Genomic DNA, 112,701 nt, shown 5'->3' on the forward strand with positions numbered 1-112,701 from the left:
GCTGCCACACGGAGACTACAACCCCCAGCATCCCACCAGCGATCCGGCTCCGGGTATCCCCTGCACAGCACAGGCCCAGGGGGCGCGTCAGAAACATAAGATAAAACCTCAAGAATGGGCCAAGAAATATCTTAAGACTGATTTTTCAAAGGTTTTATGGACTGATGAAATGAGAGTGACTCTTGATGGGCCAGAGACTGGATCAGTAAAGGGCAGAGAGCTCCACTCCGACTCAGACACCAGCAAGGTGGAGGTGGGGTACTGGTATGGGCCGGTATCATCAAAGATGAACTTGTGGGACCTTTTCGGGTTGAGGATGGAGTGAAGCTCAACTCCCAGACCTACTGCCAGTTTCTGGAAGACAACTTCTTCAAGCAGTGGTACAGGAAGAAGTCAGTATCGTTCAAGAAAAACATGATTTTCATGCAGGACAATGCTTCATCACATGCATCCAACTACTCCACAGCGTGGCTGTCCAGTAAAGGTCTAAAAGAAGAAAAAATAATGACATGGCCCCCTTGTTCACCTGATCGGAACCCCATAGAGAACCTGTGGTCCATCATAAAATGTGAGATCTACAGGGAGGGAAAACAGTACACCTCTAGGAGCAGTGTCTGGGAGGCTGTGGTGAGATCTACAGGGAGGGAAAACAGTACACCTCTGGGAGCAGTGTCTGGGAGGCTGTGGTGGCTGCTGCACGCAATGTTGATCGAAAACAGATCAAGAAACTGACAGAATCTATGGATGGAGGCTGTTGAGGGTCATCATAAAGAAAGGTGGCTATATTCATCACTAATTGTTTTGTTTTTGCATGTCAGAAATGTTTATTTCTATATTTTGTGCACTGATATTGGTTTACGTGGTGAAAATAAACAAGTGAGATGGGATTATATTTGGTTTTTATTAAGTTGCCTAATAATTCTGCACAGTAATAGTTACCTGCACAAACAGATATCCTCCTAAGATAGCCAAATCAAAAAAATCACACTCCAACTTCCAAAAATATTAAGCTTGGATATTTATGAGTCTTTTGGGTTGATTGAGAACATAGATGTTGATCAATAATAAAAATAATCCTCTAAAATACAACTTGCCTAATAATTCTGCACACAGTGTAAGTTTTTGGGTTAATCACCGTCCTTAACCAGCAGCGTCTCTTTTCTTTAAACCTGGTACACACAAAACAAACAAAAACTTTTCACACAAGGATTATACCAGTTCCATTCCTGGTAACTATATACAGTTTTCTGATCATAAGTTCAGTTCAGTAGTGGTGCTCCCTCCGGGGAAGCATTTGTTCACCACTGTATGGCCCTGCCGGGTCATCAGCCTCCGATGGCGGGGATGCGTTCTTCTCCTGTTCCACACTACGCACATGTAGAGCGTACCACCCCTGTTCTCCATGGTGACGGGTGTAGGTGACCGTCTCCAGGTTATAGATCCCGTCCCGGGTGTCCCTGCTGTAGGTGGGACTCCAAATCGCGGTGGTTTAAGAAGAGGTCCATGGCTACTTGAGGCTCTCAAATGAAGCCCCAACCTCCTTCGAGATCAAACTTGACCACGGTTCCCTCGGCGCGGGGACTGGATTTGGTGGGATTGGCTTTGCAGGCCGGGTTCTTAGCCTTCATGTTGCGGGCCTCCATCGCCTCCCAACGCACTCGACGTTCCCGCCGCTCCTCCTCCAGGTTTAGGACTTCTCGCCGACAATACTGGTGGTTGGGTCCCGGGTAGTACTCCCTCCTTACCTGAGAGTGGGGTACCACACCTCTGGGTGAGATGTAACACCTCTGTGGCAACTGGACCCGCCGGGGCGCCACACCCCTGCGCCCCTCCTGCTGCTTCTGTGCCCCCCACCTGCTGCAACTGCACCCCCCCTGCTGCCCCTGCAATCTCTCCTGCTGCCCCCACGTCCCCTCTTGCTGCTCCCTCTTGCTGCACCTGCGCCCACTCCTGCTGCTTCTGTGCCCCCTCCTGCTGCCCTCGCGCCCCCTCCTGCTGACCCTATGCCCACTCCCACTGCCCCCGCGCCCCCTCCTGCTGCTCCTGCACTTCCTCCTGCCCCACCTGCTCCCCCTCCTGCTGCCCTGCGCCCACTCCTGCTGTCCCAGCGCCCCCTCCTGCTGCCCCCGCACCCCCTCCTGCTGCCCCCTCTTGCCTCCCTTGCGCCCCCTCCTGCTGCCCCCGCTCCCCCTCCTGCCCCGCCTACGCTTACTACTGCTGCTTTTGCACCCCCTCCCGCTGCCCCCGCGCCCCCTCCTGCTGCCTCCGTGCCCCCTCTTGCCGCCCCCGCGCCCCCTCCTGCCTCGCCTGCTACCCCCTGCGCTTCCTACTGCTGCTTCTGTGCCCCCTCCTGCTGCCCCCACGCCTCCTCCTGCCCCCATGCCCCTCCTGCTGCCCCTGCTCCCCCTCTTGTTGCCCCTGCGCCCCCTCCCACTGCCCCCGCGCCCCCTCCTGCCGCCGCTGTGCCCCCTCCTGCTGCTACTGCCGCCCCTGTGCCCCCTCCTGCGCCCCCTCTTGCTGCCCCCGCCCGCGCCCACACGTAACACAATGCAGCACATTAGAGTAATTGTCTGGGCCTCGGGTGACACAGGGATTTCATATCATATCCTGCCCGGGGCGCAGACACCTGATCCCGCCGGCCACACTGCAGCCGCACCGCCTTTCACCAGCACAATGACACCAGCACAGCGGCCCCCAGAGCGTCCCCAGGGCCGGCACCTCATTATCCCGGCGGGGTCAGGTTCCCCGGGAAGCTCGTTATACACCGAGAATCCGCCGCTGACCTCGGCGACATATGGCGGCCGGGGAAACCGAGAGCTTTCATTAAGTATTGCAGTCTTCATATTGGCCACTAGATGTCAGCACCAGAGACCTGCAGGTGGCAGGCGCTGTCCAGTCCTGAGCCCTCCAGTGCTGCCCTGATTGGACGGGGCAGGACACACCCCTGAGTGGTAACGCCCACTTGTCAATGTATTCATACATTTCCAGGAGGAATAACAGAGGGACCAGGCAGAGTGAAGAATATTTACTTAAGTGGTCATAAGGGATGACGCCCCCATAAAGCAGCAGGAGGACCTGGGGATGAGGGGGCGCAGTCAGTCCGGCCCCACTCTTTGCACCATTGTATCTTGTGTTCTATACTCCAATCACATCCAAAGCTGCATCTAAACTTCTCTTAGCTGCCATTAGCTCACAGATAATCCCTTGTGAAATCCCAAGTGTTGTGAAAATCCATTTTCTCTGCACCTTTCAGTAAACTTATGTCTGATCCTCCACTCACATCCAAAGCTGCATCCACAATTGTCTTGGCTGCCGTCAAGGTTGAGAAAAAACATTAATATGAGAATCCTGCGCGATGTGACCGTTCACCTTCCCCTACACCCGACAGATCTTACCCTCTAGTTACATCCAAAGCTGCATACACAGGAGAGAATAAAAAGCCTGGATGCAGCTTTAGATGTGATTAGAGCATAAAATATGGTATTGCTCAAGATTACTGTGAGACAAGTAAAGCCTGGATGCAGCTTTGGTTGTGATTGGAGTAAGAGATGAAATATCTCAAGATCATTGTCAGATAGGTAAAGAATAGATGCAGCTTTAGATCTGATTGGAGTAAGAGACATAACTGGATGGATGCAGCTTTGGATGCGATTGGAGTAGGAGATACGATATAGTTCAGGATCAGTGTGCATCTTTGGACGTGGTTGGAGTAGAAGCTATACTATTGCTCAAGAGTATTGTGTGATAGGTAAAGCCTGGATGCAGCTTTGGGTGTGATTAGAGTAAGAGATGAAATATCTCAAGATCAATGTCAGATAGGTAAAGACTAGATGCAGCTTTGCATGTGATTGGTGTAGGAGGTATGATATAGTTCAAGATCAATGTGCCGCAAGCATGCATACAGCTTTGGGTGTGATTGGAGTGTAAGAGGTGAAATAATTTAAGATCAGTATTAGTTAACTATGGATGCAGCTTTGGGTGCGATTGGAGTGTGACATTTGCTTTGAGCATCAGCGGGGTCTTCTCTGTGCCCCCTGGATCGGCTGTGATCGACACTGGTCTGACTTTCCGCAGGGGCAGACGCCGTGTGTGACCTGCGCCCCCTGGTGGTGATTCCTTCCATTGCAGCCTGCCCCCTGGTGGTGAGTCCTTCCATTGCAGCCTGCCCCCTGGTGGTGAGTCCTTCCATTGCAGCTTGCCCCCTGGTGGTGAGTCCTTCCATTGCAGCCTGTCCCCTGGTGGTGAGTCCTTCCATTGCAGCCTGCCCCCTGGTGGTGAGTCCTTCCATTGCAGCTTGCCCCCTGGTGGTGAGTCCTTCCATTGCAGCTTGCCCCCTGGTGGTGAGTCCTTCCATTGCAGCCTGCCCCCTGGTGGTGAGTCCTTCCATTGCAGCCTGCCCCCTGGTGGTGAGTCCTTCCATTGCAGCCTGCCCCCTGGTGGTGAGTCCTTCCATTGCAGCCTGCCCCCTGGTTCTTCCATTACTGTCACCTCACCCGATCCCCGGGTTTAGATGCCGCAGTAGATTGTGCCTCTGCAGTCGGATGCTCTGCTGGACCCCGCCAGGAGCAATGCTCTGCAGACGACCCGCCAGCAGATGGTGAATTTCAGTGAGATGTTGGGGGTTATTGTCCTGCAGCCTGCTGTCACTCTCTGGCATCGCTGGCATTTGTGGTTCTCCAGCACCCAGGAGCCTAATCCGGAGACAATGGAGGCGCAGGTGATGCTCTGCAGGATGTCACCGCCAGCGGTGCGGGGAGGACGGGAGGGACGGCGACAGAGAGAGGAGCCGGGGCAGAGGAGCCGGGGCAGAGGAGCCGGGGAGAGAGGAGCCGGGGAGAGCCGGGGCAGAGGAGCCGGGGAGAGAGGAGCCGGGGCAGAGGAGCCGGGGAGAGAGGAGCCGGGGCAGAGGAGCCGGGGAGAGAGGAGCCGGGGCAGAGGAGCCGGGGAGAGCCGGGGCAGAGGAGCCGGGGAGAGAGGAGCCGGGGAGAGCCGGGGCAGAGGAGCCGGGGAGAGAGGAGCCGGGGCAGAGGAGCCGGGGCAGAGGAGCCGGGGAGAGCCGGGGCAGAGGAGCCGGGGCAGAGGAGCCGGGGCAGAGGAGCCGGGGAGAGAGGAGCCGGGGAGAGCCGGGGCAGAGGAGCCGGGGAGAGAGGAGCCGGGGCAGAGGAGCCGGGGAGAGAGGAGCCGGGGCAGAGGAGCCGGGGAGAGAGGAGCCGGGGCAGAGGAGCCGGGGAGAGCCGGGGCAGAGGAGCCGGGGAGAGAGGAGCCGGGGAGAGCCGGGGCAGAGGAGCCGGGGAGAGAGGAGCCGGGGCAGAGGAGCCGGGGCAGAGGAGCCGGGGAGAGCCGGGGCAGAGGAGCCGGGGAGAGAGGAGCCGGGGCAGAGGAGCCGGGGAGAGAGGAGCCGGGGACAGAGGAGCCGGGGAGAGAGGAGCCGGGGAGAGAGGAGCCGGGGCAGAGGAGCCGGGGAGAGCCGGGGAGAGAGGAGCCGGGGCAGAGGAGCCGGGGAGAGCCGGGGAGAGAGGAGCCGGGGAGAGAGGAGCCGGGGCAGAGGAGCCGGGGAGAGCCGGGGAGAGAGGAGCCGGGGCAGAGGAGCCGGGGAGAGAGGAGCCGGGGATAGCCGGGGCAGAGGACAGAGGAGCCGGGGAGAGAGGAGCCGGGGCAGAGGAGCCGGGGAGAGCCGGGGCAGAGGACAGAGGAGCCGGGGCAGAGGAGCCGGGGAGAGAGGAGCCGGGGCAGAGGAGCCGGGGAGAGCCGGGGCAGAGGAGCCGGGGCAGAGGAGCCGGGGAGAGAGGAGCCGGGGCAGAGGAGCCGGGGAGAGCCGGGGCAGAGGAGCCGGGGCAGAGGAGCCGGGGAGAGAGGAGCCGGGGAGAGAGGAGCCGGGGATAGCCGGGGCAGAGGAGCCGGGGCAGAGGAGCCGGGGAGAGCCGGGGAGAGAGGAGCCGGGGAGAGAGGAGCCGGGGATAGCCGGGGCAGAGGACAGAGGAGCCGGGGAGAGAGGAGCCGGGGAGAGCCGGGGCAGAGGAGCCGGGGAGAGCCGGGGCAGAGGAGCCGGGGAGAGCCGGGGAGAGAGGAGCCGGGGATAGCCGGGGCAGAGGACAGAGGAGCCGGGGAGAGCCGGGGCAGAGGAGCCGGGGAGAGAGGAGCTGGGGAGAGCTGGGGAGAGAGGAGTCGGGGAGAGAGGAGCCGGGGAGAGAGGAGCTGGGGATAGCTGGGGCAGAGGACAGAGGAGCCGGGGAGAGAGGAGCCGGGGAGAGCCAGGGCAGAGGAGCCGGGGAGAGAGGAGCCGGGGCAGAGGAGCCGGGGAGAGCCGGGGCAGAGGAGCCAGGGCAGAGGAGCCGGGGAGAGAGGAGCCGGGGCAGAGGAGCCGGGGCAGAGGAGCCGGGGAGAGCCGGGGCAGAGGAGCCGGGGCAGAGGAGCCGGGGAGAGAGGAGCCGGGGCAGAGGAGCCGGGGAGAGAGGACAGAGGAGCCGGGGCAGAGGACAGAGGAGCCGGGGAGAGCCGGGGCAGAGGAGCCGGGGCAGAGGAGCCGGGGAGAGCCGGGGCAGAGGAGCCGGGGAGAGCCGGGACAGAGGAGCCGGGGAGAGCCGGGGAGAGAGGAGCCGGGGCAGAGGACAGAGGAGCCGGGGCAGAGGACAGAGGAGCCGGGGCAGAGGAGCCGGGGCAGAGGAGCCGGGGCAGAGGACAGAGGAGCCGGGGCAGAGGACAGAGGAGCCGGGGAGAGCCGGGGCAGAGGACAGAGGAGCCGGGGCAGAGGACAGAGGAGCCGGAGACAGAGGAGCCGGGGACAGAGGAGCCGGGACAGAGGAGCCGGAGACAGAGGATAGAGGAGCCGGGGAGAGAGGAGCCGGGGCAGAGGAGCCGGGGAGAGAGGAGCCGGGGAGAGAGGAGCCGGAGACAGAGGAGCCGGAGACAAAGGACAGAGGAGCCAGAGACAGAGGAGCCGGAGACAGAGGACAGAGGAGCCGGAGACAGAGGACAGAGGAGCCGGGGACAGAGGAGCCGGGGACAGAGGAGCCAGGACAGAGGAGCCGGGGATAGAGGAGCCGGGGAGAGAGGAGCCGGGGAGAGAGGAGCCGGGGAGAGAGGAGCCGGGACAGAGGAGCCGGGGATAGAGGAGCCGGGGAGAGAGGAGCCGGGACAGAGGAGCCGGGGAGAGAGGAGCCGGGACAGAGGAGCCAGGACAGAGGAGCCGGGGATAGAGGAGCCGGGACAGAGGAGCCGGGGAGAGAGGAGCCGGGAAGAGAGGAGCCGGGAAGAGAGGAGCCGGGGAGAGAGGAGCCGGGAAGAGAGGAGCCGGGACGGTGGAGCCGGGGACGGAGGAGCCGGGGGCAGAGGACAGAGGAGCCAGGACGGTGGAGCCGGGGAGAGAGGAGCCGGGGAGAGAGGAGCCGGGGACAGAGGAGCCGGGGACAGAGGAGCCGGGGGCAGAGGAGCCGGGGGCAGAGGACAGAGGAGCCAGGACGGTGGAGCCGGGGACGGAGGAGCCGGGGGCAGAGGACAGAGGAGCCGGGGAGAGAGGAGCCGGGGACAGAGGAGCCGGGGAGAGAGGAGCCGGGGACAGAGGAGCCGGGGACAGAGGAGCCGGGGGCAGAGGACAGAGGAGCCAGGACGGTGGAGCCGGGGAGAGAGGAGCCGGGGAGAGAGGAGCCGGGGAGAGAGGAGCCGGGGACAGAGGAGCCGGGGACAGAGGAGCCGGGGAGAGAGGAGCCGGGGGCAGAGGACAGAGGAGCCAGGAAGGTGGAGCCGGGGACGGAGGAGCCGGGGGCAGAGGACAGAGGAGCCGGGGAGAGAGGAGCCGGGGACAGAGGAGCCGGGGACAGAGGAGCCGGGGACAGAGGAGCCAGGACAGAGGAGCCAGGGAGAGAGGAGCCAGGACGGTGGAGCCGGGGACGGAGGAGCCGGGGGCAGAGGACAGAGGAGCCAGGACGGTGGAGCCGGGGACGGAGGAGCCGGGGAGAGAGGAGCCGGGGAGAGAGGAGCCGGGGAGAGAGGAGCCGGGGACGGAGGAGCCGGGGTCAGAGGACAGAGGAGCCAGGACGGTGGAGCCGGGGAGAGAGGAGCCGGGGAGAGAGGAGCCGGGGACAGAGGAGCCGGGGAGAGAGGAGTCGGGGAGAGAGGAGCCGGGGAGAGAGGAGCCGGGGAGAGAGGAGCCGGGGAGAGAGGAGCCGGGGAGAGAGGAGCCGGGGACAGAGGAGCCGGGGAGAGAGGAGCCGAGGAGAGAGGAGCCGGGGACAGAGGACAGAGGAGCCGGGGACAGAGGAGCCGGGGACAGAGGACAGAGGAGTCTCACAGGTGGCAGCACAGCGGCTGGCATGGCAGCAGGAGGCAGGTAATGGGATGCTCTGCAGAGCCCGGGGCAGCTGGGGGCACAGGGTATAGCAGGGGAGTCTGAAGCAGAAAGGTGTAATATATAGTGCAATGTTCTGCAGAGATCTGGGGCATGTCAGTGAGGGGCACAGGGTATAGGAAGGGGGTCTGCAGCAGAAAGGTGTAATATTTGGTGCAATGCTCTGCAGAGCTCTGAGGCATCTGGTTGTGGTGGGCACAGGTTATAGGAGGGGGGTCTGCAGCAGAAACGTAATATATGGTGCGATGTTCTGCAGAGCTCTGGGCAATCTGTCTGTGGGGGGCACAGTTTATAGGAGGTGGGTCTGCAGCAGGAAGTGCATGTAATATATGGTGCAATGGTCTGCAGAAGTGGGGGGCTTCTAATCATTTTCTGGGGGGGTCAAAATAGGGGTAATAAGTAGGGGGCATCAGACCGCAAAGAGTTAAGTGCAGGTAATGTTTGGTGCAATGCTCTGCAGAGCCTTGGGGCATCTGTGTGTGGGGAAGGGGGCACAGACATGGGCAGGTTATAGGGTGGTCTGCAGGAGAATTGTGCTTGTAATATATGGTGCAATGGTCTGCAGAAGTGGGGGGCTTCTAACCATTTTCTAGGGTAGTAAAGAAAAGGGCCAGTAAGTAGAGGGGGGGGGGGGGGCATCAGACCACAGAGGGGCTAAGTGCAAGTAATGTCAGGTGCAATGTTCTGCAGATTCTTGGTGCACTCATTACAGACTTGGGGGGGGGGGCTTCTAACCATTTTTTGGGATAGTCAAAAATAGTTGTTATAAGTGAGGGGGGGGGGGGGGGTGCCAGACCACAAGTGCAGGTTGTGTCTGGTGCAATGCTCTGCAGAGCCCTTGCACACAGTATATACTGCACTGCGATTTGAGTGCAATGCTCTGCAGATTGGTTTACATTCATAGGTCTCCCATTTCCTCCGATCAATTGCATTAAAATACAGGTGTGATGCTCTGCAGGTGAAGTGTATAACACGGCCTGCTTGCTGTCAGTGAATGGAATCGCTCTTGTTTCTGCCGATCCTTCTCACAGCTGCAGGTTTGTTACAATGTGTCAGCGGATTTGTGTTCACTGACAGCAATCGGAGGTGGGAAGAAGTCAAGGAAAAAGTAACATAAAAAGTTTCTGGGAAAGTTTTTTTTTTTTTTTTTCTGCTCTGCTTCCTCCGCAGCTGTGAGTGACGGCGGTGACTCTGCGGTGACTCTGCGGTGACTCTGCGGTGATCCGTCTGCGCAGGACACTGATAAGAGGGATCAGGTCCCTCAGGAGCTGCAATCTAACACCGGCTCTGAGGATGTGAAATATTGATCAGCCGCAGTCTGCGACATGTCGCGCAGCCCGGGGGAGAGCAGGGGGCTCCCCCTCTACAACCGCTACACGGCGCCCCCGACCCCGGATCCCCTGCATTACTCATCTGTGGCCCTCAGCGTGGACCCCCCCTTAAACAATGGCTCCGGGACCCCCTGCTCTGCGCAGCAAGACCCCACGCTGCAGGTGAGCAGCCCGAGTGGGGGCGCCAAGGACACCCACGCGGAATATTCCCCCAAGTGCTTCTACCGCCACTACCTGACCCGCACCAGCATGCAGGGCGACATCTACAACTTCCTGGAGAGACCCAGCGGATGGCGCTGCTTCATCTACCACTTCAGCGTGTGAGTACCGGCCGGCGGGGGCAGTGGGGGGTCTGCAGGTGGGCCCCCCACCACTAGCTAGCCAACATCCATTATTTATACACAGGTGCATCAGAGAGGACTTTATCAGGTGCAGATTTTATCACCTTTGGCAGAGCTAAGTTTTCCACATGTCTTTTTTTTACATGCGGCAGAGCTGACTTTTTTTTTACATGTAGTAGAGCTGATTTTATCAGAAGTAGCAGAACTGAATTTGTCAACTGTAACAGTGCAGCTTTTTTGTACCTTACAGTTGAGCTGAATTTGTCACATGTAGTAGTATTTATTTTTTTACATGTAGTGATGAGTTTGTAGTGATGTAGCAGAGCTGTTTTTTTTGGTACCTTGTAGCAGAGCTGAGTTTTTTAACATGTAGTAGAGCAGAGTCTACTACAAAGACTAATTTTATCTGATATAGCAGAGCTGATTTTTTTTTACATGTAGTAGAGCCGATTTTATAAGAGGTAGCAGAGCTGAATTTGTCAGCAGCTTTTTTTTTGTACCTCGTAGTTGAGCTGAATTCGTCACATGTAGCAATGCTTATTTTTATTACACATAGTGCTGAGTTTCTCAGAAGTAGCAGAGCTCAGTTTTTACATGTAGTAGAGCTGATTTTATCCGAGGTAGCAGAGCTAAATTTGCCACATAAAGTGATACTAAATTTGTCAATGTAGCAAAGCTGATTTTTTTTTTTTGTACCTTGTAGCAGAGCTGAGTTTGTCACGTCATAAGACTAATTTTATCTGATGTAGCAGAGCTGATTTCTTTACATAGACAGCTGAGTTTGTCAGATGTAGTAGAGCTGAGCTTTTACATGTAGTAGAGTTGATTTTTATCAGAAGTAGCAGAGCTGAATTTGTCACATCATAAGACTAAACTTGTCTGATGTAGCAGAGCTGATTCTTTTTGTATCTTGTAGCAGACTGAGTTTGTCAGATGTAGCAGAGCTGAGTTTTTACGTGTAGTAGAGCTGCATCAGAGAGGACTTTATCAGGTGAAGATTTTATCACATGTAGCAAAGCTAAGTTTGCCCCATGTCTTATGTTTTACATGCAGCAGAGCTGACTTTTTTACATGTAGTAGAGATGATTTTATCATAGGTAGCAGAGCTGAATTTGTCACATAAAGTGATATTAAATTTGTCAGATGCAGCAGAGCTGAGTTTTTTTTTACCTTGTTTGAGCTGAGTTTGTCAGATGTAGCAGAGCTGAGTTTTTTTTACCTTGTTTGAGCTGAGTTTGTCAGATGTAGCAGAGCTGATGTTTTTTTAACCTTGTTTGAGCTGAGTTTGTCAGATATAGCAGAGCTGAGTTTTTTACCTTGTTTGAGCTGAGTTTGTCAGATATAGCAGAGCTGAGTTTTTTACCTTGTTTGAGCTGAGTTTGTCAGATGTAGCAGAGCTGAGTTTTTCACCTTGTTTGAGCTGAGTTTTTTTGTATCTTGTTAGAGCTGAGTTTGTCAGATGCAGCAGAGCTGAGTTTTTTGTACCTTGTTTGAGCTGAGTTTGTCAGATGTAGCAGAGCTGAGTTTTTTGTACCTTGTTTGAGCTGAGTTTGTCAGATGTAGCAGAGCTGAGTTTTTTGTACCTTGTCTGAGCTGAGTTTGTCAGATGCAGCAGAGCTGATTTTTTTGTACCTTGTTTGAGCTGAGTTTGTCAGATGTAGCAGAGCTGAGTTTTTTGTACCTTGTTTGAGCTGAGTTTGTCAGATGTAGCAGAGCTGAGTTTTTTGTACCTTGTCTGAGCTGAGTTTGTCAGATGTAGCAGAGCTGAGTTTTTTGTACCTTGTCTGAGCTGAGTTTGTCAGATGTAGCAGAGCTGAGTTTTTTTGTACCTTGTTTGAGCTGAGTTTGTCAGATGTAGCAGAGCTGAGTTTTTTGTACCTTGTCTGAGCTGAGTTTGTCAGATATAGCAGAGCTGAGTTTTTTGTACCTTGTTTGAGCTGAGTTTGTCAGATGCAGCAGAGCTGAGTTTTTTTTTACCTTGTTTGAGCTGAGTTTGTCAGATGTAGCAGAGCTGAGTTTTTTTGTACCTTGTCTGAGCTGAGTTTGTCAGATGTAGCAGAGCTGAGTTTTTTGTACCTTGTCTGAGCTGAGTTTGTCAGATATAGCAGAGCTGAGTTTTTTGTACCTTGTCTGAGCTGAGTTTGTCAGATGTAGCAGAGCTGAGTTTTTTGTACCTTGTTTGAGCTGAGTTTGTCAGATGTAGCAGAGCTGAGTTTTTTTGTACCTTGTCTGAGCTGAGTTTGTCAGATGTAGCAGAGCTGAGTTTATCTACTCGTTGCTGCTTCCCATCTCCGTTAGACACTAACCCCATGGCGGTAAGTGACCGCCTCGATGCTGACGGCAGCGCGCCACCTTGCTGACACTTCCCTACGTTTGTCCATTTCTTAGTATCTTGTCCGCTTCACTTTTTTCTCTATTTCCAAACTCAAAGTTTTCTTTTCTGTGCTAAAGGATGAACTCTATTGTTTTCTGTTATCAGCCATTACAGTCAGTCGCTGTTGTGCTGATCAATGGGATGAATGACAAGAAATTCCAAAATATTAGCTGCTTGTATAATGACGCTGCCGTACCTTTAAATCACCTGAGATGGGTCAGAAGACTTTATCACTGGGGGGGGGGATCCGTGAGCCGAGACCCCAGAATATCGCCTGACAGTAATGTCTCTTCAGCTTAAAAGTATATAAATAATGATGTTGATGGGGGGTCGAAGGGGGACAGAGCACGCTGGAAATCTGCGGCCCCTTTATCTAATAATAGCGGGGTCTCATCTCATGGATGCTCCCCCCCCCCCCCCCCATCTATGACATTTTGTAACCCATTTCAATCATTTGTTCTTTTTTTTTTAAAGCTGTACATATCCAATAATTCACTCCATCCTCTCTTTAAATACACATACACAGAGTAACAGTCTCATATACACGTGGATGCAGCCTGCAGTGTAAAGCATGGAGGGTTGTCCTACAAGATGCTGTAGTTTTGCTTACGATCACTTTAATGTTCAAAAAGGTCTGGGAAAAAAAATGCTGCAAAGTAAAAAGCTTCCAGATATAAAAGGGTTAATGATTAATTTCTATATGAATTGATAAAGAATGAACTATTAACACTATAATTTCTGGAAGCTCCTTGCCCTGCCCCCCACCCCCTATAGCTCCATCAGCAGTCGACCTCCGTCCAGGATTTTGTGATGGTTACTTGCCAAGTTTTGGGATCGGCCTCTCTTTCGAGGACAGGGGCTCGGTAATCCCTGCGTGTGGATAAGCCGTGTCAGCGCTGCAGATGTTGCGGTGAGTGGCCGAGATAATCTGCGGCTTTATCCTCGCGATGTGCGGCTGAGGATAATATCAGCTCCCCCGAGGGCTCCACATGGCATCTGACAACAGCGCCCCCCGCTGATCTCTACCTCTTAGGTGAGGACATCAGCAGACCCTCTTGTTTTTCACTCAGCTTTCCAAATTTACAACTCCCAGCGTTCCTGGGAGGAGCTCCCTATATACAGAGATACATGATAAGATTCTGTCTGCAGTCACCACTAGGGGGAGCTCCCTGTATACAGAGATACATGATAAGATCCTGTCTGCAGCCACCACTAGGGGAGCTCCCTGTATACAGAGATACATGATAAGATTCTGTCTGCAGTCACCACTAGGGGGAGCTCCCTGTATACAGAGATACGCGATAAGATCCTGTCTGCAGCCACCACTAGGGGGAGCTCCCTGTATACAGAGATACGCGATAAGATCCTGTCTGCAGCCACCACTAGGGGGAGCTTCCTGTATACAGAGATACATGATAAGATCCTGTCTGCAGTCACCACTAGGGGGAGCTCCCTGTATACAGAGATACATGATAAGATTCTGTCTGCAGCCACCACTAGGGGGAGCTCCCTGTATACAGAGATACATAAGGTTCTGTCTGCAGCCACCACTAGGGGGAGCTCCCTGTATACAGAGATACATGATAAGATCCTGTCTGCAGTCACCACTAGGGGGAGCTCCCTGTACACAGAGATACACGATAAGATCCTGTCTGCAGCCACCACTAGGGGGAGCTCCCTGTACACAGAGATACATGATAAGATTCTGTCTGCAGCCACCACTAGGGGGAGCTCCCTGTATACAGAGATACATGATAAGATCCTTTCTGCAGCCACCACTAGGGGGAGCTCCCTGTACACAGAGATACATAATAAGGTTCTGTCTGCAGCCACCACTAGGGGGAGCTCCCTGTATACAGAGATACATGATAAGATCCTGTCTGCAGTCACCACTAGGGGGAGCTCCCTGTATACAGAGATACATGATAAGATCCTGTCTGCAGTCACCACTAGGGGAGCTCCCTGTATACAGAGATACATGATAAGGTTCTGTCTGCAGCCACCACTAGGGTGAGCTCCCTGTATACAGAGATACATGATAAGATCCTGTCTACAGCCACCACTAGGGGGAGCTCCCTGTATACAGAGATACATGATAAGATCCTGTCTACAGCCACCACTAGGGGAGCTCCCTGTATACAGAGATACATGATAAGATTCTGTCTGTAGCCACCACTAGGGGGAGCTCCCTGTATACAGAGATACATGATAAGATGCTGTCTGCTGCCACCACTAGGGGGAGCTCCCTGTATACAGAGATACATGATAAGATTCTGTCTGCAGCCACCACTAGGGGGAGCTCCCTGTATACAGGGATACATGATAAGATCCTGTCTACAGCCACCACTAGGGGGAGCTCCCTGTATACAGAGATACATGATAAGATCCTTTCTGCAGCCACCACTAGGGGGAGCTCCCTGTACACAGAGATACATGATAAGGTTCTGTCTGCAGCCACCACTAGGGGGAGCTCCCTGTATACAGAGATACATGATAAGATCCTGTCTGCAGATACCACTAGGGGGAGCTCCCTATATACAGAGAAACATAAGATCCTGTCTGCAGTCACCACTAGGGGGAGCTCCCTGTATACAGAGATACATGATAAGATCCTGTCTACAGCCACCACTAGGGGGAGCTCCCTGTATACAGAGATACATGATAAGATCCTGTTTGCAGCCACCACTAGGAGGAGCTCTCTGCATGAATATACAGCTGTTATTGGATTCATTGTATAAATCTCTTTGCAGTGAGCTCCTCCTAGTGGCAGCAGCAGGCACTGCTATGAACATCAGGACAGGCAGAGGATGTGGTTGTGTACCGGGTCCTTTCCGCCATTGGCCTCTATGGTACAGACACTATTGGGCTAGTAGTTTGCACCGTGTGGCTGTCAGGAAATACTAGGAGTTGTAGTGTTAGGGATGATGAATACCTTCTGTGGCGCCACTGGATCCGTGATACCTTATAATTACCGCCCAGGATACTTTGCAAAAATGGAAACATATTAAGATTTAATGTTGTGCGAGTTCACGGCTCAGACAGGGCCGAGCGCCAAGGGGCAGCCGCGGTAATGGCGCGTCACAGCAGGAGACGATGGGAGTATCAGTACCCAGTGATCTGCTGTGATCCAGGCGGGAAACTCTGCAGCGCCTCCGGAGGGGAAACAGAGGATTACCTCGAGATCCTGCTATAGCCGCTAACTACAAATGCCTCGACTGCTGCTCCCTCATGCTTTACACTGCAGCTTGCCTGATTGGTTTCTGTGCCCCCTGACGCCCCTCTGTCATCCTAGGGGGCCTTCTGCTTGTTTGAGGCTTATTTTTCCTTCATAGTCACATGACCACCTATAAGTCCCGGTGCCCCCATGGCAGACGGGCGCAGACTGGAGCTGGCATCGGGCACTTGGATTATAGCGGAGGATGGTGCAGTGATTAAGAGCTCAGAGTGTTGGAGCCATCGCTTCATTGTCATTTATTTTGCTATATTTAAAGGGCCAGAATCCGAAATATCATTACATGGGGGAGATTTCTGCAAATTTCTACCACATTGGGGGTTGTAGTGTACGGTCGTGTCCAGTGGTCGGATTATATTGGGGGTTGTAGTGTACGGTCGTGTCCAGTGGTCGGATTATATTGGGGGTTGTAGTGTACGGTCGTGTCCAGTGGTCGGATTATATTGGGGGTTGTAGTGTACGGTCGTGTCCAGTGGTCGGATTATATTGGGGGTTGTAGTGTACGGTCGTGTCCAGTGGTCGGATTATATTGGGGGTTGTAGTGTACGGTCGTGTCCAGTGGTCGGATTATATTGGGGGTTGTAGTGTACGGTCGTGTCCAGTGGTCGGATTATATTGGGGGTTGTAGTGTACGGTCGTGTCCAGTGGTCGGATTATATTGGGGGTTGTAGTGTACGGTCGTGTCCAGTGGTCGGATTATATTGGGGGTTGTAGTGTACGGTCGTGTCCAGTGGTCGGATTATATTGGGGGTTGTAGTGTACGGTCGTGTCCAGTGGTCGGATTATATTGGGGGTTGTAGTTCCCGTGTTATTGCACATGTCCCAGCGGCGTTCTACGTGTCTGTCAGGGCTGTGTGTTGTGTCCGTCTGTCAGGGCTGCGTGTTGTGTCCGTCTGTCAGGGCTGCGTGTTGTGTCCGTCTGTCAGGGCTGCGTGTTGTGTCCGTCTGTCAGGGCTGCGTGTTGTGTCCGTCTGTCAGGGCTGCGTGTTGTGTCCGTCTGTCAGGGCTGCGTGTTGTGTCCGTCTGTCAGGGCTGCGTGTTGTGTCCGTCTGTCAGGGCTGCGTGTTGTGTCCGTCTGTCAGGGCTGCGTGTTGTGTCCGTCTGTCAGGGCTGCGTGTTGTGTCCGTCTGTCAGGGCTGCGTGTTGTGTCCGTCTGTCAGGGCTGCGTGTTGTGTCCGTCTGTCAGGGCTGCGTGTTGTGTCTGTCTGTCAGGGCTGCGTGTTGTGTCTGTCTGTCAGGGCTGCGTGTTGTGTCTGTCTGTCAGGGCTGCGTGTTGTGTCTGTCTGTCAGGGCTGCGTGTTGTGTCTGTCTGTCAGGGCTGCGTGTTGTGTCTGTCTGTCAGGGCTGCGTGTTGTGTCTGTCTGTCAGGGCTGCGTGTTGTGTCTGTCTGTCAGGGCTGCGTGTTGTGTCTGTCTGTCAGGGCTGCGTGTTGTGTCTGTCTGTCAGGGCTGCGTGTTGTGTCTGTCTGTCAGGGCTGCGTGTTGTGTCTGTCTGTCAGGGCTGCGTGTTGTGTCTGTCTGTCAGGGCTGCGTGTTGTGTCTGTCTGTCAGGGCTGCGTGTTGTGTCTGTCTGTCAGGGCTGCGTGTTGTGTCTGTCTGTCAGGGCTGCGTGTTGTGTCTGTCTGTCAGGGCTGCGTGTTGTGTCTGTCTGTCAGGGCTGCGTGTTGTGTCTGTCTGTCAGGGCTGCGTGTTGTGTCTGTCTGTCAGGGCTGCGTGTTGTGTCTGTCTGTCAGGGCTGCGTGTTGTGTCTGTCTGTCAGGGCTGCGTGTTGTGTCTGTCTGTCAGGGCTGCGTGTTGTGTCTGTCTGTCAGGGCTGCGTGTTGTGTCTGTCTGTCAGGGCTGCGTGTTGTGTCTGTCTGTCAGGGCTGCGTGTTGTGTCTGTCTGTCAGGGCTGCGTGTTGTGTCTGTCTGTCAGGGCTGCGTGTTGTGTCTGTCTGTCAGGGCTGCGTGTTGTGTCTGTCTGTCAGGGCTGCGTGTTGTGTCTGTCTGTCAGGGCTGCGTGTTGTGTCTGTCTGTCAGGGCTGCGTGTTGTGTCTGTCTGTCAGGGCTGCGTGTTGTGTCCGTCTGTCAGGGCTGCGTGTTGTGTCCGTCTGTCAGGGCTGCATGTTGTCCATCCGTCTGTCAGGGCTGCATGTTGTCCATCCGTCTGTCAGGGCTGCGTGTCTCGGCTGCGTGTCACGTCCCTCGCCCTCACACACCGCCGCTCGGATTAGCCGTGTCCTGATCTCTTCATCTTTTATTCAGCGGTTACAGTTGTTCTAATCTAACGTTACACACAGCGAGGGCCGAGTCCTGTACTTAACACAGTGTCGCCATGCAGATCCACACCCGGCCCACCTAACCCGCGTCCTGCCCCAGCGACACCATGTATAACAGCGGCATACTGTGCCCACCGAGCACCAGGACCCAAACCCACAGGATTACAGATGTGTTCCCCTAATGATCCCCCACAACATGGTCTCCATGTCCCCTGATGTACATACTGGTGCCCGGTGTCCTGCACCCACCCTGTGCCCCTGTAATACCTGATATATGACACCCACAAACCCACCTACTGATGCCGCAAACATTTTTCTCCAACCGACACACCCATAACCCCCCCGATACCCTATCTGTGCTCCCCTAATATACCCTGTACCCATATACTCTACCTGTGCTCCTCTAATGTACTCTGTACCTGTCATAGAAAATATTATGAATTTCTCCAGCTGAAGATTGATCTATACTCATGCCGGGAGGTATATACCCTATAAGGAGGGGTCCTGTTCGATAACGCTTTATTGGAGCGGCTCCCCTCCAGCTAAACTGCATAGTCTCTGCGATTTGTCTAGTAAGTTTTTCTTGTTAATCCCTTTTTATTTTGTGTAACTGTATATTCTGTATTGTTTTGTCTCCCTTTTTAAAATCTTTGTATATTTTTCATAAACACTGCCTCCCTTTTGGATTAAATATAAAATTTAATAGTTCTGTTTCTTGTGCCCCTGTAATCGTTCCTCCGCAGAAGCCTTATACGCTACCAGAAAGCAGGCGTCCGATCAGGCCTGTATTATATTTTAAAACTGATCGGTGGTGGCAGCGAATATTCTAATTTGGGCTATTGTACAGGGGCATATACACATATTCCATGCATTGGAATCCGGAGGTGTGTACGCCATACGCTCACTGCTCGCTTGCTGACAGCTACATAGTGAGTAATCGGGATCGTCGTTTGCCGAATCCCCGACAATCCTGACAAAGTGACGGCAGCGGTGGGATATTGTATGGTCCTGCCAGTGTCGTTCCTTGACAATTGGTGGCAAACGGTGGGATATTACAGAACATCGGTGGCTGGATTGAGCAATCATTCCTGTCACTGAGAACTTGCACTGTTCTTGCGAGAATTCTGTGCAAAGTTTTAAGAAATCAGACTCAGTGTTTGAATATTTTTTTATCTGGGACATTACTGTACGTGTAGCAGTTGCATCCCCCCTTCTCTTGTTTTTCTGTCCTATCTTTTATTTGGCAATCATGGCTACGCGTGGAGAGCCCTGGTATCACCAGCAGTCGAAGGCCACTATCACTGCCCTCTGTGAGCTGAGACAGATTGACCCCACGGGCAAAACCAAGGCCCAAATGATTGCTGAACTGTTGCAAGCCCTGATGATAGGGCAGCCAGCCAAGGCCTGGATGCCGCTGCTGCAGGGGTCCCACCTGTGATTGCCAGCTTTACCCGCAGCCAGGGAAGTGTGGACCCCCACCTGAAGATGGTCTTGGAGCCGCTCGTCGCAGATGATCGTGACGGACGACTGCGGCTGATCCTGAAATTCCAGGAGCGAGCAGAGCAACAGGCCTAGGCTGAGAGAGCTGAGCGACAGGCCCAAGCTGACCGAGAGGCTGCTGAGCGACAGGCCCAAGCTGACCGAGAGGAGCGACAGGCCCAAGACGAGCATCTGTACCAGCTGGAGCTAGCCCGGATTCAGAAGGAGCCATTGGACCCACAGATCCGTGAGTCCAACAGTGCCAACAGCTTTAAACCCCGTCTGGAGCAGGAAGGGGACTTGGACATATTTCTGCGACGGTTTGAAAAAGCCTGCAGGCAGTACCAGCTGCCTGAAGACCAGTGGCCCACATATCTAACTCCAGGGCTCAGAGGAAAAGCTCTGGAAGGGTTTGCTTCCCTCAACACCAAGATGTAGACTATGAGGCCATCAAGCAGGCCCTGATAAAAAAAAGTACGAGCTGACTCCAGAGGTTTACTGGAAAAAGTTCAGAGCCCTCCAGCGTGGACCACATGACAGCTACGGTGATGTGGTGGATGGTCTCAGGACCACCATTGAGCAGTGGGTCCAAGGACTGTCAGTCACCACCTTCGAGGACCTGAAGGATCTAATGGTGAAGGACCAGTTTCTTCTTCTTTGCCCTGTGGAAGTGCGACAGTTTGTGCTGGACCGGGAGCCAAAGAAAGCCGCCAAAGCAGCCCAGATCGCCAATGCCTATGAAGCCAACCACACCCCAGAGGTGCGGAAGTCAGCCACTGCCAGCTGGAAAGGGGGTAAGCTGACAACCACCCCCAGTGTTCCAGCCAGCCGTCCTGGCCCATCTTCCAGTACCCGACCTGCATTTGACTTCCGTAGTTGTTATATTTGTGACCAAATGGGTCACATCAGCCTTGTCTGCCCGGAGAGGCAGAAGATGAACACCTCACCTGAGGCCCCAGGGCCTGCTGCAGCCATTCTTTTTGTGGGTGGGGTAATTGGGAGAACTTATAACTGGTTACGGTGGGCAACACGATTACTGTCGGGCTTAAGGACACTGGAGCCAAACGGACCTTCATCCGCCTTGAGTCTTGTAACCAGAAGAACTCATCCATGGGAAGACCCTGAGTGTCACCGGGAATGGGGGTGATGGCCCGAGTTTTCCTGGACTTGGGTGCGGGGAGGGGGTTAAGGGAAGTGGGGGTGTCAGAGAATTTCCCCACTAATGTGCTATTGGGAACTGATCTGGGATGGTTGGTTGCCCGATACATTCCTGAGTACCCTCCCAGATCACTGCCTCCCTTTTCGATTAAATATAAAATTAGTATATGGATAGTGACAATCTTGACAGTACCCATAAACCCTAGCTGTGCCCCTCTAATGTACTCTGTACCCATATACCCTACCTGTGCCCCCCTAATGTATTCTGTACCCAAATACCCTACCTGTGCCCCTCTAATGTACTCTGTAGCCATATACCCTACCTGTGCCCCTCTAATGTACTCTGTACCCATATACCCTACCTGTGCCCCTCTAATGTATTCTGTACCCATATACCCTACCTGTGCCCTCTAATGTACTCTGTACCCATATACCCTACCTGTGCCCCTCTAATGTACTCTGTACCCATATACCCTACCTGTGCCCCCCTAATGTACTCTGTACCCATATACCCTACCTGTGCCCCTCTAATGTACTCTGTACCCATATACCCTACGTGTACCCCTCTAATGTACTCTGTACCCATATACCCTACCTGTGCCCCTCTAATGTACTCTGTACCCATATACCCTACCTGTGCCCCTCTAATGTACTCTGTACCCATATACCCTACCTGTTCTCCTCTAATGTACTTTGTACCCATATACCCTACCTGTGTCCCTCTAATGTACTCTGTACCCATATTCCCTACCTGTGCCCTCTAATGTACTCTGTACCCATATACCCTACCTGCTCTCCTCTATTGTACTCTGTACCCATATACCCTACCTGCGCTCCTCTAATGTATCCTGTACCCATATACCCTACCTGTTCTCCTCTAATGTACTCTGTACCCATATACCCTACCTGTGCTCCTCTAATGTACTCTGTACCCATATACCCTACCTGTGCCCCTCTAATGTACTCTGTACCCGTATACCCTACCTGTGCCCCTCTAATGTACTCTGTACCCGTATACCCTACCTGTACCCCTCTAATGTACTCTGTACCCATATACCCTACCTTTGCCCCTCTAATGTACTCTGTACCCATATACCCTACCTGTGCCCCTCTAATGTACTCTGTACCCATATACCCTACCTGTGCTCCTCTAATGTACTCTGTACCCATATACCCTACCTGTGCCCCTCTAATGTACTCTGTACCCATATACCCTACCTGTGTCCCTCTAATGTACTCTGTACCCATATTCCCTACCTGTGCCCTCTAATGTACTCTGTACCCATATACCCTACCTGTGTCCCTCTAATGTACTCTGTACCCATATACCCTACCTGTTCTCCTCTAATGTACTCTGTACCCATATACCCTACCTGTGCTCCTCTAATGTACTCTGTACCCATATACCCTACCTGTGCCCTCTAATGTATCCTGTACCCATATACCCTACCTGTGCCCCTCTAATGTACTCTGTACCCATATACCCTACCTGTGCCCCTCTAATGTACTCTGTACCCATATACCCTACCTGTGCCCCTCTAATGTACTCTGTACCCATATACCCTACCTGTGTACCACTAATGTACTCTGTACCCATATACCCTACCTGCTCTCCTCTATTGTACTCTGTACCCATATACCCTACCTGCGCTCCTCTAATGTATCCTGTACCCATATACCCTACCTGTTCTCCTCTAATGTACTCTGTACCCATATACCCTACCTGTGCTCCTCTAATGTACTCTGTACCCATATACCCTACCTGTGCCCTCTAATGTATCCTGTACCCATATACCCTACCTGTGCCCCTCTAATGTACTCTGTACCCATATACCCTACCTGTGCCCCTCTAATGTACTCTGTACCCAAATACCCTACCTGTGCCCCTCTAATGTACTCTGTACCCATATACCCTACCTGTGCTCCTCTAATGTACTCAGTACCCATATACCCTACCCGTGCTCCTCTAATGTACTCTGTACCCATATACCCTACCTGTGCCCTCTAATGTATCCTGTACCCATATACCCTACCTGTGCTCCTCTAATGTATCCTGTACCCATATACCCTACCTGTGCCCCTCTAATGTACTCTGTACCCATATACCCTACCTGTACCCCTCTAATGTACTCTGTACCCATATACCCTACCTGTGCCCCTCTAATGTACTCTGTACCCATATACCCTACCTGTGTACCACTAATGTACTCTGTACCCATATACCCTACCTGTGCCCCTCTAATGTACTCTGTACCCATATACCCTACCTGTGCTCCTCTAATGTACTCTGTACCCATATACCCTACCTGTGCCCCTCTATTGTACTCTGTACCCATATACCCTACCTGTTCTCCTCTATTGTACTCTGTACCCATATACCCTACCTGTGCTCCTCTAATGTACTCTGTACCCATATACCCTACCTGTGCCCCTCTAATGTACTCTGTACCCATATACCCTACCTGTGTCCCACTAATGTACTCTGTACCCATATACCCTACCTGTGCCCCTCTAATGTACTCTGTACCCATATACCCTACCTGTGTACCACTAATGTACTCTGTACCCATATACCCTACCTGTGTACCACTAATGTACTCTGTACCCATATACCCTACCTGTGTACCACTAATGTACTCTGTACCCATATACCCTACCTGTGTACCACTAATGTACTCTGTACCCATATACCCTACCTGTGCCCCACTAATGTACTCTGTACCCATATACCCTACCTGTGCCCCTCTAATGTACTCTGTACCCATTTACCCTACCTGTGGCCCCCTACTTGATGCCCTGAGTGTTGCGATGGCCCCCGCGCCCCTTTTCGTCCCTGTGATTGCCACCATGTTATTTCGTGCTCCTGTTTCTAGTATTACCAGTTCTCTCCTCATTAATTGATGGGACGCTCCGGATTCCCGCTCCCTGGTGACAGCTGCTCCGTTCACCAGCCGCACGCAGCGCCCTCGGGGGCTCATTACGCAGCTCAGCGTTGCGGGGGTTAACTACACTAGTCGTTAGTCATCTGCTAATCAATAATTCAGTTTATTTTAATCACTTCTCTTCTGACCAATGGCGACTCCACGATAATGGGAAACGCGAAACGCTGCGGTTGTACACTTCACTACAAGGGGAGTTTCGTACTGTTCACTACATGGGGGGTCTCGCCGGGGAAGACGCCCCCAACTAGAGATGATTTCTCATCAGTGTCTTATAGGGACAACAGTAATGTAAACCAGCCATAGTAGGCCTCACGTGAAGGTGCAACCTTTACCCATAGCAACCAATCCTATTGCAGCTTTCATTTCTCCTCTGCAGGTTTGGAAATAAAAGAAGAGATCTGATTGGCTGTTAGGAGCAACTGCCTCCTTGTGTATTGTGGTTATCATAGACTGTATCACACAGGATAGGTTTAGATACACAGTATCACACAGGAGAGGATTAGATACATGGCTCAGCAGTCAGTATCACACAGGAGAGGATTAGATACACGGCTCAGCAGACAGTATCACACAGGAGAGGATTAGATACACGGCTCAGCAGACAGTATCACACAGGAGAGGATTAGATACACGGCTCAGCAGACAGTATCAGATAGGAGAGGATTAGATACACAGCTCAGCAGACAGTATCACACAGGAGAGGATTAGATACACGGCTCAGCAGACAGTATCAGATAGGAGAGGATTAGATACACGGCTCAGCAGACAGTATCACACAGGAGAGGATTAGATACACGGCTCAGCAGACAGTATCACACAGGATAGGATTAGATACACGGCTCAGCAGACAGTATCACACAGGAGAGGATTAGATACACAGCTCAGCAGACAGTATCACACAGGAGAGGATTAGATACACAGCTCAGCAGACAGTATCACACAGGAGAGGATTAGATACACGGCTGAGCAGACAGTATCACACAGGAGAGGATTAGATACACAGCTCAGCAGACAGTATCACACAGGAGAGGATTAGATACACGGCTCAGCAGACAGTATCACACAGGATAGGATTAGATACATGGCTCAGCAGACAGTATCACACAGGAGAGGATTAGATACACAGCTCAGCAGACAGTATCACACAGGAGAGGATTAGAAACACGGCTCAGCAGACAGTATCACACAGGATAGGATTAGCTACATGGCTCAGCAGACAGTATCACAGAGGAGAGGATTAGATACACAGCTCAGCAGACAGTATCACACAGGAGAGGATTAGATACACAGCTCAGCAGACATTATCACACAGGAGAGGATTAGATACACGGCTCAGCAGACAGTATCACACAGGAGAGGATTAGATACATGGCTCAGCAGAGAGTATCACACAGGAGAGGATTAGATACACGGCTCAGCTAACAGTATCACAGAGGAGAGGATTAGATACACAGCTCAGCAGACAGCATCACACAGGAGAGGATTAGATACACAGCTCAGCAGACAGTATCACACAGGAGAGGATTAGATACACGGCTCAGCAGACAGTATCACACAGGAGAGGATTAGATACACAGCTCAGCAGACAGTATCACACAGGAGAGGATTAGATACACGGCTCAGCAGACGGTATCACACAGGAGAGGATTAGATACACGGCTCAGCAGACGGTATCACACAGGAGAGGATTAGATGCTCAGCAGACAGTATCACACAGGAGAGGATTAGATACACGGCTGAGCAGACAGTATCACACAGAGGATTAGATACACAGCTCAGCAGACATTATCACACAGGAGAGGATTAGATACACGGCTCAGCAGACAGTATCACACAGGAGAGGATTAGATACACGGCTCAGCAAACATTATCACACAGGATAGGATTAGATACACGGCTCAGCAGACAGTATCACACAGGATAGGATTAGATACACGGCTCAGCAGACAGTATCACACAGGAGAGGATTAGATACACGGCTCGCAGCCGCTCTCCCCCATGCTGTTCGATGCCACTGATCTTCATTAGAGATGGTTGACATGCAGCGTGGTGTGTATGATGGGAGTAGTAGTACCCTGCAGATCACGTTATAACCATTGTCCGTCTTGTATTGTGCAGGTTCCTCCTCGTCCTCATCTGTCTGATCTTCAGCGTCTTGTCCACCATTGAACATTACTCCGAATTTGCCACTGGGACTTTATTCTGGATGGTGAGTAGCTGGGAGCACTACAAATCCCAGGCCGCCCATCAATTCCTGTTTATATGGGGAATGACCTCATTTTTATTTTTTTTGCTATGTAGCATTTATGATACGTGATAAATTATTTTATATTTCGATTGCAGGAGATCGTCCTGGTGGTCTTCTTCGGTGCCGAGTACCTGGTGCGGCTGTGGTCGGCCGGCTGTCGCAGTAAATACGTCGGCTTCAAGGGGCGGATACGTTTTGCTCGGAAGCCGATCTCTATAATTGGTGAGCGGCCATATTGGATGTACAATCTGATTATAGGGTCACCCGGTCACAAGAGTCGCCCGTCAGGCAGATGATGGATCCGCTGACAGCGGCCGCTGTGTACCTTGGGTTTGGTGACAAACACGCTGAGGTCTGAGTTCTCCAGCAGATAAGCCCCTCAGCCACGTAAGACCCCGCTATTATATGTGCCCCACGTGGTATAAAGTGCAGGCAAGGAGCCATCACTCACACCTCACCTATCTCCTCCTCCCTCCAGATCTCATCGTTGTCATCGCTTCCATCATTGTCCTCAGCGTGGGCTCCAATGGCCAAGTCTTCGCCACCTCTGCCATTAGGTTGGTGAGTTTTTTGGGCTCCAGGATTCACCAACTGCAGAATAGTGAGTGCAGCTCTGGAGTATAATACAGGATGTAACTCAGGATCAGTAATGTAATGTATGTGCACAGTGACTGCACCAGCAGAATAGTGACTGCAGCTCTGGAGTATAATACAGGATGTAACTCAGGATCAGTAATGTAATGTATGTACACAGTGACTGCACCAGCAGAATAGTGAGTGCAGCTCTGGAGTATAATACAGGATGTAACTCAGGATCAGTAATGTAATGTATGTACACAGTGACTGCACCAGTAGAATAGTGAGTGCAGCTCTGGAGTATAATACAGGATGTAACTCAGGATCAGTAATGTAATGTATGTACACAGTGACTGCACCAGCAGAATAGTGAGTGCAGCTCTGGAGTATAATACAGGATGTAACTCAGGATCAGTAATGTAATGTATGTACACAGTGACTGCACCAGCAGAATAGTGAGTGCAGCTCTGGAGTATAATACAGGAGGTAACTCAGGATCAGTAATGTAATGTATGTACACAGTGACTGCACCAGCAGAATAGTGAGTGCAGCTCTGGAGTATAATACAGGATGTAACTCAGGATCAGTAATGTAATGTACGTACACAGTGACTGCACCAGCAGAATAGTGAGTGCAGCTCTGGAGTATAATACAGGATGTAACTCAGGATCAGTAATGTAATGTATGTACACAGTGACTGCACCAGCAGAATAGTGAGTGCAGCTCTGGAGTATAATACAGGATGTAACTCAGGATCAGTAATGTAATGTATGTGCACAGTGACTGCACCAGCAGAATAGTGACTGCAGCTCTGGAGTATAATACAGGATGTAACTCAGGATCAGTAATGTAATGTATGTACACAGTGACTGCACCAGCAGAATAGTGAGTGCAGCTCTGGAGTATAATACAGGATGTAACTCAGGATCAGTAATGTAATGTATGTACACAGTGACTGCACCAGCAGAATAGTGAGTGCAGCTCTGGGGTATAATACAGGAGGTAACTCAGGATCAGTAATGTAATGTATGTACACAGTGACTGCACCAGCAGAATAGTGAGTGCAGCTCTGGAGTATAATACAGGATGTAACTCAGGATCAGTAATGTAATGTATGTACACAGTGACTGCACCAGCAGAATAGTGAGTGCAGCTCTGGGGTATAATACAGGAGGTAACTCAGGATCAGTAATGTAATGTATGTACACAGTGACTGCACCAGCAGAATAGTGAGTGCAGCTCTGGAGTATAATACAGGATGTAACTCAGGATCAGTAATGTAATGTATGTACACAGTGACTGCACCAGCAGAATAGTGAGTGCAGCTCTGGGGTATAATACAGGAGGTAACTCAGGATCAGTAATGTAATGTATGTACACAGTGACTGCACCAGCAGAATAGTGAGTGCAGCTCTGGGGTATAATACAGGATGTAACTCAGGATCAGTAATGTAATGTATGTACACAGTGACTGCACCAGCAGAATAGTGAGTGCAGCTCTGGGGTATAATACAGGATGTAACTCAGGATCAGTAATGTAATGTATGTACACAGTGACTGCACCAGCAGAATAGTGAGTGCAGCTCTGGAGTATAATACAGGATGTAACTCAGGATCAGTAATGTAATGTATGTACACAGTGACTGCACCAGCAGCATAGTGAGTGCAGCTCTGGAGTATAATACAGGATGTAACTCAGGATCAGTAATGTAATGTATGTACACAGTGACTGCACCAGCAGAATAGTGAGTGCAGCTCTGGAGTATAATACAGGATGTAACTCAGGATCAGTAATGTAATGTATGTACACAGTGACTGCACCAGCAGAATAGTGAGTGCAGCTCTGGGGTATAATACAGGAGGTAACTCAGGATCAGTAATGTAATGTATGTACACAGTGACTGCACCAGCAGAATAGTGAGTGCAGCTCTGGGGTATAATACAGGATGTAACTCAGGATCAGTAATGTAATGTATGTACACAGTGACTGCACCAGCAGAATAGTGAGTGCAGCTCTGGGGTATAATACAGGATGTAACTCAGGATCAGTAATGTAATGTATGTACACAGTGACTGCACCAGCAGAATAGTGAGTGCTGCTCTGGAGTATAATACAGGATGTAACTCAGGATCAGTAATGTAATGTATGTACACAGTGACTGCACCAGCAGAATAGTGAGTACAGCTCTGGAGTATAATACAATTGGTGATTTTGGATCCGGTAATCTTCCTGCCATCTGGTTTCTCATTCTTTCTCCTGTTCTTAGAGGGATCCGGTTCCTGCAGATCCTCCGCATGTTACATGTAGATCGTCAGGGAGGAACATGGAGACTTCTCGGATCTGTCGTGTTCATTCATCGCCAGGTGAGGACTTATCACAGCAGCCGCCGGCCTCCCTTGTCCTCGCCTGCCGGCCTCCCTTGTCCTCGCCTGCCGGCCTCCCTTGTCCTCCCCTGCCGTCCTCGTCTGCCATCCACCGGGCAATGGCCTCCCTGTGATAATGTTAATTTCTCCATCTTCGGATCTCCTTCTGTCCTCACTTCTGGCATCCTTGCCGCGTCCTTCCTCAGGAGCTGATCACCACGCTGTACATCGGGTTCCTTGGGCTGATCTTCTCCTCATACTTTGTCTACCTGGCCGAGAAAGACGCTGTAGACGAGGAAGGGAGGACCGGATTCTCCAGCTACGCCGACGCCCTCTGGTGGGGAGTGGTGAGTATGACCGTGTCTGCTGATATTCGCCAGGTCTTCTCTAGTCACAACCAAAGCTGCACTCTCTGCTGCCGCCTGCAGGTCGTATATAGGGACTGTATCCATACGGTTTCCATATACCGGTTGTCCCGCCCCGTACCCGGCCGTATGACTCGGCTCAGTCTCCTCTTGCACAGGTCACAGTGACAACCATCGGATACGGAGATAAAGTCCCGCAGACCTGGATTGGGAAAACCATCGCCTCCTGCTTCTCCGTCTTTGCCATATCGTTCTTCGCTCTTCCAGCTGTGAGTATCATCCACATGACTTCTCATTTTCTCTGCACCGATACATTGTAACAAACTCTCAGATATGAGAAGTATTAGCGTTCCATATTCCATTCAGTAAGAGCAAGCGGATCTAATCCCTCTCTCATCTCTCAGGGGATTTTGGGCTCCGGTTTTGCTCTGAAGGTTCAGCAGAAGCAAAGGCAGAAACATTTCAATAGACAGATCCCGGCGGCTGCGTCACTGATCCAGGTCCGGTGTCTGTGGTGGCGGATGGGGGGCGAAGGGTCCTGAATATATCAGATCACCTGTCTCACTGTCTCCTGTGCAGACCCTCTGGAGGTGCTACGCCGCTGAGAAGTCCTACAGCTCCACCGCCACATGGAAAATCTACCTGACCCCCCCAGATCAGGGAAGTAAGACGGCGCCGGCGCCACTCAGCCCGGGCACACGGAGGCAGGTCTGGGCACTCCGGCCAACTCTCAATCCTGACTTCATCTATATATATAATCGTCTTATCCCGTCTGTCTGTCTGTCTCTCTGTCTTATCTGTCTGTCTGTCTTTCTGTCTGTCTGTCCAGGAAATCCCGCGTCACTCATTGGTCCGGCAGCGGCCAATCAGCGCCGCGAGATTTCTGAAAAAAGATGGTGGCCGTTAGCGGCTCATCTGCGGGACGGAGCTCAGCGCCGATGCAGCCGGGAGATGAGCACCGTGAGGCGCTCATCTCCCGGCCGGTAGCAGCGGAAGGACCTCGACCGCCGGACCCATCTGCGGGACGGAGATGTAGCCGGGAGATGAGTGGCGCGAGGCGCTCATATCCCGGCCGGTAGCAGCGGAAGGACCGCCGGCGTCGCTGACCTCCATGCGGAAGAGAGGAACGGGGAGCGGCGCTGCGGGTCGGGATACTTCTGCTGCGAGCGCCCGCTCATGTCCTGGGTTCTCGCAGCGGAAGTACCCGCACAGGCAGCGCCGCTCCCCGGTCCTCACCAAGACGATCCGATGATTGGTCGCGGTCTTCGGACCCGACCAATCACTGATCTTAGCTCAAAAGTTAGACACCGCTGTGCTGATTGGTCGCGGACTCTGCCCGCGACCAATCACCAATTTGGGCGCCACATTTAAATATCAGCTGCGACCAATCAGCACAGCGGTGTTTAAATGTGGAGCCAAGATCGGTGATTGGTCGCGGCCGATATTTAAATTTGGCGCCCAAATCGGTGATTGGTCGCGGGCAGCACCAGCGACCAATCAGCGATTTTTAACACAAATGTCCAGACCTTTGTAACACCATGCGGATACTGTCGGGAGATCAGCGGCTAGGGTGTGAAGGGAGGACCGGGGAGCGGCCCTGCGGGTCGGGATACTTCTGCTGCGAGCAGGCGCTCATCTCCCGGCTTCTCGCAGCGGAAGTAGCCGCACAGGCAGCGGCGCTCCCGGTCCTCACTAATACGATTCGCTGATTGGTCGCGTTCTCTGCACGCGACCAATCAGTGATCTTGGCGCTAAAGTTAAACACCGCTGCCCGCGACCAATCACCGATTTGGGCGCCACATTTAAACACTGCTGTGCTAATTGGTCGCGGACGCCAGCCGCGACCAATCAGCGAGCTTGGCGCCAAATTTAAACAACGTTCTGCTGCTTGGTCGCGGTGGCCGGCCGCGACCAATGAATGAAATGGGCGGCAAATTTAAACGCCGCTCTGCTGATTGGTCACGGTGGCCGGCCGCGACCAATCAGCGATATAGGCTGCAAATTTAAGCGCCGCTCTGATGATTGGTCGCGGCCGCCGGCCGACCGCGACCAATCAGCGAGATTGCCGCCAAATTTAAACAACGCTCTGCTGATTGGTCGATTTTATCGCCAAATTTAAACAAGCTCTCCGGTCCTCACTAACACAGTTCGCTGATTGGTCGCGGCCGCCACCCGTGACCAATCACCGATCTTGCCGCCAAATTTAAACACCGTTTTGCTGATTGCGCCCGGTCGGCCGCATACATATTCTAGAATACCCGATGCATTAGAATCAGGCCACCATCTAGTCTATATATATAATCGTCTTATCCCGTCTGTCTGTCTGTCTGTCCTGGAAATCCCGCGTCGCTCATTGGTCCGGCAGCGGCCAATCAGCGCCGCGGGATTTCTGAAAAAAGATGGCGGCCGTTAGCGGCTCATCTGCGGGACGGAGCTCAGCGGCGATGCAGCCGGGAGATGAGCGCCGCGAGGCGCTCATCTCCCGGCCGATAAAAGTAGAAGGACCTCGACCGCCGGACCCATCTGCGGGACGGAGATGCAGCCAGGAGATGACCGGCGCGAGGCACTCATCTCCCGGCCGGTAGCAGCGGAAGGACCGCCGGCGTCGCTGACCTCCATGCGGAAGGGAGGACCGGGGAGCGGCGCTGCGGGTCGGGATACTTCTGCTGCGAGCGCCCGCTCATGTCCCGGGTTCTCGCTGCGGAAGTACCCGCACAGGCAGCGCCGCTCCCCGGTCCTCCCTTCACACCCTAGCCGCTGATGTCCCCACAGTATCCGCATGGTGTTACAAAGGTCCGGACATTTGTGTTAAAAATCGCTGATTGGTCGCTGGCGCTGCCCGCGACCAATCACCAATTTGGGCGCCAAATTTAAATATCGGCCGCGACCAATCACCGATCTTGGCTCCACATTTAAACATCGCTGTGCTGATTGGTCGCCGACGCTGGGCGCGACCAATCACCGATGTTGTCGCCACATTTAAATAGCGTCCGCGACCAATCAGCACAGCGGTGTTTAAATGTGGAGCCAAGATCGGTGATTGGTCGCGGCCGATATTTAAATTTGGCGCCCAAATCGGTGATTGGTCGCGGTCTTGGCCCGCGACCAATCAGCACAGTAGTTTTAAACTTTTGCGGCAAGATCAGTGATTGGTTGCGGGCCAAGACCGCGACCAATCACCGATTTGTGCGGCACATTTAAATAGCGGCCGCGACCAATTGGATGTCAGCGCCGCTCCCCGGTCCTCCCTTCACACCCTAGGCGCATGGATGTCAGCGACGCTGCCTGTGCGGATACTTCCGCTGTGAGAACCCGGGACATGAGCGGGCGCTCGCAGCAGAAGTATCCCGACCTGCAGCGCCGCTCCCCGGTCCTCCCTTGACACCCTAGCCGCTGATGCCCCCACAGTATCCGCATGGTGTTAGAAAGGTCCGGACATTTGTGTTAAAAATTGCTGATTGGTCGCTGGCGCTGCCCGCGACCAATCACCGATTTGGCCGCCACATTTAAATATCGGCTGCGACCAATCAGCGAGCTTGGCGCCAAATTTAAACAACGCTCTGCTGATTGGCAGCGGCCGCCAGCCGACCGCGACCAATCAGCGAGATTGGCGCTTAATTTAAACAGCGCTATGATCTCCCGACGGCAAGTGTGAACGGAGGACCGAGGAGCGGCGCCGCCGGTCGAGATGCTTCTGCTGCGAGCAGCCGCTCTTCTCCCAGCTGCTCGCAGCGGAAGTACCCGCACAGGCATTGCCGCTCCCCGGTCCTCACTAATACGACGCTGATTGGTTGCGGCCGCCGGCCCCGACCAATCATCGATATGGGCGGCAAATTTAAACCCCACTCTGCTGATTGGTCGAGGCCGGCCAGTGCGACCAATCAATGATTTTGGTGGCAAATTGAAACACCGCTCTGCTGATTGGTCGCTACCGCCGGCCGTGACCAATCTGCGATATAGGCGCCAAATTTTAACACCGCTTTGCTGATTGGTCGCGGTTGCCGGCCTCGAGCAATCAGCGATTTTGGCGCCAAATGTAAACGCCGCTCTGCTGCTTGCGCCCGGTCGGCCGCATACATATTCTAGAATACCCGATGCATTAGAATCGGGCCACCATCTAGTTATTTATATCAACCAAATTCAATGGTGATATCCTTTATACTTCCACTAGGGGGAGCGCACAGATCTATTATAGTATGCAAGGGGAAATGTAAAAAGCTGAATGCAGTGAGCTCCCTCTAGTGGTGACTGTATAAATCTGTATGTAGTGAGCTCCCTCTAGTGGTGGCTGTATAAATCTGTATATAGTGAGCTCCCTCTAGTGGTAGCTGTAGAAATCTGTATGTAGTGAGCTCCCTCTAGTGGTGGCTGTATAAATCTGTATGTAGTGAGCTCCCTCTAGTGATGGCTGTATAAATCTGTATGTAGTGAGCTCCCTCTAGTGGTAGCTGTAGAAATCTGTATGTAGTGAGCTCCCTCTAGTGGTGGCTGTATAAATCTGTATGTAGTGAGCTCCTTCTAGTGGTGGCTGTATAAATCTGTGTGTAGTGAGCTCCCTCTAGTGGTAGCTGTATAAATCTGTATGTAGTGAGCTCCCTCTAGTGATGACTGTATAAATCTGTATGTAGTGAGCTCCCTCTAGTGGTGACTGTATAAATCTGTATGTAGTGAGCTCCCTCTAGTGGTTGCTGTATAAATCTGTATGTAGTGAGCTCCCTCTAGTGGTAGCTGTATAAATCTGTATGTAGTGAGCTCCCTCTAGTGGTGACTGTATAAATCTGTATGTAGTGAGCTCCCTCTAGTGGTGACTGTATAAATCTGTATGTAGTGAGCTCCCTCTAGTGGTGACTGTATAAATCTGTATGCAGTGAGCTCCCTCTAGTGGTGACTGTATAAATCTGTATGTAGTGAGCTCCTTCTAGTGGTAGCTGTAGAAATCTGTATGTAGTGAGCTCCTTCTAGTGGTGGCTGTACAAATCTGTATGCAGTGAGCTCCCTCTAGTGGTGACTGTATAAATCTGTATGTAGTGATCTCCTCCTAGTGGTGGCTGTATAAATCTGTATGTAGTGAGCTCCCTCTAGTGGTGGCTGTATAAATCTGTATGCAGTGAGCTCCCTCTAGTGGTGACTGTATGAATCTGTATGCAGTGAGCTCCCTCTAGTGGTGACTGTATGAATCTGTATGCAGTGAGCTCCCTCTAGTGGGGGCTGTACAAATCTGTATGCAGTGAGCTCCCTCTAGTGGGGGCTGTATAAATCTGTATGTAGTGAGCTCCCTCTAGTGGTGACTGTATGAATCTGTATGCAGTGAGCTCCCTCTAGTGGTGACTGTATGAATCTGTATGCAGTGAGATCCCTCTAGTGGTGGCTGTATGAATCTGTATGCAGCGAGCTCCCCCTAGTGGTGACTGTATAAATCTGTATGTAGTGAGCTCCCTCTAGTGGGGGCTGTATAAATCTGTATGTAGTGAGCTCCCTCTAGTGGTGGCTGTATAAATCTGTATGCAGTGAGCTCCCTCTAGTGATGGCTGTATAAATCTGTATGCAGTGAGATCCCTCTAGTGGTGACTGTATAAATCTGTATGTAGTGATCTCCCCCTAGTGGTGACTGTATAAATCTGTATGTAGTGAGCTCCCTCTAGTGGGGGCTGTACAAATCTGTATGTAGTGAACTCTTTCATTATAAAAATACAAAACTTACAATTAATAAGTAGCAAAATCCAAACCCCAGCAAAAGCAAAAAGTCAAAGTCCAGCATTACCCTTCCCCCAGGCAAAGCAAAAGTCCGAGTCCAGCATTACCCCCTCAATCAAAGCAACCCCCCCCCAACCACTAAAACAAACACACAATACAAAAATAATCTCACCGAGGAACTCATGACCTCCTGCCTACAAGACAGGTGCATTAACCCAATAAGCCACAGGATCATCACCTTACAATATAACGTTACATAACTCTATATTACACCACTTACCCAGAGCCAGGATTGGTGCCGGTAAGCCATATATCAGTATTTCACTGCTGCAAAACAAAAATCTGATAGTGAGAAGCCCCCAGCCCGCCACCAGGAGACCGGAGATGACCGACTTCTATCCTAACAATCCTTACTCTACCAGCCGTCCCTACCTGTCTAGACATCTGCCCCTATTTATCTACCTACCTTGCTCTGTCTCTCCCTGCCTGATCCTACTCCCCTACCTAACTCACCGCGTGCCTACCTAACTGTCCCTCGGCTGTCCCTGTCCTGTCCCTACCTATCTACCTGTCCCTACCACTTACCTGCTCATCTAGGCCCTAGGGTACATTAAATGAGAACCCTCTCCAGAGAAGAGAGGCCCTCGCTGCACCCAGCCTGTCATACTCCAGAGAGCGCACCTTCACCAGGCCACCCAGAATGTTCCTAACAACCTCGTCCCGGGGGAGGATTTTCTGCTGAGTTGACACTAAGCACCGTGCGTTCCAAGTGTAAAACCTGATGACTAAACTGACTAGAAATAAAGTGCCCCGATCTCGGCCACCCAGGAATCTGAATGCCCCATACGCCCACTCCGCATAGGAAAGGTGTGCCAGCCGAGGCCAGCCTATGGAAGCACCCACCCAGTTATAGACCCCTGTATTAAAAGGACACTGAAGGAGGAAGTGCTCCATGCTTTCCAGTGGGTTGCAACACTTCTCACGGGGACAACCCCGACTTTCGGTGTTCCTACACTTCAGATTGTCCCTTACATACAGTTTCCCATAGAAGCAGCGCCAAGCCAAGTCCCAAAACTTCAAGGGGACCCGTGTAGAATTCAATAACCTCAGCCCGCCCTCCAGATCCCGACCTGGGCATTCTTGGAGCACCAGAGGCTCCTGGAAATGGGTCAACAAGACCCTCCTGTCAAGGAATTTCCTCGACATGGTCCTGATCTCCCACATTCCAAGACCCCAACGGCGGATTACCTTCCGAACCGGGGTAGCGTAAGCCGGGAGATGTCCATGCGGTGTGCGTAGGTCCTTCACTTGTCCTCCAGTCTCCCATTCCTGGAAGAAGGGCGGAAGCCATCCCCTGCAGGAGAATACCCACGGAGGAGCCCTCTCTGACCAGAGGTTGGCGATGTTAGTCTTGACAAAAGTGTTTACTAGAAACACCACTGGGTTGACCATACCCAACCCTCCTAGTCTCCTTGTGCGATATGTGACCTCTCGATTGACTAGGTTCAGCCTATTTCCCCATAACATCTGGAAAAACAGGCTGTAGACCCGTGTCCAGAGCGGCTCTGGCAACATGCAGACACTGCCCAGGTATATTAACAAGGGTAGCAAAAAACCCTTAATCAGGCTAACCCTTTCCCTCAGGGTCAAAGACCAAACCTTCCATTGGTCCACCTTCTGGGCAGCGATCTGAAGTCTGCCCTCCCAATTTTGCTGGGGGTAGTTCCCCCGGGCCAAATTCGTTGCCTAGAATTTTTGCCGATGCCTGGGGCTCTGGAAGAGTGTCTGGGAGACCAAGGCTAGGGTCTCCCCCTCCGAGCCAGAGACTCTCACACTTTTCCTGATTAATCCTGGACCCAGAAGCCTCCGAGTAGCGACCAACCTCGGACATGACCCACTCCGCCTCTTCACCCGAGGACACGAAAAAGAAGACGTCATCGGCATACACTACCACCCTCAGAGTGGCTTCTGGGGCCGCCTGGTCCATCCTGACTCCTGCCAACGGCCCGCGCTCAATCCTCCTTAAAAGGGGATCTATCGCGAACACGTATAACAGCGGGCTCAACGGACAGCCCTGGCGGACCCCAGACCCAACCTCAAAAGGGCGGCCAGACCAACCATTCATGAGCGTGAAAGTCCCTGCCCCCGCATACAAGATCTTTAGCTAATTTACAAACCCCCCAGGCAGACCGTTCCTCAGAAGGACTGACCAGAGATAATCGTGGTTAACCCAATCAAAAGCCTTCGCCTGGTCTAAAGACAGCGACTACTCCTTCCAGTGGCCTGCCCTACCCTGCTCCACTGCCTCTTAGACACCGAGTACTGCACTAAAAGTGCTGCGGCCTGGAACAGAGCAATGCTGAGCCCCCGAAAGGAGCCGGGGTGCAAACTTCACCAGCCGATTAAACAGCACCTTTGCCAGAATCTTCCGGTCCATATTGTGAAGTGCTATGGGACGCCAATTCTCAGTACGGGACGAGTCCTTACCCTTTGACAGGATAATCAGGGCCGACTGCCTCATTGACCGGGAAAGAGCGCCCGAGGAGAGACACTTGTTAAACACCTCAGTCAAGAGGGGGACCAAGGAGTCCCTAAAGGTCTTATAAAACTCGGATGTTAAGCCATCTGGACCTGGCGATTTCTTAGGCCGAAGCCCATCAATGGCCAGTCGCACTTCCTCTTCCCTGCCTCTGTCAAAACGTGAAGTGAGGGGTCATCCCCTGGCTCAGGGATGTCTTCGGCCAGGAAAGCCGACATCACGTACCGATCCAGATCCTTCTTCTCCAAGAGGTGTGAGTAGAATGATCTGATCACATCCAGGATCCCTGATTTGGATCTGTTCAGGGTCATCTCCAGTCGAGACGAGATGTTTGAGTTTCCTCCTCAGTTCCTGATACAGGCGATACCTGCTTAGGCTCCTGAGGCTCAAGAGTTGGCGGAAGAAACTCGCAAACCATTCCTTGAACATCTCCCACCACTCTGACTTATTGCTACAGAGATCCAAAAGCGTTTCCTGGCTCTGAAGAAAGTCCTCAAAGGATTGTCTTATCTCTGCTTCCTCCAAGAGGGACGAATTCAGCTTCCATAGTCCTGTTCCCATCCGAGGGGTTTCTGCAACATTCAGAGAAAAAGAAATCAGACAGTGATCGGAGAACTCCACCTCAACAACGGACACTGCTGAAGAGATGGCTTCCTCCTTCAAAAAAAACCTGTCTATCCTAGACCTGCAGCTACCTCTATGAAAGGTGAAACCACAGTGACATGGGGTATGCCGGATGTGGACATCCACCAGGCGAGCGTCACTAGCTATGCTTTTAAGAGTATTACTATCATAAGCCAGCCGGTCAATGGAGCCTCCCCTATCACGAAGCCTTGTGACAGTATTAAAGTCAGCTCCAAAGACCACCTGCCGGCTCGTAAAAAGATAGGGCTTAATCTTCAGGAAGAGACCTTTACGGTCCCACTTTGACTTTGGACCATAGATGTTAATGAGTCAAAGCTCCTGTCCCCTCATGAAGACGTCTAAGATCAGGCACCTCCCCATTTCTACCTCGATAACTCTCCAGCATTCAACTGATGCAGTTCTTAAAAGGACTGCCACCTCGCTACATGGCTCGGCCGCAAAAGACCAGTATGAGGGCCCGCACCTCCACTCGCTCTCCACCTTGTTTATGGCCCCCATATCCGTAAGTCTGGTCTCCTGCAAAAACAAAATGTCACACTCAAATCGGGTGAGAAAATCAAAGGCCACAAATCTAGCCGCATCAGACTTTATACTAGCGACATTAATGGACGCCAGAGTCAACGGGGTGGGTGCCGCCATCATGAGTGATCGAGTTAGATGGCCTTTTTCTTCACCCCACCCTTTTTCCTTGCCTGTTCATCTCCGGACGATGAAGCCCCCACTTCTTCTTTTCAGAGAGACAGAGGTATCCATCCCTCCCACCTCTTTCTCATCTCTCAGACCCAGGGATGGCCCCACCTCCCAAGGAAGACACACCCTCTGGAGAAGTGACCCCACCCCCTCCCAAGGACCCTCCCGATGTTACCTCCGGAACCTCACCCCCGACCCCCGTCTCAGCAGGGTCAAGGGCTTGGAATCGGTTGGAGAGGGGGATCAGAGGGGAGTCGGTGGGACCTTCCTTAGGCACTTTGGTCAGGGAGGGAGAAGATTTTCCACCTCCCTTTTCCTTACTTTTGGCATTCTTGGCACCCATTTCTTTCGTCTGTTCCCCCTCCATCCTCATCAAAACTTTCATATTGGGAGGCATCTGAGAGATCAGCCACTTCCTCTTTCTCCATCCGTCTGATCTCCTCATTCACGGCTTCCTCTCCGGGGCCTCAGTGACATGGGCCGCTGTCGCGCCCCGAGGATAATGGGGTACTCGCAGTCCGGGCCGATAGATGCTGGGGGAAAGGGATACGTCACAGTGGTTGGCCCGGTCCGTGGCCCAGGGCGGTCAACTAAAAGGGGGGAAAGTTTATATGGGGTTTATAGTTCGGTCGTGACGCCACCTGTGGTTTCTGGTAATTTGTACCAGCGCTGCTGCAGACCTCTGAGGCAGTTGATAGGGCAGCTAAGATGGAACAGCTCCCCACAGGTGGAGCGGGCCTCAGGGCAGGGTAGAGTTTGATGGTGGGTGGTGATGCTGGGGCTTGTAGTGCAGAGGGAGAGATGGGGCAGCTGAAATAATTGACGGAGGCAGTGCAGTGCAGTCATCCGAGTTTTTACTCACAGTTCTTATGTAAGTTCCACAGGTACACTGTACGGGAGTCAACCTCCCACGTCGCGCTGCGTTCCCCAGACCGGGGGTTCAGCTCTTCCTCAGATGCGTCAGGAGCGCTTGACAGAACCCCGCTTTCCTTATGTTCCTTACTAGACCGACTTCTCACGCTGGGTCTTCTCTCTCCTGCCCTGCGCTTCCCCACTCACAGTCGCGATCGGGTACTCTGAAGTCCCTCTGGGCAACCTGGAGTTCCCGGACCTACTTGACCCTCACGGTGACTACGATGAGGCTGTGGCAACTGCACCATAAAAGTCAGAAGCCTCCATTTTTCCAGCCGAGACCTGGAGTAACACGGCTGGTGCAGGGGCCGATCCCCTTCTTGCGGCCTGATCCCTCTGACACCTGGCAGATTCGGGGCGTACGGATGCCGTCCTGCATACGCCGCACCCCCTGGGATCCCTTCTATAGAACGGAGCCTTCCTCCTCTGCTCCCCTCCTGGGCCTCTATCACTAGGCCCCACTTGTGGAGCAGAGCTCCTGAAGAGACTCTGCTCCCCTCCTTACTGCTCACTCACTTCTTCACTGACTGCTCTGCCACCCTAAGATGGCTTCCCTTTATATATACCTCCTACTATGGTGCTCCCCTACTCTACTTCCTCCACCCACACCCACTACTGGTTCCCCCTACCTTTGGTTCCCCCCACTCCAGCCAGGGACAGGGCTCAGCAGAAAACACAGTGCATCTTGCCCTTCCAGCCGGCCTGGAGTAGTGTAGTGTTGAATGTGGGTGTTGGGGTTCCGGGCAGCACTCCCGCCTTACCTGAGAGAAGGAGACACCACACCTCTGGGTGAGGTGCAGTACCTCTGTGGCGACTGAACCCTCAGGGGCGCCACACCGCCACCTCGGAGGAGGGGGCAGCCATTACCCCAGTTTCCCGAGGCTCCTCCTGACGCCTGCCCTCCTGACGCCTTGCCTGCCTCTGCTGGTAATAGGGTCCCTTAGCCCTGCCATTGCTCACCGGCCCCTCAGCTCCTCCCCCACTGCCACCTCCAACCTCTGTGTGTCACCCTGGGGGATATAGGGGACTCGGTACCCGGGCCTTTTACCTTGCTTAGGATGTCACGGCAGTCTGCTCCCGGGCCCGTACTCTGGGGTCTCTCTTGAAAAAGTTTTTTTTTTAGTGTATAGTTTGTTTCGTGACGCCAACTGTGGTTTCCGGTAATGGTTACCGACGCTGCTGCTAACCTCCGGGTGTGATGAAACGGCAGCTGGGATGTTTCTGCTCCCCACAGGCGGAGCGGACTCCCGGGGCAGAGTTGATGGAAGGGATGCAGGTGAAAGATGGCCAGGTCAAGGGGAATGACGGACACGCACACAGGGGGTTCGCTTCAGTACCTTTACTGGAGTAACGGCAGGTATGGTTCAGGGTACTTGCTAGAAAGGGTGCACTTCAAGACTTCTCCCCAGTGAGCGGGTAATAGGCCTCCTGATCCGTGTCTCCCTCTCTCTAAGGTTCTAGCCAGTCTGAAACTTTGCCTAGCTTCTGTGTTGTGTTGCTCTCTCACCTGACCGCTTGGTAGTAGGACCTTTCTTTGGCAACCACTATCCATGGACGCCGGGGCCTTCGTGGTTCCTAGTCCAGTTATTGCTGGTAGGCTCAGGATGACCAGGGGTCTGGAAGCCTCCTGGTAAGCTGGTAGTCCCTACTGGGTATAGAGGACCATGTAGGTGCGGACCCGGTGTCCCATTTGTGTCTTGGGGTGAGTCTATGATGCTCCTCTGCCCCCTCAACTCCTCTCTCCTCTCCTCCTTGCCTCCGGACACACTCGGGGCCCTCAATCCAGCAGCAGACGTGCTGCGTCTTCACTGCTCTCAGTGGCAGCACACTCTCTGAACTCTGTCTCAGACTGACTGAGACTCAACTGCCTGGCTCCACCCTCCATATATATATCCCTAACGGGCTCCCTCTGGTGGTATGAGGTGGAAGGGTGGAGGTGTTTGTTTGTAACGAGGGCCTCTTGTGGAGAAGTCCATCCATGCACCCTTTTGGGTCCTGTGGTACCTGTGAACAGCAGGGTGCCACATCTGCAGAAGTTGCACCGCGAAAAGCATCATTCCCTGGGTCCGGAGATGAGGAAGACCCCTGTAGAACCCCACCACATAACTAATGGTGCCTGCAGGCGAGGGGGGCGATGGACCAGCCCCAAAATTCCCTGAACCTTCAACCTCAAAGTCAATCATCTCCACCTCGCTTACCTCAGCTTTGCCATTTCCACTAGTAGAAGTCCCCGCGCTGGCACCATTCACACCCCCCATTCCCACAGCAGAAACCGCCCCTCCAACACCTGACCCTACACCATTGTCACAGACACTATTCACACCACTCGCACCATTCACTCCACTTTCGCTCATTTTTCCACTTCCATTCTTATTTAGATTTTCATCTCTATTTTTTACACGGCTTTCTGCTGGGGGGGTTGTTATTTGCAGTGCAGCTGCCCCTTTAAGGGCGATGCTGCAGGGTTTAACTACCACACCCTGCTTTTCAGCAGAGCATGTGCTGGCAGCTGCTGCTGCAGACTGTTGCTCCAGCCTCCCCTGCAGACCATCTCCACGCTCCTGTGTGCACTTCACCACCGGGTCCCCCGCAGATACAGGAGGTGATACACACTCAGGTGACCCCGGTGGCGACCCCCTCCGGGCCGGCATTACCGCAGCCATTACAGCTGCACCCGAGATGATAACCGGTGCCGGGGTCCCTGACTTTGACCCAGCATCGGATCTGCATTCGGGGGACCCCGACACCACAGCACACGCCGCCGATGATGCGGCTCCGGCTGACAGCGCACCGCCAACACTGCGGGGAGCGGCGACCGCCCGCAAGGTGCCCACAGTCTCCACCCCCCGAGGGTCAGCGAGTGCAGCTGGCGCCAGCCCGTCCCCCGTCCCCACTGAGGACCGGGCCTGGACACCTCCACAGATCTTATTACCGCCCGCCACAGGGCCACACTCCAGACCACGCACATTGTCCGGCTCTGCAGCCACATGCCCATTCTCGCCCCCTCTGCTACCGCCAGCAGAGACGGCAACCTATGTCTTGTACTCTCCCCGCTCCCTCGCAACCGACCCACTGTAGGGCCTGGGCCAGGGTGAGTAGCGGGCTTCTCACAGCGGGATCGAGGGGTCCCAGGAAGGGGACAAACACCAACCTCTCCTCCGATGTTTTCTGCCTTTTTTTCCCCATTTCTTTTCCCCCTCCAGGTTGCCTCGTCCCCGCAGACCTCATCCCCAAACTTCAGGTGGGCATAATTTACTGGGGGCTCAAGCTGACAGATCTGCTGCATGACGAGGCAACCCCCACTACTGCTGTTATCCGCATCACCCCCATCATCCTCTGAAATGCTATTGTCTGATGGGAGTGGGACCTGCTCTGGATCTATCCCCCTGTGTGTGGCCTGGAGATCACATACCAAGCCCCCAGGTGGGTACGGTGCCTCCATCTCCACATGGTCAGACACAGAGACCCCTCTGGCTCCTTTGCAGCAGCCATGTTGTGGAACCGGTCCTCATTTTCCAGCTTTTCCCAAAAGGGCCCGCTGTTGTCCAATATGGCCGCTCTCCAGGCTTCCATGCCCTTGATGCATATCCCCAGGCTGGATATCCTGGCTGTTAGGGCAGACTTGTCCATGCGGGAGGCTCAGTCTGCGGCCTGCCTCGCCTCCTTCATCTCCTCCCGGAGCCTCCTCAGGATCTTCCCAGCCTCTTCATACTCAGAGGTACACATGGATGCGGGAGCCATAGCTGGTAACCGACTCCCGTGTGGCCCTAGTGCCCCAATCCTTCTGCACCGCTGCTGCTGCACCTCTGCGAGTACTCCGCTCACCTCCGGGAGGAGACACCGCAGTGGCCCTCGCCTCAGCCTTGGGGGCTTTGCAGCCTTCCTGGGGTCCTCCATGCTCTGGGCCTTGTTGGATCTGGTGACCCTCTGAGCCAATAGCAATGAGCTCCCACCCCTTGCCGGCTTAGACCGAGGTGTGGGAGACGGGGACTCAGCCCCACAGTTCATCCACTAAACCCCGCTCTTTCCTGGGTCAGAGAAGGGGGGGGATTCCTGGGTGCAGAAAAAATCAACTGGTGGCTCCTGTGGAGCAGACGAAATGCCACACTTTCTTTCACAGACTACAGGCTCCTAGCGTTGGCTGTGTAAATCTGTATGTAGTGAGCTCCCCCTAGTGGTGGCTGTATAAATCTGTATGCAGTGAGCTCCCTCTAGTGGTGGCTGTATAAATCTGTATGCAGTGAGCTCCCTCTAGTGATGGCTGTATAAATCTGTATGTAGTGAGCTCCCTCTAGTGGTGGCTGTATGAATCTGTATGTAGTGAGGTCCCTCTAGTGGTGGCTGTATAAATTTGCATGTAGTGAGCTCCCTCTAGTGGTGGCTGTATAAATCTGTATGTAGTGAGGTCCCTCTAGTGATGGCTGTATGAATCTGTATGCAGTGAGCTCCCTCTAGTGATGGCTGTATAAATCTGTATGTAGTGAGCTCCCTCTAGTGGTGGCTGTATGAATCTGTATGTAGTGAGCTCCCTCTAGTGGTGGCTGTATGAATCTGTATGTAGTGAGCTCCCTCTAGTGGTGGCTGTATAAATCTGTATGCAGTGAGCTCCCTCTAGTGATGGCTGTATAAATCTGTATGTAGTGAGCTCCCTCTAGTGGTGGCTGTATAAATCTGTATGTAGTGAGCTCCCTCTACTGGTGGCTGTATAAATCTGTATGTACTGAGCTCCCTCTAGTGGTGGCTGTATAAATGTGTATGTAGTGAGCTCCCTCTAGTGGGGGCTGTATAAATCTGTATGTAGTGAGCTCCCTCTAGTGGTGGCTGTATAAATCTGTATGCAGTGAGCTCCCTCTAGTGATGGCTGTATAAATCTGTATATAGTGAGCTTCCTCTAGTGGTGGTTGTATAAATCTGTATGTAGTGAGCTCCCTCTAGTGGTGGTTGTATAAATCTGTATGTAGTGAGCTTCCTCTAGTGGTGGTTGTATAAATCTGTATGTAGTGAGCTTCCTCTAGTGGTGGCTGTATAAATCTGTATGCAGTGAGCTCCCTCTAGTGGTGGCTGTATAAACCTGTATGTAGTGAGCTCCCTCTAGTGGTGGCTGTATAAACCTGTATGTAGTGAGCTCCCTCTAGTGGTGGCTGTATAAATCTGTATGCAGTGAGCTCCCTCTAGTGATGGCTGTATAAATCTGTATGTAGTGAGCTCTCCCTAGTGGTGGCTGTATAAATCTGTATGTAGTGAGCTCTCCCTAGTGGTGGCTGTATAAATCTGTATGTAGTGAGCTCTCCCTAGTGGTGGCTGTATAAATCTGTATGTAGTGAGCTCCCTCTAGTGGTGGCTGTATAAATCTGTATGCAGTGAGCTCCCTCTAGTGGTGGCTGTATAAACCTGTATGTAATGAGCTCCCTCTAGTGGTGGCTGTATAAACCTGTATGTAGTGAGCTCCCTCTAGTGGTGGCTGTATAAATCTGTATGTAGTGAGCTCCCTCTAGTGGTGACTGTATAAATCTGTATGTAGTGAGCTCCCTCTAGTGGGGGCTGTATAAATCTGTATGTAGTGAGCTCCCTCTAGTGGGGCTGTATAAATCTGTATGTAGTGAGCTCCCTCTAGTGGTGGCTGTATAAATCTGTATGTAGTGAGCTCCCTCTAGTGGTGGCTGTATAAATCTGTATGTAGTGAGCTCCCTCTAGTGCTGGCTGTATAAATCTGTATGTAGTGAGCTCCCTCTAGTGCTGGCTGTATAAATCTGTATGTAGTGAGCTCCCTCTAGTGGTGGCTGTATAAATCTGTATGTAGTGAGCTCCCTCTAGTGGTGGCTGTATAAATCTGTATGTAGTGAGCTCCCTCTAGTGGTGGCTGTATAAATCTGTATGCAGTGAGCTCCCTCTAGTGATGGCTGTATAAATCTGTATATAGTGAGCTTCCTCTAGTGGTGGTTGTATAAATCTGTATGTAGTGAGCTCCCTCTAGTGGTGGCTGTATAAATCTGTATGCAGTGAGCTCCCTCTAGTGGTGGCTGTATAAACCTGTATGTAGTGAGCTCCCTCTAGTGGTGGCTGTATAAATCTGTATGCAGTGAGCTCCCTCTAGTGGTGACTGTATAAATCTGTATGTAGTGAGCTCCCTCTAGTGGGGGCTGTATAAATCTGTATGTAGTGAGCTCCCTCTAGTGGTGGCTGTATAAATCTGTATGTAGTGAGCTCCCTCTAGTGGTGGCTGTATAAATCTGTATGTAGTGAGCTCCCTCTAGTGGTGGCTGTATAAACCTGTATGTAGTGAGCTCCCTCTAGTGGTGGCTGTATAAATCTGTATGCAGTGAGCTCCCTCTAGTGATGGCTGTATAAATCTGTATGTAGTGAACTCCCCCTAGTGGTGGCTGTATAAATCTGTATGTAGTGAGCTCCCTCTAGTGGTGGCTGTATAAATCTGTATGCAGTGAGCTCCCTCTAGTGGTGGCTGTATAAACCTGTATGTAATGAGCTCCCTCTAGTGGTGGCTGTATAAACCTGTATGTAGTGAGCTCCCTCTAGTGGTGGCTGTATAAATCTGTATGCAGTGAGCTCCCTCTAGTGGTGACTGTATAAATCTGTATGTAGTGAGCTCCCTCTAGTGGGGGCTGTATAAATCTGTATGTAGTGAGCTCCCTCTAGTGGGGGCTGTATAAATCTGTATGTAGTGAGCTCCCTCTAGTGGTGGCTGTATAAATCTGTATGTAGTGAGCTCCCTCTAGTGGTGGCTGTATAAATCTGTATGTAGTGAGCTCCCTCTAGTGGTGGCTGTATAAATCTGTATGCAGTGAGCTCCCTCTAGTGGTGGCTGTATAAATCTGTATGCAGTGAGCTCCCTCTAGTGCTGGCTGTATAAATCTGTATGTAGTGAGCTCCCTCTAGTGCTGGCTGTATAAATCTGTATGTAGTGAGCTCCCCCTAGTGGTGACTGTATAAATCTGTATGTAGTGATCTCCCCCTAGTGGTGGCTGTATAAATTTGGTGACTGAAATTCATTTCTCTTCCCCCAGAACAGAAGAAGTAAGAAGAAGACCAAGTCTGTACATGAGGCCCTTGTCACCCCCACAAGTCCAACACTGGCCCCGCTATGCCTTTCCCCTTTAGCACGGGGGCCCCGAGTCGGCTCCCCAGAGAATGCGCTGTCTGTGCCTCACATCACCTATCATCATACAGAGGGCGAGAAGAGAGACATGAGCTTTCAGGGGCCGGCAGGTAGGGGGCAGACATCTGCTGCATGTACAGTTATCAAATAGATGTGTTGTGCTGTCCCTTTAAATTCCCCCTTTAGCTTCCCTCTATCATCTATGATCATGTGGATGGTGACATCTAGTGGCCATTGTTGTTAATGCAGCCTCATTATCATGCACTGCTCCATCCATAGCCCTCTCAGCTGTGGAGGTCTCTGATGTCTCTGCGCTCTCGCCTTCTCTCCGTCTCTTCCTCTTCTCTTCCTCTCTGTGACAGGTCGCTGTAGGTCTTGGTCTACCCTCTCTGTCTGCACGTCTGGTAGCTCCTCGGTACAAGGTATAGTGCATGAAATCCTAAATATTCCAACAGGAAGCAGAAGAATTGTGTTTTGCAGCTTTGGCTGTGATTGGAGCAATCTTTCATTTCTCTACAGGGAGAGGTCGAGCGGATGGATCCCTGCCGGATATTTCCAGGACTAACAGCTACACTGACGACATGGACGCCATGAGCGAGGAGAGTTCCCTGCCGGCGGTGACAGAGATATCCCAGTAAGGCTGGGGCGGAGGGAGGGGGATAATCTGCCGGGGGCACCAAGCAGAAGCCGCATGATACCGGGCACGTCATGCTCCCATCTGTGCTCCGAATCCTCCTCTGACGCTTAAAAACCACCCATCTTGTAAAAAAAAAGGCAGAGGAGGGGGATGCAGCTGCAGCTTCTGTCACTGTTTGCTGCGAGAGGGAGGGAAGAGATGTCATTTATGCCTTGGAAATAAGGGTCAGCTTCTTTTTTTTCTGATGTCCATGTGGCTGCACCAGGTACTGCAGCTGAAGTGATTGCAGCTAAGCTGCAGTTCCACATACAGCCACAAGGACATGAGAGGCGCTGTTCCTGATCACCCGGTGCCTTCTTCTTAGTGCCCCCTGTACACTGCTCCTGAGTACATATGTGTGCCCGTCTGATGCCCGCCCCGTGTAATCGCTGTTTTTTATCCCCCCTGGCAGCTCTATGAGCAGGTGAGGGTGCGCGCAGGAAGACGATGTATAAAAGTGGAACTCCATGTCTTCTCGACGCTTGCTGTCAGTGAATGAGATTTTTTTTTTTTATTTTAACATCCAGAGGCTGAAATCTTATCGTAACCTTGTTCTGCTCACACAGCTGAGGGTTTGTTACAACTACAGACGGGGTTGCTACTAACACATTGCGACGAAGCTTAGCTGTGTGAGCAGGACCAGTTTGTTAGTTTTTTTTCCATTTACTGACAGCTAACTGATATAGTGAAAATGGCGGAGGGGTAAAGCACAGATTATTTTGGGAATTTCAAGGATTTTTAAAATGACTTGGGAACAGATGTGAATAATCCACTTTTATACCCGAGCCCCTGTGGTTTGCAGTGTGAGGGTGCTCCGGGTGCTCTGGGTGTTCCGGGTGCTCCGGCTGTGCATGCAGCCTGTGTGTGGCATTAATTTGCAGTTTCAATCTTCTGGTGTTCCCTTTCCCCCATTACTCTGCTGAACTGAATATAGTGGCCTAAAATCTATTCAGGACTGACACAAGGGGGCGCTCATTCCAATGATTCCAATTAAGTCTTCCCTAGTGGTGTCTATGCTGCACTACTCAGCTGTGTATGCGTCTGTGCTGCTGCACTGCTCAGCTGTGTGTGCGTCTGTGCTGCTGCACTGCTCAGCTGTGTGTGCGTCTGTACTGCTGCACTGCTCAGCTGTGTGTGCGTCTGTGCTGCTGCACTGCTCAGCTGTGTGTGCGTCTGTGCTGCTGCACTGCTCAGCTGTGTGTGCGTCTGTGCTGCTGCACTACTCAGCTGTGTGTGCGTCTGTGCTGCTGCACTACTCAGCTGTGTGTGCGTCTGTGCTGCTGCACTGCTCAGCTGTGTGTGTGTCTGTGCTGCTGCACTGCTCAGCTGTGTGTGTGTCTGTGCTGCTGCACTGCTCAGCTGTGTGTGTGTCTGTGCTGCTGCACTGCTCAGCTGTGTGTGTGTCTGTGCTGCTGCACTGCTCAGCTGTGTGTGTGTCTGTGCTGCTGCACTGCTCAGCTGTGTGCGTGTCTGTGCTGCTGCACTGCTCAGCTGTGTGCGTGTCTGTGCTGCTGCACTGCTCAGCTGTGTGCGTGTCTGTGCTGCTGCACTGCTCAGCTGTGTGTGCGTCTGTGCTGCTGCACTGCTCAGCTGTGTGTGCGTCTGTGCTGCTGCACTGCTCAGCTGTGTGTGCGTCTGTGCTGCTGCACTGCTCAGCTGTGTGTGCGTCTGTGCTGCTGCACTGCTCAGCTGTGTGTGCGTCTGTGCTGCTGCACTGCTCAGCTGTGTGTGCGTCTGTGCTGCTGCACTGCTCAGCTGTGTGTGCGTCTGTGCTGCTGCACTGCTCAGCTGTGTGTGCGTCTGTGCTGCTGCACTGCTCAGCTGTGTGTGCGTCTGTGCTGCTGCACTGCTCAGCTGTGTGTGCGTCTGTGCTGCTGCACTGCTCAGCTGTGTGTGCGTCTGTGCTGCTGCACTGCTCAGCTGTGTGTGCGTCTGTGCTGCTGCACTGCTCAGCTGTGTGTGTGTCTGTGCTGCTGCACTGCTCAGCTGTGTGTGTGTCTGTGCTGCTGCACTGCTCAGCTGTGTGTGTGTCTGTGCTGCTGCACTGCTCGGCTGTGTGTGTGTCTGTGCTGCTGCACTGCTCGGCTGTGTGTGTGTCTGTGCTGCTGTATTCAGCTGTGTGCGTCTGTGCTGCTGCACTGCTCAGCTGTGTGTGCGTCTGTGCTGCTGCACTGCTCAGCTGTGTGTGCGTCTGTGCTGCTGCACTGCTCAGCTGTGTGTGCGTCTGTGCTGCTGCACTGCTCAGCTGTGTGTGCGTCTGTGCTGCTGCACTGCTCAGCTGTGTGTGCGTCTGTGCTGCTGCACTGCTCAGCTGTGTGTGCGTCTGTGCTGCTGCACTGCTCAGCTGTGTGTGCGTCTGTGCTGCTGCACTGCTCAGCTGTGTGTGCGTCTGTGCTGCTGCACTGCTCAGCTGTGTGTGTGTCTGTGCTGCTGCACTGCTCAGCTGTGTGTGTGTCTGTGCTGCTGCACTGCTCAGCTGTGTGTGTGTCTGTGCTGCTGCACTGCTCAGCTGTGTGTGTGTCTGTGCTGCTGCACTGCTCAGCTGTGTGTGTGTCTGTGCTGCTGCACTGCTCAGCTGTGTGTGTGTCTGTGCTGCTGCACTGCTCAGCTGTGTGTGTGTCTGTGCTGCTGCACTGCTCAGCTGTGTGTGTGTCTGTGCTGCTGCACTGCTCAGCTGTGTGTGTGTCTGTGCTGCTGCACTGCTCAGCTGCGTGCGTGTCTGTGCTGCTGCACTGCTCAGCTGCGTGCGTCTGTGCTGCTGCACTGCTCAGCTGCGTGCGTCTGTGCTGCTGCACTGCTCAGCTGCGTGCGTCTGTGCTGCTGCACTGCTCAGCTGCGTGCGTCTGTGCTGCTGCACTGCTCAGCTGCGTGCGTCTGTGCTGCTGCACTGCTCAGCTGCGTGCGTCTGTGCTGCTGCACTGCTCAGCTGCGTGCGTCTGTGCTGCTGCACTGCTCAGCTGCGTGCGTCTGTGCTGCTGCACTGCTCAGCTGCGTGCGTCTGTGCTGCTGCACTGCTCAGCTGCGTGCGTCTGTGCTGCAGCATTCACCAGCGTCTTTTATCCTGTTGCAGACTGACGGACGCTCACCGGACGGCAGTGAAGGTCACCCGCCGCATGCAGTACTTTGTTGCCCGCAGGAAATTCCAGGTACCATACGGAGCTCGGTACAAGTGCTGCACCTCCAGTATTATATACCGCCTGATAGTGCACTACCCGCCATACCCTGACATTTTCCCCTATGGTCCCTTTTCTTCCCCACGATCCCAGCAAGCTCGGAAACCGTACGACGTCCGGGACGTGATTGAGCAGTACTCCCAGGGACATCTGAACATGATGGTGCGGATCAAGGAGCTGCAGAGGAGGTGAAGGCCTTTGTCTGTACGGATATAGGTTGTGGCGGGATGGAGGCTGACCTGCCGTGTCCGGCGGGATGGAGGCTGACCTGCCGTGTCCGGCGGGATGGAGGCTGACCTGCCGTGTCCGGCGGGATGGAGGCTGACCTCCCGTGTCCGGCGGGATGGAGGCTGACCTCCCGTGTCCGGCGGGATGGAGGCTGACCTCCCGTGTCCGGCGGCCTCGTGCGGGGCCACATCGGTCGCACTGATCCCTGATCCTTCTCTTTACAGACTGGACCATTCCCTGGGGAAGCCGGGCCTCTTTCTGCCAGGTACCGTCCTGTGGGTCATGTAGCGGTGGGAGTACTGGTGTCACAGGGGGCACAGCTGGGAGATGACTCGAATGCTACAGGGGCCCCGGGACCCCACTGCTGAGTAATGGAGCAAGTACTACCGTATGATGCACACAGGCCCCATGCAGAATGAAGGATTTGCATCTGGACCAAGAATATCTTACAAAGACAAAAAGAAAAGACTTTGTTGCGAAAGGAAGAGAATACACATAAAGCTGCCATACAGTGTGCCCGTAGTACCGCCATACTGTGTGTATATAATACCGCCATACAGTGTACACATAATACTGCCATACTGTGTATAAAGAGTACCGCCATACCGTGCCCATTGCCGTATAATGCTGTAACAATTCCACCATCTGGACCTGTATGATGCCACATTGTTGTCAGTCTGACGGGCACAGGTTTGCGGTTGCCCGATGGCTGTTGCCCCTCTTACCCCCTGTAATCCGCCCCCTGTGATCTTTTTCTCCGCAGAGAAGGGCCTGGACAAGGGCTTCTACACGGTGGGATCGAGGCTCATGCGTCTAGAGGACAAGGTATGAAATAGGGACCTCCACCTTTATCCCCTGACACGTCTCCTTTAATTAGTGGGCACCCCGCACTGTCTCCATTGTCTTCATAAACCCTGATATAACATGTACTTAAGTCTTTTGTAGCCTGCGGCCCCCTCGAAACCTTCACCCTTCACCGTCCTCGTTCCTCTGGCAAAGGAACATTTTCCCAGGGAAGAATAATACAGCTGAGGATCCAGCCTGGCACACGGAGGGTAGACCTGGGGTCAGCGCCTCGGCCCCCCTCCTGGGAGCACAGAGACCCACTTGGGTGTGTAATTGTGGGGTCTCGCTAGCTGCTGAGCTGGAACGAGGTCTGTTCACTTGGCAGTGCCACGCAGGTCTGGCATTGCCGGGCAGCTGGATGGGCTGAGTGCGAGTATTGTCTGAGTGTCTAGGAATCAGCCAGACGCCCAGCAGAACGGAGTTCCCTGTATACAATGAGCTCAGCAGATTGTTCCCACGTCACCCCACAGCCCTTGTCCCCATATCACCCCCCACGGTAACCACCTGGGTAGCTCAGTGTTAGTGAGCAAACTATGGACTTCATAGCAATCACTTGATCTGAGGGTCCTCTTTCCCCCTTTGCATGCTGGTCTCCCCTTTACTTCTCATGTGTTACGTGGTGACCCTGGCAGTCTCCTTTCTTTGCATTCATTGGTCTTCTGTTGTGTTCCCCTCCACCATCTAGGTTTCGCACATGGACCGGAAGTTGGATGAAATCCTCCGCGTCTTCCGGGCTCAGTTGGTGCCAGAAGAGGACCAGGTGTTGCCTTCAGAGCCCACATCGCCCTCTTCCCACCGGCTGCACCCCTCTCACAGCTCCCCGACTCCCAGCCGCCGGTTCTGAACACCATGGTCTATCTCTTCCAAGGGTCTAGAAACCGAAGCAGCCAACACCACCTGTTACCTCGGCAGCTGTGAAGGTGCTAAGTGTCACCGAGATCCATAGGTGGCTTCCCAGGACTAGCTTAGTGCTCTACATGTCAACCAGAGCTCAAGACGCACCAAGTTGGAGATGCCACACAGCCCCATAAGTGGTGCCACATGTCCACCTGACCAATAGACTTCCATAAGAGATGCCACATGAAAGATGCCAGGACCAGTGGTTGGGAAGGACCAAAGCTATGAACTAGATGTGAACTAGAGCGCTGAGAGCTACTATGAGGGAAGCCTTCATAACTGGTAAGAAAATTTACAAGCTTCAGGGACTCCATTACCAGTGGAAGAACCCCAATCACTAGGAAGAGAACCTTCATCTCTAGGAGAACCTCCATTACCATAGTTAGATCCACCCATCACTAGGAAGAGAATCCACAAGCTACAGGAACCTTCATTACCAGGGGGAGAACCCCCATCACTAAGAAGAAAAACCTTCATCACCAGGAAGACAACCACCATCACACTGAAGAGAATCTACAAGCTTCAGGAACCTCCATTAACAGGGGCAGAGTATCCATCACCAAGAAGAAAACCACCATACCCGGGAGGACCTCCATTCGCTAGGGGGAGAACCTCCATCACCAGAAGGAAAACCTCCATCACCAGGGGGAGAACCCGTATCACCAGAGGGAGAACAACCTCTCTCACCAGGGGGAGAACCCGTATCATCAGAGGGAGAACAACCTCTCTCACCAGGGGGAGAACCCGTATCACCAGAGGGAGAACAACCTCTCTCACCAGGGGGAGAACCCGTATCACCAGAGGGAGAACAACCTCTCACCAGGGGGAGAACCCGTATCACCAGAGGGAGAACAACCTCTCTCACCAGGGGGAGAACCTCTGAATTTCAAAAGCTTCAATAACCAGGAAAGGATCTGCCACAATCTCTAGCAAGAAAAACTCAAAGCTTGAGGAACCTGCATAAACTGGAATAGAACTTCTAGCTGAAAGAAGAGAACCTCAATCATTGGGGAGAGAACCTCTGTTACCAGGGAGACAATCTCCAAGCTTCAGGAACCTCCATAACCAGGAAGAGATTATCCATCATCAAGAGGTGAACCTCTATATTGGTGAGAGAGAACCTCCATCTTCAGGAGGAACATCTCCATCACAAGGAACATCTCCATCACCAAGAACAGAAGCACAATTACCAAGAAAACCATTCCCACCAGGAAACCTCCCTCATCGCCTCCAGCCATGGCCGCCTCCTCCTGGACACTTCTTCTGGGCAGAGTCACCTATTTATTATGTCATGAATGTCTTTCTTGCGCCTGAACCTGCAGAACATTGGACAACCTATGATAAATGGTCTATGGCCTCCCTCTCCAGGTGGACGCAGCCCCTTCCCCACGTTCTGCCTGTGCGCAGATCACAGTGACCTCCGCCCTCATTGAGATTCTGATATTTAATAGACTTTATGTAAATAGAACTCGGGGTGAGACATTGACCCCTCTTCACCCAATTTTTTGGGGGGAAAGAGGTTATGAACCCATTGCCTTATATCGCCCATAGGTGATCCTTTCCCACTGTGTATCTATAGGAGACTCATCATCATCCATGTGAGTGACAAGGCAGGCAAGAATAGTTTCCCAATGTAATGATGAAAATATGCAAATGTATGCAAATGAGCCTGAATGGAAATAATTAAAGACGACATAGAGGACACAGCTATGATTGTCTTATTGTGTGCGGGTAGGGGACAGTCCACGGGGTGGTGCTGGCTGCAGTCCCATGTCACAATGCCTCCTGTCGGTACAGATGACATGTATGGCAGAGCTCCTGAGGACTTCTTGGGTCGTGTATTGGCCTCATAGGGGATGTGGGGTCCTGCATTATAAAGGGTGAGCCCCCGACCGGCTGGTTATTAGCAGCGAGCTGTTCTGTATTACTTGTAGCTGCATGTTGCCCGTGTGGTGCCCTGGGCATTTCCATGGTACAGACTGGAGTTGGCACACTCCGGGTGACCATAAAAGGGCACAGATCGAAAACCTCAGAGTTTATCCCCGGGGGCACAACCTTGGATGTCTAACCTGACAAGCCCTGACATTATCACTATGCCCAGCTCTAATGCCAGTGCACAGGACCGAAGTGGTGTGCAGGGATTTGGGGCTGTAGTTTACCCTTTTTCCAATGCCCCCCAGGGTTTCCCTTTGTTCCCAGTTCTCCCTAGAGTCTTCATTGTTCCCAGTTCCCCCCAGGATTTTCATTGTTCCCAGTTCTCCACAGGGTTTCCACTGTTACCAGTTCCCCCCAGAGTCTCCATTGTTCCCAGCTCCTCCCAGAGTTTCCATTGTCGTTCCCCAGGATTTCCATTATTCCCAGTCCCCCCCCCCCCCCCCCAGGGTTTCTATTGTTCCCAGTTCTCCCCAGAGTCTCCATTATTCCCAGCTCCTCCCAGAGTTTCCATTGTCGTTCCCCAGGATTTCCATTATTCCCAGTCCCCCCCCCCCCCCCAGGGTTTCTATTGTTCCCAGTTCTCCCCAGAGTCTCCATTATTCCCAGTCCCCCCCCCCCCAGGGTTTCTATTGTTTCCAGTTCTCCCCAGAGTCTCCATTGTTCCCAATTCCCCCCCAGGGTTTCAATTGTTCCCAGTTCTCCCCAGAGTCTCCATTGTTCCCAGTTCTCCCCCAGAGTTTCAATTGTTCCCAGTTCTCCCCAGAGTCTCCATTGTTCCCAGTTCTCCCCAGAGTCTCCATTATTCCCAGTCCCCCCCCCCCCCCCAGGATTTCCATTGTTCCCAGTTCTCCCCAGAGTCACCATTGTTCCCAGTTCTCCCCAGAGTCTCCATTATTCCCAGTCCCCCCCAGGGTTTCTATTGTTCCCAGTTCTCCCCCAGGGTTTCCATTGTTCCCAGTTCTCCCCCAAGGTTTCCATTGTTCCCAGTTCTCCCCAGAGTCTCCATTGTTCCCAGTTCTCCCCCAGGGTTTCTATTGTTCCCAGTTCTCCCCAGAGTCTCCATTATTCCCAGTTCTCCCCCAGGGTTTCTATTGTTCCCAGTTCTCCCCCAGGGTTTCCATTGTTCCCAGTTCTCCCCCAGGGTTTCCATTGTTCCCAGTTCTCCCCCAGGGTTTCCATTGTTCCCAGTTCTCCCCAGAGTCTCCATTGTTCCCAGTTCTCCCCCAGGGTTTCTATTGTTCCCAGTTCTCCCCAGAGTCTCCATTATTCCCAGTCCCCCCCCCCCCCAGGGTTTCTATTGTTTCCAGTTCTCCCCAGAGTCTCCATTGTTCCCAATTCCCCCCCAGGGTTTCAATTGTTCCCAGTTCTCCCCAGAGTCTCCATTGTTCCCAGTTCTCCCCCAGGGTTTCAATTGTTCCCAGTTCTCCCCAGAGTCTCCATTGTTCCCAGTCCCCCCCCCCCCCAGGATTTCCATTGTTCCCAGTTCCCCCCCAGGATTTCCATTGTTCCCAATTCCCCCCAGGATTATCCATTGTTCCCAGCCACCCCCAGGATTATCCATTGTTCCCAGTTCCCACCAGGGTTTCCATTGTTCCCAGTTCCCACCAGGGTTATCCATTGTTCCCAGCCACCCCCAGGATTATCCATTGTTCCCAGCCACCCCCAGGATTATCCATTGTTCCCAGTTCCCACCAGAGTTTCCATTGTTCCCAGCCCCACACCCCAGGGTTTCTATTGTTTCCAGTTCTCCCCAGGATTTCCATTGTTCCCAGTTCCCACCAGGGTTTCCATTGTTCCCAGTTCTCTCCAGAGTCTCCATTGTTCCCAGCCACCCCCAGGATTATCCATTGTTCCCAGCCACCCCCAGGATTTCCATTGTTCCCAGTTCCCCCCCAGGATTTCCATTGTTCCCAATTCCCCCCAGGATTATCCATTGTTCCCAGCCACCCCCAGGATTATCCATTGTTCCCAGTTCCCACCAGAGTTTCCATTGTTCCCAGCCCCACACCCCAGGGTTTCTATTGTTTCCAGTTCTCCCCAGGATTTCCATTGTTCCCAGTTCCCACCAGGGTTTCCATTGTTCCCAGTTCTCTCCAGAGTCTCCATTGTTCCCAGCCCCACACCCCAGGGTTTCTATTGTTTCCAGTTCTCCCCAGGGTTTCCATTGTTTCCAGTTCCCACCAGGATTATCCATTGTTCCCAGTTCCCACCAGGATTATCCATTGTTCCCAGTTCCCACCAGGATTATCCATTGTTCCCAGTTCCCACCAGGATTATCCATTGTTCCCAGTTCCCACCAGGATTATCCATTGTTCCCAGTTCCCACCAGGATTATCCATTGTTCCCAGTTCCCACCAGGGTTTCCATTGTTCCCAGTTCTCTCCAGAGTCTCCATTGTTCCCAGCCCCACACCCCAGGGTTTCTATTGTTTCCAGTTCTCCCCAGGGTTTCCATTGTTTCCAGTTCCCACCAGGATTATCCATTGTTCCCAGTTCCCACCAGGATTATCCATTGTTCCCAGTTCCCACCAGGATTATCCATTGTTCCCAGTTCCCACCAGGATTATCCATTGTTCCCAGTTCCCACCAGGATTATCCATTGTTCCCAGTTCCCACCAGGGTTTCCATTGTTCCCAGTTCTCTCCAGAGTCTCCATTGTTCCCAGCCCCACACCCCAGGGTTTCTATTGTTCCCAGTCCCCCAGGGTTTCCATTGTTCCCAGTTCCCCCCCAGGATTATCCATTGTTCCCAGTTCCCCCCCAGGGTTTCCATTGTTCCCAGTTCCCCCCCAGGATTTCCATTGTTCCCAGTTCCCCCCCAGGATTATCCATTGTTCCCAGTTCCCCCCCAGGATTTCCATTGTTCCCAGTTCCCCCCCAGGATTATCCATTGTTCCCAGTTCCCACCAGGGTTTCCATTGTTCCCAGTTCCCCCCCAGGATTATCCATTGTTCCCAGTTCCCCCCCAGGATTATCCATTGTTCCCAGTTCCCACCAGGGTTTCCATTGTTCCCAGTTCCCCCCCAGGATTATCCATTGTTCCCAGTTCCCCCCCAGGATTATCCATTGTTCCCAGTTCACCCCCAGGATTATCCATTGTTCCCAGTTCACCCCCAGGATTATCCATTGTTCCCAGTTCACCCCCAGGATTATCCATTGTTCCCAGTTCCCCCCCAGGATTATCCATTGTTCCCAGTTCTCCCCAGAGTCTCCTTTGCTCCCAGCCCCACACCCCAGGGTTTCTATTGTTCCCAGTCCCCCAGGGTTTCCATTGTTCCCAGTTCCCCCCCAGGATTATCCATTGTTCCCAGTTCCCCCCCAGGGTTTCCATTGTTCCCAGTTCCCCCCCAGGATTTCCATTGTTCCCAGTTCCCCCCCAGGATTATCCATTGTTCCCAGTTCCCCCCCAGGATTTCCATTGTTCCCAGTTCCCCCCCAGGATTATCCATTGTTCCCAGTTCCCACCAGGGTTTCCATTGTTCCCAGTTCCCCCCCAGGATTATCCATTGTTCCCAGTTCCCCCCCAGGATTATCCATTGTTCCCAGTTCCCACCAGGGTTTCCATTGTTCCCAGTTCCCCCCCAGGATTATCCATTGTTCCCAGTTCCCCCCCAGGATTATCCATTGTTCCCAGTTCACCCCCAGGATTATCCATTGTTCCCAGTTCACCCCCAGGATTATCCATTGTTCCCAGTTCACCCCCAGGATTATCCATTGTTCCCAGTTCCCCCCCAGGATTATCCATTGTTCCCAGTTCTCCCCAGAGTCTCCTTTGCTCCCAGCCCCTCTCAGGGTTTCCATTGTCCCCAGAACTTCTTCCATGCCTGGAGCCCTTCAGACCTATAACTTCATGTATTACCCCAGTGATGTGGGCTGGTAAACTACAGCTGCCATCATTTTACTGACAATAGGACCAGCCCCCAATCTCTGGGACCCCCTCTAGTCCTGATAATGAAGTAAATCAGGCCAACAGCAACGCCCTGTACAGAGGGTGCAGGGAACATAGAGGGACGGAGGGCTGAATCTGAGCTGTGGTCCCTTCATGGAAGTGCTTGAGCTCAGGAGGCAGGTGCTACTCTCAGCACCACTCCTCCTGTCCTGTATATATACACTGCACAGTACCACTCCTCCTGTCCTGTATATATACACTGCACAGTACCACTCCTCCTGTCCTGTATATATACACTGCACAGTACCACTCCTCCTGTCCTGTATATATACACTGCACAGTACCACTCCTCCTGTCCTGTATATATACACTGCACAGCACCACTCCTCCTGTCCTGTATATATACACTGCACAGTACCACTCCTCCTGTCCTGTATATATACACTGCACAGTACCACTCCTCCTGTCCTGTATATATATATATATATACGCTGCACAGTACCACTCCTCCTGTCCTGTATATATACACTGCACAGTACCACTCCTCCTGTTTGGACTGAGCTCGGACCCCAGGTCAGTAAATTGGGGCATAAAAATAAACGATACCCCCTTTATACAATACTCCCAGCAGGCACGTATGGGAGCGTGACTACGACAGCCTCTAAATGTAAGTTTGTTACAATGTATCAGTGCAGGTAAAAGTGTATCCGCCTGGAATCCTGACTGCCATATTGTCTAGACTGGATACATTGTAACAAACTCCCAGCAGTGAAAAATGTCCAGTGTGGGCAAGTTTCAAAAGGGGTTTTCCAGCCGCAGAACCCCCCCCCCCCTCCACCGCTGCTCTCGGTGTCTGTTGACGGCGCTGCAGCCAATCGCCAACTTTTAAATTGGCAGACCATGACAGTGACTTTCTTCTAATACCACGTCCCTTTCTTACATGGGCATTCGGTTACATGACTGCTCCGCTGTTGGCTCGTCGCACACGTCTTGGCGCCATTTTCTGAGCCACCGCTCTGTCACATTGTAACGCAAAAATTGCAAACAAGTCAGCGGAAAGTAAAAGAAGTTTGTGCCACAAAAGAGATTTTCCAGCCGCAGCGAAGAACATTCTGTATCAGGACATAAAGGAGATTTAGCCGTGAGGGAGGAAAGGGACGGTTCTTGGCAGCGCGCGGGGGCTGGCACCGGGGCAGAGGGGCAAATACATTGTATCCTCTTTCTGTTTGACTAAAGTCATCTCATGTCTAATGGGGAGGGGGGAAAAACCCAAGAAAACAGCTGCTGAGGGCGCAAGATGGAAATAGATTATGTCTGACACCACAGAACACAGCGGCCTTGTTATAGGGAAGGTAAAGGGAGAGGGGCCAGTATCTGAGAACAGCCAACGGAAGGGTACTGTGCAGTGTATATACAGGACAGGAGGAGTGGTACTGTGCAGTGTATATATACAGGACAGGAGGAGTGGTACTGTGCAGTGTATATATACAGGAGGAGTGGTACTGTGCAGTGTATATATACAGGACAGGAGGAGTGGTACTGTGCAGTGTATATATACAGGACAGGAGGAGTGGTACTGTGCAGTGTATATATACAGGACAGGAGGAGTGGTACTGTGCAGTGTATATATACAGGACAGGAGGAGTGGTACTGTGCAGTGTATATATACAGGACAGGAGGAGTGGTACTGTGCAGTGTATATATACAGGACAGGAGGAGTGGTACTGTGCAATGTATATATACAGGACAGGATGAGTGGCACTGTACAGTGTATATATATACAGGACAGGAGGAGTGGCGCTGTGCAGTGTATATATACAGGACAGGAGGAGTGGTACTGTGCAGTGTATATATACAGGACAGGAGGAGTGGTACTGTGCAGTGTATATATACAGGACAGGAGGAGTGGTACTGTGCAGTGTATATATACAGGACAGGAGGAGTGGTACTGTGCAATGTATATATACAGGACAGGAGGAGTGGTACTGTGCAGTGTATATATACAGGACAGGAGGAGTGGTACTGTGCAGTGTATATATACAGGGGGTGGTACTGTGCAGTGTATATATACAGGACAGGAGGAGTGGTACCGTACCGTGCAGTGTATATATACAGGACAGGAGGAGTGGTACCGTGCAGTGTATATATACAGGACAGGAGGAGTGGTACTGTGCAGTGTATATATACAGGACAGGAGGAGTGGTACTGTGCAGTGTATATATACAGGACAGGAGGAGCGGTACTGTGCAGAGTATATATACAGGACAGGAGGAGCGGCACTGTGCAGTGTATATATACAGGACAGGAGGAGTGGTACTGTGCAGTATATATACACAGGACAGGAGCAGTGGTACTGTGCAGTGTATATATACAGGACAGCAGGAGTGGTACTGTGCAGTGTATATATACAGGACAGGAGGAGTGGTACTGTGCAGTGTATATACAGGACAGGAGGAGTGGTACTGTGCAGTGTATATATACAGGACAGGAGGAGTGGTACTGTGCAGTGTATATACAGGACAGGAGGAGTGGTACTGTGCAGTGTATATATACAGGACAGGAGGAGTGGTACTGTGCAGTATATATACACAGGACAGGAGCAGTGGTACTGTGCAGTGTATATATACAGGACAGGAGGAGTGGTACTGTGCAGTGTATATATACAGGACAGGAGGAGTGGTACTGTGCAGTGTATATACAGGACAGGAGGAGTGGTACTGTGCAGTGTATATATACAGGACAGCAGGAGTGGTACTGTGCAGTATATATACACAGGACAGGAGCAGTGGTACTGTGCAGTGTATATATACAGGACAGGAGGAGTGGTATTGTGCAGTGTATATATACAGGACAGGAGGAGTGGTACTGTGCAGTGTATATACAGGACAGGAGGAGTGGTACTGTGCAGTGTATATATACAGGACAGGAGGAGTGGTACTGTGCAGTGTATATATACAGGTGGAGTGGTACTGTGCAGTGTATATATACAGAAGAAGTGGTACTGTGCAGTGTATATATACAGGACAGGAGGAGTGGTACTGTGCAGTGTATATATACAGGACAGGAGATGTGGTACTGTACAGTGTATATATACATGACAGGAGGAGTGGTACTGTGCAGTGTATATATACAGGACAGGAGGAGTGGTACTGTGCAGTGTATATATACAGGACAGGAGGAGTGGTACTGTGCAGTGTATATATACAGGAGGAGTGGTACCGTGCAGTGTATATATACAGGACAGGAGGAGTGGTACCGTGCAGTGTATATATACAGGACAGGAGGAGTGGTACTGTGCAGTGTATATATACAGGACAGGAGGAGTGGTACTGTGCAGAGTATATATACAGGACAGGAGGAGCGGTACTGTGCAGTGTATATATACAGGACAGGAGGAGCGGCACTGTGCAGTGTATATATACAGGACAGGAGGAGTGGTACTGTGCAGTATATATACACAGGACAGGAGCAGTGGTACTGTGCAGTGTATATATACAGGACAGCAGGAGTGGTACTGTGCAGTGTATATATACAGGACAGGAGGAGTGGTACTGTGCAGTGTATATATACAGCACAGAAGAAGTGGTATTGCGCAGTGTATATATACAGGACAGGAGGAGTGGTACTGTGCAGTGTACATATACAGGACAGGAGGAGTGGTACTGTGCAGTGTATATATACAGGACAGGAGGAGTGGTACCGTGCAGTGTATATATACAGGACAGGAGGAGTGGTACCGTGCAGTGTATATATACAGGACAGGAGGAGTGGTACCGTGCAGTGTATATATACAGGACAGGAGGAGTGGTACTGTGCAGTGTATATATACAGGACAGGAGATGTGGTACTGTACAGTGTATATATACATGACAGGAGGAGTGGTACTGTGCAGTGTATATATACAGGACAGGAGGAGTGGTATTGTGCAGTGTATATATACAGGACAGGAGGAGTGGTACTGTGCAGTGTATATACAGGACAGGAGGAGTGGTACTGTGCAGTGTATATATACAGGACAGGAGGAGTGGTACTGTGCAGTGTATATATACAGGTGGAGTGGTACTGTGCAGTGTATATATACAGAAGAAGTGGTACTGTGCAGTGTATATATACAGGACAGGAGGAGTGGTACTGTGCAGTGTATATATACAGGACAGGAGATGTGGTACTGTACAGTGTATATATACATGACAGGAGGAGTGGTACTGTGCAGTGTATATATACAGGACAGGAGGAGTAGTACTGTGCAGTGTATATATACAGGACAGGAGGAGTGGTACTGTGCAGTGTATATATACAGGGGGTGGTACTGTGCAGTTTATATATACAGGACAGGAGGAGTGGTACCGTGCAGTGTATATATACAGGACAGGAGGAGTGGTACTGTGCAGTGTATATATACAGGACAGGAGGAGTGGTACTGTGCAGAGTATATATACAGGACAGGAGGAGCGGTACTGTGCAGTGTATATATACAGGACAGGAGGAGCGGCACTGTGCAGTGTATATATACAGGACAGGAGGAGTGGTACTGTGCAGTATATATACACAGGACAGGAGCAGTGGTACTGTGCAGTGTATATATACAGGACAGCAGGAGTGGTACTGTGCAGTGTATATATACAGGACAGGAGGAGTGGTACTGTGCAGTGTATATATACAGCACAGAAGAAGTGGTATTGCGCAGTGTATATATACAGGACAGGAGGAGTGGTACTGTGCAGTGTACATATACAGGACAGGAGGAGTGGTACTGTGCAGTGTATATATACAGGACAGGAGGAGTGGTACCGTGCAGTGTATATATACAGGACAGGAGGAGTGGTACTGTGCAGTGTATATATACAGGACAGGAGATGTGGTACTGTACAGTGTATATATACATGACAGGAGGAGTGGTACTGTGCAGTGTATATATACAGGACAGGAGGAGTGGTACTGTGCAGTGTATATATACAGGACAGGAGGAGTGGTACTGTGCAGTGTATATACAGGACAGGAGGAGTGGTACTGTGCAGTGTATATATACAGGACAGGAGGAGTGGTACTGTGCAGTGTATATACAGGACAGGAGGAGTGGTACTGTGCAGTGTATATATACAGGACAGGAGGAGTGGTACTGTGCAGTATATATACACAGGACAGGAGCAGTGGTACTGTGCAGTGTATATATACAGGACAGGAGGAGTGGTACTGTGCAGTGTATATATACAGGACAGGAGGAGTGGTACTGTGCAGTGTATATACAGGACAGGAGGAGTGGTACTGTGCAGTGTATATATACAGGACAGCAGGAGTGGTACTGTGCAGTATATATACACAGGACAGGAGCAGTGGTACTGTGCAGTGTATATATACAGGACAGGAGGAGTGGTATTGTGCAGTGTATATATACAGGACAGGAGGAGTGGTACTGTGCAGTGTATATACAGGACAGGAGGAGTGGTACTGTGCAGTGTATATATACAGGACAGGAGGAGTGGTACTGTGCAGTGTATATATACAGGTGGAGTGGTACTGTGCAGTGTATATATACAGAAGAAGTGGTACTGTGCAGTGTATATATACAGGACAGGAGGAGTGGTACTGTGCAGTGTATATATACAGGACAGGAGATGTGGTACTGTACAGTGTATATATACATGACAGGAGGAGTGGTACTGTGCAGTGTATATATACAGGACAGGAGGAGTGGTACTGTGCAGTGTATATATACAGGACAGGAGGAGTGGTACTGTGCAGTGTATATATACAGGAGGAGTGGTACCGTGCAGTGTATATATACAGGACAGGAGGAGTGGTACCGTGCAGTGTATATATACAGGACAGGAGGAGTGGTACTGTGCAGTGTATATATACAGGACAGGAGGAGTGGTACTGTGCAGAGTATATATACAGGACAGGGGGAGCGGTACTGTGCAGTGTATATATACAGGACAGGAGGAGCGGCACTGTGCAGTGTATATATACAGGACAGGAGGAGTGGTACTGTGCAGTATATATACACAGGACAGGAGCAGTGGTACTGTGCAGTGTATATATACAGGACAGCAGGAGTGGTACTGTGCAGTGTATATATACAGGACAGGAGGAGTGGTACTGTGCAGTGTATATATACAGCACAGAAGAAGTGGTATTGCGCAGTGTATATATACAGGACAGGAGGAGTGGTACTGTGCAGTGTACATATACAGGACAGGAGGAGTGGTACTGTGCAGTGTATATATACAGGACAGGAGGAGTGGTACCGTGCAGTGTATATATACAGGACAGGAGGAGTGGTACTGTGCAGTGTATATATACAGGACAGGAGGAGTGGTACCGTGCAGTGTATATATACAGGACAGGAGGAGTGGTACTGTGCAGTGTATATATACAGGACAGGAGATGTGGTACTGTACAGTGTATATATACATGACAGGAGGAGTGGTACTGTGCAGTGTATATATACAGGACAGGAGGAGTGGTATTGTGCAGTGTATATATACAGGACAGGAGGAGTGGTACTGTGCAGTGTATATACAGGACAGGAGGAGTGGTACTGTGCAGTGTATATATACAGGACAGGAGGAGTGGTACTGTGCAGTGTATATATACAGGTGGAGTGGTACTGTGCAGTGTATATATACAGAAGAAGTGGTACTGTGCAGTGTATATATACAGGACAGGAGGAGTGGTACTGTGCAGTGTATATATACAGGACAGGAGATGTGGTACTGTACAGTGTATATATACATGACAGGAGGAGTGGTACTGTGCAGTGTATATATACAGGACAGGAGGAGTAGTACTGTGCAGTGTATATATACAGGACAGGAGGAGTGGTACTGTGCAGTGTATATATACAGGGGGTGGTACTGTGCAGTTTATATATACAGGACAGGAGGAGTGGTACCGTGCAGTGTATATATACAGGACAGGAGGAGTGGTACTGTGCAGTGTATATATACAGGACAGGAGGAGTGGTACTGTGCAGAGTATATATACAGGACAGGAGGAGCGGTACTGTGCAGTGTATATATACAGGACAGGAGGAGCGGCACTGTGCAGTGTATATATACAGGACAGGAGGAGTGGTACTGTGCAGTATATATACACAGGACAGGAGCAGTGGTACTGTGCAGTGTATATATACAGGACAGCAGGAGTGGTACTGTGCAGTGTATATATACAGGACAGGAGGAGTGGTACTGTGCAGTGTATATATACAGCACAGAAGAAGTGGTATTGCGCAGTGTATATATACAGGACAGGAGGAGTGGTACTGTGCAGTGTACATATACAGGACAGGAGGAGTGGTACTGTGCAGTGTATATATACAGGACAGGAGGAGTGGTACCGTGCAGTGTATATATACAGGACAGGAGGAGTGGTACCGTGCAGTGTATATATACAGGACAGGAGGAGTGGTACTGTGCAGTGTATATATACAGGACAGGAGATGTGGTACTGTACAGTGTATATATACATGACAGGAGGAGTGGTACTGTGCAGTGTATATATACAGGACAGGAGGAGTGGTACTGTGCAGTGTATATATACAGGACAGGAGGAGTGGTACTGTGCAGTGTATATATACAGGGGGTGGTACTGTGCAGTTTATATATACAGGACAGGAGGAGTGGTACCGTGCAGTGTATATATACAGGACAGGAGGAGTGGTACTGTGCAGTGTATATATACAGGACAGGAGGAGTGGTACTGTGCAGTGTATATATACAGGACAGGAGGAGCGGTACTGTGCAGTGTATATATACAGGACAGGAGGAGTGGTACTGTGCAGTGTATATATACAGGTGGAGTGGTACTGTGCAGTGTATATATACAGAAGAAGTGGTACTGTGCAGTGTATATATACAGGACAGGAGGAGTGGTACTGTGCAGTGTATATATACAGGACAGGAGATGTGGTACTGTACAGTGTATATATACATGACAGGAGGAGTGGTACTGTGCAGTGTATATATACAGGACAGGAGGAGTGGTACCGTGCAGTGTATATATACAGGACAGGAGGAGTGGTACCGTGCAGTGTATATATACAGGACAGGAGGAGTGGTACCGTGCAGTGTATATATACAGGACAGGAGGAGTGGTACTGTGCAGTGTATATATACAGGACAGGAGATGTGGTACTGTACAGTGTATATATACATGACAGGAGGAGTGGTACTGTGCAGTGTATATATACAGGACAGGAGGAGTGGTATTGTGCAGTGTATATATACAGGACAGGAGGAGTGGTACTGTGCAGTGTATATACAGGACAGGAGGAGTGGTACTGTGCAGTGTATATATACAGGACAGGAGGAGTGGTACTGTGCAGTGTATATATACAGGTGGAGTGGTACTGTGCAGTGTATATATACAGAAGAAGTGGTACTGTGCAGTGTATATATACAGGACAGGAGGAGTGGTACTGTGCAGTGTATATATACAGGACAGGAGATGTGGTACTGTACAGTGTATATATACATGACAGGAGGAGTGGTACTGTGCAGTGTATATATACAGGACAGGAGGAGTAGTACTGTGCAGTGTATATATACAGGACAGGAGGAGTGGTACTGTGCAGTGTATATATACAGGGGGTGGTACTGTGCAGTTTATATATACAGGACAGGAGGAGTGGTACCGTGCAGTGTATATATACAGGACAGGAGGAGTGGTACTGTGCAGTGTATATATACAGGACAGGAGGAGTGGTACTGTGCAGAGTATATATACAGGACAGGAGGAGCGGTACTGTGCAGTGTATATATACAGGACAGGAGGAGCGGCACTGTGCAGTGTATATATACAGGACAGGAGGAGTGGTACTGTGCAGTATATATACACAGGACAGGAGCAGTGGTACTGTGCAGTGTATATATACAGGACAGCAGGAGTGGTACTGTGCAGTGTATATATACAGGACAGGAGGAGTGGTACTGTGCAGTGTATATATACAGCACAGAAGAATTGGTATTGCGCAGTGTATATATACAGGACAGGAGGAGTGGTACTGTGCAGTGTACATATACAGGACAGGAGGAGTGGTACTGTGCAGTGTATATATACAGGACAGGAGGAGTGGTACCGTGCAGTGTATATATACAGGACAGGAGATGTGGTACTGTACAGTGTATATATACATGACAGGAGGAGTGGTACTGTGCAGTGTATATATACAGGACAGGAGGAGTGGTACTGTGCAGTGTATATATACAGGACAGGAGGAGTGGTACTGTGCAGTGTATATACAGGACAGGAGGAGTGGTACTGTGCAGTGTATATATACAGGACAGGAGGAGTGGTACTGTGCAGTGTATATACAGGACAGGAGGAGTGGTACTGTGCAGTGTATATATACAGGACAGGAGGAGTGGTACTGTGCAGTATATATACACAGGACAGGAGCAGTGGTACTGTGCAGTGTATATATACAGGACAGGAGGAGTGGTACTGTGCAGTGTATATATACAGGACAGGAGGAGTGGTACTGTGCAGTGTATATACAGGACAGGAGGAGTGGTACTGTGCAGTGTATATATACAGGACAGCAGGAGTGGTACTGTGCAGTATATATACACAGGACAGGAGCAGTGGTACTGTGCAGTGTATATATACAGGACAGGAGGAGTGGTATTGTGCAGTGTATATATACAGGACAGGAGGAGTGGTACTGTGCAGTGTATATACAGGACAGGAGGAGTGGTACTGTGCAGTGTATATATACAGGACAGGAGGAGTGGTACTGTGCAGTGTATATATACAGGTGGAGTGGTACTGTGCAGTGTATATATACAGAAGAAGTGGTACTGTGCAGTGTATATATACAGGACAGGAGGAGTGGTACTGTGCAGTGTATATATACAGGACAGGAGATGTGGTACTGTACAGTGTATATATACATGACAGGAGGAGTGGTACTGTGCAGTGTATATATACAGGACAGGAGGAGTGGTACTGTGCAGTGTATATATACAGGACAGGAGGAGTGGTACTGTGCAGTGTATATATACAGGAGGAGTGGTACCGTGCAGTGTATATATACAGGACAGGAGGAGTGGTACCGTGCAGTGTATATATACAGGACAGGAGGAGTGGTACTGTGCAGTGTATATATACAGGACAGGAGGAGTGGTACTGTGCAGAGTATATATACAGGACAGGGGGAGCGGTACTGTGCAGTGTATATATACAGGACAGGAGGAGCGGCACTGTGCAGTGTATATATACAGGACAGGAGGAGTGGTACTGTGCAGTATATATACACAGGACAGGAGCAGTGGTACTGTGCAGTGTATATATACAGGACAGCAGGAGTGGTACTGTGCAGTGTATATATACAGGACAGGAGGAGTGGTACTGTGCAGTGTATATATACAGCACAGAAGAAGTGGTATTGCGCAGTGTATATATACAGGACAGGAGGAGTGGTACTGTGCAGTGTACATATACAGGACAGGAGGAGTGGTACTGTGCAGTGTATATATACAGGACAGGAGGAGTGGTACCGTGCAGTGTATATATACAGGACAGGAGGAGTGGTACCGTGCAGTGTATATATACAGGACAGGAGGAGTGGTACCGTGCAGTGTATATATACAGGACAGGAGGAGTGGTACTGTGCAGTGTATATATACAGGACAGGAGATGTGGTACTGTACAGTGTATATATACATGACAGGAGGAGTGGTACTGTGCAGTGTATATATACAGGACAGGAGGAGTGGTATTGTGCAGTGTATATATACAGGACAGGAGGAGTGGTACTGTGCAGTGTATATACAGGACAGGAGGAGTGGTACTGTGCAGTGTATATATACAGGACAGGAGGAGTGGTACTGTGCAGTGTATATATACAGGTGGAGTGGTACTGTGCAGTGTATATATACAGAAGAAGTGGTACTGTGCAGTGTATATATACAGGACAGGAGGAGTGGTACTGTGCAGTGTATATATACAGGACAGGAGATGTGGTACTGTACAGTGTATATATACATGACAGGAGGAGTGGTACTGTGCAGTGTATATATACAGGACAGGAGGAGTAGTACTGTGCAGTGTATATATACAGGACAGGAGGAGTGGTACTGTGCAGTGTATATATACAGGGGGTGGTACTGTGCAGTTTATATATACAGGACAGGAGGAGTGGTACCGTGCAGTGTATATATACAGGACAGGAGGAGTGGTACTGTGCAGTGTATATATACAGGACAGGAGGAGTGGTACTGTGCAGAGTATATATACAGGACAGGAGGAGCGGTACTGTGCAGTGTATATATACAGGACAGGAGGAGCGGCACTGTGCAGTGTATATATACAGGACAGGAGGAGTGGTACTGTGCAGTATATATACACAGGACAGGAGCAGTGGTACTGTGCAGTGTATATATACAGGACAGCAGGAGTGGTACTGTGCAGTGTATATATACAGGACAGGAGGAGTGGTACTGTGCAGTGTATATATACAGCACAGAAGAAGTGGTATTGCGCAGTGTATATATACAGGACAGGAGGAGTGGTACTGTGCAGTGTACATATACAGGACAGGAGGAGTGGTACTGTGCAGTGTATATATACAGGACAGGAGGAGTGGTACCGTGCAGTGTATATATACAGGACAGGAGGAGTGGTACCGTGCAGTGTATATATACAGGACAGGAGGAGTGGTACTGTGCAGTGTATATATACAGGACAGGAGATGTGGTACTGTACAGTGTATATATACATGACAGGAGGAGTGGTACTGTGCAGTGTATATATACAGGACAGGAGGAGTGGTACTGTGCAGTGTATATATACAGGACAGGAGGAGTGGTACTGTGCAGTGTATATATACAGGGGGTGGTACTGTGCAGTTTATATATACAGGACAGGAGGAGTGGTACCGTGCAGTGTATATATACAGGACAGGAGGAGTGGTACTGTGCAGTGTATATATACAGGACAGGAGGAGTGGTACTGTGCAGTGTATATATACAGGACAGGAGGAGCGGTACTGTGCAGTGTATATATACAGGACAGGAGGAGTGGTACTGTGCAGTGTATATATACAGGTGGAGTGGTACTGTGCAGTGTATATATACAGAAGAAGTGGTACTGTGCAGTGTATATATACAGGACAGGAGGAGTGGTACTGTGCAGTGTATATATACAGGACAGGAGATGTGGTACTGTACAGTGTATATATACATGACAGGAGGAGTGGTACTGTGCAGTGTATATATACAGGACAGGAGGAGTGGTACTGTGCAGTGTATATATACAGGACAGGAGGAGTGGTACTGTGCAGTGTATATATACAGGGGGTGGTACTGTGCAGTTTATATATACAGGACAGGAGGAGTGGTACCGTGCAGTGTATATATACAGGACAGGAGGAGTGGTACCGTGCAGTGTATATATACAGGACAGGAGGAGTGGTACTGTGCAGTGTATATATACAGGACAGGAGGAGTGGTACTGTGCAGTGTATATATACAGGACAGGAGGAGCGGTACTGTGCAGTGTATATATACAGGACAGGAGGAGCGGCACTGTGCAGTGTATATATACAGGACAGGAGGAGTGGTACTGTGCAGTGTATATATACAGGACAGGAGCAGTGGTACTTTGCAGTGTATATATACAGGACAGCAGGAGTGGTACTGTGCAGTGTATATATACAGGACAGGAGGAGTGGTACTGTGCAGTGTATATATACAGGACAGGAGGAGTGGTACTGTGCAGTGTATATATACAGGACAGGAGGAGTGGTACTGTGCAGTGTATATATACAGGGGGTGGTACTGTGCAGTTTATATATACAGGACAGGAGGAGTGGTACCGTGCAGTGTATATATACAGGACAGGAGGAGTGGTACTGTGCAGTGTATATATACAGGACAGGAGGAGTGGTACTGTGCAGTGTATATATACAGGACAGGAGGAGTGGTACTGTGCAGTGTATATATACAGGACAGGAGGAGCGGTACTGTGCAGTGTATATATACAGGACAGGAGGAGTGGTACTGTGCAGTGTATATATACAGGACAGGAGGAGTGGTACTGTGCAGTGTATATATACAGGACAGGAGGAGCGGTACTGTGCAGAGTATATATACAGGACAGGAGGAGCGGTACTGTGCAGTGTATATATACAGGACAGGAGGAGCGGCACTGTGCAGTGTATATATACAGGACAGGAGGAGTGGTACTGTGCAGTATATATACACAGGACAGGAGCAGTGGTACTGTGCAGTGTATATATACAGGACAGCAGGAGTGGTACTGTGCAGTGTATATATACAGGACAGGAGGAGTGGTACTGTGCAGTGTATATATACAGGGGGTGGTACTGTGCAGTGTATATATACAGGACAGGAAGAGTGGTACTGTGCAGTGTATATATACAGGACAGGAGGAGTGGTACTGTGCAGTGTATATATACAGGACAGGAGGAGCGGTACTGTGCAGTGTATATATACAGGACAGGAGGAGTGGTACTGTGCAGTGTATATATACAGGACAGGAGGAGTGGTACTGTGCAGTGTATATATACAGGGGGTGGTACTGTGCAGTGTATATATACAGGACAGGAGGAGTGGTACCGTGCAGTGTATATATACAGGACAGGAGGAGTGGTACCGTGCAGTGTATATATACAGGACAGGAGGAGTGGTACTGTGCAGTGTATATATACAGGACAGGAGGAGTGGTACCGTGCAGCGTATATATACAGGACAGGAGCAGTGGTACTGTGCAGCGTATATATATACAGGACAGGAGGAGTGGTACTGTGCAGTGTATATATACAGGACAGGAGGAGTGGTACTGTGCAGTGTATATATACAGGGGGTGGTACTGTGCAGTGTATATATACAGGACAGGAGGAGTGGTACCGTGCAGTGTATATATACAGGACAGGAGGAGTGGTACTGTGCAGTGTATATATACAGGACAGGAGGAGTGGTACTGTGCAGTGTATATATACAGGACAGGAGGAGTGGTACTGTGCAGTGTATATATACAGGACAGGAGGAGTGGTACCGTGCAGTGTATATATACAGGACAGGAGGAGTGGTACCGTGCAGTGTATATATACAGGACAGGAGGAGTGGTACCGTGCAGTGTATATATACAGGACAGGAGGAGTGGTACTGTGCAGTGTATATATACAGGACAGGAGGAGTGGTACTGTGCAGTGTATATATACAGGACAGGAGGAGCGGTACTGTGCAGTGTATATATACAGGACAGGAGGAGCGGCACTGTGCAGTGTATATATACAGGACAGGAGGAGTGGTACTGTGCAGTGTATATATACAGGACAGGACCAGTGGTACTTTGCAGTGTATATATACAGGACAGCAGGAGTGGTACTGTGCAGTGTATATATATACAGGACAGGAGGAGTGGTACTGTGCAGTGTATATATACAGGACAGGAGGAGTGGTACTGTGCAGTGTATATATACAGGACAGGAGAAGTGGTACTGTGCAGTGTATATATACAGGACAGGAGGAGCGGTACTGTGCAGTGTATATATACAGGACAGGAGGAGTGGTACTGTGCAGTGTATATATACAGGGGGTGGTACTGTGCAGTTTATATATACAGGACAGGAGGAGTGGTACCGTGCAGTGTATATATACAGGACAGGAGGAGTGGTACTGTGCAGTGTATATATACAGGACAGGAGGAGTGGTGCTGTGCAGTGTATATATACAGGACAGGAGGAGTGGTACTGTGCAGCGTATATATACAGGACAGGAGGAGTGGTACTGTGCAGTGTATATATACAGGACAGGAGGAGTGGTACTGTGCAGTGTATATATACAGGACAGGAGGAGTGGTACTGTGCAGTGTATATATACAGGACAGGAGGAGCGGTACTGTGCAGTGTATATATACAGGACAGGAGGAGTGGTACTGTGCAGTGTATATATACAGGACAGGAGGAGTGGTACTGTGCAGTGTATATATACAGGACAGGAGGAGCGGTACTGTGCAGAGTATATATACAGGACAGGAGGAGCGGTACTGTGCAGTGTATATATACAGGACAGGAGGAGCGGCACTGTGCAGTGTATATATACAGGACAGGAGGAGTGGTACTGTGCAGTATATATACACAGGACAGGAGCAGTGGTACTGTGCAGTGTATATATACAGGACAGCAGGAGTGGTACTGTGCAGTGTATATATACAGGACAGGAGGAGTGGTACTGTGCAGTGTATATATACAGGGGGTGGTACTGTGCAGTGTATATATACAGGACAGGAAGAGTGGTACTGTGCAGTGTATATATACAGGACAGGAGGAGTGGTACTGTGCAGTGTATATATACAGGACAGGAGGAGCGGTACTGTGCAGTGTATACATACAGGACAGGAGGAGTGGTACTGTGCAGCGTATATATATACAGGACAGGAGGAGTGGTACTGTGCAGTGTATATATACAGGACAGGAGGAGTGGTACTGTGCAGTGTATATATACAGGGGGTGGTACTGTGCAGTGTATATATACAGGAGAGGAGGAGTGGTACCGTGCAGTGTATATATACAGGACAGGAGGAGTGGTACTGTGCAGTGTATATATACAGGACAGGAGGAGTGGTACTGTGCAGTGTATATATACAGGACAGGAGGAGTGGTACTGTGCAGTGTATATATACAGGACAGGAGGAGTGGTACTGTGCAGTGTATATATACAGGACAGGAGGAGTGGTACCGTGCAGTGTATATATACAGGACAGAAGGAGTGGTACTGTGCAGTGTATATATACAGGACAGGAGGAGTGGTACCGTGCAGTGTATATATACAGGACAGGAGGAGTGGTACTGTGCAGTGTATATATACAGGACAGGAGGAGTGGTACTGTGCAGAGTATATATACAGGACAGGAGGAGCGGTACTGTGCAGTGTATATATACAGGACAGGAGGAGCGGCACTGTGCAGTGTATATATACAGGACAGGAGGAGTGGTACCGTGCAGTGTATATATACAGGACAGGAGGAGTGGTACTGTGCAGTGTATATATACAGGACAGGAGGAGTGGTACTGTGCAGAGTATATATACAGGACAGGAGGAGCGGTACTGTGCAGTGTATATATACAGGACAGGAGGAGCGGCACTGTGCAGTGTATATATACAGGACAGGAGGAGTGGTACTGTGCAGTATATATACACAGGACAGGAGCAGTGGTACTGTGCAGTGTATATATACAGGACAGCAGGAGTGGTACTGTGCAGTGTATATATACAGGACAGGAGGAGTGGTACTGTGCAGTGTATATATACAGGACAGGAGGAGTGGTACTGTGCAGTGTATATATACAGGGCAGGAGGAGTGGTACTGTGCAGTGTATATATACAGGACAGGAGGTGTGGTACTGTGCAGTGTATATATACAGGACAGGAGGAGTGATACTGTGCAGTGTATATATACAGGACAGGAGGAGTGATACTGTGCAGTGTATATATACAGGACAGGAGGAGTGGTACTCTGCAGTGTATATATACAGGACAGGAGGAGTGGTACTGTGCAGTGTATATATACAGGGCAGGAGGAGTGGTACTGTGCAGTGTATATATACAGGACAGGAGGTGTGGTACTGTGCATGTATATATACAGGACAGGAGGAGTGGTACTGTGCAGTGTGTATACACAGGACAGGAGGAGTGGTACTGTTCAGTGTGTATACACAGGACAGGAGGAGTGGTACTGTGCAGTGTATATATACAGGACAGGAGAAGTGGTACTGTGCAGTGTATATACACAGGACAGGAGAAGTGGTACAGTGCAGTGTATATATACAGGACAGGAGGAGTGGTACTGTGCAGTGTATATATACAGGACAGGAGGAGTGGTACTGTGCAGTGTATATATACAGGAGGAGTGGTACTGTGCAGTGTATATATACAGGACAGGAGGAGTGGTACTGTGCAGTGTATATATACAGGAGGAGTGGTACTGTGCAGTGTATATATACAGGACAGGAGGAGTGGTACTGTGCAGTGTATATATACAGGACAGGAGGAGTGGTAGTGTGCAGTGTATATATACAGGACAGGAGGAGTGGTACTGTGCAGTGTATATATACAGGACAGGAGGAGTGGTACTGTGCAGTGTATACACACAGGACAGGAGGAGTGGCGCTGAGAGTAGCACCTGCCTCCTGAGCTCAAGCACTTCCAGGAGGAGGGTCGTCGTCTGCCTCTCTTCTCCCCAGGGAGAGGCAGGCCTACTGGGAGGCCGGCATGGCTTCCCAGCCTCCTATCCCCCGGTCTATGCCGGCGGGGGAGAAGGAGCCTCAACAACCGGCCCAGGAGGGAGTGAGGAGATCGGGAAGGGTGAGGAAGAATACATCCACCTGCTCCAACCCCGAGACTGTTCACCGGCAGCCCAGAGAGGGAGACCGGGGCACCCCAGGCCCCAGGAACAAGAGCCCAGCAAGATCCTGGGGTGAGATGAGCTCCAGCGAGTCCACAAGTTCCTTCTCCTCCCGAGTGGTCGCCACGTTGCGAGAGTACGAGGACACCGGCAAAGCACTAACCCAGCTGAAAGAGGAGCTGAGGGAGACCCGGGTCCTGAACACCAGGGCGTCCAACAAGGAAAGACCCACGACCTCCCAGAGGTTTAAAGCCCTCAGAGACGAGGTGGTCAGGTTAGTGCTCCTCCGGGAGGGGATTGAGAAAAGCGCAGGTCCCTTCCTGGAGAGGTTTAAGAACCAGCGGCGGTTCTCAGAAATGAAGGGGTTAAACACCTCAGGAGAACCGCCAGCCGGCGTCCTTAGTGAAGAGGAGGAGGAGGATGAAGAGGTGACTGGAGTCTCAGGTGCTGGAGCCAGTGAGGGGCAGAGCTGGAGCTCAAGTGGTCTCCCTGCAGGGCAGAGGACTCCCACAGCAGAGGCTGGAGTGTCGGGGGAGGAGGAGGAAGGAGGACTGCTGAGGGAGATCCGACTGCTGGAGTCTCCAGTGGACCTGACGCAGTTTTCCTTCGGTGAGGACAAACCAGTGGAGGAGACAGGGAAGAGGAGGAAGAAGAAGACCGGAGGAGCTGCACAGGAGGTGGTGAGTTACAAGTATGTACCAATGACTGATGTTGCGCCTGCCACCTTCTGTTTAAACCCCACCAAACCTAAAGGCACGGGCTCTGCAGTGGGCTCGAGGCAGAGGCAAGGTGGGGAGAGGAGGAGGACGTCCGGCGATGCTGCCATCTGTGCGGGGAACAGTGCTGGGGGCGAGGCTGTGGAGATACTCACAGCGCCGGACATAGGAAGTTCTGTGGAGTTTCCCACCCTGCCCTCTGCGGCTAAGCCGGTTATCACCGGGGCTGGGGGGGCAGGAAAGGATGTGAAAAACACATCTGCAAAGAACACTGGGCACACTGCTGCGACAGGGGGGCAGTGTGCCCCAGCGCCCAAAAAGGACACTAAGACCCCAAAGTCTGTGGGTGCAGGGCGGGCAGAGGTGCCGAGAAAACAGTCTGGCCAGAACAAGGACCAAAATGCTGCAGTAGGGGGGCGGGGCGCTCCAGGAGACGACCTGCAGAAAGCCAGCAGCAACCAAAGGGAAACGGGTGTGGTGCTGCATGGAAAGGAGTCTCTGGAGGTGCTCCCCTCCCCCGGCCCAGCAGGTGTGAGTGCAGAGACACCAGACACAAGGGAGGAAGGAATGGAGGTGACTGTGGAAGGTGCAGAGAACAGCAGAGGTAATGGGGTGACAAGTAAATGGAATGGAAGTAGTGGTGCAGTGAATGATGGGAGTAATGGTGGAGCAGATGGTGGGAGTAATGGTGGAGCAGATGGTGAGAGTAGTAGGAATGGTGGAAGTAGTGGTACAGTGATTGATGATGCAGCAAATGGTGGGGGTAGTGGTGCAGTGAATGATGATGCAGCAAATGGTGGGGGTAGTGGTGGAATGAATTCTGGGAGTAGTGGTGTAGCAAATGTTGGGGGTAGTGGTGTAATGAATGTTGGGAGTAGTGATGCAGCAAATGGTGGGAGAAGTAGTGCAGTGAATGATGGGAGTAATGGTCCTGCGAATGGTGTGAATAGTACTGGAGTGAATGGTGGGAGCAGCACTGGTGTTGGTGGGGGGGAAGTAGGCGCTGGTCCCGCTGCCCCCCCAGCATTGGCGGGGGCTTCAGCCCAAAGTTATTCAGGAGCTGTCAGTGCTGGGGGTAGTAGTGCGCCCTCGTCTGGTGGCCCTGGGGATGGTGACTTGCAACAGCAGCTCCTGGACGCCCTGAGGAGAGGGGAGAGCTCTATCACTGTAGAGGGGAGGGAGGTTGATCTGTCTTTCTGGATAGAGAGACATGGTCTTTCAGCCTTCCGAGATAAAGGGGCAGAGACTGTCTGGTCTCTGCCGACAACGGGGCAGAGGAATAACCGTAGGAACGTGGTCCGTCTCCAGTGGGTAAGCAAGGATGCCTGTCCTGATAGGTCGAAGGTGGTTGAGCTCCTGCTGGGGATGGGCTTTGCGGCATATGACATCTTTGCCTTGATCCATCCCTACGGGACTTCCTACTTCGATGTCAGCTTCGTGAGACCGGAGGGCCTTGAGCTTTTCTGGTCTCGCCATGAGCTGGCTCGGAGTCGCCCCGAATGGCATGGTCTCTTTCCCCTGGCAATAACCCGCCCAGATTCAGTCAGGAAAGTGACCGTTTTGACTAGTAACGAGTCGCTTTCCTGTATGGACATTACCACCTGGGTGAGTCGATACGGAGAGGTCAGCAATATTCCCGAAAAGAATCTGGATGACCATGGTATCTGGTCAGGGGCCTGGACCTTCATGGTGAGATTGAAGGTTTCGGGAAACACTGTTACCCATATCCCCTCCTCAACCTTTTTGGGGAGGGATAGGATCTTGATTTTCTACCGGGGACAGCCTAAGGTCTGTCACAGGTGCGGTAGTCCCACACACTTCAGTGCGCAGTGTACCACCCAGAAATGCGCACTGTGTGGGGACCTCGGTCATCTTGCTGCTGCCTGTCGCAGGATTAGGTGTAACTTGTGTGTTGACCTCGGTCACCCGTTCAGTCGCTGTCCGCGTTCCTTCGCCAATGCGGTCCTGAAAGCGGCGAGTGCGGGACAGGCGAAAGCTGGAACTAATCTTGCCGGTGAAGGGACCAGTAGGGGCGGGGGAGGCAGGGAACCGGTGAGGAGCAAGCTGTCGCCATCCACCATCAGGCGGCAGGAGAAGCGCCGTGGGGACAGGGGGCAGGGAGTAATGTCCCTAAACTCTGACCCAGGTACTTCACTTACAGCTGAGGATCCTAAAGACAGTGAATTGAGCGAGGAAGTCAAGGGACTTGAAAGGGAAGAGCGAGAGGACGCCACGTCTTCCCAGGAACCCTCTTCTGGTGACAGTCTAGATGAGGGAGAGGGGGAGTGGTCACAGAAAAAGAAAAAGGGTAACAGAAAAACGGCCAGAGGTAGGAGGGGGACCAGGTCTCGAGCTGCCTCTTTGGAGTGCGACCCCTCTGACTCTCTGGCCGTGATCCAAGCGCCATTGGAGGGTTCAGCCGCCCCCCCCTCTGGTGGATCTCTCCAACCGGTTCAGGGCTCTCCAGGACCTCCCTCTGGAGGGGGGAAGTGGGTACCCGGGGCCGGAGGTTGCGGACAAGGTGGTTGGGGCTCAGGAGATGGCTGGGTCTTCCTCTCGGGGGGCAAATACAAAGCCCTCTGGGGGGACGACTAACCCAGGACCACCAGACGAGGGCAAGAATGTATGTAAGGAGAGAATGGACGAGTCTGTTTGTCTTAAGCGCACTAAAAACCCGTCATTATCGGAGGAAGAGGTTGGGACTGTCAGTGGTGGGAAGAAAAAGGCTATCTAATTCAATCAATTATGATGGCGGCACCCACCCCGTTGACGCTGGCAACTATTAATGTTTGCAGCATAAAGTCAGATGCGGCAAGGTACACGGCCTTTCATTTTCTCGGCCAACTTGACGCCGACATTTTGTTTTTGCAGGAGACCAGGTTGACCGATATATCAACCTTGCATAAAGCAAGGCGGGAGTGGAGGCATGGGCCCTCCTACTGGTCTCTTGCGGCCGAGCCGTATAGCGGGGTGGCGGTCCTTTTTAAGACCGCAGCGGTTGAATGCAGACGAGTGATCGAATTAGAATTTGGGAGATGCTTGATCCTAGATGTCTCCATGGGGGGACAAGAGCTTCGGCTCATTAACATCTATGGTTCCCAGTCCAAGTGGGACCGCAAATGTCTCTTCCTGAAGATCAAACCTTTTTTATTTTCGAGTCGGCAGGTGGTCTTCGGAGGGGATTTCAACAATGTCACGAGATCCTGTGATAGAGGAGGTTCCGGAGACCGGCTGGCTTATGACTGCGTCGCGTTAAACAGGATAGTGAGTGAGGCTCGCCTGGTGGATGTCCACATCCGGCACAACCCGGGCGACACGGGATTCACCTTTTTTAGAGGTAGTCAGTGCAGGTCTAGGCTAGACAGGTTTTATTTGAAGGAGGAGGCCGTCTCTTCACCGTTGTCGGTTGTGGAGGTGGAGTTCTCCGATCACTGTTTGATTATGTTTTCTCTGAACGTTACAGAGACTCCTCGGATGGGAAGAGGCTATTGGAAGCTGAATTCGTCACTCCTTCAGGAAGAAGCTGTGAGACGGTCTTTTGAGGAATTCTTTCAGAGCCAGGTACCATTGCTGGGCCTAAGTAACACTAAGTCAGAGTGGTGGGAGATGTTCAAACATCGGGTGGCGAGATTCTTCCGGCAGCTCTCGAACCTCAGAAGCCTGAACAGGGATCGCCTGTATCAGAGCCTGAGGAGGAAACTCGAGCATCTTGTCTCGACTGGAGGTAGCCGCGAGGAGATCTCCAGAGTGAAGTCCTTGCTGAAGAGGTGTCAGTACGATAGGCACGCATCTTTGGTTTTCGAGAGGGACTACGGGAAGTACTGCTCGCCCGACCCTTACAGAAACTGTAAGATGTCAGTGAATAGTAAGATAGTGACGGGGCTGGTGGACAGTACGGGGTCCCTGAGAAGGTCCAGATCAGGGATCTTGGAGGTTGTCAGTTCCTACTACTCGCACCTCTTGGGAAGGAGGGAGCTTGATCGTGACGGGATGTCGGCTTTCCTGGCTGAATCTGTTCCTGAGCCAGGGGCTGACCTCTCGCTGGGCGATTTGGCAGAAGCGATCAAAGAAGAGGAAGTGAGACTGGCGATCGATGGGCTTAGGCCCAAAAAGTCGCCAGGTCCGGATGGCTTAACATCCGAGTTCTTTAGGACCTTTAGGGACTCTTTGGTCCCCCTCTTGACTCAGGTGTTTAACGAGTGTCTCTCCTCGGGCACTCTGCCGAGATCATTAAGGAGGTCAGCTTTGATCATTTTGTCAAAGGGTAAGGATCCGTCACGCATTGAGAACTGGCGTCCCATAGCACTTCTCAATGTGGACAGGAAGATTTTGGCTAAGATACTTTTCAACAGGCTGGTGAAGTTTGCACCCCGGCTCCTTTCGGAGGTTCAGCACTGTTGCGTTCCTGGCCGTAGCACTTTTAGTGCTGTTCTAGGTGTCCGAGAGGCCGTGGAGCAAGGCAGGGCGGGCCTCTGGAAGGGGTTCTTGCTGACCCTGGATCAGGCAAAAGCCTTTGATCGGGTTAACCACGAGTACCTCTGGTCCACTCTTTTGAGGTATGGTCTGCCTGGAGGGTTTGTGGACTGGCTTAAGACCTTGTATGCAGGGGCTGAGACTTTCCCTCTGGTGAATGGGTGGATTGGACGACCTTTTGGGGTAGGATCCGGTGTCCGTCAGGGCTGTCCTCTTAGCCCTTTGCTTTACGCGTTTGCGATCGATCCCTTCCTCAGAAGGATCGATTGTAGACCGTTGGCGGGGGTGCGGATGGGCGGGGCGGCGCCGGAGACTATCCTGAGGGTGGTGGCCTACGCGGACGATGTCACCGTCTTTGTTTCTTTGCAAGAGGAGGCAGCAGCGGTGATGTCAGAAGTGGAGCGCTACTCGGAGGCATCCGGGTCCAAGGTCAGCCAGGATAAGTGTGAGAGTCTCTGGCTGGGAGGCGGAGATCCCGGGTTTGATCTTCCGGACACCCTCCCCGAACCCCAAGAACATGCCAAAGTCCTGGGCATCGAATTCGGCCAGGGTGATTACCCCACGAAAAACTGGGAAGGCAGAATCAAAGGTGTCGCCCAAAGAGTGGACCAATGGAGGGGTTGGTCTTTGACCCTGAGGGAAAGGGTTGGCCTGTGCAAAGCTTTCCTGCTCCCCTTGCTAATCTACCTGGGCAGCGTCTGTGTCTTGCCAGAGCCTCTCTGGACACGGGTCTACAGTCTGTTCTTCCAGATGTTATGGGGGAACAGACTGAACCTAGTCAAGCGGGAGGTCACTTACCGCACGAGGAGACTAGGGGGTTTGAATATGGTGAACCCCGTGGTGTTCCTAGTGAACACTTTCTTGAAGGTGAACGTGGCAAACCTCTGGAAAGAGAGGGCTCCTCCGTGGGTATTCTCCTGCAAGGGATGGTTTCAGCCTTTCTTCCAGGAATGGGAGACAGGGGGAAGATTGAAGGATCTTCGCACACCACACGGGCATCTCCCGGCTTATGTTACCCCGGTTCTGAAAATGATCCGCCGGTGGGGTCTGGGAATGTGGGAGGTGAGGTCCCTCCCGAGGAAACTCCTCGATATGAGGGTCTTGCTTTCTCATTTTCAGAGTCCATTGGCCCTCAAAGACTGCCCAAGTCGGGATCTGGAGGTTGGGTTGAGTTTGTTAAATTCTACCAGGATCCCCGAGAAGTACTGGGACTTGACTTGGCGCTGCTTCCATGGTAAGCTGTATGTGAGGGACAATTTGAAGTACAGGAGCTCCGAGGACAGGAATTGCCCCCGTGAGGCTTGTGCTAACGTGCTGGAAAGCATGGAGCACTTCCTGCTTCATTGTCCCTTTAATACAGAGGTGTACAACAGGGTGGGGGCTTCCATTGGCTGGCCGCGGCTGGCTACTCTGTCCTACGCCGGGTGGGCCTATGGAGCGTTCGGAGACCTTGGGAGAAGGGACCGAGACACTTTATTCATAGTCAGCGCAGTGGTGAGGTATTTCACGTGGAACGCACGAGTTTTAGTCTCGACACAGAGTAAAATCCTCCATGTAGATGAAGTCTGTAGGAACATCCTAGGTGACCTGGTGAAGGTACGTTCTCTGGAGTATGAAAGACTGGGTGCCCGGAGGGCGGCCCGTCTCTGGAGGGGCTTTTCCTTCAGGGTGCCTTAGTCCGGTAGTACTCCTATATCCTGGTGGTGGGCTGATGTCTTTTCACCCTAGATTTTTGTTTTGTATTTCTGTCTCCTGGATAGAAGGTTTGCCGGCATCGAACTTGAGCCTTGGATGGTGAGTGTGTAGGTTGTGTTCTGTGTATATTGTATATAATGTATAATGGGGGTTTTAGTTAGGTTGGGTGGGGGATTTGGGGGGGTTTTCATCGGCGGTGATAAGAGGACTGATCTGGCCTGGTCCAGGCCCCGCCTGGGGAAAAACTTTGGGGCCTGATCCTAGCTCGGAGTAATCCTGAACTTTGTGGCCAGAGCTAGATCAGGGGTGGCGGGATAGTTAGTGTAGGTCTGTGTTTTATATATATATTAAAAATTACAAAAAAATATATAAAATATAAAAAAAAAAAAAAAAATTTGTCCATGTCACTATTGTATATATTGTTATTTTTGTTTTTCTGTGGTGTGAATGAGGTGCGGTAAGGGGGTGACTAAGGTCAGGCAGTGGGACCAGTAGGTTAGTGTTAGTTCCCGGTTGTATATACGTTATATTAGGTTTAGTGTTTTATTGTATATAATCTTGTATATAGGACGGTGTTTTATGTGTATATAGGACGGTGTGAGCGTTGTGTGGGATTGTATATAGTAGTATGAATGAAGCTGGGCCGGGGGTTTTATAGGTTTTATAATATTTATTTCCTGTATATATATATATATTCCTGGGGGGATTTATTTTGTTTCTATTTTCTGTGATTTGTCGTCTTGTTTTGTTCTTATGTTCGGTGTCCTGTAATGTATTATTGTTCTGTCATGTACTGTACTTATTCTATCAATAAAAAAAAGACCTGCAGTGTATATATACAGGACAGGAGGAGTGGTGCTGTGCAGTGTATATATACAGGAGGAGTGGTACTGTGCAGCGTATATATACAGGAGGAGTGGTACTGTGCAGTGTAAATATACAGGACGGCAGAAGTGGTACTGTGCAGTGTATATATAGAGGACAGGAGAAGTGTTACTGTGCAGTGTATATATAGAGGACAGGAGGAGTGGTACTGTGCAGTGTATATATACAGGACAGGAGGAGTGGTACTGTGCAGTGTATATATACAGGACAGGAGGAGTGGTACCGTGCAGTGTATATATACAGGACAGGAGGAGTGGTACTGTGCAGTGTATATATACAGGACAGGAGGAGTGGTACTGTGCAGTGTATATATACAGGACAGGAGGAGTGGTACTGTGCAGTGTATATATACAGGACAGGAGGAGTGGTACTGTGCAGTGTATATATACAGGACAGGAGGAGTGGTACTGTGCAGTGTATATATACAGGACAGAAGGAGTGGTACTGTGCAGTGTATATATACAGGACAGGAGGAGTGCTACCGTGCAGTGTATATATACAGGACAGGAGGAGTGGTACTGTGCAGTGTATATATACAGGACAGGAGGAGTGGTACTGTGCAGTGTATATATACAGGACAGGAGAAGTGGTACTGTGCAGTGTATATATACAGGACAGGAGGAGTGGTACCGTGCAGTGTATATATACAGGAGAAGTGGTACTGTGCAGTGTATATATACAGGACAGGAGAAGAGGTACTGTGCAGTGTATATATACAGGACAGGAGGAGTGGTACTGTGCAGTGTATATATACAGGACAGGAGGAGTGGTACTGTGCAGTGTATATATACAGGACAGGAGAAGAGGTACTGTGCAGTGTATATATACAGGACAGGAGGAGTGGTACTGTGCAGTGTATATATACAGGACAGGAGGAGTGGTACTGTGCACTGTATATATACAGGACAGGAGGAGTGGTACCGTGCAGTGTATATATACAGGACAGGAGGAGTGGTACCGTGCAGTGTATATATACAGGACAGGAGGAGTGGTACTGTGCAGTGTATATATACAGGACAGGAGGAGTGGTACTGTACAGTGTATATATACAGGACAGGAGAAATGGTACTGTGCAGTGTATATATACAGGACAGGAGGAGTGGTACCGTGCAGTGTATATATACAGGAGAAGTGGTACTGTGCAGTGTATATATACAGGACAGGAGAAGAGGTACTGTGCAGTGTATATATACAGGACAGGAGGAGTGGTACTGTGCAGTGTATATACACAGGAGTGGTACTGTGCAGTGTATATATACAGGACAGGAGGAGTCGTGCTGAGAGTAGCACCTGCCTCCTGAGCTCAAGCACTTCCAGGAGGAGGGTCGTCGTCTGCCTCTCTTCTCCCCAGGGAGAGGCAGGCCTACTGGGAGGCCGGCATGGCTTCCCAGCCTCCTATCCCCCGGTCTATGCCGGCGGGGGAGAAGGAGCCTCAACAACCGGCTCAGGAGGGAGTGAGGAGATCGGGAAGGGTGAGGAAGAATACATCCACCTGCTCCAACCCCGAGACTGTTCACCGCCTGCCCAGAGAGGGAGACCGGGGCACCCCAGGCCCCAGGAACAAGAGCCCAGCAAGATCCTGGGGGGAGATGAGCTCCAGCGAGTCCACAAGTTCTTTCTCCTCCCGAGTGGTCGCCACGTTGCGAGAGTACGAGGACGCCGGCAAAGAACTAACCCAGCTGAAAGAGGAGCTGAGGGAGGCCCGGGTCCTGAACACCCGGGCGTCCAACAAGGAAAGACCCGCGACCTCCCAGAGGTTTAAAGCTCTCAGAGACGAGGTGGTCAGGTTAGTGCTCCTCCGGGAAGGGATTCAGAAAAGCGCAGGTCCCTTCCTGGAGAGGTTTAAGAACCAGCGGCGGTTCTCAGAAATGAAGGGGTTAAACACCTCAGGAGAAGCGCCAGCTGGCGTCCTTAGTGAAGAGGAGGAGGAGGATGAAGAGGTGACTGGAGTCTCAGTTGCTGGAGCCAGTGAGGGGCAGAGCCGGAGCTCAAGTGGTCTCCCTGCAGGGCAGAGGACTCCGACAGCAGAGTCTGGAGTGTCGGGGGAGGAGGAGGAAGGAGGACTGCTGAGGGAGATCCGACTGCTGGAGTCTCCAGTGGACCTGACGCGGTTTTCCTTCGGTGAGGACAAACCAGTGGAGGAGACCAAGAGGAGGAAGAGGAAGACCGGAGGAGCTGCACAGGAGGTGGTGAGTTATAAGTATGTACCAATGTCTGATGTTGCGCCTGCCACCTTCTGTTTAAACCCCACCAAACCTAAAGGCACGGGCTCTGCAGTGGGCTCGAGCCAGAGGCAAGGTGGGGAGAGGAGAAGGAGGACGTCCGGCGATGCTGCCATCTGTGCGGGGAACAGTGCAGGTGGCGAGGCTGTGGAGGTACTCACAGCGCCGGACATAGGAAGTTCTGTGGAGTTTCCCACCCTGCCCTCTGCGGCTAAGCCGGTTATCACCGGGCCTGGGGGGTAGGGAAGAATGTGAAAAAAACACCTGTGAGGAACACTGGGCACACTGCTGCGCCAGGGGGGCAGTGTGCCCCAGCGCCCAAAAAGGACACTAAGACCCCAAAGTCTGTGGGTGCAGGGCGGGCAGAGGTGCCGAGAAAACAGTCTGGCCAGAACAAGGACCAAATTGCTGCAGTAGGGGGGCGGGGCGCTCCAGCAGACGACCTGCAGAAAGCCAGCAGCAACCAAAAGAAAACGGGTGTGGTGCTGCAGGGAAGGGAGTCTCTGGAAGTGCTCCCCTCCCCCGGCCCAGCAGGTGTGAGTGCAGAGACACCAGACACAAGGGAGGAAGGAATGGAGGTGACTGTGGAAGGTGCAGAGAACAGCAGAGGTAATGGGGTGACAAGTAAAGGGAATGGAAATAGTGGTGCAGTGAATGATGGGAGTAATGGTGGAGCAGATGGTGAGAGTAATGGTGGAGCAGATGATGAGAGTAGTAGGAATGGTGGAATTAGTGGTACAGTGAATGATGATGCAGCAAATGATGGGGGTAGTGGTGCAGTGAATGATGATGTAGCAAATAGTGGGGGTAGTGGTGCAGTGAATGATGATGTAGCAAATGGTGGGGGTAGTGGTGGAATGAATGCTGGGAGTTGTGGGAATGGTGGGAGTTGTGGTGTAGCAAATGTTGGGAGTAGTGGTGTAATGAATGGTGGGAGTAATGATCCTGCGAATGGTGTGAGTAGTAGTGGAGTGAACGATGGGAGTAATGGTCCTGCGAACGGTGTGAATAGTACTGGAGTGAATGGTGGGAGCTGCTCTGGTGTTGGTGGGGGGGGAAGTAGGCGCTGGTCCCGCTGCCCCCCCAGCATTGGCGGGGGCTTCAGCCCAAAGCTATTCAGGAGCTGTCAGTGCTGGGGGTAGTAGTGCGCCCTCGTCTGGTGGCCCTGGGGATGGTGACTTGCAACAGCAGCTCCTGGACGCCCTGAGGAGAGGGGAGAGCTCCATCACTGTAGAGGGGAGGGAGGTTGATCTGTCTTAATGGATAGAGAGACATGGTCTTTCAGCCTTCCGAGATAGAGGGGCAGAGACTGTCTGGTCTCTGCCGACAACAGGGCAGAGGAGTAACCGTAGGAACGTGGTCCGTCTCCAGTGGGTAAGCAAGGATGCCTGTCCTGATAGGTCGAAGGTGGTTGAGCTCCTGCTGGGGATGGGCTTTGCGGCATATGACATCTTTGCCTTGATCCATCCCTACGGGACCTCCTACTTCGATGTCAGCTTCGTGAGACCGGAGGGCCTTGAGCTTTTCTGGTCTCGCCATGAGCTGGCTCGGAGTCGCCCCGAATGGCATGGTCTCTTTCCCCTGGCAATAACCCCCCAAGATTCAGTCAGGAAAGTGACCGTTTTGACTAGTAACGAGTCGCTTTCCTGTATGGACATTACCACCTGGGTGAGTCGATACGGAGAGGTCACTACTATTCCCGAAAAGAATCTGGATGACCATGGTATCTGGTCAGGGGCCTGGACCTTCATGGTGAGATTGAAGGTTTCGGGAAACACTGTTACCCATATCCCCTCCTCAACCTTTTTGGGGAGGGATAGGATCTTGATTTTCTACCGGGGGCAGCCTAAGGTCTGTCACAGGTGCGGTAGCCCCACACACTTCAGTGCGCAGTGTACCACCCAGAAATGCGCACTGTGTGGGGACCTCGGTCATCTTGCTGCTGCCTGTCGCAGGATTAGGTGTAACTTGTGTGGTGACCTCGGTCACCCGTTCAGTCGCTGTCCGCGTTCCTTCGCCAATGCGGTCCTGAAAGCGACGAGTGCGGGACAGGCGAAAGCTGGAACTAATCTTGCCGGTGAAGGGACCAGTAGGGGCGGGGGAGGCAGGGATCCGGTGAGGAGCAAGCTGCCGCCATCCACCATCAGGCGGCAGGAGAAGCGCCGTGGGGACAGGGGGCAGGGAGTAATGTCCCTAAACTCTGACCCAGGTACTTCACTTGCAGCTGAGGATCCTAAAGACAGTGAATTGAGCGAGGAAGTCAAGAGACTTGAAAGGGAAGAGCGAGAGGACGCCACGTCTTCCCAGGAACCCTCTTCTGGTGACAGTCTAGATGAGGGAGAGGGGGAGTGGTCACAGAAAAAGAAAAAGGGTAACAGAAAAACGGCCAGAGGTAGGAGGGGGACCAGGTCTCGAGCTGCCTCTTTGGAGTGCGACCCCTCTGACTCTCTGGCCGTGATCCAAGCGCCATTGGAGGGTTCAGCCGCCCCCCCTCTGGTGGATCTCTCCAACCGGTTCGGGGCTCTCCAGGACCTCCCTCTGGAGGGGGGAAGTGGGGACCCGGGGCCGGAGGTTGCGGACAAGGTGGTTGGGGCTCAGGAGATGGCTGGGTCTTCCTCTCGGGGGGCAAATACAAAGCCCTCTGGGGGGACGACTAACCCAGGACCACCAGACGAGGGCAAGAATGTATGTAAGGAGAGAATGGACGAGTCTGTTTGTCTTAAGCGCACTAAAAACCCGTCATTATCGGAGGAAGAGGTTGGGACTGTCAGTGGTGGGAAGAAAAAGGCTATCTAATTCAATCAGTCATGATGGCGGCACCCACCCCGTTGACGCTGGCAACTATTAATGTTTGCAGCATAAAGTCAGATGCGGCAAGGTACACGGCCTTTCATTTTCTCGGCCAACTTGACGCCGACATTTTGTTTTTGCAGGAGACCAGGTTGACAGATATATCAACCTTGCATAAAGCAAGGCGGGAGTGGAGGCATGGGCCCTCCTACTGGTCTCTTGCGGCCGAGCCGTATAGCGGGGTGGCGGTCCTTTTTAAGACCGCAGCGGTTGAATGCAGATGAGTGATCGAATTAGAAATGGGGAGATGCTTGATCCTAGATGTCTCCATGGGGGGACAAGAGCTTCGGCTCATTAACATCTATGGTTCCCAGTCCAAGTGGGACCGCAAATGTCTCTTCCTGAAGATCAAACCTTTTTTATTTTCGAGTCGGCAGGTGGTCTTCGGAGGGGATTTCAACAATGTCACGAGATCCTGTGATAGAGGAGGTTCCGGAGACCGGCTGGCTTATGACTGCGTCGCGTTAAACAGGATAGTGAGTGAGGCTCGCCTGGTGGATGTCCACATCCGGCACAACCCGGGCGACACGGGATTCACCTTTTTTAGAGGTAGTCAGTGCAGGTCTAGGCTAGACAGGTTTTATTTGAAGGAGGAGGCCGTCTCTTCACCGTTGTCGGTTGTGGAGGTGGAGTTCTCCGATCACTGTTTGATTATGTTTTCTCTGAACGTTACAGAGACTCCTCGGATGGGAAGAGGCTATTGGAAGCTGAATTCGTCACTCCTTAAGGAAGAAGCTGTGAGACGGTCTTTTGAGGAATTCTTTCAGAGCCAGGTACCATTGCTGGGCCTAAGTAACACTAAGTCGGAGTGGTGGGAGATGTTCAAACATCGGGTGGCGAGATTCTTCCGGCAGCTCTCGAACCTCAGAAGCCTGAACAGGGATCGCCTGTATCAGAGCCTGAGGAGGAAACTCGAGCATCTTGTCTCGACTGGAGGTAGCCGCGAGGAGATCTCCAGAGTGAAGTCCTTGCTGAAGAGGTGTCAGTACGATAGGCACGCATCTTTGGTTTTCGAGAGGGACTACGGGAAGTACTGCTCGCCCGACCCTTACAGAAACTGTAAGATGTCAGTGAATAGTAAGATAGTGACGGGGCTGGTGGACAGTACGGGGTCCCTGAGAAGGTCCAGATCAGGGATCTTGGAGGTCGTCAGTTCCTACTACTCGCACCTCTTGGGAAGGAGGGAGCTTGATCGTGACGGGATGTCGGCTTTCCTGGCTGAATCCGTTCCTGAGCCAGGGGCTGACCTCTCGCTGGGCGATTTGGCAGAAGCGATCAAAGAAGAGGAAGTGAGACTGGCGATCGATGGGCTTAGGTCCAAAAAGTCGCCAGGTCCGGATGGCTTAACATCCGAGTTCTTTAGGACCTTTAGGGACTCTTTGGTCCCCCTCTTGACTCAGGTGTTTAACGAGTGTCTCTCCTCGGGCACTCTGCCGAGATCATTAAGGAGGTCAGCTTTGATAATTTTGTCAAAGGGTAAGGATCCGTCACGCATTGAGAACTGGCGTCCCATAGCACTTCTCAATGTGGACAGGAAGATTTTGGCTAAGATACTTTTCAACAGGCTGGTGAAGTTTGCATCCCGGCTCCTTTCGGAGGTTCAGCACTGTTGCGTTCCTGGCCGTAGCACTTTTAGTGCTGTTCTAGGTGTTCGAGAGGCCGTGGAGCAAGGCAGGGCGGGCCTTTGGAAGGGGTTCTTGCTGACCCTGGATCAGGCAAAAGCCTTTGATCGGGTTAACCACGAGTACCTCTGGTCCACTCTTTTGAGGTATGGTCTGCCTGGAGGGTTTGTGGACTGGCTTAAGACCTTGTATGCAGGGGCTGAGACTTTCCCTCTGGTGAATGGGTGGATTGGACGACCTTTCGGGGTAGGATCCGGTGTCCGTCAGGGCTGTCCTCTTAGCCCTTTGCTTTACGCGTTTGCGATCGATCCTGTTAGAACCTTGCTCTTAGTTTTTTTTCCTTTGCTGGTCACATGACGTTGTTGGCCTATTTAATCCTGCTCCGCCCTTCTGGCTTTGCTGGACTTCATTGTATATCTACTTTCTAGCTAGCCTGTGCTCTGTGTCTTGCTCTGTTAGTTTGCTTGGTCTACTGACCTCTATGTTCTATATATTTTGTTTGTTCGTCTGTCTGCTACTATTTCTGTTAGGAGGTGTCCCATATTCCTCCCAGTCCTTAGTACTTGTAGGGATTCCTTCCTCACATCTATAGGTCTCCGTAAAGACTAGCTTAGGACTTTAGCAGGTCTGATCGCAGGATCAGGTCCCCTGTTACATCGTAGGGATTTAGCTGAGTTCTATCGTAGGGACAGATCTCCTCTCTTTCCTTAGCTCTGGTAGCAGAACATAACAGTAAGTCCAGCCAGCAAATTCTCTAAGGAAAGATTTTTCTGTTCCATCATGGTGTCGGTTCAGGATTTGGTTCATCGCCTGCAGGGACTCTCTCTGGAGGTGGCCGAGCTCCGTCAGCACGTGAGTAACTGTCCTGGAGCACATTTCTTGGAGCCTAAGGTATGTTTGCCGGATTTATTTTTTGGTGAACACCGAGAATTTTTTTCATTCAAAAATGCTTGTGACGCGCCCCTGGGCCTGTGTCGCGCTGCGTTGCGCACGCGGGAGCTTACCCGGAGCCGGATCTCTTGAGGGTTGTAGTCTCGTGGCGGTGACCCGGTCCGTGCCCAGGGAGTCAAACTGAGCGGCGATGTAACAGCGGTAGATGCAGGACGACTACGCCACCCGTTGAATGCAGCTATGGAGCTGCCGCTGCAGGACAGTCCGCTGAGGCCGGTGAATGGATGGTGCAGCGTAGATGGTATAACCCCCAACGGGAGGGGTATGGCCTCAGGGCAGCAGATGTGGATGATGGGGGTAGCAGGAACCACTCAGAGACGGTGCGGTGTAATTCAGGGTCTTTACTGGTAACAACGATAGACCCTCCCGGAGTACTTGCTAGTGAACGGGGCCTGGTCAGTCCTTGAGCAGATGGGATCTCCCCTGGCCAGGCGGAGTTGTAGGCCTCCCAAAGTGACTGTACTCTTCTGGCTACCTTGCTAGAAGCGGATATAAGTAGCCCACGTCCCTGAGTGTACCGTGTGGTGCTCACCCGTATGGCCGGTGACTCGGGGCCTTCTAATGGCTTCCGCTCCACGATGGCGGTGCTGGTCCCACGCGTGTGACCGTGCCTTCGGGTTTCTGGGCCTGAGGACCTGAAATCCCCTGCCGGTCGGCTTCTGCTGCTGGGTAAGAGTTAGTCCCCACAGCCTCGGACGCCGGGTCCGGTAAGAAAGCTTCTCAGTCAGGGCGAGCTCTGCAGCTGCCAGCCCCTGACTCGTAGTAGTATTGCTTCTGCTGTTTCTTGTCTCTACTCTCCTTGACTGCTAACCCTGCTTCAGCCCCGGGTTTATATAGGGGAAGTTCTTCCCCTCCCAAGACTGGGCAGGAGGTGTGGCATGCACAGGATCCCTGACCAAAGGACCTCCCACCTGCTCTCAGACATAACATTACATTACTGTGGAAACCAGACCCCTGGGGTGCCACATTCCCCCCTAGTAAAATTTAGTACTCCAGGACTAAACACATTTTAGAAAAACATAACAAGATATAACAATACAATAAGAAACACATAAAGGTGGTCACGGCATGTCCGTAACCGGGTGCAGTCTTTGAAGAAAGCAAGGTGTCCATTTCACCAAAACAGGGAGACGTAACCAGGTAGGGGTCTGTCCTACCCCGAGTCCTTAACAGTCTCTAGTCCATCCTGGGTTACGCTCCAACTAATTGTACAAGGATTCCCGGTAGATCCACCAAGGATTCCTAAAAATAACTAGAAACATAAAATTATACACAAGCAACAATACACAGGTAAACATAAATAAAACAATTTATACACTTTAAATCCTCCAGCGTGCGGGTAACTGGCCTCTAGTGGCCCTAGTGGACCTACGGAGCTGACTGTCTGGCCCTGAACTACAGGGTGTAGGAGCTGTCAAGGGTAAACGGGGCAGCTGTCTACCGGCTCTTTGTCTCACTAGGGGTACGGCAGGCTCACTATAAGCAGAGGGTTGATCCTCCTGTTCTGCTTGTGTGGAGTCTTCTGCCTCCTGGACCGGCTGTTCTTCCAGCTCTACCTGTTGCTCCGTAGGTGCTTGGGATGCTGGTTGGAGGAAGGTGAGTACGGCTACCACAACTGCACCATTGACTTGAGTCCAAGACCGAGGGAAGTCCCCGAGCACAGTACTAACCATATCTTCCCTTTCCTCTACGGGTCGATGGTCTTCTTGTTCCTCTTCAGGGTTCCTCAGTTGTTCGGGACACTTCTTCAGGTGGTCCCGGGATACAATGGCTGTGGTTTCCCCTCCGTCTTTACTGATGGTACAAACCTTCGGGTTCTCGTGGCTTGAGGGCAGTACGGTGTACGGGTCCTTCTCCCACTGGTTGTCCAACTTGTGGAGCCGTCTCTTCCTCTTCAAGACCTGCTCTCCGGGTACCAGGGGAACAGCGGGAGCATATTGGTTGTAAGTTTTCTCTTGTCTTTCCCTAGCCTGACAGAGACTTCGCTCCACGCTCTCTTGTACTTTCCGGTACTGCTGCTGCCTCTCTGTGTCCCAGTCTGTTTCTGGTGAAGTGTCCTCGGGTGTCAGGACTCCCATTTCCAGGTCAACAGGTAACTTACCAGGTCTTGCCCTCATTAGGTAAGCCGGGGTACAGTTGGTGGAACCTACCGGGATGTGGTTGTATAGGTCCACCAGATCGGGCAACTTCTCAGGCCACAGACTGCGTTCTTCCAGGGGCAACGTTTTTAGAAGATCCATTACCACCTGGTTCATTTTCTCACAAAGTCCATTAGTTTGCGGATGGTAGGGTGTCGTCCTTATCTTCCGGCAGCCATACAGATTGCAGAATTCCTGGAAGACCTCCGCTTCAAAGGCAGGTCCCTGGTCCGTCAGCACTTGGTCCGGGTACCCATGTGGACGGCAAAAGTGCTGCTGGAAGGCTCTAGCTGCTGTTTGAGCCGTTAAGTCCTTGACGGGGACGACAACCAGAAACCGGGAGTAATGATCCACGATGGTTAACGCGTAGACGTAGCCACTTCTGCTTGGGGTCAGTTTTACATGATCCAAGGCTACCAGTTCCAACGGTTGCCGGGTGACGATGGACTGCAGGGGAGTCTTCTGGCTGGCACGGTCCTTCCTTCTCAGGTTGCACGGGCCACAGTCTCTGCACCACTTCTCGATGGTTCCCCTCATGCCTACCCAGTGGAACCGCTCGCGCAGCAGGAACTCCAGCTTCTTCCACCCGAAGTGTCCAGCTCCGTCGTGGTATGCCTCCATCACCATGGCTGCGTCTCTTCGTGGCACCACTACTTGCCAGAGTAATTCATGCGTCCGGGAGTTAACCATTCTGCGGCACAACTTCCCTTTGTAAAGGAACAGTCGACTCTTCTCTGCCCATAGTTGTTTGGCTTCCTCCGGAGCGTCTGGTTCAAGGCGAGCCTCCGGCCGAGTCAGCATCTCCTTCACCAGTCGGACGGCAGGGTCACTGTCTTGCGTTTCCGCCCAGTTGTAGTGGGGTAAGGGGTTCAACGTAGCAGCCTGCTTACTCCTTACCCGGTGGGAATACTGGATAGTCCCATGACGGTGGAACGCAGGGAGTTCAACTTCTTCCAGTCCCTCCGGATCTTCTCCTCCGTCCGGCAGGTTGGGCATCCTGGACAGGGCGTCCGCGTTGGTATTGGAGCGTCCTGCCCGGTATTTGATTGTGAACTCGTAGTTGGACAGACGGGCCATCCACCTCTGCTCCAGGGCACCGAGTCTTGCCGTGTCCAGGTGTGTCAACGGGTTGTTATCCGTGTACACGGTGAACCGGGAAGAAGCGAGGTAATGCTTAAAGCGCTCGGTGACTGCCCATACTACGGCCAGGAACTCTAGCTTAAATGAGCTGTAATTCTCGGGGTTCCTTTCGGTGGGTCGCAGTTTTCGGCTGGCGTAGGCGATTACTCGTTCCTTCCCCTGCTGGATCTGGGACAGTACGGCTCCTAGCCCGATGTTACTGGCGTCGGTGTAGAGGATAAAGGGCTGGCTATAATCCGGGTACGCCAGGATTTCGTCCCCCGTGAGGGCCATCTTCAGCTGGCGGAAGGACTCTTCTTCCAGCTCCTCCCATTTGAAGGGGCGGCTTCTGGTTCTTGGCCTTCCGGGACTGGCCTATCAGGAGGTCCTGCATAGGTGCTGCCTTTTTGGTGAAACCGGGAATAAACCTTCGGTAGTAGCCTACCAACCCGAGGAACTGCCGCACTTCTTTTACGCTGGAGGGGCTTGGCCATTCCTTAATTGCGGTGATCTTATCAGGGTCGGGAGCCACTCCGTCAGCGCTCACCACGTGTCCCAGGTACTGCACCTTTGGTTTCAGGAGGTGACACTTGGAGGGTTTCACCTTTAGGCCGTAACTTGCCAGAGCTTCGAACACTTCCGCCAGGTGTTTCAGGTGGTCCTCATACGTCTTGGAATATACGATGACATCGTCCAGGTACAACAGGACCGTCTCGAAGTTTCTGTGGCCCAGACAACACTCCATTAGTCGTTGGAAGGTTCCCGGTGCGTTGCAGAGTCCGAACGGCATGCAGGTGAACTCGCTAAGTCCCATCGGGGTGGTGAATGCGGTCTTCTCCCGGTCCGCCTCTGCTACAGGAACCTGCCAGTACCCGCTAGTGAGATCCAAGGTAGAGAAGAAGTTAGCAGATCTTAAAGCAGCCAATGACTCCTCTATCCTTGGTAAGGGGTACGCATCCTTGTGTGTGATACGATTGATTTTCCGGTAATCTACACACATCCTCATGGTGTTGTCTTTCTTTCGGACTAAGACTAGTGGAGCTGCCCAGGGGCTACAGCTATCCCTGATCACCCCAGCCTCCTTCATGTCTCTAAGCATCCCCTTGGCGTGTTGGTAGTGGGCAGGGGGTACGGGTCGATACCTCTCTTTTATAGGAGGATGGTCTCCCGTGGGGATGTGGTGTTCTACCCCCTTGACTCGCCCGAAGTCTAACGGGTGTTTACTGAACACTCTCTCGTACTCCTGAACCACCCGATAGACTCCTTGTTTCTGGTGTGCGGGAGTGGAGTCAGTACCCAGATGTAGTTGCTGACACCAGTCCTCCATGTTTTTCTTAGAGCCGTTACCTTCCTCCGGGTGAGATGGAGGCAAGGGTTCCACAGATTGTATAGAATTTTGGTTAATGGTATATAATTTGGCTAGCGTGGCATACCGGGGCAGGTACACTTCCCTCTCCCCGATATTTATTATGCGAACGGGCACCCTCCCATGGCGTACATGAACCACCCCCCGTGCTGTCAAAATGGTGGGCCTACTGTCCGAGTAAACTGGTTCTACCATTGCCTGGTAATCTCTACCTCTCAGACCAATAGCTGCCCGGCACCAAATCATCATTTCACTTTTTGGGGGCATGGCAATAGGAAAAGGGTCACACATTCTTACGCTACCAATCTCACCGCCGGAGAGTTCCACCTGTTGCCGTCGCATCAGTGCCCGGATCTCTTTCTGGAGCACCCGCTGCTCGCCGGAGCTGGCGTTCTTGGCAACCTGCTGTAAAAGGAAAATCACCTCTGCAAGACAATTTTCAATTACATTAGTTCCTAGAGTTATTTTTGGGTGACTCTCATGTTTGTCAATGTCTACAATGATCAGTCCCTGTGCTGCCAGTTCGACTCTACCGATTTTGATGGTCACCTCTTTAAATCCAATCTGTGGCACGGGCTGACCATTGCTGGCGATGATACTCAAGTCGTCGTCAGGGTAGCGGGTAATATCCGAGTCATTCCAGTACTGCTTAAAGAGCACGTACGGGATGGTGGTGACCTGTGACCCGGTGTCCAGTAGGGCACTCATGGGAATGCCATCCAGTACCACAGGCAAGACTGGACGTCCTCCCACATATCTGTCGCGCCAGTTCGATGGGCCTGGTGATCTTTTTCCTGGGGGTTGGCCCTCTACCCCAGGTTGTGCCCGTTTAAAGAACAGTACCTTGCCATATGTCCAGGTTGATTGCAGCGGCGGCAGATGGGTCGTCCGTCCTCGCTGTATCGGTCACTGGGTCTTCCTCTGGCCGGTGGGGTCCTCCTTGGTCGACGCCACGGGATGTCCTCCGGTCCGGATGCCAGCTGGATCTTCCCTGGGGTGGAAGCCTGTAAAGACTGCACAGTTCGGGTTAGCGCAGCAACGCTCTTAGCTAGCTCTTGGACCTGATGGTGTAGGTCTGGAGCCGGGTCATTGTCCAAAGCCTGCGCATCAGCTCCCACAGGCCCTGCCGACAAGGGCGCCGCCTCCTGGTGGTAAGTGATAGCAGGGCGCTTGTGGGTCACAACGCCACCCGGTGCCGGTTCTCGGAGCACCCGGATGGCTCTGTCCTTGAACTGTGCAAAGCCCAGATGGGGATCCTGTAAGGCCATTGCCCGCAACTGGGTTCGGTGGGTATTACAATACAGTCCCTCTATAAACTGTTCGGTCAACAGCCTGTCCTCGTTTCCCACTCCATCAGGGTCGGTCTGCTTAATGGCCCTCAGGGCCTCTTGTAGGTTTAGTGCATAGTCCCTTATACTCTCATGCGCTCGCTGCTTGCACCCGTAGAATCTAAGCTTAATCTCGGCTGAGGTGCGGGTATCAAAGGTGTCCTTCAGCCGGGTTAGTATCCCTGCGACAGTCTTCCTCCCAGGTGGCCAGGATTTTACTTCCCTTTTGGCTGCCCCGGTTAGTTGGGCCACCAGGATGCTCACTTTTTGCTCTTCTGTGAGGGGGTACACCTGGAAGAGGCTATCCAGCTTTTCTCTAAAGTCATGCAGGGTATGTGACTCCCCTGAGTACTGGGGTAGCCAAGCTGCTCCCGGGATATAGGGCATGGTGAAGGGCATAACTGCAGCAGCGGTAGCGCTGGCGGGGGTTGAGGCAGTGAAGCTCTCCTCCGTATCCGACATCTTCCTCCCCCCTAGTGGACCGTGGCCTACCTTGCGATGATCCTCTTCCGTAGGCCGCGGCTCCGCAGTGGATCGTCAGGGTTGAGGACCTTCCGTCGCGCTCCTGTGACGTCTGCGTCTGCTGGGCTCCTTCCAGGACCTTACGCAACGTCCGGACGTGAGGCGGGGCTTCAGTTCTCGCGCGCTTTCGGAGTCCACGCCCCTCTTCTTCCCGAGCGGCGTCCTCAAGATGGCATCCAATGGCGGGAAAACTCCACGGATGGCGGGAAGAAGGCAGAAGATGGCGCCGGATGGCGGGAAACTTCACCGATGGCGGGAAGAAGGCTGAAGATGGCGCCAGATGGCGGGAATCTTCACCACAGGTAAGTTTGAAAAGTCTCTTTTTCAGGCACGCAGTACCCGGTGGTTGCGGGCACGAAATCCTGCCGACTACGCCAAAGTCGACGCGCCCCTGGGCCTGTGTCGCGCTGCGTTGCGCACGCGGGAGCTTACCCGGAGCCGGATCTCTTGAGGGTTGTAGTCTCGTGGCGGTGACCCGGTCCGTGCCCAGGGAGTCAAACTGAGCGGCGATGTAACAGCGGTAGATGCAGGACGACTACGCCACCCGTTGAATGCAGCTATGGAGCTGCCGCTGCAGGACAGTCCGCTGAGGCCGGTGAATGGATGGTGCAGCGTAGATGGTATAACCCCCAACGGGAGGGGTATGGCCTCAGGGCAGCAGATGTGGATGATGGGGGTAGCAGGAACCACTCAGAGACGGTGCGGTGTAATTCAGGGTCTTTACTGGTAACAACGATAGACCCTCCCGGAGTACTTGCTAGTGAACGGGGCCTGGTCAGTCCTTGAGCAGATGGGAGGCGGAGTTGTAGGCCTCCCAAACTGACTGTACTCTTCTGGCTACCTTGCTAGAAGCGGATATAAGTAGCCCACGTCCCTGAGTGTACCGTGTGGTGCTCACCCGTATGGCTGGTGACTCGGGGCCTTCTAATGGCTTCCGCTCCACGATGGCGGTGCTGGTCCCACGCGTGTGACCGTGCCTTCGGGTTTCTGGGCCTGAGGACCTGAAATCCCCTGCCGGTCGGCTTCTGCTGCTGGGTAAGAGTTAGTCCCCACAGCCTCGGACGCCGGGTCCGGTAAGAAAGCTTCTCAGTCAGGGCGAGCTCTGCAGCTGCCAGCCCCTGACTCGTAGTAGTATTGCTTCTGCTGTTTCTTGTCTCTACTCTCCTTGACTGCTAACCCTGCTTCAGCCCCGGGTTTATATAGGGGAAGTTCTTCCCCTCCCAGGACTGGGCAGGAGGTGTGGCATGCACAGGATCCCTGACCAAAGGACCTCCCACCTGCTCTCAGACATAACATTACATTACTGTGGAAACCAGACCCCTGGGGTGCCACATTTGCTTATTGTATTTTCGTTTGAGACCTAAGTCCTCTGGGGATGAATCCCAGCGCGTAGGGTTCATAATGTCACTTTTGCGCAAAGAGCCTCAGGAGTGGGCCTTTTCTTTGCAACCTAGTGATACATGCTTCAGATCAGTGGATAGTTTTTTTTCTGCTTTGGGACTATTATATGATGATCCTGACCGTGTCGCATCAGCTGAGACTGAGTTGAGACGTTTAAAACAAGGATCAGGTAATGTTGAAAAATATTGTACTCATTTCCGTCGTTGGTCTACTCAAACAGGGTGGAACGATTCTGCTCTGAAAAGTCTATTTCTTGCTGGGCTCAGTGAAAGGGTTAAAGACCTGCTAATTGCTTATCCTACACCTGAAGATTTGCAACAGGCTATGCAATTAGCTATACGGGTGGATAGAAGACTGCGTGCAAGGGTTAATGAGAGCAAATCCTCTACTATGTCAGTTTCTGGTTATGAGAATGTGTGTACTAACAGTGGTGAACCGATGGAGATTGGATCGGTGGCACCTCGCTCTCAAGAAAGAGACCGTCGATTTTCTGAAGGCTTGTGTTTCTATTGCGGAAAATCTGGTCATTTGATTAAAGGCTGTGAGCTTCGTATGAAGAAAGAAAAAAAAATGGTCAGTCATGCCCGTATTGCCTGTTTAAATTCCAAGGGTGTATTTTTAGCTGCTTCCACGATTGCTCAGGAAAAATTAATGGAATTTCGGGTGTTTGTTGATTGTGGGTCTACTCTGAATGTTATTGATGGGGGATTCGTGGAAAGACTCAATTTAAAACCTGAACCTTTATCATCCCCCATTGCTGTGGTTTCTGTGGATGGTTCCCCTTTGAAGAATATTACTCTCAAGGTCTGTGAATTTCCTCTCACTATTAATGGTGTTCACCATGAGAAATTGGATTTGGTAGTGTTGAATAACTTGCCTTCTCCAGTAATATTGGGATTGCCCTGGTTAAAATTTCACAATCCTGTACTGGATTGGTCTACCAGTGAAATTAAATCCTGGAGCCATAAATGTTATGACAAGTGTTGTAACGGGCGTATTGCAGCTTTGGATAGGGGAGAATTGCCTGTTCCTATTCAGGATTTTTGGAGAGTTTTTTCTGAGAAGGAATCGCAGGTTTTGCCTCCCCATAGAGACTATGATTGTTCTATTGAATTTGTCCCTGGAGCGACTCTTCCTAAAAGTCGTTTATTTAACCTTACTATTCCTGAGAGGAAGGCTTTGGAGGAATACATACAGACAAGTTTGGCCGCCGGTCACATTAGGCCCTCTAAGTCTCCGGTGGCGGTTGGATTTTTTTTTGTAAAAAAAAAAGGACGGCGGTTTACGTCCTTGTCTGGATTTTCGTGAGATTAACAAAATTACTGTACGCAATCCTTACCCACTGCCATTGATTCCTGATCTGTTTAACCAGTTAATGGGGGCCAAGTGGTTCTCTAAAATTGACCTTAAGGGGGCATACAATCTGTTGCGCATGAAGGAGGGTGATGAATGGAAGACTGCTTTTAACACTCCTGTGGGTCATTTTGAGAATCTGGTGATGCCTTTTGGTCTCACTAATGCTCCTGCATTTTTTCAGAACCTTATTAATGACATCCTTAGACCTTTGATCGGCAAAAATGTGGTTGTGTATTTGGATGACATTTTGATTTATTCGCCGGATCTGGAGTCTCATTGGCGGAGCGTGCGTGAGGTATTACAGTTATTAATGGACAATTCGCTTTTTGCTAAGCTGGAGAAATGTGAGTTCGCTGTACAGAGAATTAGTTTTTTGGGCTACATTATCTCCAGCAAAGGTTTTGAGATGGATCCGGTTAAGGTTCAGGCTGTGCAGGAATGGCCTAGGCCTATTGGTTTGAAATCGTTACAGAGGTTTTTGGGTTTCGCCAATTACTATAGAAAATTCATAAAAAAATTTTCTAGTATTGTCAAACCTCTGACCGATCTCACCAGGAAAGGTGCTGATGCGGTTCAGTGGTCTTCTGAGGCCATTGAAGCTTTTGTGTATCTCAAGGAGAGGTTCACCTCTGCTCCCATCCTTATGCAGCCTGATGTTACTAGGCCGTTTTTGGTTGAGGTTGATGCTTCCTCTGTGGGGGTTGGCGCAGTATTGTCTCAGGATAACGGGGATGGATTACATCCCTGTGCCTTTTTTTCAAAAAATTTTTCGGAGACTGAACTGAATTACGATATTGGTAATCGGGAATTATTGGCTATTAAACTCGCATTTGAACACTGGCGCCACTTCTTGGAAGGTGCGGAATTTCCCGTTCAGGTTCTTACGGATCATAAAAATCTGATCTATCTTGATGCTGCCAAGCGCCTGAATGCCCGTCAGGCTAGGTGGGCACTGTTTTTCTCGCGGTTTAATTTCTCCGTTACTTACATCCCTGGTACTAAGAATGTTAAGGCGGATGCCTTGTCTCGCAGTTTTTCTCCCATAGTCGGTGCTGAGAAAGAGGAGAACATTTTACAAGAAGGTGTTGTGATAGCTGCTTTGGACTCCGTTTTGGAAAATGAGATTCTTAAAGCTCAGGAGAATGCCCCATCTAACACTCCTCATGGGAGGTTGTTTGTGCCTGGGACCTTTAGGAGAGATTTGTTTGTTGAGTGTCACGAATCTCGGTTGGCAGGTCATCCCGGAATCTCTGAGACCAAGAGACTGGTGGGTCGCAGTTTTTGGTGGCCTGGATGGCAGAAGGAAGTCATTAAGTGGGTGCGTCAATGTACTATATGTGCTAGATCTAAGTCCTCACATACTCCTGCTGCGGGGTTGCTTTGTCCTTTGGAGGTTCCCAGTGCTCCTTGGACACATTTGGCTATGGACTTTATAACTGACCTTCCCCCCTCTGAGGGTTTTACTGTCATCTGGGTGGTCGTGGACCGTTTTAGCAAGATGTGTCACTTGGTTCCTTTCGTCAAACTGCCCTGCGCTAAAACTCTCGCTAAGGCCTTTGTCAAGGAAATTGTCAGACTTCATGGCGTTCCTACTGACATTGTTTCTGATAGGGGTCCTCAGTTCGTGGCTCGTTTTTGGCGTGCCTTTTGTGATAGGTTGGGAGTTCATTTGTCGTTCTCGTCCGGATATCATCCTGAATCTAATGGCCAGACAGAAAGGAAAAACCAGGATGTTGAGCAGTTCTTGCGTTGTTTTGTGGCAGACAATCAAGAGGGGTGGTCTGAGTTTCTGCCACTTGCTGAATTTGCTCTGAACAATCATACATCTTCTTCTGCTGGTTGTTCGCCTTTTTTTGTTGTTCTGGGAGACATCCGTCGTTTGGGTCGTTCTCCAAGTTGGGATCTGCCGTGCCTGAGGAGGAGAATTTTTCCGGTGATTTGGAGAGAGTTTGGACGGATGTGCGTGGTAATCTTCAGGAGGCCAACAGAAAATCTAAAGACTACTTTGATAGGAAACGACAGGAGGTTTTGTTCGCTGTTGGTGACATGGTTTGGTTGTCCTCTAGGAATCTGCGGTTGAGGATTCCTTCAAAGAAATTGGGTCCCAAGTTTGTAGGGCCCTTTAAGGTGCTTCAGGTTGTCAACCAATCTGCTGTTAGGTTGGAGGTTCCTACCTCCTGGAGAATTAATCCGGTATTTCATGTCTCTCTGTTGAAAAAAGCTGTTGTATCGGATTGTGACGCCTCTGCCTCTGTTCCTCCGGTGGTGGAGGACGGGGAATATGAAATTTCTCGCATCCTTAACTCTAGACGGTATAGAGGTAGTTTGCAGTATCTTGTGGCCTGGAAAGGTTTCGGTCCCGAGGATAACTCTTGGGTGAGGTCGGATGATGTTTCCGCGTCCAGACTTATCAGAGCGTTTCACAGGAGATTTCCTGATAAGCCTGGTCCTAGGGGATCCGGAGGATCCTCTTAGAAGGGGGGGTACTGTTAGAACCTTGCTCTTAGTTTTTTTTCCTTTGCTGGTCACATGACCTTGTTGGCCTATTTAATCCTGCTCCGCCCTTCTGGCTTTGCTGGACTTCATTGTATATCTACTTTCTAGCTAGCCTGTGCTCTGTGTCTTGCTCTGTTAGTTTGCTTGGTCTACTGACCTCTATGTTCTATATATTTTGTTTGTTCGTCTGTCTGCTACTATTTCTGTTAGGAGGTGTCCCATATTCCTCCCAGTCCTTAGTACTTGTAGGGATTCCTTCCTCACATCTATAGGTCTCCGTACAGACTAGCTTAGGACTTTAGCAGGTCTGATCGCAGGATCAGGTTCCCTGTTACATCGTAGGGATTTAGCTGAGTTCTATCGTAGGGACAGATCTCCTCTCTTTCCTTAGCTCTGGTAGCAGAACATAACAGATCCCTTCGTCAGAAGAATCGATTGTGGACCGCTGGCGGGGGTGCGGATGGGCGGGGCGGCGCCGGAGGCTATCCTGAGGGTGGTGGCCTACGCGGACGATGTCACCGTCTTTGTTTCTTCGCAAGAGGAGGCAGTGGTGGTGATGTCAGAAGTGGAAAGCTACTCGGAGGCATCTGGGTCCAAGGTCAACCAGGATAAGTGTGAGAGTCTCTGGCTGGGAGGCGGAGATCCCGGGTTTGATCTTCCGGACACCCTCCCCGAACCCCAAGAACATGCCAAGGTCCTGGGCATCGAATTCGGCCAGGGTGATTACCCCACGAAAAACTGGGAAGGCAGAATCAAAGGTGTCACCCAAAGAGTGGACCAATGGAGGGGTTGGTCTTTGACCCTGAGGGAAAGGGTTGGCCTGTGCAAAGCTTTCCTGCTCCCCTTGCTAATCTACCTGGGCAGCGTCTGTGTCTTGCCAGAGCCTCTCTGGACACGGGTCTACAGTCTGTTCTTCCAGATGTTATGGGGGAACAGACTGAACCTAGTCAAGCGGGAGGTCACTTACCGCACGAGGAGACTAGGGGGTTTGAATATGGTGAACCCCGTGGTGTTCCTACTGAACACCTTCTTGAAAGTGAACGTGGAAAACCTCTGGGGAGAGAGGGCTCCTCCGTGGGTATTCTCCTGCAAGGGATGGTTTCAGCCTTTCTTCCAGGAATGGGAGACAGGGGGAAGATTGAAGGATCTTCGCACACCACACGGGCATCTCCCGGCTTATGTTACCCCGGTTCTGAAAATGATCCGCCGGTGGGGTCTGGGAATGTGGGAGGTGAGGTCCCTCCCGAGGAAACTCCTCGATATGAGGGTCTTGCTTTCTCATTTTCAGAGTCCATTGGCCCTCAAAGACTGCCCAAGTCGGGATCTGGAGGTTGGGTTGAGTTTGTTAAATTCTAGCAGGATCCCCGAGAAGTACTGGGACTTGACTTGGCGCTGCTTCCATGGTAAGCTGTGTGTGAGGGACAATTTGAAGTTCAGGAGCTCCGAGGACAGGAATTGCCCCCATGAGGCTTGTGCTAACGTGCTGGAAAGCATGGAGCACTTCCTGCTTCATTGTCCCTTTAATACAGAGGTGTACAACAGGGTGGGGGCTTCCATTGGTTGGCCGCGGCTGGCTACTCTGTCCTACGCCGGGTGGGCCTATGGAGCGTTCGGAGACCTTGGGAGAAGGGACCGAGACACTTTATTCATAGTCAGCGCAGTGGTGAGGTATTTCACGTGGAACGCACGAGTTTTAGTCTCGACGCAGAGTAAAATCCTCCATGTAGATGAAGTCTGTAGGAACATCCTAGGTGACCTGGTGAAGGTACGTTCTCTGGAGTATGAAAGACTGGGTGCCCGGAGGGCGGCCCGTCTCTGGAGGGGCTTTTCCTTCAGGGTGCTTTAGTCCGGTAGTACTCCTATATCCTGGTGGTGGGCTGATGTCTTTCCACCCTAGATTTTTGTTTTGTATTTCTGTCTCCTGGATAGAAGGTTTGCCGGCATCGAACTTGAGCCTTGGATGGTGAGTGTGTAGGTTGTGTCCTGTATATATTGTATATAATGTATAATAGGGGGTTTTAGTTAGGTTGGGTGGGGGATTTGGGGGGGTTTTCATCGGCGGTGATAAGAGGACTGATCTGGCCTGGTCCAGGCCCCGCCTGGGGAAAAACTTTGGGGCCTGATCCTAGCTCGGAGTAATCCTGAACTTTGTGGCCAGAGCTGGATCAGGGGTGGCGGGATAGTTAGTGTAGGTCTGTGTTTTATATATATATTAAAAAATTACAAAAAAAACAAACAACAAAAAAAAAGGTTTCAAATTGTTCATGTCACTATTGTATATATTGTTATTTTTGGTTTTCTGTGGTGTGAATGAGGTGCGGTAAGGGGGTGACTAAGGTCAGGCAGTGGGACCAGTAGGTTAGTGTTAGTTTCCGGTTGTATATACGTTATATTAGGTTTAGTGTTTTATTGTATATAATCTTGTATATAGGACGGTGTTTTATGTGTATATAGGGCAGTGTGAGCGTTGTGTGGGATTGTATATAGTAGTATGAATGAAGCTGGGCCGGGGGTTTTATAGGTTTTATAATAGTTATTTCTTGTATATCTATATATTCCTGGGGGGATTTATTTTCTGTGATTTGTCGTCTTGTTTTGTTCTTATGTTCGGTGTCCTGTAATGTATTATTGTTCTGTCATGTACTGTATATATACAGGAGGAGTGGTACTGTGCAGTGTATATATACAGGACAGGAGGAGTGGTACTGTGCAGTGTATATACAGGACAGGAGGAGTGGTACTGTGCGGTGTATATATACAGGACAGGAGGAGTGGTACTGTGCGGTGTATATATACAGGACAGGAGAAGTGGTACTGTGCAGTGTATATATACAGGACAGGAGGAGCGGTACTGTGCAGTGTATACACACAGGACAGGAGGAGTGGCGCTGAGAGTAGCACCTGCCTCCTGAGCTCAAGCACTTCCAGGAGGAGGGTCGTCGTCTGCCTCTCTTCTCCCCAGGGAGAGGCAGGCCTACTGGGAGGCCGGCATGGCTTCCCAGCCGCCTATCCCCCGGTCTATGCCGGCGGGGGAGAAGGAGCCTCAACAACCGGCCCAGGAGGGAGTGAGGAGATCGGGAAGGGTGAGGAAGAATACATTCACCTGCTCCAACCCCGAGACTGTTCACCGCCAGCCCAGAGAGGGAGACCGGGGCACCCCAGGCCCCAGGAACAAGAGCCCAGCAAGATCCTGGGGGGAGATGAGCTCCAGCGAGTCCACAAGTTCCTTCTCCTCCCGAGTGGTCGCCACGTTGCGAGAGTACGAGGACGCCGGCAAAGCACTAACCCAGCTGAAAGAGGAGCTGAGGGAGGCCCGGGTCCTGAACACCTGGGCGTCCAACAAGGAAAGACCCGCGACCTCCCAGAGGTTTAAAGCCCTCAGAGACGAGGTGGTCAGGTTAGTGCTCCTCCGAGAGGGGATTGAGAAAAGCGCAGGTCCCTTCCTGGAGAGGTTTAAGAACCAGCGGCGGTTCTCAGAAATGAAGGGGTTAAACACCTCAGGAGAACCGCCAGCCGGCGTCCTTAGTGAAGAGGAGGAGGAGTATGAAGAGGTGACTGGAGTCTCAGGTGCTGGAGCCAGTGAGGGGCAGAGCTGGAGCTCAAGTGGTCTCCCTGCAGGGCAGAGGACTCCCACAGCAGAGGCTGGAGTGTCGGGGGAGGAGGAGGAAGGAGGACTGCTGAGGGAGATCCGACTGCTGGAGTCACCAGTGGACCTGACGCGGTTTTCCTTCGGTGAGGACAAACCAGTGGAGGAGACAGGGAAGAGGAGGAAGAAGAAGACCGGAGGAGCCGCACAGGAGGTGGTGAGTTACAAGTATGTACCAATGACTGATGTTGCGCCTGCCACCTTCTGTTTAAACCCCACCAAACCTAAAGGCACGGGCTCTGCAGTGGGCTCGAGGCAGAGGCAAGGTGGGGAGAGGAGGAGGACGTCCGGCGATGCTGCCATCTGTGCGGGGAACAGTGCAGGGGGCGAGGCTGTGGAGGTACTCACAGCGCCGGACATAGGAAGTTCTGTGGAGTTTCCCACCCTGCCCTCTGCGGCTAAGCCGGTTATCACCGGGGCTGGGGGAGCAGGAAAGGATGTGAAAAACACATCTGCAAAGAACACTGGGCACACTGCTGCGACAGGGGGGCAGTGTGCCCCAGCGCCCAAAAAGGACACTAAGACCCCAAAGTCTGTGGGTGCAGGGCGGGCAGAGGTGCCGAGAAAACAGTCTGGCCAGAGCAAGGACCAAAATGCTGCAGTAGGGGGGCGGGGCGCTCCAGCAGACGACCTGCAGAAAGCCAGCAGCAACCAAAGGGAAACGGGTGTGGTGCTGCATGGAAAGGAGTCTCTGGGAGTGCTCCCCTCCCCCGGCCCAGCAGGTGTGAGTGCAGAGACACCAGACACAAGGGAGGAAGGAATGGAGGTGACTGTGGAAGGTGCAGAGAACAGCAGAGGTAATGGGGTGACAAGTAAAGAGAATAGAAATAGTGGTGTAGTGAATGATGGGAGTAATGGTGGAGCAGATGGTGAGAGTAATGGTGGAGCAGATGATGAGAGTAGTAGGAATGGTGGAATTAGTGGTACAGTGAATGATGATGCAGCAAATGGTGAGGGTAGTGGTGCAGTGAATGATGATGTAGCAAATGGTGGGGGTAGTGGTGGAATGAATGCTGGGAGTTGTGGGAATGGTGGGAGTTGTGGTGTAGCAAATGTTGGGGGTAGTGGTGTAATGAATGGTGGGAGTAATGGTCCTGCGAATGGTGTGAGTAGTAGTGGAGTGAACGATGGGAGTAATGGTCCTGCGAATGGTGTGAATAGTACTGGAGTGAATGGTGGGAGCAGCACTGGTGTTGGTGGGGGGGAAGCAGGTGCTGGTCCCGCTGCCCCCCCAGCATTGGCGGGGGCTTCAGCCCAAAGCTATTCAGAAGCTGTCAGTGCTGGGGGTAGTAGTGCGCCCTCATCTGGTGGCCCTGGGGATGGTGACTTGCAACAGCAGCTCCTGGACGCCCTGAGGAGAGGGGAGAGCTCCATCACTGTAGAGGGGAGGGAGGTTGATCTGTCTTTCTGGATAGAGAGACATGGTCTTTCAGCCTTCCGAGATAGAGGGGCAGAGACTGTCTGGTCTCTGCCGACAACGGGGCAGAGGAGTAACCGTAGGAACGTGGTCCGTCTCCAGTGGGTAAGCAAGGATGCCTGTCCTGATAGGTCGAAGGTGGTTGAGCTCCTGCTGGGGATGGGCTTTGCGGCATATGACATCTTTGCCTTGATCCATCCCTATGGGACCTCCTACTTCGATGTCAGCTTCGTGAGACCGGAGGGCCTTGAGCTTTTCTGGTCTCGCCATGAGCTGGCTCGGAGTCGCCCCGAATGGCATGGTCTCTTTCCCCTGGCAATAACTCGCCAAGATTCAGTCAGGAAAGTGACCGTTCTGACTAGTAACGAGTCGCTTTCCTGTATGGACATTACCACCTGGGTGAGTAGATACGGAGAGGTCACCAATATTCCCGAAAAGAATCTGGATGACCATGGTATCTGGTCAGGGGCCTGGACCTTCATGGTGAGATTGAAGATTTCGGGAAACACTGTTACCCATATCCCCTCCTCAACCTTTTTGGGGAGGGATAGGATCTTGATTTTCTACCGGGGGCAGCCTAAGGTCTGTCACAGGTGCGGTAGCCCCACACACTTCAGTGCGCAGTGTACCACCCAGAAATGCGCACTGTGTGGGGACCTCGGTCATCTTGCTGCTGCCTGTCGCAGGATTAGGTGTAACTTGTGTGGTGACCTCGGTCACCCGTTCAGTCGCTGTCCGCGTTCCTTCGCCAATGCGGTCCTGAAAGCGGCAAGTGTGGGACAGGCACAAGCCGGGACTAATCTTGCCGGTGAAGGGACCAGTAGGGGCGGGGGAGGCAGGGATCCGGTGAGGAGCAAGCTGCCGCCATCCACCATCAGGCGGCAGGAGAAGCGCCGTGGGGACAGGGGGCAGGGAGTAATGTCCCTAAACTCTGACCCAGGTACTTCACTTGCAGCTGAGGATCCTAAAGACAGTGAATTGAGCGAGGAAGTCAAGAGACTTGAAAGGGAAGAGCGAGAGGACGCCACGTCTTCCCAGGAACCCTCTTCTGGTGACAGTCTAGATGAGGGAGAGGGGGAGTGGTCACAGAAAAAGAAAAAGGGTAACAGGAAAACGGCCAGAGGTAGGAGGGGGACCAGGTCTCGAGCTGCCTCTTTGGAGTGCGACCCCTCTGACTCTCTGGCCATGATCCAAGCGCCATTGGAGGGTTCAGCCGCCCCCCCTCTGGTGGATCTCTCCAACCGGTTCGGGGCTCTCCAGGACCTCCCTCTGGAGGGGGGAAGTGGGGACCCGGGGCCGGAGGTTGCGGACAAGGTGGTTGGGGCTCAGGAGATGGCTGGGTCTTCCTCTCGGGGGGCAAATACAAAGCCCTCTGGGGGGATGACTAACCCAGGACCACCAGACGAGGGCAAGAATCTATGTAAGGAGAGAATGGATGAATCTGTTTGTCTTAAGCGCACTAAAAACCCGTCATTATCAGAGGAAGAGGTTGGGACTGTCAGTGGTGGGAAGAAAAAGGCTATCTAATTCAATCAATCATGATGGCGGCACCCACCCCGTTGACGCTGGCAACTATTAATGTTTGCAGCATAAAGTCAGATGCGGCAAGGTACACGGCCTTTCATTTTCTCGGCCAACTTGACGCCGACATTTTGTTTTTGCAGGAGACCAGGTTGACCGATATATCAACCTTGCATAAAGCAAGGCGGGAGTGGAGGCATGGGCCCTCCTACTGGTCTCTTGCGGCCGAGCCGTATAGCGGGGTGGCGGTCCTTTTTAAGACCGCAGCGGTTGAATGCAGACGAGTGATCGAATTAGAAATGGGGAGATGCTTGATCCTAGATGTCTCCATGGGGGGACAAGAGCTTCGGCTCATTAACATCTATGGTTCCCAGTCCAAGTGGGACCGCAAATGTCTCTTCCTGAAGATCAAACCTTTTTTATTTTCGAGTCGGCAGGTGGTCTTCGGAGGGGATTTCAACAATGTCACGAGATCCTGTGATAGAGGAGGTTCCGGAGACCGGCTGGCTTATGACTGCGTCGCGTTAAACAGGATAGTGAGTGAGGCTCGCCTGGTGGATGTCCACATCCGGCACAACCCGGGCGACACGGGATTCACCTTTTTTAGAGGTAGTCAGTGCAGGTCTAGGCTAGATAGGTTTTATTTGAAGGAGGAGGCCGTCTCTTCGCCGTTGTCGGTTGTGGAGGTGGAGTTCTCCGATCACTGTTTGATTATGTTTTCTCTCAACGTTACAGAGACTCCTCGGATGGGAAGAGGCTATTGGAAGCTGAATTCGTCACTCCTTGAGGAAGAAGCTGTAAGACGGTCTTTTGAGGAATTCTTTCAGAGCCAGGTACCATTGCTGGGCCTAAGTAACACTAAGTCGGAGTGGTGGGAGATGTTCAAACATCGGGTGGCGAGATTCTTCCGGCAGCTCTCGAACCTCAGAAGCCTGAACAGGGATCGCCTGTATCAGAGCCTGAGGAGGAAACTCGAGCATCTTGTCTCGACTGGAGGTAGCCGCGAGGAGATCTCCAGAGTGAAGTCCTTGCTGAAGAGGTGTCAGTACGATAGGCACGCATCTTTGGTTTTCGAGAGGGACTACGGGAAGTACTGCTCGCCCGACCCTTACAGAAACTGTAAGATGTCAGTGAATAGTAAGATAGTGACGGGGCTGGTGGACAGTACGGGGTCCCTGAGAAGGTCCAGATCAGGGATCTTGGAGGTTGTCAGTTCCTACTACTCGCACCTCTTGGGAAGGAGGGAGCTTGATCGTGACGGGATGTCGGCTTTCCTGGCTGAATCTGTTCCTGAGCCAGGGGCTGACCTCTCGCTGGGCGATTTGGCAGAAGCGATCAAAGAAGAGGAAGTGAGACTGGCGATCGATGGGCTTAGGCCCAAAAAGTCGCCAGGTCCGGATGGCTTAACATCCGAGTTCTTTAGGACCTTTAGGGACTCTTTGGTCCCCCTCTTGACTCAGGTGTTTAACGAGTGTCTCTCCTCGGGCACTCTGCCGAGATCATTAAGGAGGTCAGCTTTGATCATTTTGTCAAAGGGTAAGGATCCGTCACGCATTGAGAACTGGCGTCCCATAGCACTTCTCAATGTGGACAGGAAGATTTTGGCTAAGATACTTTTCAACAGGCTGGTGAAGTTTGCACCCCGGCTCCTTTCGGAGGTTCAGCACTGTTGCGTTCCTGGCCGTAGCACTTTTAGTGCTGTTCTAGGTGTCCGAGAGGCCATGGAGCAAGGCAGGGCGGGCCTCTGGAAGGGGTTCTTGCTGACCCTGGATCAGGCAAAAGCCTTTGATCGGGTTAACCACGAGTACCTCTGGTCCACTCTTTTGAGGTATGGTCTGCCTGGAGGGTTTGTGGACTGGCTTAAGACCTTGTATGCAGGGGCTGAGACTTTCCCTCTGGTGAATGGGTGGATTGGACGACCTTTTGGGGTAGGATCCGGTGTCCGGCATGGCTGTCCTCTTAGCCCTTTGCTTTACGCGTTTGCGATCGATCCCTTCCTCAGAAGGATCGATTGTAGACCGTTGGCGGGGGTGCGGATGGGCGGGGCGGCGCCGGAGACTATCCTGAGGGTGGTGGCCTACGCGGACGATGTCACCGTCTTTGTTTCTTCGCAAGAGGAGGCAGCAGCGGTGATGTCAGAAGTGGAGCGCTACTCGGAGGCATCCGGGTCCAAGGTCAGCCAGGATAAGTGTGAGAGTCTCTGGCTGGGAGGCGGAGATCCTGGGTTTGATCTTCCGGACACCCTCCCCGAACCCCAAGAACATGCCAAAGTCCTGGGCATCGAATTCGGCCAGGGTGATTACCCCACGAAAAACTGGGAAGGCAGAATCAAAGGTGTCGCCCAAAGAGTGGACCAATGGAGGGGTTGGTCTTTGACCCTGAGGGAAAGGGTTGGCCTGTGCAAAGCTTTCCTGCTCCCCTTGCTAATCTACCTGGGCAGCGTCTGTGTCTTGCCAGAGCCTCTCTGGACACGGGTCTACAGTCTGTTCTTCCAGATGTTATGGGGGAACAGACTGAACCTAGTCAAGCGGGAGGTCACTTACCGCACGAGGAGACTAGGGGGTTTGAATATGGTGAACCCCGTGGTGTTCCTAGTGAACACTTTCTTGAAGGTGAACGTGGCAAACCTCTGGAAAGAGAGGGCTCCTCCGTGGGTATTCTCCTGCAAGGGATGGTTTCAGCCTTTCTTCCAGGAATGGGAGACAGGGGGAAGATTGAAGGATCTTCGCACACCACACGGGCATCTCCCGGCTTATGTTACCCCGGTTCTGAAAATGATCCGCCGGTGGGGTCTGGGAATGTGGGAGGTGAGGTCCCTCCCGAGGAAACTCCTCGATATGAGGGTCTTGCTTTCTCATTTTCAGAGTCCATTGGCCCTCAAAGACTGCCCAAGTCGGGATCTGGAGGTTGGGTTGAGTTTGTTAAATTCTACCAGGATCCCCGAGAAGTACTGGGACTTGACTTGGCGCTGCTTCCATGGTAAGCTGTATGTGAGGGACAATTTGAAGTACAGGAGCTCCGAGGACAGGAATTGCCCCCGTGAGGCTTGTGCTAACGTGCTGGAAAGCATGGAGCACTTCCTGCTTCATTGTCCCTTTAATACAGAGGTGTACAACAGGCTGGGGGCTTCCATTGGTTGGCCGCGGCTGGCTACTCTGTCCTACGCCGGGTGGGCCTATGGAGCGTTCGGAGACCTTGGGAGAAGGGACCGAGACACTTTATTCATAGTCAGCGCAGTGGTGAGGTATTTCACGTGGAACGCACGAGTTTTAGTCTCGACGCAGAGTAAAATCCTCCATGTAGATGAAGTCTGTAGGAACATCCTAGGTGACCTGGTGAAGGTACGTTCTCTGGAGTATG

At 51.9% G+C, this 112,701-nt stretch overlaps 1 protein-coding gene across 3 annotated transcripts; it reads left to right on the top strand.

Moving 5' to 3' along the window:
• The first annotated feature begins 9,515 nt into the window (after positions 1-9,515).
• Positions 9,516-54,118, top strand: LOC141164754 (potassium voltage-gated channel subfamily KQT member 1-like). Of its 3 annotated transcripts, XM_073650273.1 has the most exons (17): positions 9,516-9,995; positions 25,577-25,667; positions 25,802-25,928; positions 26,185-26,263; positions 28,550-28,646; positions 28,853-28,993; positions 29,170-29,280; positions 29,416-29,511; positions 29,591-29,719; positions 46,514-46,715; positions 46,968-47,027; positions 47,125-47,239; positions 50,352-50,427; positions 50,548-50,642; positions 50,907-50,947; positions 51,446-51,507; positions 52,214-54,118. In XM_073650273.1, the coding sequence occupies exons 1-17, from the start codon at positions 9,670-9,672 to the stop codon at positions 52,370-52,372; spliced, it is 2,007 nt and encodes a 668-aa protein (XP_073506374.1). In that variant the 5' UTR covers positions 9,516-9,669; the 3' UTR covers positions 52,373-54,118. The 3 variants fall into 3 exon arrangements, 2 of the variants coding, with proteins under 2 accessions (XP_073506374.1, XP_073506375.1); XR_012250943.1 differs by lacking the exon at positions 52,214-54,118 and having other exon boundaries at positions 50,552-50,642; XM_073650274.1 differs by lacking the exon at positions 46,968-47,027.
• Positions 54,119-112,701: the final 58,583 nt, after the last annotated feature.

The sequence above is a fragment of the Phyllobates terribilis genome, unplaced genomic scaffold (assembly GCF_046119375.1).
Source record: "Phyllobates terribilis strain yellow unplaced genomic scaffold, ASM4611937v1 Scaffold_10__3_contigs__length_209671492, whole genome shotgun sequence".
Taxonomy (NCBI): domain Eukaryota; kingdom Metazoa; phylum Chordata; class Amphibia; order Anura; family Dendrobatidae; genus Phyllobates; species Phyllobates terribilis.

What these genes read in the sequence shown, in the direction of transcription:
- LOC141164754 (XM_073650273.1), top strand. Translation starts at nt 9,670, where the DNA reads ATGTCGCGCAGCCCGGGGGAGAGCAGGGGGCTCCCCCTCTACAACCGC. An exon ending in CTGGGACTTTATTCTGGATG is followed by an intron (nt 25,668 to 25,801) that starts GTGAGTAGCTGG and finishes TTTCGATTGCAG; the next exon opens with GAGATCGTCCTGGTGGTCTT. An exon ending in ATCAAGGAGCTGCAGAGGAG is followed by an intron (nt 50,643 to 50,906) that starts GTGAAGGCCTTT and finishes TTCTCTTTACAG; the next exon opens with ACTGGACCATTCCCTGGGGA.